Genomic DNA, 128,940 nt, shown 5'->3' on the forward strand with positions numbered 1-128,940 from the left:
ATTTTTAGTTATTTAAAAAAGGAGTGTTACTATATCTCAATTTTTTTAGGCTGGCTAAATTTTGCAGTGATAACCATTTTGGATATATTGGAATAAGTAAAGCAGGTTATTAAAACTATTTTCAGGTGGTTTCTTTTACCCTTTTATATATGGCTACCAAAGCTTAAAATTACATGTTGTTCACATTATATTCTATTGGACATCATTTCTCCCTTATTTTGAAAAAGTCTCCAGGAGGTCTGGCTGTGTTACTTCTATAACATGCTCCTTCTTCCTGGAATGCCCTGTCTTCCCTCATCGATCTTTTTTTTTTAAAAAATCAATTCACTGTTTTTATTTATTTATTTATTGGCTGTGTTGCATCTTCGTTGCTGCGCACAGGCTTTCTCTGGTTGTGGCGAGCAGGGGCTATGTTCATTGCGGTGCGCGGGCTTCTCATTGCAGTGGCTTATCTTGTTGCAGAGCATGGGCTGTACGCACGCGGGCTTCAGTAATTGTGGCGTGCAGGCTCAGTAGTTGTGGCACACGGGCCTAGCGGTGTGTGGGATCTTCCCGGACCAGGGCTCGAACCCGTGTGCCCTGAATTGGCAGGCGGTTTCTTAACCACTGTGCCACCAGGGAAGTCCCCCTCATCAATCTTGAAAATGCATACTTCGACATTCAGCTCTCTGTCTGCGAAGCTGCCTGGGATCCACCCAAACCACCACTGAACCCAGAAAGGACTTAAACATTACTAGGTACTGTAGGCACAGTGCTGCATAAAGCACTTCTTTTAAAATCAGAAGAAAAAAAGATGAATTTTTAGGTGGAAGAAAATGTTGTATATAATAATGTCATCTTTTTATACGTATTTCGCGGAGGAAGGGTCCACAAAGGCAAAAGTGTGTAGGATCCTTCAGAGTCATAATGTGGTCCTTAACCCTTTTATTAGTGCTCATTACTCTTTTCCTATAATTCTGGCAGGTCTGTTTCCCCTACAGGTTGTGATCTTATTTATTACAGGCAGAATCTCCCTCTGCATTATTACTCTTAGTATCGCCAGTGCCTAGGCTAGTTGCTGGCACCTTAAATTTAAGTGGCTGTAAGTTACTACTTACACGAGTAACAACTTGAGAACAGGTTTTTGTTTTTGTTTTTTCCATCATTAGTAGCACTCACAGAAACTCAAGGACAATTTGTGAATGTTGAAAATACTGGAGTAGGCAATGTGGTTATCAGAAATATAGTTCCCATATGGACTGACTGTATAGCACAGGGAACTCTACTCAATACTCACTAATGGCCTATATGGAAAAAGAATCTAAAAAAGAGTGGATATATGTATATGTATAACTGATTCACTTTGCTATACACCTGAAACTAACACAACATTGTAAATCAACTGCACGCCAATAAAAATTTTAGAAAGAAATAGTTCCCTCAGCATAGCAAAAAGAGCTTTAGAATATCTGTGAAATCATATCTGTGGGGGACACAGATAGTCCTAGAGGACTCAGTGCTGTGGCATTCATGGATACCATGGAAACAGCAAACCAACTGCCTAGAATGAAATTAGAAAGGTAGTTCAATAATGAAATTATATCATATAACGGAGATGGGCTGGATCACACTTTGTGGATGAGAGTATCTAGTAAATGTCTAAGTAGAGTGACTGTGGTTTATATTGCAGAGCCCTGTGGATGGAAATGCAAAACCGGGGCCAGTGTGCATCAGAAGTGAATGGGTTCAGCTCCCTGAAATGCAGGGTGTCTGTGTAGAGTGTAGAATTGCTCAAGCTTTCCTGGTAGTAGACATTTAGATTCAGTGTGTTGGCACCATGGACTTCTTGACAGTTGAACCTGCTCTGTAAACTAATATAACAAAAGGCAGCTTTTAAAAATTACTGCCACACTCATGATATTTCTGAACATCAGCCTTTCCTTGACTCTGACGAAGCTAAGAGATGGGTGGAAATTCAGAGATGAGGTGAGACTCACAGAGTGAGGGCCATGTCTGTTGGGACAGAAATCTTAGTTGGCAGGGGAAGCCGTGATCTGAGAGAGGTTGGTAAGTGTGCTGGTGCCACCACTCCCCAGGTAGGTGGGAACTCTCCAAATACCTACTGTGCTGAGGGAGCGTCTGTGCCTCTCCACCTCGGCTTATTTGGGGCCTTTGAGTTAGTTGGTCACTGAGTTGTTTTATTCTGTGTATAAATATATGTATGTATGTATGTGTATGTGTATGTATATATATATATATATATATTCACCATAATTATTACTAATAATTATCATTGTTCCTAGAGGACAAAATCAAGCACAGATACCTAAAATATGGTAAAAATCACAATTTGAATCTAAGTCTATCTGATGCTAAAGCCTGTGTTCAAAACTAAATACTGTGCCAGCTATTTCTTGTAATGGTTCCACCAGGACTTGGTCTTCTCTTTATGAAAAAAAAAAAAAACAGTCTAACAATATCATTGAAAGTCTGTAACCTGTATCTCACAACCAGTAATATTGATATCATTTCAGTGCATTTCCTTCCAGTAATTTTCCTTAAGGATATACATTTTTACAAAATTCCAGTCATGGTATACATACCGTTTCATATCCTTTTTCCCTCTTAACCTTAAATAATAAAAATGTCTTTCACATTGTTAATCATTATTATATTATTATTGTTTGCTTAATACTCCCTTTCTCTCTTGCTTTGATTCTAGGGTTTTTGGGTGATTTTGATTTTTTTGTAATTCTATAATGAACACCCTATGCATAGGGCATAGTCTTTCTCTAGAATTACTTTCTATAGTTAAATTAAATGACATTTCTGGGTCAAAATGTATGAACATATTTTGGGCAGTAGATGTATATAATTAGTGTTAAATTATTTTTTCATTATAAGTAATATAGTCATGTTACAGAATATGTAGGGGAAAATACATTAGTCCATTCTTCTGTATTGACACTGATATGATTATGTTACTTTGCATTTTGATGTATTTCCTTTAAGTGTCTTAAATTTTGCCTTTTTAGAAACAGTTTTAATCGTAGTATATATTCTATTTCATATGCTGCCTTTTTTGCATGCAGTGTTACTGCAATTTAGGCTTTCCTCTCCTTCTTAACAAACTTGAAGTTCTTTTTATAATTAACTATGAACCCTGAAATTAGAAAGAGATCTGGACTTTGAAAGATGAAAGGAAGCAGGGAAAAGTAGTTTTTAGAGTTTAAAAATATCATATGTCACCTCTCCTCCCTCAAATAATTTAAGGCATTTCTTAAGATGACTAAAATATTAAAATAACAGAGAAAACTACTAGAAATTACCCTAAGAAATCATCATTAATTATTCACAAAGATATATCTACAAGGCTGTTCATTGTTTTATATATATATATGGCAATAAACTAGAAGCGATAGAACATTGATATAAATTATCTATGACAACATATAACAAAATGAATGTAAAATGTTACAAAACATCGTGTGAAGTATAATTGTATTAAAAATATATATGCGTAGAGAATTGGAGTTACCATATATAATATCAAAGTGTTAACAGTGGTAATTTCGTAGTGGGAATGTGGTTAATTTTAATATTTAAAAAATATTTTTCTGTCTTTTCCTAATTACCTGCAAGGAAAATTTCATCGCTATTGTAATAATTAAAAATACCATCCAAAATGCAAAACAAAGCACTTAAAAAATCATATGGACTAAGGGAAATAACTACCAAAGGGTTGCAAAAATATGCCACCCCAAAATGTGTCACTTTAGCATAAGGATTATTTTGAGCTAAAAGCACTGAAAAACAGCAAGTATGTAAGAAGAGTGGTCTGACCTCCTTTTGTCTTCCTAGAAGCAGGAGGTAAAACTCCCAACTGAAAGATGTTTTCCCTAACCCAGGGGAAAGAAACATTGCAGAGAAGGGGGACAAAGCCGAGATTTCTGTACAAACAGGTCTTGTTAAAATAATTATCTTCCTTTAGCCTCCCCATATATGTTAGTTACTTTGCCACAGTTGTCACTCTTTGTTCAACTTAATATAAAAACATTTAGATTTCCACTTCTTTGGGCCTTCATTTCCTTATGAGGGCTCCTGTACACTTCTGTTAAATAAATGTGTGTGCTTTTATCCTGGTAGACCGTCTATGCCAGTGTAATTTTCAGGCTGGGCCGGAGACCGTAACAGAGGAGAGGTAAAGTTTTGCCTCCCGCACACCACCAAGTCCTTGACGCCCTAGTTGATGCAGAGTTGTTTTGCCCAGAGAGCCTAGCCAGTAAGGGCAGAAAGGAAAACAGTGTGTCATGTATTTTCGCTGTCCAAAAAGAACAGAAGAGCGCTCGCTTTGTTACCAAATCCAGGCCAGGTGCTGCTTATTTTTGCGCCGAGCATGCAGAGATTTGAATCTTGCTGAAGTCGGATTTGCGTCCCCAACCGCACGGACACCTGTCCAGGAGCGGAATGGCCTGGGTCGGGTGAGGGGCTCGAGGCTGCGTTTGACCCGCGTTCTCCTGTTCAGCTCCCACAGAAATCTTGTGAAGTAGGCAGGCAGTAGTATTCCCACTTTACACTTTTGGGAAATGGAGGTTGAGAGAGACTTGAGGGTATGACCTAGTCCCATAGTGGAGCAGCGAGTCAGGCTCGCAGAACCGACAGTGCGGCCCTCTTCCTCTGAGGGCCGCGCGCCCCCGGCCGCCCGCAACTGCCCTGCCCGCCCCTGCGGCGCAGTACTAGGACGTGTGACAAATCTACGCCATAATTTTTGCGTATGCCTGCCAAGACAAGGAATTGAACAATCTTTTCAGCTATACTTGTCGATGATCGTCTTTGGGTTCGGCACGAGGCATAGCTAGAGCGAACTGACCGCTTCTCCAAAAGCAGTGACGTTGAGTGACAAGAGGCGGGGATATGTAGATGAGGGGCGCGCCGCCTGCTGGTTCGATTCCATTCTTCGCTGGGCAGAATTTCCGCTGAATGTTCAAAGGATGTATCCTGGTCAGTGTCATACGAATAATCCTGCAGTTTCCAACCAAAGGCCTAAAGAACTTGGAATGTAATTGACCATAAGTATATTGTGTGCTGAGTTCGAGGGTGAGGTGCCAGGCAGCGAAAGCAGCTCATACTTACCTGGCAGGGGAGATACCATGATCACGAAGGTGGTTTTCCCAGGGCGAGGCTTATCCATTGCACTCCGGATGTGCTGACCCCTGCGATTTCCCCAAATGTGGGAAACTCGACTGCATAATTTGTGGTAGTGGGGGACTGCGTTCGCGCTCTCCCCTGATACGAAATGTTGAAAGAAAGGATTTGTCTTTCGTTATGTCGTTAGTGAGTCAGCAGTTTTATATTGTTGCTTTTAGGTTTTTTTCTAGATTAAGTTTGCTCTAATAAGAATTTTAATGTTTTTTGTTTTCTGAGCTTAACCGTACATCAGTTGTTTTTATTTCCTTTTTAAGGTATTTTTAAACTTACGTTTCTTTGTTTGATGAGAGAGTTCGTCGCGTTGCGTTTCCAGTGAGTTACTGTCAGCTTTAGGGACTTGAAGCAGTCGAAGTTCTTTTACTTTAGATGTTCGAGATTTAGGAGGTGATTCCCTTGTTTTTTGCCAGCAAATCCGTTTGCGGCTTTTTTCTGCTGTCTTTGAAAGCCCGCTGCTTAGCACCTTCTGTTGATATCCGTGTCTTCTGTGTAAGGGTTTCTGATTACATTGGCGGTCTCTAGGTAATTCGCTATGCTGTTGCCCCACCTAATTTCAAAGCTTTGATCACATCTGTAAAATCTGTTGTGACACAAAAGGAAGTAATATTTACAGGTTGCGGAGACTAGGATGTAGACAGGGCGGACGGAGGGTTTTTCATTATTTAGCCTACCACATCAACAAAACCCGGGACAGCTTTTTCCCGCGCAGAAGAATGACGTCATTAAAAGTGCTTGGAGTATGTAAATGAGCGCAGTGTCTGCTGGTCTTGCTCACATTGTACATACATTTATTATTATTTTGCAAGTGTTCCGGTATACGAAATGTTTTTGTCAGAGTTTTTATAGTTTGGAGAAGTTTTTATTCGTAAGTGAGGGTCTAGAGCTTGCGTGAAGTGAGTGACCGTAAGTGTCAAATGTTTCGTATCTGAGGGTGAGGTGCCAGGCAGCGAAAGCAACTCATACTTACCTGGCAGGGGAGATACCATGATCACGAAGGTGGTTTTCCCAGGGCGAGGCTTATCCATTGCACTCCGGATGTGCTGACCCCTGCGATTTCCCCAAATGTGGGAAACTCGACTGCATAATTTGTGGTAGTGGGGGACTGCGTTCGCGCTTTCCCCTGATAAGCTTAGTTTAAAAATAGAATTTCGATGTTTTTACTTATTTCAGTTCAGCGTGATAACTGCGTTTAATGTTTTTGTTTTGTTGGGGTGCGGTTTTGGGGTGGTTTCCATGGTTTTGTTGTTTTTATGAGGGACTTCTCTAGAAAATATCCCGAGTTTTTCGGGATAACTATGAGAGTTAAAAATTGTGCGTATGTCCTAGAACAAAGGACTTTAAAATTTCATTTTTGATTCGAAGTTGTGCGATGATGTTTGTTATTTCAGCGTTTATCGTTCTTCCAGAATGCTGGCGTCCATCGAGAGGAAAACGACCAAATTTACGACAGTGAAATGTGTTTGAAGGGGGAATTTAGAGTGAAGTTACCTCACTATGTATTCTACAGACGGCATTTTTAAAGAGTGGGATGATTGAAGAAGAAAAGGGAGTAAGACTAAAAACATTCAGGGAGTGGTTGTTAGCACGTAAATGATTAGTCCAGTCGAAGGCCAAATTCTCAGAAATGTGCATGTTCTCCAGCTTTAGGGAAAAAAAGTAGAAAACGTATGAAATTGAAGCGGGTCTGCGGTTTTAAACTTACCTATATTATTTTAAACATTTTATGTCAAAATGTAGTCATCATGTATTGGTATAAATGCAATTAAATAAAAAGTTTTAAAAGGTTGAAAAACAAAAATGACTATTACTAAATAATAAAACAAGTATTGGTGAAAATCTGGAAAAATTGGGACACTTTTTCAGTGCTGGTGATAATGTAAATGGTCCAGCCACTATAGCAAACAGTGTCGACTAAAAAATTATTCACAACCTACCCGGAACTTGAGAGTTTTATGTTTTATTTGGCGAGGATTTTTAGGACTTAAAGCTTGGGAGGCAGCATCTCAAGTAACCCTGAGAGAACTGCTCTGAGGAAGTGAGGGGGCCAGCCGGCATATATAGGAGTTTTGCAACAGAGGGTAGATAGTCTGAACGTCAGAAGATTGTTGTTAATTAAAGAAAACCAGATATCTTAAGGTAAGGAATTTAGCGCTTTTCTGTGTATGGGAAGATGCAAGAGTCTGGGCTAACCGAAATCATTCCTCTGACGTGCCCCTCAGCTATCTGGGGCCAGTATCCTGTGTTTTTATATCCTGAGTTTCCTCAGGGTTCACCCTACGGAGTGACTGCAGTCTGATGGCTGCTAGGTGGCAGGTATTCTTTTCTTTCCTGAGTTCCCTCAGGGCTCACTAGCTCACCGTCGGCGGCGGCTGCAGTCACGACTGTGACATCCTTTGTTTACTGATATGGCAGGCAGTATTCCATTTCTCAACAGTATGGCCATTCCTGAACAAATTAATCCAACAATTCTACTTCTGGGTATATACCCTAAATAATTGAAAACAGGGATTTAAAGAGATATTGGAACACTCATATTCATAGCAACATTATTCACAATAGCCAAAGGTGGAATCAACCCGTGTCCATCAATGGATTAATGGATAAACAAAATGGGGTGTATATACATAGTGGGAAATTATTCAGCCTTAAAAAAGGAAGGATATTCTGAAATATGCTACAACATGGATGAATCTTGAGGACATAGTGAAATACGTGGGTCACAAAAGGACAAATAAATGTTTCCACTTACGTGAAGCACCAAGTGTAGTCAAATTCATAGACACAGAAAGTAAATTGGTGGTTGCCAGGGCCTGAGAGAGGGAGAAAATGCAGAGTTAGTATCTAATGGGGTATGGAGAGATGGATGGTAGTGATTGTAGTACGACAGTGTGAATATATTCATGCCACTGAACACTTTAAATTTGTTTAAAGTGGTAAATACTGTGTGTGTGTGTGTGTATATATATATATATATTTTTTTTTTGCCGTACGCGGGCCTCTCACTGTTGTGGTCTCTCCCGTTGCGGAGCACAGGCTCCAGACGCGCAGGCTCAGCGGCCAGGGCTCACGGGCCCAGCCACTCCGCGGCATGTGGGATCCTCCCGGACCGGGGCACGAACCCGTGTCCCCTGCATCGGCAGGCGGACTCCCAACCACTGCGCCACCAGGGAAGCCCAATGCTGTGTATATTTTTACCACAATAAAATAAAGAAGGAATAAAGGCAGTGTTACATACAGGCGAACATTCCAGTGTGACAGAGCCTGAAAATGCACATTGGATTTGTCCAGGTGTAAGAAGATACTGGGGGACTTCCCTGGTCGTCCAGTGGTTAAGAGTCCTCCTTCCAATGCAGGGGACGTGGGTTTGATCCCTGGTTGGGGAACTAAGATCCCACATGCCGCGGGGCCACTAAGCCCATACGGAACAACGAATAACCCTCACACCACAACTAAGACCCGACGCAGCCAAATAAACAAATATTTTTTAAAAAAGAAGAAGATATTGGGGGCTTTGGCCAGCAGCCCACTGTCAGGGGTATGGGGGGAGAATAACACACTAGCAGACCATTCCAGCTGAATGGATGAATGAAGTGGAGATAGTAACTGTAGACTCCCCTTTCAGGAATATTTTCCACTTTTTTTTTTTTAGTAGATTATTTCAATTGGTGATAAGCACTTTTTATTTTTTTAATATTTATTTAAAATATTAAACTTTTTCCTTTATAATTATTAAAACGACCCATGCCTTTACTAAACTAAAATAAAACTACATGCATATTCATATGCCATATCTAGCTATTATTAGTGTATTAGTTTGCTAGGACTGCCATAACAAAATACTACAGACTGGATGGATTAAACTACAGAAATTTACTTTCTGAAGGTTCTGGAGGCTAGAAGTCCAAGATCAAGGTGCCGATAGGACCGGGTTCTTCTGAAGCTTCTCTCCTTGGTTTGCGGATGGCCACTCTCTTGCTGCCTATTCACGTGGTTGTTCCTCTGTGCAAGTGCCCCTGGTGTCTTCTTCTTCTTATAAGGACACCAATTGTATTGGATTATGGCCTCATTCTAACAGCCTCATTTTAACTTAATCACCTCTTTAAAGACTTTATCTATGTAAATCAAATAGAAATATGCTACTCCTTTTTAATGCGTGGAAATAGTAGGGAGGCAGAAAGGGGGGTGGGGTGGGGTGGGGTGCGGAATGGAGGTGGGGAAGGAAAGTTATAAAAGCTTCAGCTCATACTTAAACCAAACAATATTTTCTGAGTCACTGTGCTTTGCTTAACAATGTTGTGATTACTAGGATGCTATAGGCACTGACATGGCTAGTAACAAATACAGAGAAAATAAAGTTAAAACACTCAAGTTATTAGCGTTTCCACATTTTATCAGTAGTTAAATTAAGAGGGGGTTACTTCTCAGTAACCTAAAAGCCTCTTGGCTGGGGAAGACCCACAGAATGTGTCAACCTTTCTGGTGTTTGTTTCACTTCACCTCATATCCCACCCTCTGTGTCTCTCCATGGAGCACTCAGTTATGCCCCTGATATGCATGCTTGTTGATTCATGCAAATGGGGCTTCCTCCTCTTATCCACTGTCTGGGGAATACCAGCCTGGTGCCACTTGTCTGCCCTGCTAGACCAAGCATTGTGATGACAGTGATCCTATTTCAGGTGACTTACACAGTACCTGTCACCTGTGAGACACATGGTAGGTATACCACAATCACTGGTCAGGTGTGGATGCTACACCTGTGGAAAGTTTAAACTTCTTTGCATGGTTCTTGTGTGCACAGTAGCAGCTAACAGCTACTGAGAGCTCCTTGGTGCCAGGCAGAGTTCTAAGCACTTTACAGAGTTCTAAGATTTTATTTAACGTCTCAGCAGCTCTCTGGTTATTATTACCCCCATTTATAGATGAGGAAATTGAGGCCCATCAGTTATATAATTTCTCCAAGGTCACACAGTTAGGGAGGTGACAGAGCCAGGACGAGAACTTCAGAGTCTGAACGGGGAACCCAACACACATACTATCTACTTTCCTACATAAATGACTGCATTTGTATACTAGCCGTTCAAAGTTAATACCTTCCGGGAATTCCCTGGCGGTCCAATGGTTAGAACTCCGTGCTTTCACTCCCGAGAGTGTGGGTTCAATCCCTGGTCGAGGAACTAAGATCCCGCAAGCCGCAAAAAACAAAACAAAACAAAATCCCACAAAGTTAATACTCTCCTAATTGTCTTAATGACGCAACAAATACATGTATTTCTGATTTTAATTTTTGGTAGTCGTCACTTTTTCACTTCAAGGAATTGATGATAAATATGTTGAGTTCTTCAATTTCAACAGTAACATTGAGAATAAACTTTAATCTTGTAGAATTTATTTTTACATTTTTTGGCCATACCATGCGGCATGTGGGATCTTAGTTCCCTGACCAGGGATCAAACTCGGGCCCCTGGCAGTGGAAGCGCAGAGTCTTAACCACTGGACCACCAGGGAAGTCCCTAATCTTGTAGAATTTCAGTAATTGTCCCCTAATGCTGTTCATTATCAATGAAAATGGACAAGAAGTGAAAGAAATGTGAAAGAATCGAAATTTTTTTCCTTGCATTTCTGATTCAGTTAGAGCATGTTGCTTTCTTTTGAAACAGGATGTCTCGGGCCGTTCATCTTCCAGTCCCCTGTCCTGTTCAACTTGGTTCGTTAAGAAATGACTCCTTGGAAGCACAGCTTCACGAGTATGTCAAACAGGGGAACTATGTGAAAGTGAAGAAGATTCTTAAGAAAGGTAGGCACCGTATTGAAATGGCAGATGTGACTTGATTCACATCACTGAATAACATCAGAAGGAAAACCAGGTACATCATAAAACTGTGAGTTCTTGGGGAAACTGGAAGTTAAGTTTAGAGATGAGATGTTCTTTACCAGTGCAGTCAGATTGTTCAGTAGAGGTCTTAAATTGGTGGAGGCTGTTTTGTTATGTGCTAAGGAACCATAAAGTCTTCCAACCATTAGGCTCCTGAGGGTTTCTCCTCAGGCCCCAGCCACCCACCTTGGATTCTGCCTGATTCCCTTTTCTCCTTCAAATCTACTCTGCCCACTAAGTCTTCGGAGGCCTGTGGTGGAGAGGCGGCCAGTTTTCACAGCTCTCTTCTTCCTTGCTCCTTAGAGGCACTTGGTACTTCTGTTTTCAGGGTGTTTTGGGTTTGTTTCTGTTTTTTGCTGTAGGCTACAGGCACCTCAGCCTGTAGAGCAGACAGAAATAAGAAACATAGCTCAGGCAATCTTCGAAAGAACAAACAAACAAACACAAAAAAACATACACAAACAAAACCTCTGCTGGTATTTGCCCCTGATCTAGAGATCCAGACCTGCTTTTTCTAAAATAACCAGGAGACCTGTGAGATTCCCCCTCTTCCTCCTTAGTATTAAAGGGAAGGCTTATAAGGCTTCTCTCAGCTGGTTTGTGGAACAGTCAGGGTGACCTAATTTTTCTACAGTGTTTCTCTATTTGCCTCAACAGTATTCCTGAGGACTTCCAGAAAGGTAACACCAGTTTTGTTTTGTTTTTAATGTTTATTTATTTATTTATTTTGCCTGCCCCGGGTCTTAGTTGCAGCATGCGGGCTCTTAGTTGTGGCATGCATGCAGGATCTAGTTCCCTGACCAGAGATTGAACCCGGGCCCCCTGCATTGGGAGCGTGGAGTGTTACCCACTGGACCACCAGGGAAGTCCCGTAACACCAGTTTTTGTAGGACCCAACTACCCCAAAAATACTTCTCTCAAAAACTTTTCAGGTGCTTCTGGGGTCTTCCCTGGCAGTCTAATGGTTAAGACTCCGTACTTCCAATGCAGGGGGCACAGGTTCTATCCCTGGTCAGGGAAATAAGATCCCACATGCTGTGCAGTGTGGGCCAAAAAAAAAGATCTCAAGGGTTTCCATGTACCACCCCTAGAATCTATAGATGAAGTGGCTGATGGTGAACTCAATTTATTCGAAAGTTTCTGTTTTCTAGCCCCTCAAAGATTTTGCACTTTACCTCATAACACATTCATGTTTTAATATAAAAATTGATGTTCAAGATAGGTATGCTATGACTTCTAGTGTCTGTGTATCCACATCCTCCAGTATCAGAAGCAGAGTTCTAGGACATTTTTTATCTCTTAGACATCTCCTGAATGTTCTGCATCTTCAAATTCTTTTTTTTAAAACTTTTTTTTTGAGGTACAGTTAATATACAATATTATGTAAGTTTCAGGTGTACAACATAGTGATTCACAATTTTTAAAAGTTATACTCCACTTATAGTTATTATAAGCTATTGGCTATATTCCCTGTGTTGTACGATATACCCTTGTAGCTTACTTATTTTATACATTGTAGTTTGTACCTCTTAATCCCCTCCCCCTGTTCTGCTCCTCCCCACTTCCTTCTCCCCACTGGTAAGGACTAGTTTGTTCTCTGTATCTGTGAGTCTTCTTTGTCAGATTCACTAGTTTGTTTTATTTTTAGCTTCCACATATAAGTGATATCATACAATACTTGTCTTTCTCTGACTTAATGCATCTTCAAATTTTTGACATTAAACTAGAGCAGGGGATGAGGTTGACAGGTATAACTGGATATGAAGCAGGACTTTATCTGTGCCTGGAAATTTCATCTAAATCCTCAGAGTGAAGAACAAGGGGTGATAAATGCCCCCACAGTCTAAAGCAAGGCTTCTTAGGAGATGGCCAAAATGATCTTGGACCTTCAACTCCATCACCCACGTCAGGCCTATCTAAGAGAAGGTGATGGGGTAGCGGTGGGTGTGTCAGTGGAAAGATTGTTTCAAAGGCATTCACAGGAATTGAATGCTGTGGCTTTTCCCTCTTTCCCAGCCTCAAGCCTAGTAAGAGGCCATTCAGGTGAACCTCATGGAGAGAATTGTGATGTGTGATGCCTACAAGCAGGAGAGTTGGGAGCCTATGGCCCAGGCTGCTGAACAACAGAAACATGCCAGCCCACCCCAGCTGCCACCAAGGTAGCATGAATAGAACCTGGCATGTTACCTGGAATTTAGGGGTCAGGAGGACTGCCATCTGCCTCCTACCTGGAGCAGTTCTTGATGGCTGGATGAACATAAGAGATCAGCTTCTGGAGTAGCCATACTTTCATCAGTTGTGGGGTAGGTGGACTCTATGCAGGGTAGCTGAGCCATCTAAACGGACCTCACCTATGAAGAAAGGAAGAATCCCAACAGAGAGGCTGGAGATGTAGCAAGAAGTCAGCAGAAATGAAAACCAGAACTACATTGAGGTATCATCTCACACTGGTCAGAATGGCTGTCATCAAAAAGTCTACAAACAATAAATGCTGGAGAGGCTGTGGAGAAAACGGAACCCTTCTACACTGTTGGTGAGAATGAAAATTGGTACAACCATTATGGAGAACAGTATGGAGGTTTCTTAAAAAACTAAAAATAGGGCTTCCCTGGTGGCACAGTGGTTGAAAGTCCGCCTGCCGATGCAGGGGACACGGGTTCATGCCCCAGTCCGGGAAGATCCCACATGCCGCGGAGCGGCTGGGCCCGTGAGCCATGGCCGCTGAGCCTGCGCATCCGGAGCCTGTGCTCCGCAACGGGAGAGGCCACAACAGTGAGAGGCCCGCGTACCGCAAAAAAAAAAAAAATCTAAAAATAGAACTACCATATACCACTCTTAGGCATATATCTGGAGAAAACTCTAATTCAAAAAGATACATGCACCCCAGTGTTCATAGTAGCACTATTTATAATAGCCAAAACATGGAAGCAACCTAAATGTCCATCAACAGATGAATGGATAAAGAAGATGTAGTACTTATAACTGGTGGAATATTACTCAGACATAACAAAGAATGAATTAATGCCATTTGCATCAACATGGATGGACCTAGAGATTATCATACTAAGTGAAGTAGGTCAGACAGAGAAAGACAAATACCATATGATACCGCTTATATGTGGAATCTTAAAAAATGATAACGAATGAACTTACAAAACAGAAAGAGAGTCACAGACGTAGAAAACAAACTTTTGGTTATCAGCGTGTAAAGGGGACGGGAGGGATAAATTTGGAGATTGGGATTAACATACACACACTACTATATATAAAACAGATAACTAATAAGGACCTACTGTGTAGCATAGGGAACTCTACTCAGTACTCTATAATGACCTATATGGGAAAAGAATCTAAAAAAGAGTGGATATATGTATATGTATAACTGATTCACTTAGCTGTACAGCAGAAACTAACACAACATTGTAAATCAACTATACTCCAATAAAAATTAAAAAAAAAAAAAGTCAGCAGGAGAGGGCAATGGCCTGCATTAGGGCGGTGTGCAGTAGAGTGGAGATACCTGAAGGACCCACTAACCCCTCCCACAAAAGAGCAGGCATTAGGACAAAGCCACAGGCAACCAAGAGCATCAGCTAAATACAAAGGCCTTTGCCGCTTGTCATCTCATTGGTTCTCTCCCTGCTTCAGCTCTGGAGTTGTCAGAAACAGCCTTGAGATCAGAGGAGTGGAAGAGCAAGGAAGAGGTTTTGATTTCAGAAGGACTGGGCAATTTATTACCTGAAATGAGACTGTGCTTTGACTGCCTCAGCGTGACTGAAAGAGCATGCAATCTGCCTGAGGTGCCTCTTAGGAGAGGGGCAGCGAGAACTAACTGACAGAGTGTCCTCGAGGGTAGTAGAGGAGAAGTTGTTTCCTGATCGCATCCTGCTTAGTTCATCCCACTCAGAAGACCAGATACTACAGATGATATGAGTTCTAAAACCCAAAGGATGAGTTCCAGAACCTCAGACCAGACTTCATTCATTTTTTTATTACACGTATATTAATTGAGCCTCGGGGTTAGAGCAGCCAAGGAAAGATGTACAGCCCTGCCTTCCAGAGAGTATAATCCAGCAGCAGAAACAGACATGAGTCGGTAATTGCAGTCCTGAGAAGGGCAGGAGGCGAAGGAACACAGAAGGTACATCTCAGCCTCATCTGGGAGGTAATCAAGGGAAAATTCCTAGAGAAAGTGATATTTAGGCTTGGGCCCTAAAGAAGAAACGTTGACGGGAAAGAAGTAAAAGGTAAAAGTTGGAGGCAAGGGAGGTTTAAAGGGATGCAAAGGCCCTGAGGATAGAAAAGAAAAGTGTGTGGATCACTTGAGTTGGAGGAAAAGGCAAAGTGGTGGGAGAGAGTGGTATGGGGGTGAAGCTGGCAAGGTAATCTGAAGGCACACCAGGCCTCGTGGGCTGTTGGAAGGATTTTGGTAATAGGTGCCTCCGTATTTAGGATGGTTACAGCTTCCTGGTGAATCGACCCTATTATCATTATGAGATGTCCCTTCTTAGCTCTGGTAATACTCGTTGTCTTGAAGTCTACTTCTGCTATACAGCCGCTTCAGACTCCTTATGCTTACTACTTACGGAATATCTTTAGAGTTAACATATGTCTTCTGTAGAGAGCACAGGGGTTTGTGCTTTAAAATCCATTCTGATACTCTCTGCCTTTTAACTGGAGGGTTTAGTCCATTAACATTTTATGTAATTATTGATATGGTTTATTACAAAGAACACAATTCAGGAACAGCCAGATGAAGGAGATTTAGGGCAAGGCATGGTGTGTGTGTGAGCGCGTGGAGCTTCCATGCCCTCTTTGGGTACACCACCCTTCCAGCACTTCAGTCGGTTTACCAACCTGGAAGTTCTCCAGACCTGATCAGTTAGGGGTTTTATGGAGGTTTCATTATTTAGGCATGATTGATTTGGCCATTGGTGACTGATCTCAATCTTCAGCCCCTCTCTCCTGCTGGAGGTGGGACAAGGTTTGAAGTGGAGGGTTGTGGCAGAGCTGAAAGTCCCAACCCTCTAATCATGAATTGGTCTTGGTCTTTCTGGTGACCAGCCCATCCTGAAGCTATCTCAGAACCCCTCAGCCGAGAGTCATCTCATCAGCATCCCAGAGACGCTTATCACTTCTACGCTAAGGAAATTCCAAGGGTTGTAGGAGCTCTTGTGCCAGACACCTGAGAGTAGAGTTCTATTTCTAAATGGTTGCTCTGGCTGCGGAAGGCTCTGAGGTATGTGAGGAGAGGGAGAAAAGAGTCGGGTGACTTGTTTTTGGTTTGAGCAACTGGGTTGAATGTGGTGTCATTGCCAGAAAGAGGAATAGGTTTGGGAAAGAAGCTATTGGAAGTCAGTCTGGACCAGCTGAGTTAGACACCTGTGATTCAGCTAAGTGGAATATCAAATAGAAGCTGGGTATATGAGCCAGCAGCCCAGAAGAGATCTGTCTGCATATCCATGTTTTGAAACCAAGGATGATCAAGCGAAGAGGACTGAAAACCCTGCTGGCAGGAATCTCACTCTTTTACAGACAGGCTGCCCTTGTTGGGGCAGGAGTAGAGAAAAAAGGAGGGGAAAACCAGGTGGTTCCCAACAGTTATGTCAGTAACCAGGTTGAGGGAAAGAACAATACATACATTGATTCATCATGCATTCAGTTAGTCTGCATTTGTTGGGCATCTACTGTGGCTGGCAAGGGACTGCAGATGCAAAGGTAAATATGACCTGGTTCCTGCTTTTAAAGACCTCACAGTTGAGTAGGGGAAAATAAATGCATTTATAACACAGTGAGCTATGTAGAGGCACTTACAAAGATAATTAGGGACACAAAGCACATAGTGGTCACTGTTAGCTGGGAAAGTGAGGGAAGGCATCTGGAGAAGGTGACGAGAGCTGAGAATCTGCTCATAGGAGGCCAAGGGATGGCATGGATGGTGAGGGATCCACAGAAAGGGTGGAGAAACACAGAGTGGAAAAGTCTTAGATAAGGAAGGGCCCAGACCAAAGACAAGGGGCCCTTGGGTGAAAGTGACTGGAAGGCACTTTATAACTCTTTAAGACATAAGGAACCTGCTCTGACCCCAAGGAGATGTGCCCCAGAACTTTTTGCCCCAACACTGTCCGTTTCCCTGAAGGGATTTAATTCAGAGCATTTGGCTGTCTCTAAGGAGATTCTATTAGAAGTGGTTAGATGAGATGAACCTGAGAGTCACATTAGTCATGTGATTATGATGCAATAAAAATGTGGTTGATTCAGGAAACCACGTGTATGTCCATGCAGTACTGTGCTTTCTGGCATGCTGGAGGACGTCAGAAGCATCTTTACAACAGGAAGTTAAATGATGAAAACAGTTACCCACCATCGTATATCAGGTGTGTTCTTTGAGGAGAAGCTGGGACCAACTTTTTTTTTTTAATAAATTTTTTTATTTTATTGTTATTTATTTTTGGCTGTGTTGGGTCTTCGTTGCTTTGCTGTGCGCAGGCTTTCTCTAGTTGTGGCGAGCGGGGGCTACACATTGTTGTGGTGTGCTGGCTTCTCTTTGTGCTAGCTTCTCTTGTTGCAGAGCACAGGCTCTAGGCGTGCAGACTTCAGTAGTTGTGGCATGAGGGTTCAGCAGTTGTGGCTCGTGGGCTCTAGTGTGCAGGCTCAGTAGTTGTGGCACACGGGCTTAGTTGCTCCGCAGCATGTGGGATCTTCCTGGACCAGGGCTTGAACCCGTGTTCCCTGCATTGGCAGGTGGATTCTTAACCACTGCACCACCAGGGAAGTCCCTGGGACCAACTTTTGCCACAAGTAAATGGGTCGGCTTCCTCTGAGATTTGGAAGCCAGGAAGATCAGTCATTCAAGGCTGAACTTTGAGGGATGGTGTATTTAGTGCTTTTTAAAAAAATTTTTTGCCACTGCGTGGGATCTTAGTTCCCCGACCAGGGATCGAACCCCAGCCCACTGCCGTGAAAGCGGGGAGTCCTAACCACTGGACCACCAGGGAATTCCCTTTAGTGCTTTCTTAGAGAAATGAATTCAATTGGAGACTAGAACTCCTGATGGAAACACCTTGGCTTTCCAGAAAGAACCCAGACTTGATCCAGTGCCAGATGTACCTAGTACCTACCTGTGGTTCACTTGAGGACCTGTGTGACGGATGCTCTAGCCAGCATGTATGAGTATGGGGAAATAATCACACCCTTTTCCTTCACTTGTTTAGAGGATGAAGTGAGACAATGGGTTAAAATGCCTATCATGGAGGAGGCACTCATAAACCACCACGGGTACCTTCGTTATTATGCGGGATTACACTAGTTCTGTGTCCCTCTCTTTTGTCCTTCTTCCCCCAACTCTCTTTTTCAAGGCAAAGGAAACCTGGTCTCTCCAAGTCAGCGGATTTCTCCAGCAGGCAAGAGGCAGTCCAGAGGGATCGGTGGCGGGAAGCTCGTTTGCTTAGCCTACAGAGGGGCGACGCGACCCGTCCTGGACCCGGGGGACGGGGTAATAGCAGCCTTGGGTAGGAGTCATGCGCGCAGCGCGTGATTGCCTGCCAGGAAGCCATATGTTGATGAGGCCTGTTGCTGCTTTGAAGTGTTTCTGGAAGGTTTACGGGCGAAAATGGTGTTTTGAACTTTGCCCTTTCACGGAGTAGTTATGGGATATAAGATAAAAAATGTTTCTCCGGGGGCGAGGGACTTGACAAAACTGTCGCCATCAGTAAAAGGTGGGCGGCTGCCACGTACCCAGCAGGGACTTCGATGTCCAGATTAAGATTGTAGATATAAAGCTAATTTTTGTGGTTTGTTGTTAGATAAAATTTGAAGGCCATGTTAGAACACCCGAAGCCGTGGAGATGTAGCGTTTTATTCTGAGCGTGAAGGCGGCCCCTGGTGTTGTTTTTACAGTTACTACTACATGTTGATGATCGGTCTTGTTCTTAAGAGGAGAACGCTCATTGAGCGGTTTTGTTTGTAATTCTGTTCCGCTAAAGAACAATCAGAGTGCTTTTTTTTTTTTTACACTTATAGCGGTTTAGCTATGTAGGTTGTTTCTTACCAAGTTAGGTTTCTTTTTTTCCTTACTCACCATGTGGTTTCAAAGTTCAAGCTTTAGAAATATCGTTAAAGCAAGTAGGGTAGTTGAGCACTCCCTTCCGCCATTGTGAGGCAGCCGCTCCTTTAGAAGAGAAATTCCTGTCTCTTCCCAGTCTTCCCTGTAGCAGCACCATCCATTGAGTTGTTCCAGGCACAAACCAACATGTCAGCCTTTGAAACCTCCTTCCCTGACACCCCACCCCACCTCCTGCAGCAAGTCCACCAGTGAGTCCCATCCTGTCAACTCAACTTCCGGAACAGCCCACGTTTCTCCTTCTTCCTTGCTGAGCCCAAATGCGAGCCACCGTGCTGTGTCCTACAGACACGGTGGCAGTGGCCTCAGAAGTGGTCCCCACAGCTTCAGACCTCCCAGTGGCTTCCCTTCACACTTAAAATCCAGGCTCCCCAGGCCTTGCCTAGAAAATCCGCAGATACCTGCCTGCCTGCCTGCACCTGCCCCCTCCCTCCTACCCTGTGTTCCCCAGCTGTCTTCGGTTGCTGAAACACACAACCTTGTTCCTTTCCTTGGGTCTTTGCCTTCCATTCGTTGTTTTCTCTGCTTAAATGCAACCTCCAAAGAGAGGCCTTCCCTGAGCACCCAGATCTAAAGTAACCACCAAGTCCCTCTCTGTTTCGACACCTAAAATCCTCTGCATGCCTCATCCTCTGGTCCTCTCGGGTGTTTGTTGTCAGCTCTCTCCCTCACTAGAATGTAAGCTTTTTGTGAATAGGGGCCTCTGTTTGCCCAGTGCCTAGAGTGTCTTTATTTTACAACATGGAAAACTGGGATGATGATTAAGGTGACACCTACCAGCTCGGCTGTTTAACAGACCTCAGGCAAGTTACGTAGCCTTTCTGTGCCTCAGTTCCCCTGTCCATAAAACTGGCATATACTTGTATTGATCTCATAGTTAAAGCACTTAGAACGATGACCGGTGCCTGTCAAGCTCACGATAAATGGTAGCTAGTATTGTCGTAGCTGGCACTCAGGTATTAGTGGAGGGAAGAAATGATGTCAGATGCAGCAACCAGGTGTCTTTTAAAAACTCAGAAAGTGTGAACAGGTAGGACGGTCATGTGGTAAAAAGCCAAAAGGTTCTGCCTTCCGGCGCTGGTTCTCAGCCACCCAGTCCCCCTTTCCCTGCCTCAGTCACGGTGACCTCTTACCAGAGTTTGAAAGTCAAACCTGTAGGACAGCTTTGAATGAAACAGCTAAGATAATATATATCTTACATATATCTTATTGCTCAATGGAATCAGCTAGGTTCTCACTAGCAAAGGCAACGGCCCACCCTTTCCTTTATAGCTTTTCAGGGGCGAGGTGGTTTTACCAGATCTGTGGAGGGAACGCCTCCTGGGCTTTAAAGACGCGGGTTGTCATTGGCTGTCATTCAGTATTATGTTAATTAAGTGTGGCTGTTTTAAAACTTGTTAAATTACATTTCCAGTTAAAGTGTTAAAATGAGTTGGTAAGTGATAGCGTTTGAAAGATTGTATTGGAAGAGCTCTTTCTCTTTTTTCCAGTAGACTTAGGAACGGGGAAACGATCTCGCCCTCGGTGTAAAGTGTGCGGCTCCCACAGACCCAGCAGTGACTTGCGCGCTATGGTCAAGACTATACTTTCAGGGATCATTTCTATAGTTCGTTACTAGAGAAGGTTCTCTGAACGTGTAGAGCACCCGAACCCACGAGGAGGAGACACAGTGTCCTTTCCTGAGCGTGAAGCTGGCTCTTGGCGTTGTTTTTGCAGCTGTCACTAGCCATTGATGATCGTTCTTCTCTTCCTTAGGGAGAGAAAGAGGGAGAGAGCGCCGTCTGAGTGGGTTCGTTTGTAGTTGTGTCTCGTTAAAGAACAGTGGGGGTGGCTTTTTTCGTGTTTCTCTTTCTTGTTTGTTTCACGTTTGTGTCTCGCGATAGTCCGTAGGTAGCTAGGGCTTGTGGTGGCTTACCGTGTGATTTCAGTGAGTGTTCACGTTCTGCTGCTCATCTTGCTGTTTCTCGGTTCTCCGGTTGTTGTTTCTTGTTCATCTTTGTTGTATTTCTGACTTGTAGGAGGGAGTTCCTTATTCCTTAATTGTAATCTATGAAGGTGGTTTTGCTCCTTGTCAGTCAAGTCCCTTGTGTTTATCTCATATCCTTTTTCTCCAATCATTTGTTGATTAAGGGTATTTTTTTTCACTGTATTTGTTTTTTAGAAATTTATGATGATGAATATTCTAGACTTCAAGGGGACACATTATAAGTTTCCGTTTCCTCCATCTTTTAGGGTTATTGCCAAGATTAAACGACGTGATCCAAGTTAGGGGGTTAGTACATGGCCTGGAAGTATTAAAGTACTGTAGAAATGATAGCTTTTTCTTTTGCAAAGAAAAGCGTAGCCCGCCGTGAAGTGATGGTTTTTGTTGGTAGGGGTTGGGGGTGCATAACCTTTCGTATTCAGGTGGCAAGTGATTTTTTCACAAATATAGCCTACGGGAATTTCCTGGTGGTTAGGTGTTTTCACCGCCAGGGCTCCGGTTCAGTCCCTGGTCAGGGAACTAAGATCCGGAAAGCTGCCTAGCGGGGCCAAAAAAGACCAAAAATGAAAGTGAACTTTAAACAGACCTGCTGATTAACAATAAAGGTGATAACAGTCAAAAGTTTAAAAAAAATTCAGTAAAAATGTACAGAATTACCACATTTTGGGAATCCCTCCGGCTCCCCCAAAACACCAGAATACCACAAAACTACAGTTTTTGTTACTTTATTCAAAAAAAAAATTTTTTTTTTTAATTGATCTTTGGCTGCATTGGGTCTTCGTTGCTGAGCAAGGGCTTCCCCCTGGTTGTGGCGAGCGGAGGCTACTCTTCGTTGCGGTGCGCGGGCTTCTCACTGCGGTGGCTTCTCTTGTTGCGGAGCACGGGTTCTAGGCACGCAGGCTTCAGTAGTTGTGACTCGCGGGCCCTAGAGCGCATGCTCAGTAGTTGTGGCACACGGGCTTAGTTGCTCTCCAGCATGTGAGATCCTTCCAGGCCAGGGCTCGAAGCCGGGCCCGCCTGATTCTTAACCACTGCGCCACCAGGGAAGCCCTATATATATATATTTTTTAATGAAGAGAAGTGCTTCAAAATACACCTCTTCGTTCCACACTTAAGATTGGCCTGGTACATTATTTTGAGAGAAGTACTTACCCAGGTGAGCCCAATATGCACCCCTCACATCCACACTCACGTGAGTAACCAGCAGAATGTCTCAAAAGGCTCAAATCGAAATTTAGGATCTTAAAAGGTTAAAAGAAGATCTTTTATTATTATTTAAATATTAAAATATTATTTAAATTTTGTTGTTAATATTTATCATTATTAAATATAGTAATATTTAAATAATAAATAATCTTATTAAAATAAAATAATCTCACCCACAGACACCGCCTGTAGTATTTAAGATTTGAAAACTAATTTGAGGCACCTGAGCACACCTTTGTCTTAAATTAGTCCCGGCAGTGTTGTTAGTGTTTTTAGAAACAGAAAGGCAGTAGGTTCTGATTGTCTGTCTGTCTGTCTGTCTGTCTGTAATAGGTCAATTAAGAACTGTAAGTCTTAGTATCCCTTTTCCTTTTTTTTTCGGCCAAGCCATGCAGCATGCGGGATCTTAGTTCCCGAATCAAGGATCAAACCCACGCCCCCTGCAATGGAAGTGTGGAGTCTTAACCACTGGACCTCGATGGAAATCCCTAAGTCTTAGTTCCTTAAAGGAAAAAACAAAACAAACAAAACCTCTTAAGAGTGTTCAGAATTTTTTAAAGTTGTGTATGAAATGACAGTGTAACTGAACAGGACCCTAGGGGGCCTTCTTGCTGGCAACGCCAAGGTCTTGAGTCCAAAATTGTTACCGAGCCAAACTTGGATCCGCTTGCCCGCCTGCAGTAAAGCCAATCTACTGACACCAGCTTGTGGTGAAGGAAAGTGCAGCATTTATTGCAGGGAACCAAGCAAGGAGTCCAGGTAGCCAGTGCTTAAAAGGCCTGAACTCCTTGCTTGGCGCCCTGCAGTAAACTGCTGCACTGTCTATCACCACAGCCAAGTGTCAGTAAATTGGCTTTACTGTGTGTGGGCAAGTAGACCCAAGTTTGGCTCAGTAACAACAGTTTGAAAATCATTTATATGATATTCCTGGGAGTTCCCTGACGGTCCAGTGGTTAGGACTCAGCGCTTTCACTGCCAAGGGCCTGGGTTCAGTGCCTGGTCAGGGAACTAAGATTCTGTAAGCTGCATGGTGTGATCAAAAAAAAAGGAAAGGAAGAGAGGAAGGAGAGAGAGAGAGGAAGAAAGGAAGAAAAGAAAGCAAGCAAGAAAGAAAAGAAAATCATTTAATATATTTCTGAAACGAGGGGAATGTGGAAAAATGTCACCATCCATAAAAAGTATGTGGCTGCCACGGACCCAGCAGAGTTGTGGGGTTAAAGCCATTATTATGGTTTTAGGAGTTATTTCTATAGGTTGTTACTGGACGAGGTTCCAAGGTTCCTGTGTAGAGTCCTCGAAGTCCACGAGGAGGCGGGTTCTCCTCTGAGTGTGAAGCCAGCTCTTGGTATTGCTTCTGTAACTGCCTTTTGCCTTTGATGACTGTTCTTTTCCTCTGGAGGAGTAAGTAGAGGGAGGGAACACCATCTCAGTGGTTTCTTCTTATGTTACTGTCTCAGAACGTAGATGATTGGTTTCCGCTAGGGGGCCGTTTTCTGTATTTGTTTTTCACGTGTTCCAGGTGCACAACGTTTTTTAACCTGTGTAGTAGATGTGGTCTTTATCCTGACCTGACTATTGTGTAAGCCGTGATTTTTTTCAGTGAACTGAGGAAGAATCTGTCAGATGCAGTTTGGTTTTTGTTTTCTGATTGGATTTACAGGTCATGAGCTTTTTCACACATCAGGTGCAGCCCCAGGGTACTGAAACAAAATTACCTCCCCTTTCTCTACTCTCCTTTCTGTCAGTCGAGTCACTCTCTCCCAACACAGCTAGGCAGACATCCCTTCTTGGCCTCTATGGTGATTTCTTTCTCTGTATCTCAGTCCAAGCTAAGGAAATACGACATATGTAGGACTAGGGTTTATAGGACTTTAGCGCAGAGGAGGAATGAAAGAAGGCGGAGTTTGGCCAAAGCACGGTGGGCAGAGAGCTAAGGGTAGTGGGCAGCTATTGAAGGAGAGTGACTACATCAGCTGTGCACTTTAAGGTCACTCTAAAAGCTATGTGGCGATGATACTTATGGGGAGGGGTGAGGTGGCAAGTGTGAGGACCAGTTAGGCACCTACTGCATTCATCTACCTGGGAGAAGATGGTAGCGATGATAGAGAAACACCAGACATGAAAGATATTTAAGTGGTAAAGTAGACAGGACTTGGGGGGGTTGATTTGTTGACGAAAATTCAATTAACTATCAAGAAGGAAAAAAAGGGAGTTTTATTTGAGCCAATCTGAGGATTATAACACGAGAAGCAGATTTTCAGAAAGCTGTTAGAAGTCGAAGACACAGTCATATACGTTTTCCAGACAGAGAATTGTAGTACCTCAAAATGACATACTGATAATTTACATAAAGTTCACCAAGGAACAGGTAGTCCAGGTGAGCTTGTACAGAGTAAGCAGCAAGACGCCGTGACCCCTTATGGAGTTCAGAAAGAGCTCTATTCTTTTAAGAAGTCCCGTTGCTGGTGTCAGAAGAAAGAAAAAATATGGATCTTTACGGTTGAGCGGGCACTCCCATCTTTGAGGTGCTCTGATTAACGTGTAATGCAGATGCACACTGCACTTGGGAAGGAGGGAGGAGGCCCAAACACACACACACACACACAGAGAATTTTATGTTTAATTTTTTCTAGTCCTGCCTTGAAATATAACATTTTATTTCATCAGGTTCACTGACGGTATGGGCGAGAGGAGCTGTCAAGGATAATTGCCGGGTCTTGGGACTTGAACAGATGGGTGGATGGTGGTTCCATGTGTTAACAGGGGAATTGGAGGAGGAACTGAATCAGGTGGTGCAATGGGGTGGACAGTGATGGTAGAGTTCAGTTTAGGGCACGTTTAGGAGAGATTTCTGACTTTTAGCGGATGTATGGCAAAGGAGTTAGAACTCCCACAGCAGACCAAGAAGGAGCAGCCAGAGAGGTGGGCGGCAAACCGCGTGAGGGTGCTTGATGGAAGCCCAGCGGGACACAGTGAAGTGTATGGAGAGCAGATGAGACATTAAGATGCTGATGGAAAAGTATCCACTGGCCCTGTGTGGGAAACGGAAACAGAAACTGGCTAGGTAGGGGTGGATTGATCACTGGAGGGATGTGAAGGCTTGCCAGTTGGTGGAAAGAGCTCCCAGGAGAACTCAGGCTGTGATGGAGAGCATAGGGGTGGGTGTGCATTCAGCTGGGGGAAGCGGTAAGATGGGGGGATGCATTAGGGTTTAATTAGGATGGGAGAGCAAGTGAGAATGCAGTTGGAAAGACTGAGTGGAACAGGAGAAATTGAGTTGTGGGAGGGAGCAGCTCCCCCCAGGCAGGAAGCCTTTGAGTCAGCCAGAGAAGACGGGGAGTTCAGAGGTAGGTGGGTTCCTCCATGGAATGTGACCACACTGGGGGCTTTTCAACTGATGGGCTTCTAGTTCTTTGCCAAGTACGAGGAAAGATCATTGCTGAGGGAGGCTGGTGAGGAGGGGTAGGAGAGTTGAGAATAAAGAAGGAATTAACTAATCACCCTAGGCAGCAGGTGAGGAAAAGGCACCTCCTTAGGGTGTGCCCGCTCCGCTTCCCTGCTATTGAAGCTCCTGGTCTTGGAAGCGCATCCCCAGATTGCAGTCCATTTCTCTTTCTTCCACTGTAGCCATGCACCATGTAGTTCCTCCATGATTTTCTCCTTCTGGATCCGCAGTGGCCAGGCTTTCACTGTGAGCCTAAATTAGTCCTTGGTCCCCTTTAAAGGTCGGGAGCTGTGAGAGAAGCGGTATGTGCTCTGGAATTGACTCCTTGGTCTGTTATTTATTAGCTGTGGGTTCATGGGAAGTTCCTTGACCCCAGCCTGTCCCTCTGTAAAGTAGGTAGGTGTAGTACTAATAGCATCAACACGTGGGGTGGCTGTAAAGGTTAAATCAGTTAAAGCAGGTAGGGTAGTTGAGCACTCCCTTCCGCCATTGTGAGGCAGCCCCTCCTTTAGAAGAGAAATTCCTGTCTCTTCCCAGTCTTCCCTGTAGCAGCACCATCCATTGAGTTGTTCCAGGCACAAACCAACATGTCAGCCTTTGAAACCTCCTTCCCTGACACCCTACCCCACCTCCTGCAGCAAGTCCACCAGTGAGTCCCATCCTGTCAACTCAACTTCCGGAACAGCCCACGTTTCTCCTTCTTCCTTGCTGAGCCCAAATGCGAGCCACCGTGCTGTGTCCTACAGACACGGTGGCAGTGGCCTCAGAAGTGGTCCCCACAGCTTCAGACCTCCCAGTGGCTTCCCTTCACACTTAAAATCCAGGCTCCCCAGGCCTTGCCTAGAAAATCCGCAGATGCCTGCCTGCACCTGCCCCCTCCCTCCTACCCTGTGTTCCCCAGCTGTCTTCAGTTGCTGAAACACACAACCTTGTTCCTTTCCTTGGGTCTTTGCCTTCCATTCGTTGTTTTCTCTGCTTAAATGCAACCTCCAAAGAGAGGCCTTCCCTGAGCACCCAGATCTAAAGTAGCCACCAAGTCCCTCTCTGTTTCGACACCTAAAATCCTCTGCATGCCTCATCCTCTGGTCCTCTCGGGTGTTTGTTGTCAGCTCTCTCTCTCACTAGAATGTAAGCTTTTTGTGAGTAGGGGCCTCTGTTTGCCCAGTGCCTAGAGTGTCTTTATTTTACAACATGGAAAACTGGGATGATGGTTAAGGTGACACCTACCAGCTCGGCTGTTTAACAGACCTCAGGCAAGTTACGTAGCCTTTCTGTGCCTCAGTTCCCCTGTCCATAAAACTGGCATATACTTGTATTGATCTCATAGTTAAAGCACTTAGAACGATGACCGGTGCCTGTCAAGCTCACGATAAATGGTAGCTAGTATTGTCGTAGCTGGCACTCAGGTATTAGTGGAGGGAAGAAATGATGTCAGATGCAGCAACCAGGTGTCTTTTAAAAACTCAGAAAGTGTGAACAGGTAGGACGGTCATGTGGTAAAAAGCCAAAAGGTTCTGCCTTCCGGCGCTGGTTCTCAGCCACCCAGTCCCCCTTTCCCTGCCTCAGTCACGGTGACCTCTTACCAGAGTTTGAAAGTCAAACCTGTAGGACAGCTTTGAATGAAACAGCTAAGATAATATATATCTTACATATATCTTATTGCTCAATGGAATCAGCTAGGTTCTCACTAGCAAAGGCAACGGCCCACCCTTTCCTTTATAGCTTTTCAGGGGCGAGGTGGTTTTACCAGATCTGTGGAGGGAACGCCTCCTGGGCTTTAAAGACGCGGGTTGTCATTGGCTGTCATTCAGTATTATGTTAATTAAGTGTGGCTGTTTTAAAACTTGTTAAATTACATTTCCAGTTAAAGTGTTAAAATGAGTTGGTAAGTGATAGCGTTTGAAAGATTGTATTGGAAGAGCTCTTTCTCTTTTTTCCAGTAGACTTAGGAACGGGGAAACGATCTCGCCCTCGGTGTAAAGTGTGCGGCTCCCACAGACCCAGCAGTGACTTGCGCGCTATGGTCAAGACTATACTTTCAGGGATCATTTCTATAGTTCGTTACTAGAGAAGGTTCTCTGAACGTGTAGAGCACCCGAACCCACGAGGAGGAGACACAGTGTCCTTTCCTGAGCGTGAAGCTGGCTCTTGGCGTTGTTTTTGCAGCTGTCACTAGCCATTGATGATCGTTCTTCTCTTCCTTAGGGAGAGAAAGAGGGAGAGAGCGCCGTCTGAGTGGGTTCGTTTGTAGTTGTGTCTCGTTAAAGAACAGTGGGGGTGGCTTTTTTTAATGTTTCTCTTTCTTGTTTGTTTCACAACCCTTTTCTCTAATCATTTGTTGATAAAGGGTATTTTTTTGATTGTATTTGCTTTTTAAAAGTTTTTGATGATTAGGGTTATTTCCAAGATGAAACGGCGTGTTTCAAGTTAAGGGGTCAGTACATGATCTGGAACATGTTAAAGTCCTGTATAAATGGTTGCTTTTTTTTTTTTTCCAAAGAAAAGGGTAGCCCACCTTGAAGTGATTGTTTTTGTTTGTAGGGGTTGGGGTGCATAACCTTTCGTATTCAAGTGGCAAGTGATTTTTTCACGAATATAGTCTACGGGAATTCCCTGGTGGTTAGGACTCAGTGATTTCACCACCAGGGCTTCGGTTCAGTCCCTGGTTAGGGAACTAATATCCCGAAAGCTGCGCAGCGGGGCCGAAAAAGACAAAAAATGAAAATAAACTCTAAACAGACGTGCTGATGTTTAAAAATAAAGGTGATAAGTCTAAAGTTTAAAAAAAATTCAGTAAAAATGTACAAAATTACCACATTTTGGGAATCCCCTCCGGCTCCCCCAAAGCAGCAGAACACCACAGAACTACAGTTTTTGTTACTTTATTCATAACTTTTTTTTTTTTCTAAATTTATCTTTGGCTGCGTTGGGTCTTCTTTGCTGTTCGCAGGTTTTCTCTAGTTGTGTCAAGTGGGGCCTACTCTTCACTGCGGTGCACGGGCTTCTCCTTGCAGTGGCTTCCCTTGTTGTGGAGCACGGGCTCTACGTGCGTGGGTTTCAGTAGTTGCAGCACGTGGGCTCAGTAGTTTTGGCTCGGGCTCTAGAGCGCAGGCTCAGTAGTTGTGACGCACAGGCTTAGCTGCTCTCTGGCATGTGAGATTGTCCCGGGCCAGGGCTCGAACCTGTGTCCCCTGCATTGGCAGGCGGATTCTTAACCACTGCACCTGCAGGGAAGCCTTCTTCATGTTATTCTTAAAGGTGATTTTGTCAGTCTATGGCAATTGAGTCTTCCCCCCCCCCTTCAATGGGTGTTAAAGTAGTTAGTATCCTCCATCTGCCTTTTTGAATGAAGGGTTTCTGTGCTGTTGCTACTTTTCCTGGGTAAATTAGGCCTGGAATATACTGCAGGGAAATAGATACGTGTCTGGTCCATCATACTCTGTTGATTGACAAACAGATCTTGTAGTGAGCTATATATAGGAGAGGAAAGTTTACAAGGGAAATGGATTTAAAGTAGCTTTAAACATAATTGTGATATATCCTTAATTGTTTTAAGATGGTTTGTTCTTTTCCCCCTCAGTGCTATGATTTTTTCTTTTATGATGCTTGTTTAGCTAAATGCAATTTAAAATTCGCCTTGTTAGTCTAGTATGCTGATTTGTTTTTCGTTTTCTTCATCTAAACATTTTTCTTCTGATTTTTGAGACTCCCTTTTAAATTTTTCCAGGCTAATAAATCAGATATTTTTCCTGACATCTACTTTAGGAATCTATTCTGGTTTTATGTTGGGTCTCTTAATATATCACACTTGTCATTGAACCATGGGCTAGAAAAATCAACAAAATCTCTTAATTCTACTGAATATGATGTGGTATAGTTCCCTTTAAGTAAAAGCAGGCTTAATTTCGTGTTGGAGGTGGTAATGCCTTTGAAAACTGCCCTTATTAAACAGCATATATTCAGGGAATTCCCTGGTTGTCCAGTGGTTAGGACTCCGTGCTTTCACTGCCGAGGGCCTGGTTTTGATTCCTGGTGGGGGAACTAACATCCTGCAAGCCGTGCAGTGCGGCCAAAAAAAGAAGAAGGAAGGATAAACAGGGGCTTCCCTGGTGACAGAGTGGTTAAGAATCCACCTGCCAGTGCAGGGGACACCGGTTTGAGCCCTGGTCCGGGAAGATCCCACATGCTGCGGAGCAACTAAGGCCGTGTGCCACAACTACTGAGCCTGCACTCTAGAGCCCGCGAACCACAACTACTGAGCCCACGTGCCACACCTACTGAAGCCTGCACACCTAGAGCCCGTGCTCCACAACAAGAGAAGCCACTGCATTGAGAAGCCCACACACCTCAACAAAGAGTAGCGCACGCTCGCCGCAACTAGAGAAAGCTTGCATGCAGCAACGAAGGCCCAACACAGCCAAAAATAAAAAGTAAATAAAGAAATAAAAGAGGTTATTTTAACCAGTGGAATCAAAGATATACATATATTCTAAAGTTGCTAACCTGCCTTTATGAAAGTGGTATCATACTAAACACATTCTGCAACTTGCTTTTCTCATTTTTTTTTTTGAAATTCACTTATTTATTTCAAGAAACATGAAAAGACAACAAAATCATGAGAAATCAGCCTGTGCAATATCAGCAGATATTCAGAGGCTCTGTGCTGTTTTTTTGTTGTTGTTGTTTTGTTTTTAATGCTTAAAGAAAATAGATGATAATTTGATACTGTAAGTTTATAATTATTTATTTGGTTGTTTATTCAACGAATATGGAGCAGAGGGAATTTATACAGGAGCAAAAGAACAAAGGAGCCTACAAATGGCAAGTAGTTTAGTGTGTGTGTGTGTATGTGTGTGTGTGTGTTTGTGTTGTGTCTGAAGGATAGGTTATGTACGAGATGTTTTAGGAAGTAAAGACAAAGGCAGCTTGGAACCAGACTATAGGATGCCATAAATCCCAGGTTAAAGAGCTTCTACTGAAACAGAGCAGGACCCTATAGACCTTGCCGCCGATGTCCTCAGCCTGCCTTTTGTCTGTGGAAAAACTTTAGCCAAAGAATAAGTTTAATGAGAGGAGTGATAAAATACAGAAGCAAAGAAAAGCAGTCAAACAGGAAAAAACAATAATAGTTTAGTCAGTAATCAAAGTGAAGGACCTTTAGTTCCTTCTCGAGGGTTATAGGTAATATTCTGAGCCACATCCCGTGAGCTGTCTTATAGATACTGAAACCCCAACCAGGTGGAAGAAGTTAACTACATGATGACCAGGCTGTAGTCGTGACACAAGCTGCCACAATTCTGATAATTTGCCGCAAAGAAATGGAAACAAACCAACCCTGGAACTGAAGATTAACTGTACCCAAAACAGTCACGATGGCACTGGTTAGACCACTGCATGACCAATTTCAAGATGACTGTCAGAGCTGACTGTGCTGGTTCTGCATGTAGTCCTTTCCCTCTGTAAAAGCTCTTGTCCACTGGTTGGGGTGGGGGAGTCGGCCTTTGGACAGGAGTCCACCTCCCCCCGCCACCCCGTTGCCTGCATCAAAATAAAGCAAACTTTCCTGTCCACCAAGCTTGCCTCTTTATTGGCTTTTGAGCGGCGAGCAGCTGGACCCCACTTGTGATTACAGTACTATACATAGCAAGACATGGGGTGCCACTGAATTTGGCATTCCTGAAAGCACCTGTATTACTTGCACAAAATAGATTATTTTTAAGCTTAAATCCTATTAGTGGTTACAAGAATGTTGGGATTTTAATTTTTAATATTTATAGAGTAGTTGTTACTTGCTAAACTCTGTTAGATGCTTTAAATCCATCATTTTAGCTAATACCACTCATTGATTGAACTCCCTAAAGTTGCCTGCCTATTAGATTTTTGCTTTCAATAGTACATCTTGTCTATCTCTAATTGATAGAGATCTAATTCATTTAAATTAACTGCTTAATATTTTATTATCTGTATGTACCATAATTTATTCAGCTGTGCCTCTAATGGTGGATATTAAGATTTATTTTTTTGCAGTTTTGTATAACCAGAAACAATGCTTTGATAAGATACTTTGTAATGAATCTTTACATAATGGGTTTTTAATATTCAAAGCAGGATTTCTGGTTCAGGTTTTTAATAGATACTGCCGCATTGCTTTCCAAAAGCATTGTAACAGTTCACACTGCCAACTGCATTTAGGAGTGTCTGTTTTCCCACCTCTTCTCCAGCACTGAATGTTTTCTCATTTTTCAGTTTTTTTCAAGCTTTATGAGAAGTTTAACTTTCTTCCCACTATTTCAAGCCAGGCACCGTGTTGTATTGGTTTATTGCATATTCCAGAGTTAGGTGAAATATCCACCGTTTCTAACGTTCCTGGCGGAGAGAACAGCTTGTGCAAAGGAACACGATGAGTATGTGGAAAACAGTACGTGGTTCATTATGGCTGAAGTGAGGGGGAGGGAATTTGGTGCAAAATAAGGCTGGAGAGGTGCGTGTGGGCCAGGCTGTGCTGGACCTTGTAAAGTATTTCTTTTCTGGCCTTGCCTTGTGGCATGCGGGATCCTAGTTCCCTGACCAGGGATGAAACCGGCTCCCCCTGCGGTGGAAGCGGAGTCTTAACCACTGGACCCCAGGGAAGTCCCTGTAAACTATTTAGAGAAGTTCTATCTTTAGCCCAAGAGTTGGGAAGCTACTAAAGCTTTAAGCAGGGTAATGATGTATTATCCTGCTTATTTAAAGACAATTTTTATCTACATAAATATTCCTTGGTTTGGAAAAAAATTCCAAATAATATTTATATGTTTGCTATTGTGATCACAGCATAAATGGTGTGCTTTGCAAACGTCATAGGTTTTTGGCTTCGGGTCTTTGCTTTCAGCATCCACTTTGTCTTGTAAGTTTTTCTCGTGAGACATCTTACTTCCAGCGCCAGGCTAAAACGAGGCGAGTCCTCAAACTGCGGCGCACGTTGTAGTCGTAAGCGTTTTACGTAACCCTGATGCTGCGGAACTGCTGCGCGAAACGGGGCGGGGTTGGAAATAACTGGCGTGTGATTGGCTGTTTAAAAACCGTATGTTAATTAAATTGACAACTTGAAATGTTTTCGGAAACGTAGAAGGGTTCAAAATGCTTTGTCGGGCTTCGGTAGTGGAAAGATTCTTCAGACAACGTATTCCAGTGTACATTTTAAAAAGAATAGCGGTGTAAGAAAAAGTAACCATCAGTAAAATATGTGTGCATTTCCTCCACCTCGGAAAAACAGAGACAGTTGCGTTAAGACTATACTTTCAGGGATCATTTCTATAGTTCGTTACTAGAGAAGTTTCTCTGAACGTGTAGAGCACCCGAACCCACGAGGAAGAGAAGAAGTGTTCTCTCCTGAGCGTGAAGTTGGCTTTTGGTGTTGTGTTTGCAGCTGCCTTTAGCCGTTGATGATCGTTCTTCTCTTCATTTTGAAGAGTAAGAGGGAGATGAACGCAGTCTGAGTGGTTTCGGTTTGAATAATGTATTATGAATAGACGTTCGTCATATTTTGGTTGGTATTGCAGGTGTTAGAGGGTATATGCATATATTACGTACCATAAGTTGGTCAGGGAGGTTTTTTTGTTTTATTTTCGCATTTGGGGATTGCCGTTAAATATTGCTTAAGGTGTTACTGCTGTATCGGGTTTGTGGTGGTGGTTTAGTCAGGAGTTCAGTTTTTTGAAGTGGGTATAATTGAGAGTTGGGTTTTGTTCTTTTTTTTTAACTGTGCAGTGCATGTAGTGAGATTGTAGTGTTGTGGTTTGTTCTTTCTGTCTGTTTTTAGCAAATGGTTGGAGTAGTGACGTTGGGCTTTTTTTGTGGGTTGCTTTTCACACAGTGTATGATATAAGTTGTTGGCTGTTGGTGAATTTTAAAATGAAGAGCAATTTTAATCTGCTTTTTCTTTTCCGCGTAGCAGCGTGTGGTGAAATGTTTTAGCAACGTTTTCCTGTATTTAGCACTTTAAGGTAAAGATGGTGGTTTACTTTTGATATGAGACCTTCTGTGTTATTTGGACTACTGAAGGTTTATCATTTTTCTTTTTCTTAAAAAAAGGGAAATTGCATTAGTAATACATTAAAAATACTGTAAAAACAAAGCTTAATTTTTGTTGTGTGTTTGTGTTGATCCTGGTGTTTTCTTTGCAGGCGTGTATGTCGATGCAGTTAACTCCCTGGGCCAGACAGCGCTTTTTATTGCAGCATTATTAGGCCTTACAAAATTAGTTGATGTCCTGGTGGATTATGGATCAGATCCAAATCAGTAAGTACAATGACATCACTACCTAGAAAATAAGTTTTTAAAATGGAGGTACTTGGAAACTAATTTAGTAAGATTTTAAAAGAACCTTCACTAATTTATGCCAATGAAATACATTTGTATTACCTAATGTTGAATCATGCTTTTGTTTATTTCACTTTTTTGGTTGTGCAACTTGCAGTGTCTTAGTTCCCCAACCAGGGGTGGAACCTGGGCCCCCAGCAGTGGAAGCACAGAGGCCTAACCATTGGACCACCAGGAAATTACCAGAAACATGCTTTTAACTGTAAATAAGGAGTTTTCTAAGCAGTTTTACTAGACCCTGTGAAATAAGTGAACCTTTCTACTCATTTAGTCATTAACAAATACTGTTTATGTATTTCCACCGCGCTTTGTAGTTTGTATGATCTGCACTTTAACATACCCCACAACCAAGTTCTTCACCAATTAATATATTTGGCATCACTTTGTCAGGATGACTTTTGTAGTTGTGGTTTAAAAGAATCTGAGTCCAAATTTTAATATGGAACAGCAACACAATGTAATGAATCAACGACAAGTGAACATTGCTTCTCGTTGTGTAGGACTTCTGCTTTTTCCAGGGCCTTCCCAGGCACTAGCTCACTAAAGCTTTACAACCAACTCTTCGACAGGGAACAGCAGGTATTTCTACAGTTCCCATTGGACAGAACCAGAAACAGATTTCGAGCGTTTATATGATTCCAGCCGATTTTCACAGGAATGCCAGAATAAACACAATCATAAGTCATAAAATGGCTTTCCCATCTTACAGAAGGAGGCCGCTTAATTTTTTTTTTTTAAGTATTGATGTTGAAAGCTTGTATGTTGTTATAAGATTGTTTGCTTAGTGGGAAAAACCTTGGAAGCTTGGAGAAGTATAAAGAAAAAAACCAATCAGCATGAGAATTCTGAAACCCAGACATAACACAGTGCACATTTTGCTTTGTTTCCTTCCAGAATTTTTCTGGACTTGCATATTTGCATATTTGTCTCTACTGTATCAGTGTTTAATATCAAAACTCAGAAATAAAGGGCTATCTCACTTGATGTTTGCAGATAACAGCTTTGTAGAGAGGCCATATTAGCCCTGCAGTTCCTCAGCAAAAATGCAGCATTTTCTAGTCATCTGCATTTGCATCTGTTTTGTGGAAGTTTAGAACTAGGTTCTTTAAAGAAGAAATTATTCAAACCTTTAATATTCCAGAAAGTTTAAATGGCTGGTCCATAATGGTGCATTGTGTTAATGATAGGGTTTGAGACCAGGAGCCCAGCACCTGAAGAAGTTCCCTTTTTAGAAATCCCCATGATGCCAGGGGGAGGTGGGAAAGGACAATATCAAGAGGAAGAAGGCAGACCCTGTAGCTTTTTATTTTGTGATAGGAATGCTTTCATGTACTTTAAAAATATGTTCCATTAAGGGAAGGGAAATTTCTGGAGGGAAGTTGTATTCCTAAGTGCTCAATGGAAATGCTGTGATGGCCTGGGCTTATTGAGGTCACAGAGTCAGATGCCTGCAGGACTAAGTGGGGTCAGTGGGTACAGGCTCTGTCTAAGGAGCATCTGTTGCAGCTGGGCAGAAAAGGAAGCCATGGAGGCCAAATCTTCCAAATTTCCAAGAGGCTGGAAATCCCAGTTTTTTATTGTGAAATCCCCAAAGTGTTAAGTATTGTCCATTACTTTAAATTCTTTTTATAAACACTATGTGGACCAAATAAAACATGCCTCTGGGTTGCCAAATCAATCTGTGGGCCTCCAGTTTTCAACCTCTAGGATAAATTAATAAAACAATACACATTTTGATATCACTTGGACCTGGATTCCCTTGTAAGGGTTAGTTGGGTATAAAAAACATTATTTTTTTCTTCCTTAGCATTCACAAGAAATGACAAATAATATCTTCTCTTTCCCTACCCAGCTCTCTTACTATTTATGGGAAGAATGATTAGAAGGCTGGAAAACATTATACAAATTTATTTTTAAAGCAAGGAGGGGGCTTCGCTGGTGGTGCAGTCGTTGAGAGTCCACCTGCCGATGCAGGGGTCACGGGTTCGTGCCCCGGTCTGGGAAGATCCCACATGCCGCGGAGCGGCTGGGCCTGTGAGCCATGGCCGCTGAGCCTGTGCGTCCGGAGCCTGTGCTCCGCAAAGGGAGAGGCCACGACAGTGAGAGGCCCGCGTACCGCAAAATAACTAAATAAACAAAAAAATAATAAAGCAAGGAGATATTACATTTCCCATAGCGCAGTGTGCTGGACTGCTTATCAGACCCAGCAATAAGGGAGAGCTCACAATGAGATATCCCAGCGGTTCCCAGATGCCTGGGTACAGGCCAGCCTCATTGGCATCAGCTGGGGAACTTGTAAAAAGTACACATTCCTGGGCTCTATGCTTGCAGGTTATGATTCAGTCTGTTGTGTAGTCTGAGAATCTGTATTTTTGACAAATATCCCAATGACTTATTAAGTAAATTATGGTAAATCGGTACATTGGAATACTATGCAGCTGTTAAAAAAGAATTGAGGTGACTTGTATGTTCTCATATGGAAAATTCTCCAACATATACTTTAAAATTTTTATTTATTTATTTATTTATGGCCATGTTGGGTCTTCATTGCTGCACGTGGGCTTTCTCTAGTTGCGGCGAGCGGGGCTGTTCTTTGTTGCAGTGCGTGGGCTTCTCATTGCTGTGGCTTTCTTGTTGCAGAGCACGGGCTGTAGGCGCATGGGCTTCAGTAGTTGTGGCACGTGGGTTCAGTAGTTGTGGCTTGCGGGCTCTAGAGCGCAGGCTCAGTAGTTGTGGCGCATGGGCCTAGTTGCTCCACAGCATGTGGGATCTTCCTGGACCAGGGCTTGAACCTGTGTCCCCTGCATTGGCAGGCGGATTCTTAACCACTGCGCCACCAGGGAATTCCCTCCAAGATATACTATTAAATGAAAAAATGTAAAAGCATAACAGTTAATATAGCACATTCTTTTTGTTTTGGTCACACCATGCGGCTTGTGTGATCTTAGTTCCCCGACCAGGGATTGAACTCAGGCCCTCAGCAGTGAAAGTGCTGAGTCCTAACCACTGGACTGCCAGGGAATTCCTAATATAGCATATTCTTATTCCTACTTGTATATGCATAGAAAATTTCTGGAAGGATACAAAAACTTGTAACAGTAGCTGCCTCTCGGCAAGAGAACTGTGTATGGGTCTGGAATTGGAAGACTTTCTTCTTATCTTTATTATCTCCTTTTTCATTTTATTTCTTCTTCTCCTTCCCTTTCTGCTTCCTCCTGCCATTTGTGTTTCGTTTTAAATTAAAGAGAGCAAGCTCTGGGACTTTCCTGGTGGTCCAGTGGTTAAGACTCCACACTCCCAACTGCAGGGGGTTTGATCCCTGGTCAAGGAACTAAGATCCCGCAAGCTGCTGGGTGCGGTCAAAAAAAAAAAAAAAAAAAGAGCAAGCAAGCTCTGCAGGTGATTCTGACGTGCAACCAGGTTAGGAAACCACAGCTACACATCACATCTCTACATCTCACAAAGGCTGTCCCTTCATGTCTCAGATAGTTTACTGGTTTTGGTTAAATTTTTCTGAGCTGTAGATCCTTGACCAGATTGCTGATGCCAAGGTCTATGGGCCTCACCATAGGACTTGGGAGGTAGAGACATTCTCACATGAGGTGGTCTCTGGTGAGGCTGTGCTTCACCAGCCTGACCACAGGGCGCTACAGACGTGAAGAAATTGCTTCAGGGCAGCCAGTATCAGGGGGCTGTGGGGAAAGAACACTGGATTTCGAACCAGACCCATACCTGGGTGTGAATCTTGGCTTTGCCCTTTCGTTTCCTCATCTATAAATTGAGAAATAATACTGCCTTGAAGGGTGGAGGTAAACATGGAAAAGGGGGATGTATATAAAGCTTCTGTGAGGCCCCAGATAGGTGTTGTTAGGCCTCGCAAATGGTGTTGTTACAGTTCTCATCACCAAAGGTTGCCTTTGTAGAAAAGGAGCCCTGTGTTACCCGTGGAAGGGGAAGAGTGTTGCCATGGACACTCATTGTACCCCTCCTCCATCTCCAGCCGTTGCTTTGATGGGAGCACTCCTATCCATGCAGCAGCGTTTTCAGGCAATCAGTGGATCCTCAGCAAACTGCTGGATGCAGGGGGTGATCTTCGACTCCATGATGAGAGGGGTCAGAACCCGCAGACCTGGGCTCTGGCAGCAGGGAAGGAACGCGGCACCGCGGTAAGTGTGGGCCCGCTCTGCAGGCACACCCAAGGCAGAGCACAGGGCTGGGAGTCAGGCGCCCAGGGGCAGAGGCTGGTCCTGGGGGCAGCACAGGACTTGTAGTGGCCTTGCCATTGACATTGGACACACAGGCCTGGGTTGAAGCAAGTTAACCAACTGTAAACCTTGGGCAAGTCTAGTGAACTTTTCTGGTCATCCATTCAGTGGGGAGGGAGAACAACTGTAATTTCATCTGACCCTTAACTAGCACTTGTCGTGCATCAGACGTTCTGAATTAAATTAAATACTCATTTAATCTTTACAACAACCCTCTCAGGTAGGTACTATTATTGTCCCCATTTTACAGATGAGGAAACTGAAGTGCATTGACATTAAGTAACTTGTCTGTAGCCACTCGCTGGCAGGCATAATGTGTTTTAATGAGGGCTAAATAATCTAACAAATGTAAAGGGCACGTGGAGGGAAGGGGGAGATGGGCGGAGTCCCTTTCCTCTGGTTCTCCTGCTCAATAGCTATTGGGCCTTGGACAAAAGTTAAAATACTCCTCCTGCCTCAGTTTCCTCATCCGTTGAATGAAGGATTTGGAGGCAATTATTGCCAAATGAGCTCCCTGAAAATCTCATTCCATGTCTTTAGGATATGGAATCTCATTCCATATCTCATTCCATATCTTTAGGAGGTCACTTGGGCCCTTCCCTTTCCAGAGATTTCCCTGTGGGGGGCTTCTGTCTCCTCAGAGCACTCCCCTCAGACCATTCCAATCCCACTGAAGGCCAGGGTGGCCATTAGCTGTGTGGGCATTGACTGTCTCTGCCGTGTGTTGCAGATGGTGGAGTTCATGCAGCGCTGTGCCGCGCACATGCAGGCCATCATCCAGGGCTTCTCCTATGACCTCCTGAAGATTGACTCCCCTCAGCGGCTCATCTGTGGCCTGCCCCGGTTTGGGGGCCTCATGCAGGGGTGAGTGCTGCCTCAAGCAGACTGGGATGTTCTGCATCACCCCCGCCTTCCTTGTGGGAGCCCTCGGTCCCCTCCACATTGGTCCCTTCCAGCAACTGGCCCACCCAAAGGGGTGAGCTTGGAGGGAGAGGATATTGCCATGAAAACCTTCAGTTGTCCCCCGGCTTCCAGGAACGTCTGGGGGAAATGAATTCTGGGCTCCAGTGGGAACCACCCCATGGTTAGCAGGGAAGGAAGGAACTTTTCAGGCCTGGGCTGCCCAGCAGAAAACACTTTATTAGCAGAGCAGCTGGCTAGCTTTTTTTTTTTTTTGTCATCTCGGAACCATGGAAAACGTGTTCCTTTATTGGAACATGCATCCTTTATATCCTAAGGTTGCAAAAGACACAAATGCTTAATTTAAGGTTCCTTGGGCTGTTTTAAGCTGGTGTAAGACTTGCTGCCACCTGGGTGGGCAGCCTCCCCTTGTCCCCATCACAGCTGCAGGAGGTGAGCTCCATCCAGGCTTCTTTTCATGCTCAGGAGAGTTATTTTAAGTTCGCTGGGCTTTAAGACTTAGGATTTATATGTGGAAAATTCTTTCCATTTTGATTTTCTCTGACAGCATCTTTTTCTGTGATCAGGGTGAGTAGACTTGTCACACTCTTCACGGGCTCCCGCATCCCATTCTGTGCACACTGAGTCCTGGTTTTCCTCTCATGACCTGGATGCTTCTCATGCAAGATGAGTTAACGATTCCCTCGAGGACCAGTTACTCCTAACTGCTCTTCTTGCTGCCACTCTTGTCCATCTTGGTTCTTTACTCAACATCCAGAATGACCTTTTAAAAATGAAAATCGAATTGTGCCACTCACTGCTAAAAACCCTTTCAGGGTCTTCCCCAAGGCTATCAGGTTAAACTCCCAAATCCCCCGTCTGGCCTTGGAGCCCATGCTTGGTTCAGCTCTTCCATCTCTCATACCTCTGCTCCTGCCAGCGTTAGGATCTTGGCAGACCAAGTTCCTTCTAAAAGAGCCAAAGCCTAGTCCCTGCTGCTGTTTTGTGACCTCAGGCCAGCAGGTTTCCCCTTTCTGGCTCCATTTTTCCCATCTGTAAAATGAGAAAGTTGGACAAGGTATGCTTTATGATTCTTTCCAACTTTGACCATCTCTGTTCGTTATCTGTTGTACTAATCCCAAACTTAGTGGCTTCAAACAACAATAAATATTTGTATCTCACATAATTTCTGTAGGTCAGGAATGGCTACACCCAACTCAGCCATTCCAATAGGAATGGCTGAGTTGGGTGGCTCTGGCTCAGGGTTTTTCATGAAGATGTGGTCAAGATGCAGCTTGGGCTGCAGTCATCTGGGACTGGAGGATCCAGTTCCAAGATGGTTCACTTGCATGGCTAGCAAATTGGTGCTGGGTGTTGGGCCTCCCCATTAGGCTGCTGGAGTGTTTTCACAACATGGCAACTGGCCTCCTTTAGAGCAAGTGCTGCGAGAGAGATCAGGGCAGAAGTCCCGGGGGTCTGGCCTTGGAACTCACACCACTCCGTCATTTCTGCAGTATTCCATTAGGTTAACAAGCCAGCCCTCTCTGACCTGTGTGTGGCTACACAAGGGCATGAATACCAGGAAATGGGAATCACTGTGGCCCTCTCAGAGGCTGACTTCCACTGTCAAGTAGTAAAGACATAACCAACTACGCATTCTGACAGCTAGGTTCAGCGTTGTTCCTCTAGATATGGGTAGTTAATCCTTACTTTTCTCCTCCTCTTTTAAATATTTCTAGAAGCCCTAATGGCTCTCCTAACCGACTGCCTAAAGCTGGAGTCATTTCTGCCCAAAATATCTACAGCTTTGGCTTTGGAAAGGTAAGAGGTTGCTACCAACACTCAATGTTTGCAGGACTAACTGGGGAATCGCCCGGCCCTGGCTCTGGCCGCAGGGCCCACAACTGTGTCCAACTCTTCCTTCCTATGGAAAGTTAAAATACTCCCTCTCCAAAGTATTTTTTTGTTCTTTACTGCTCTTGCAGGACAAGTACCACCTCTTAGTGTTCTTGTCCTTACTGAAAAATGATGAAAACCTCGGAGAGTTCTCTTGAATGCCTTTGGGCTAGATTTGGGGAGTTTTAGACAATGATCCTTTAATTCTCAGCGAAGGCCCCAGGCATGTTCTGTGGGTGTCTCCAGAGGCGCCTGAGGCCTGGTGCTTCAGGCCGGCATCTGAGCTCTTTCCGTGAGCCTCTCTGGTTCCCTCGCTAGCAAAAGGGAAAGGATATTACAACCTTGCAGTGCCTCTTGGAAGATTAAAGATAATAAAAAGAATTATGTCCGGTGCATAGGGGTATTCAGCAAATTGATAAACAGCAGCTCTCTCTATTTTTAGCTGGCTGGTAAAGTTCTGGAGGAGTTTTTCCCCACCATTTGAAGCTGTGCTTTGCTTTCAGTTTTATCTCACAGGGGGCACGCAGCTGGCTTACCTAGGATCTCTTCCAGTAATTGGAGAAAAGGAAGTGATTCAAGCTGACGATGAGCCCGCCTTCTCTTTCTTCAGTGGCCCCTACATGGTCATGACCAAGTAAGTGGAAGCTGGCCAGTGGAGGTGAGACTTAGTCCCACAGGAAGGATGGACTTTAGTGACTTCCTTGTGTGTGGAGGGTTTCTGTCCAAACACAAGGACACACTGAAAAGCAGACGTCTAGATCAGGATTTCTCAGCCAGGACACCATTGACATTTTTGTTATCCTTTATTGTTGGGGGCTGTCCTGTGCACTGTAGGATGTTTAGGAGTGTCCCTGATTTCTACTCACTAGATGCCAGTAGCAGCTGTGTTTGCCTCCCCTCAACCCCCTACATTTGTGATTGTGACAACCAAAATGTCTACAGACAAGGCCACATGGCCCCTTGTTGAGAACAACCGCTCTGAAAGATTACTCATGACAGTGTCTCAGCCTTTCTACTCTCTAGAGAATTAGAGGCAGCATACGGGTGACTGTCTGGCCTCAGGTCAAAGGGTACTGAAGCCCTGCATGGCTCTCACCAGCCAAATGCAGCGGAGGCGGCAGCAATAGGATTTGGCTGTGATGAAAGCCCCTGGGACGTTCTCAGTCCCCAGAGGCCTGCCTGCTGCGGGGTCACAGGAGCTGTCCTGGCCCAGGTCTCTTGTCCTCCTTGAACCTGGCTGCCTCTTCCCTGCTTAGAAGTCACACCCTTCTAAAAAGGCCTCCACAGACCCGCAGGGCTCTGTATCCCCTGCAGATATGCTTCTTGTTTTCCTGCCCGAGCCGCAGATCTGTTGTCACATCCCCTCTTCTTCTGTCCACTGCTGTGGCCTTTGCCCACGTCATCACTGTCCCTCCCCCAGGCTAGCCTCCTAACTGGCCTCTCATTCTCCAGACCACCCCTGCCCTCCCATTCCCCATGCTGCTGGTACCCTTGTCTTTCTAAAATACAAACCTGATCAAGTCCCTCCCTCCCTTAAATCCTTCAGTGACTTCCTGCCACCTGCACTAAGTCCCTGAAGTGCTTTAGGCCCCCGGGGGTGGTAGGAGGGAGGACCCAGCAGTGCTGGGGTGGGGGCTTTACAGAGTCTGTGTAAACACTGCTTCTCTGATCTCTGGCTACAGAGCTCCTCACTGAAGCAGTGGCTGCTCACTCCCTTCTGCTCCCACTCTCTCCTGCCCTTGTAGCCTGCTGTGGAACGGGAGCAGGGTCACAGTGAAGGAGCTGCATCTTCCCACCCACCCGCACTGCCGCAGGCGGCGGCTGGCTGACTTGTTAATTGCTGAGCTAGAGCACAGCAGGTGAGAAGAAAACCCAAGAGCATTTCAGACCCAAGTTCGGGGCTGTGCAGGGCTGTGCCTGAGGGTGGAGACCAGCCCCCCTCAGCCTCAGCGTTTCCTCGTTGTAGGTTGATTTGACTTCCCAGGGCTGCCAAGAGAGAAGAAGAACTCGTGAATAGCCTGAGTGTGGGGGTGGTAGGGGCTCAGTTCTGTCAGCTGACCAACTCCCCATGACACATGTCTCTGAGGTGCAGCCTTCAGGCCTGGCGGGCTCTTCTGCAGCCCCTGAGGCCCACCTTATTTTGGGCCCTGTGCCCATCAGGTCAGCGTGTGCAAGACTATCTTCATAGAGCATGGCTCTGCTGGAGACCCACGTGTCTGAGGAACCATGTCTCTCCTTTGAGGACACGCTGATGGGTCTCAGTACCTTAGGTTTCCTGTGGCTCAGGGGTTAATCTTTCAAAGGGGCAGGAAATCCATCCTCGGTTTCATACCAGGGCTGCTGAGGCCTTGGAATAGGCCCTGGCTCATCGAGTTCTCTCCTGAGGAAATCACTCAACTCCTGTAAAGCCAGATCCTTCCTTTTGGAGAAGTCATCCTAAAGGGACTCAAGGAGGCTGGAAGGGCTCATAGACGCAGCATGGATTTTTTTTTTTTTAATATTTATTTATTTATTGCTGTGTCGGGTCTTATTGCAGCACGCGGGATCTTCCTTTGCGGTGCACGGGCTCAGTAGTTGCAGCACGTGGGCTCAGTTGCCCTGTGGCACGTGGGATCTTAGTTCCGTGACCAGGGATCAAACCCACGTCCCCTGCATTAGAAGGTGTATTCTTAAGCACTAGACCACCAGGGAAGTCCCCACAGCGTGGATTTTGATGTGAGGGTCTGTGACCTTGGGCCTGACATCTCCCTGACCTTGGTTTCCTCATCTCTAAAATGAGTGTAACTGTAATGATACCTTTCTTGCAACTGGTTGTTAGGATCAAGTTGATGTGTGTAAAGTGCCTTGCTTAGTAGCTCTTAGTGACATTGTCGTTGATGACCCTAAGCCCTCAGGTTCTGATCAGTGAAAGAAAGGTCAAGGGTTCCACCAACAGAGACCCCTACTCCCACCCCATTCCCCTTTCTTGGAAGAACATTCTGTGCAAATAGTATTTGTATGGAGTGCGTTCAGGGTGCCAAGAAGAAAGGAAAGCGCCCATCTTCCATCATGTCCTCTTCCCTCTGCCTCATCAGAAGCCTCCTTCCCTCTGCAGCAAGTTGCGGCACCCTCACCTGCTACAGCTGATGGCTGTGTGCCTGTCCCAGGGCCTGCAGAAGACCCGCCTCGTGTATGAGCGTGTCGCCGTCGGCACGCTGTTCTCTGTCCTCCATGAACGGGTAAATGGCCGTTTCCCTGGGTTTTTCCCTTGCTCCCCCCCACCCCCCGCCCCAGCTCTCCCTTCCCTTCCTCCCTCTTCCTTCTCCCCCAGCAGAAGAGTTGAGAAACCTCTTAATTCTTTACTCTGTGGGAGCTATATAACACACCATTCAAGGCTGATGAGCACGTTGGAACGAGTGTGATTGTATTACTGTTTGTCTTGCTTTTTTATCAGACATCTGAGAGCTCAGTAGACGCAGAAATCACATAGCCACACTTTTAGCTAACTATAATCAATCAGCCTCTGGTCTTACTTCCCGGTATTTTCACTGGTGCCCTGCAGGACCTTTATATGCAAGTCTTTATCAGTCCCCTCTCCCTTTTCAGACTTCCTGGTGGAGGCGGGGACATATTCCCTGACCCACAGACTCCCTGGGAAACATGCTTTGGGCTGACATGTGGCTTCAGAGAGGTCCTGAAAGATTTGTTTTTCTTTCTCCATGACTTTGTTCTAAAGACTCTGGGCTGGAGTGAGAAGAGATCCTCCAGGAAGGGCTCTTCCCTGAAATGGCTCGCCGTTCCTCCTGCCTGAGCACCTCCTGTTAGTGTCCTAGTTCCCTTTCCTCTCCTTGGGTGAGGGCGTTAACTTAAAATGCCCCTTCTCTGGGGAGAGACCTGTTATGATTGGGTACTTTGGTGTGAGTGAATTTCTGTCCTCCTAGGATGAACTTTCTAGGCCATCTGACTGTGGTAGGGGGTGGAGTGTCCTTTACGTGTCTAGGTTCTCCCGCAGCACAGGCTTGGCTGGGGATGGAGAGCGGGGCAGGTGCATTGCTGGTGGTGGCAGGCCCACTCTGGAGGTGTGTACCAGGCTTTGAGGACTTTTCTCCTCATTTTTCACGGTATCAAGCAGCTTGGCCGAGGGAAAGGAACCCCGGTTTGGAGCCAGGGGCCCTGGGTCAGTGGGACCTTAGGCCGATCACTTAACTTCCCTGAGCTTTAGGTTCCCCAGCTATGAAATGGGCACACTGTGTGGCTGTCGTGAAGATCAGTTGAAAAGACTTTGGGGACTACAAAGCATTCTACAGTGTCGGGGGCCACAGTCCTCTTTGTTCTGGCGGTTGATCTCTTGCTTGCAGCGGGCCCAGTTCCCCATACTGCACATGGAGGTGATCGTGCACCTGCTACTCCAGACCTCCGACGCCCTGAGATACCTGCATTCTCGGGGCTTTATCCACCGTTCCCTCAGCTCCTACGCCATCCACATCGTCTCCACAGGGGAAGCGAGGCTGACCAACCTGGAGTACATGATGGAAAGGTGGGTGCACCTCAATCATGACGTCCAAACAGGATCTCCCTGGGGGTGCTTTGCTATAGAGAGAGAATCTGATCTGGGCTTGACTCCTCATTGGTGGGCTGAGCTGGCTATCCATGGAGGAAGAGGTTTCCCAGTGCCTTGCCCTGTCAGCCAAGGTTAGAGGGACTTTGGGGAAGTTAGTTCTGCTCAGGACATTCTCATTTTAATAAACATTTAACAAGCATGAGCACACATTAGCCAGCATGTATAAGTTTTCAAAATTTTCTGTGGCTTCACACAACCGAAGTATTTCTCACTCACATTGCACTCTGGTGTGTGTGCGTGTGTGTGGGAGGGGGTGGTGGTGGCATTCACTATGTTCCACGTTCCTCCCCGCTGTGGCTCCACCATCCCCCAGGCCTCAGTCCCCCCACTGTATCCTCTGCATGCTGGTCAACGAGCAAGAGCAAGCCTGGAGGGACGCAGCGGGGCTTAGGGACTACCTGCAGCGTGTGCATTGTCGCTTCCCGCTTTACACTGGCCAGAGCCCAGTCACCTCTGCAGGGAGGCTGGGAAATGCACCACAGCTGTGCATCCTGGAAAGAGCGAGAAGGCGATGGGTGCTGGTGAGCGTTGCGGTCCTGGTCCCGATGGGTGGGGATCAGTGCTGTGAGGGAAGCAGTGACAAAAAACAATGCCCTTATTCAAGGGTTGGTGGATGGGCTTCACTTCCCATTTGGCAGGAGTCAGAGTCCTCCTGAGAGTTGAGGGCTGGCTCCTATCTCCTGCCCCTAGGTTCTGGGGAGCAGAGGATCTCCCCTGTGCTTCCTTGCTGTCGTCCACAGCTCTGAGCCCTAGGCCCAGGGTTGTTCCTGTGCTGCTGTGAGGCCTCAGCCACGGGCAGACCCATGGCTTAGATCTGCTTACCTCCACTTACCCTGGTCCTCACCTACCACCATCGCTAAGGCTTTGTTTCTGAGTCTCTCAGCAGGTCTTTGCTGCTCACATGTTCATAATATACTTCTCTCACTACATGAAAACCTCTACCAGGGCAGGGATTTCTGTTTTATCCGCTGCCATGTCTCAGATGCCTAGAATAAGTGGGAGCTCAGCATGTTGTTTAAATGAATGAAGTGGAAAGACTCACTTCCTTGACCGCATGAGCCCTTGGTCTCTCTGCCTGGAGAGGGGAGCAGGGACCAGATTGTGCTTGACCTCATGGACCTTGGCAAAGAGTTTGAATTTAAGAACACGGGGATGCTGTGAATGTTTTTTTTGAGCAGAATGGTGTCATGGCTGAAATTTACAGGTTAAGCAGACCCCCTCACTCCTGCCATGTGGAGAAGGGGCTGTGACGGGACGAGAGAGAAGCAGGGGAACAATTAGGGTGTGACTGGAGCAGTTTTCCATGTGGGAACCGGTGGAGGCCAAACAGCTGTCGCCAGTTGAGTGGCTCAGTCTCAGATCTGGTCCATTCTCAATCCCAGTGGCTCCCATGGCCTAGAAGATTAAGTCCCGGCACTTTGCAGGGTGAGAAGCCTTCCAAGGTCGGGCTCCGCCTACAGTGCCATGCTCATCACCTCCCACTCTGCCTGGCCATCTGAAGATACTTTCAGTCCACGCCATTTCCCAGAGCTCTGCTCCTTGCCTCCGGAGTACCTGACACTCCCTTTTATCCTTTTAAACTCACTTCTGACACAGTCTCCCACCACACCCCGTGAAGCCTATACTGAAGCCCTGTCCCCACCTCACTGAGCATATTTCACTCCCCTGCAGCCGAGTGTCTCTGCCCCCCCAGATGGCGAGCTCCGTCCGAGAGGGCAGGGACCATGAGTTGTTCATCTTTAGCACCCACCTCAAGCCTGCCACACAGTAAGTGCTCAGGAAGCATTTGAAGTGAATGGTTAAGTCTAGCTGAAGGGAAACTTTGAAATGATTCAGAACAGGGTTCACCACTTTGGCTGTGTGTTCAAGGGCAGTAGAAGCTAAGGGATTTGGACATTTTTGCCGTTGATAACAGGCTTTTCAAGAAGGCTGACAGAACCCAAGCTGTTTGCCAGTGATGCGGCGCCATCTGTTGTTGAAATGGAGGTATAACAGTTTCTTTGACTTGAGCTCTCCAGTAGAAATGTGAATCCTAGAGTGAAATGGAGCTTTGGAGATGGCCAGGCCCAATGCTGTCCTTTTATAGAAGAGGAAACTGGGGCCCAGAGAGGTGAAGAGGTGGTCTGAGGTTACCCAGCTGTGGCTAGAATCAGGTGGTAGAGGACGTTTCCTGGCTTATAGGGGCAGGAAGGATTGGAGGTTGAAGGTAGAAAAACCAGCCAGGAGGCCACAGGGCAGGGCCTGGTGGTGACCAAGGAACCAAAATAGAAGGGAAAGATGTGAGACGCACGGAGAAGCTGGGGTCCACAGACTGGTCAAGTGAGGGGCTGTGAAGTAAATGGGTAGGAAAGTGTGAGTTCTTTTGGGCTTGTTGACCTCAGAATGGAACTTTGGGCAGAAATGTCCATCAGCAACATTTGACAGCTCATAATGTGAGTTGATTACCCAAGAATACAAAACAGCTTTCAGTTCTGCATTTATTTTTGGTAGCACTCTATTCAGGCCGGTACAGTTGTTGAATGTCATCGTTAAGGGTAGCACTCCATCTCTTGGTGTAAAAATGATACAGCAGTTTCTCCTATTCTTCAACTCCTTCTTAATGGAATCTTTAGAGCTGGAATTGACCTTGCAAGTGGTATCACATAGCCATAGCCAAATGTAATTTTAATGATGTCAGAGCTGAAGCCCAGAAAAATAACTACCATGGAATGACAGCCAGAAAAGAAACTCCCTTCCTACACCCCACTAGCGTTAACAGAGAAGGAAGAGGGATCCGAAGAGGGATCAGAAGAGTGGAAGTAAAAGAGAAAGGATATAAATCCTGATTGTAAATAACTTGTCCCTTGCCTTAGGCAGCCTGAGAGGCCCAAGAGGGTCAGTAAGTGTCTCCTTTGGACAGTCAGCCTACAAGGTGAAGAGCCAAGTATGCTAGGTCCTCAGAATATCTCTCTGACAATAAAACACGACATTGCTTTTCCTGTGATACTAATATAATATTTGCATGTGTATCCACGCTGTTCACATGACACCTAGGCCACACTTGCCTATTGAGCAATACAACTAAAGAGTCTAAATGTACCATCTTTTTTTTTAAAAAAAGAGAGAAAACAAAACAAAAATACAGTCTTTTATAGCTTCATGGCTTCCTGAACTCATTGCCATCTATCAAAAGTTCTACCGGAAGAAATATCACTTAGGGAAGTTTGTTCAAAGTCTGAGAAGTCCATCCCATCCTCTAAAAGCTTTCCTTTGCCAGCAAAAAGAACTTCTGGTTACTTGCTTTTTAGGAACTTAATTTTTTTTTTTGGCCACGCTGCACGGCTTGCAGGATCTTAGTTCCCCGCGGGAGACTGAACCCGGGCCCCAGCAGTAACAGCGCCAAGTCCTGACCACTGGACCTCCAGGGAATTCCCAAAAACTTAATTCTTAATTATCAACCAGCAGTCACCAAGTCTTTACCAAATGCCTACCATAATGTTCATATTAATTCCTTACTTGCTTAGTGCTTTGTGGTTCACTGAGTGTTCCCACACGTGTGATCTCATTTGATGCTCATGACAGCTGTGGGCAGAAGTCAGTGCTGATCGCCCTGAGGACTCTCTTGGCCCAGAAGACATTTAGGATACTCTGACTTAGTTCTCAAAGAGCCTGGTTGCGAAGTTGAGTTATTCAAGCCAGTCAGTGAACCTTTGAGTGCTAAACTGAGAGGGCTCATTCCCAAGAGGGCAGAGCTCAGAAAAGAAGCAATCATGAAGAGCTGGAAGAGTCTCAGAAGGCTTTGATAAAGCAGGTGGGGCTTGAGGGGGTTCTTGAAAGGGTCTTAGGTTCATTTAATCAAAAGGTAAGCATTGAGGCCCTGGTATAAGTTTAGAGATACGGTGATACAAGAGACAGATAAGTGGCCTACCCTCGTGGAGCTGACTTTGGTGGAGGGGAGACAGATTATAAACAATAAATCAATGAACAAGAAATTCAGATAATAAGTGCTCTGAAGCCAATAAATTGGGACTACTTTACATTAGGTGGTCAGGTGAGTCCTCTCCGAGGAGGTGATTTTTGAGCTAATACTTTTTTTTTTTTTACATCTTTATTGGAGTATAATTGCTTTACATTGTTGTGTTAGTTTCTGCTGTATAACAAAATGAATCAGTTATATGTATACATGTATCCCCATATCCCCTCCCTCTTGCGTCTCCCTCCCACCCTCCCTATCCCACCCCTCTAGGTGGTCACAAACCACCGAGCTGATCTCCCTGTGCTATGCAGCAGCTTCCCACTAGCTATCTATTTTACGTTTGGTAGTGTATATATGTCCATGCTACTCTCTCACTTCGTCCCAGCTTACCCTTTCCCCTCCCCGTGTCCCCAGGTCCATTCTCTACATCTGCGTCTTTATTCCTGCCCTGCCCCTAGGTTCTTCAGAACCTTTTTTTTTTTTTTTGAGATTCCACATATATGTGTTGTGAGCTAATACTTTAATTACAAGAAGCAGCCAGTCGTGCTAGGATCTGTGGGCAGAGCCACAGAAGAAGCCACCGGTGCAAAGACCTGAAGTGGTGGTGTACTTGGCATGCTGGAGGAACTGAAAGAAGGCCCCTGTGACTTGAGAGGAGTGAGTGAGCAGGAGAGAGCGGCCAGATGAGGTGGGAGGCAGGGCAGGCGAGGTGGGAGGCAGGGCAGGGCCTGCTCGGGTAGGAACGGTAAGGAGTTGCAGGCGTTGGAATAGCAGGCAGTGTGGGTTAGCTCAGGGTCTAGCTGGTTTCTGGAAGCTCAAGGAGGTTGTCAGGCTTCAGAGGCAAATGTTTTCACACATGTGCGGCATGGTGATCACAGTGATCCTTTAAGACATGAGCCCTACTTTGTGTTTCCTTCCATAGCCGGGATGGAGGTGTACACAAGGACCTGACTCGAGTATCCCTCCCCACCCAGCTTTACAACTGGGCCGCCCCGGAGGTGATCTTACAGAAGGCAGCCACAGTGAAGTCAGACGTCTACAGCTTTTCTGTGATCATACAGGAGATTTTAACAGGTAGATCAAAGAGCTCATTGACGGTGACCAAAGTCCCTATTCTTAGGTTGAATTTTTTTTCCCCCAAGAGTTACTTAGTTTTATGAAAATGCAGGACACAGGCAAAAAAAACTTCTTTAAAGAAACCTCTTTGGGTTTATGGAAGGTATAAGATGATCTCCCAGAAATCTTTCTCTTTTAACCTGTTCTTTAAGACTCAGCAAAGCTCACCTATCAGCCTGTCAGTGGTAATGCATTTAATCCAGGGAGCGTTTTTAAACTGAATATTGCTGTCAATGCTTAGGGGTGGGTCTCTGTAAGGTGCCCCTTAAGAACTTTTTTTTTAAATTGAAGTATAGTTGATTTACAATGTTGTGCAATCTCTGCTGTACAGCAAAGTGACTCAGTTATACACATATATACATTCTTTTTTTGTATTCTTTTCCATTATGGTTTCTCATATTGAAAAACTATATTGAATATAGTTCAATATGTATATATTTTTAAAGAAGATGTTTGGGGTAGGAGTTTATTAATTAATTTATTTTGCTGTGTTGGGTCTTCGTTTCTGTGCGAGGGCTTTCTCTAGTTATGGCAAGTGGGGGCCACTCTTCGTCGCGGTGCGTGGGCCTCTCACTATCGCGGCCTCTCTTGTTGCGGAGCACAGGCTCCGGACGCGCAGGTTCAGTAGTTGTGGCTCACGGGCCTAGTTGCTCCACGGCAGGCATGTGGGATCTTCCCAGACCAGGGCTCGAACCCATGTCCCCTGCATTAGCAGGCAGACTCTCAACCACTGCACCACCAGGGAAGCCCTATGGTTCAATATTGAATATAGTTCCCTGTGGTATACATTAGGACCTTGTTGTCTATCCATTCTAAATGTAATAGTTTGCATCTACCAACTCCAAACTCCTTTCCCCCATCCCTTTTGGCAACCGCAAGTCTGTTCTCTATGTTAAGAACTTATAAACGAGGGGAAAGGACTGGCCTCTGAGAAGTAAACTGTGAAATCAAACACACCCAGAATCCAGCGTATGTATAAGCAGTGTCACTTAAAAGACATAGAAACCCTTCCAAACATATAGAACTCCAAGGTGAAGGCATACATGCCACATTCACTAAGGGGGTGAGAATCAGCCCCCATTTAGCAGTGTTTACAGTCTCAGAGGCAAAAACCACACCTTCCATGACATGAATGTACTGGGCAAGCCTACTTGACACCAGGAAACATTCCCTTGTGGTCCCTAGGTCTGCCAGCAGAGAGTCCATACCTACATGAGTCTGACACTATTTTTTCCTGTCTCTGTGGCAGGGATTTCCCTGTTATTTGGGTCAAGTGGTTTCTCCTTTGTTATTGGGCTTCCGGTAGTTTTTCTACAGAAAGAAATTAATTTTAAAGAGGTTGAGTGACTTGACAAAGGTTAGACAATTTCATGTGATTTCTTAATGTCTCTCCTTCCTATGGCTTTTTCCTTAACAGACAGCATACCCTGGGATGACTTAGATGGCTCAGTCATTAAAGAAACCATAGTGTCGGGAAATTATTTAGAAGCTGATGTCAGGCTTCCGAAACCTTACTATGACATTGTTAAGTCAGGCATCCAGGTCAAGCAGAAAGACCGAACTATGAACCTTCAAGATATCCAGTATATTCTGAAAAATGACTTAAAGGTAAGCTGTGAAGTTGTTGGGAGTTTATTTCTGCTTACCTATCTCAGAGGATAGGGAGTTAGAGACCAAGAAGAAGCTAGAGACCAAGTTGTAGGATATTTTGGAAATCCTCATTTCATTACACCCTTTCTGTGTTCCCAAGAAAATTCTAACTGCCTAACTTGGTGAGGGCAGCAGGGAATTGTGGAGGGAGGCTGCGGAGTGTCAGTACATAAAAGGGACACCCTGTAGGCACACAGTGCGATTCAATGAATGACAGCTACTGTTACTACTTTTCTTAAAAATTTATTATTTTTTTTTGTATTTTTGGCTGCATTGGGTCTTTGTTGCTGTACGTGGGCTTTCTCTAGTTGTGGCGAGTGGGGGCTACTCTTCGTTGCGGTGAGCAGGCTTCTCATTGTGGTGTCTTCTCTTGTTGGGGAGCACGGGCTCTAGGGGCACGGGCTTCAGTAGTTGTGGCACACGGGCTCAGTAGTTGTGACTCGCAGGCTCTAGAGCGCCGGCTCAGTAGTTGTGGTGCACGAGCTTAGTTGCTCTGCGGCATGTGGGATCTTCCCGGACCAGGGATTGAACCCGTGTCCCCTGCATTGGCAGGCAGATTCTTAATCACTGTGCCACCAGGGAAGTCCCTGTTATTACTTTTTAAATATTGGTAATTAACAGTTAATTCGTTTATCAGGACTACAGTCAGTCTACCCAACTGGGGTAACGGGGGGTTTGTTTGACACCTAGATATGTTTCTAAAACACCAGTGACATTCAGATGATTGCAGATATGTCCTTGCCAGTACTTCCCTTGTTACAGGATTTTATTGGAGCCCAGAGAACTCAGCCAACCGAGAGTCCCAGGGTGCAGAGATATGAACTCCATCCTGATGTCAATGTCTGTTTAGGAGTGACTTCAGAACATCCATTGCAAATAAAAGAGCTGAAGGAAGCAGGTATGGCCTTGACCCACAGGTTTTGACATGAATGTGTTCTTAGAGCTGTAACTAATCAACTCCTCCAAACTATACTCATAACTTATACTGGGAAGGATGGATGCCTTAGAGAAAAATCAAGATCCTTAAAATTATTAAGTTAAACTTTTCGGGCTCCATATGCACCTTGATTGGATCCAGAACTGTGCAGTAACAATCTGTTTCTTTCTAGTATGATTTAGGAATGTATTTAATTGTTTCACAAATAAAAATGGTGATTTTAAAATTTAAAACTATTATCTGCTCATTATAGAAAATTCTAAACAATACAAAGAAGATTACTTAACATTTTAATTCGTCAGAAATAATTTGTTAACATTTTGGTGTTTCCTTCCAACCTTTTTTCTAAAGCCTTACTGCTTTTTAGTACACTTGGAAACCTTAGAGCTCTGAGCTGGAAAGGACCTTGCAATCATCTGGCTTGATGCCCTCATATTCCAGATGCGAAAACTAAGGTTCAGAGAGGTTGTGGCTTGCTCACAATTCCAGGTTTATTACGCAGCTGGAACATAGGCCTTTGGATTCTAGCCAAGTGACTATTCTCTGACTCTTTGGACAGGCCTGGAAGCCTCCAGAATGGCCCTCCAAGCTCTTATTACTTTGGCTCCTTCGACCCATTCTCTGCGAGCTGTACACCATCAACCAGGGGTGGTGGGTAGTCAGTCCTGGAGTTATTTTTTGAGGTATTATCTCTCTCAGTGCAGTGGCTTCTTGGGCAGTGTCTCAGCTTCTTTTATCAGATGCTCACAAAGAGCACAACTTGAACTGACATGAATATTCAAACACCTTTAGTGTAAAGTATGAATTTAGTCCTAAGATTCAGGGGCCTGTAATTTGCTTGTCCTGAAGTTATGCATGTTTTGAACATACTATAACTTAAGCTTAGAACATTTCCTCCCGGGTTTGATCCTTCCCAAATTTTCTTTTTTTTTTTCCTCTTACATATACATATATATATATTTATTTGGTTGCACTGGGTCTTAGATGCAGCAGGTGGGCTCCTTAGTTGTGGCAGGTGGACTCCTTAGTTGCAGCATGCATGTGGAATCTAGTTCCCTGACCAGGGATCGAACCCGGGCCCCCTGCATAGGGAGCACCCAGTCTTAACCACTTCGCCACCAGGGAAGTCCCCCAAATTTTCTATCTCAACCCACATCAAAATAGTTAGAAATACCCTCTCACCCTCTGTGTGTGTATCTGGTAGTCTTCCTAACTGGAAAGGGAGTGGGAAGATAAAAAGCTTTTTTCTGTGTTCTCATGCTGCTGGAGCAACAAGCCAAGGCTGCTGAGCTGCTGTAATCACTTCAATCAGCTGCATGTTGCTTCTCTTTTCAGCAGGTGGCCAGCTTCATTCACCAAGGGGTCACTCCACTCTCACCAAGAAAGCAGCACCAGAGCCTCTGGCCCCAGACCCAAGTCTGGAGGCCCAGGAGACACAGAACCAAGACACTGCTTCTCCTGCTTGCTCTGTGGGGGAAGAGGCCAGGAGCTCCAGCCCAGATCAGGCAAGCCTCTGCAGCTTCGAAATCAACGAAATCTACTCAGGCTGCCTGGACATGGGAGATGACAAAGAGGAAGAGCCCCCAGGAACTGGTTCATCTCTTGAGGGGGCCAGACAAAACCAGGTAGATGAACTGAAGTCCATGGAAGAAGAGTTGGAAAAGATGGAGAGAGAGGCATGCTGTTTTTCTCATGAAGACAGCAGCTCTTCAGAAGCTGACACGGAGCTCTCCTTTGAGGACTGGGGCTGGCAGAGTGGTTCACTGAGTTCACCCAGCCTGCCTGAGCCAGCCAGAGGAGCCAAGGGCAACGTGAGCAACAGGTCCCTGACCGAGCAGTACATCAGTAAGTGTGTGCTGAATCTAAAGATTTCACAGACCTTAATGCACCAGAATGCCAATTTGCTGAGGAGTATTCAACAGAAAGTAGATAAGCTTGAGATGACACAGAAGGAGCAGGAGGGCAGGTCTCTGTGGGCTTCCTCAAGAGAGTTTGCAAACGGCTATGACTGGCCTTCAGCCCTGGGCCCCCAAGCTTCAAGCTATATTCCTCCTGCCATGCAGCTGCCAGGGAACCTGCAGCCGGACACTGAGGGCAACTGCCCGACCCTAGCAAAGTCTCCAAGAACAATGAGAGACTTTCAAGGAGGACATTTTGGCAAAAGGTCCAAGAAAAGAAGCAGCTGTGGCTGGACACCTTTCACCCCTTTCCCCCAAGTCCCTGAAGAAAGCACTAGGGATCAGCCGGAGAAGGGCCAACAGGTAAGGCTGAGAATGGGGGCAGGGCAGCACAAGCAGGATCTGGAGCCGGCTCAGCATTGCCCCTGACCTGCGGGCAAGGACTGACGTCAGCACAGCCAGCTCACAGTGGGGTCCTCTTGGCTTTGGGAAGTAAGGCCTCTAGGTTGGAATTCCAAGATAGATAACACTTTTTTTGTGTGTGTGTGTGTGTTTCGCGGGCCTCTCACTATTGTGGCCTCTCCCGCCGCGGAGCACAGGCTCTGGACGCGCAGGCTCAGCGGCCATGGCTCACGGGCCCAGCCGCTCTGCGGCATGCAGGATCCTCCCAGACCAGGGCACTAACCCGTGTCCCCTGCATCGGCAGGCGGACTCCCAACCACTGCGCCACCAGGGAAGCCCAAGATAGATAACTCTTCACCTCCTGTTCCAAACCCAGCACACAGCCCATGTCCTTCTCTGTAAATTCAGAGAAGTTTGAACCATGTGAAATTGTTGTTCTATAGGTTAAAATAATCAAGTATTGACACTTTTATATAGTTCGGCTCACCAAATATGGTATCTTGGGCAGGTATTAATCCCCATTTTAAATTGCTTATTCATTCATTCATTCACTCATTCAACAAACATTTATAGAGCAAGAGGCTATTTATTAGACCCTGGGATATTATGATGAATGAACCACAAGCTCTACTGTGAGTATTTCAGACACCAGTGGGGGACAGAGGGACTCGATAGTCAAAGAAGATGCCTCAGAGGATGTGAGAAACCATGGGTTGAAGAGTGCTTCCTCCATGAGCTTCTTAAGGACAGGTCTTACTCATGCTGTGTCCCCACACCAAGAAGGGGGCCTAGCACGTAGAAGGTACTTGATAAACAGTCATTGAGGGAAGGACTAAACGAATGAATTTGAACAAGTTCACACATGCAGAGCTGGCTGCCTCTTGAATCAGAATTTTAGAGGTGGATCGAGCCCATCCTTTTACAGAGTGTGAAGCTCAAGCTCCGAGACTTAAACTTTCCAAGGTCCACTGGTGTGGCTGAGAGCGGGGTGGAGTAGGAGAGGTCAGCACCATTGGAAGGAAGATCTTATTACTATAATTATTTAGAGTTTCTGGCTCATGGTAATAAAAAGCAGGCTTTTGGTGAGTTTTATTATTGTTTTAAAATCCTCCACCTGCAGTGCACCCGCTTAGGCCTGCACAGGGCAGACGACTCCCACTTAACCCCCATGCCTTGCTGCGCTACTGCCGAGGCCCACAGCTGGTCAGGGGCAGGTTTCTGACTCCCAGTCTCGTGCTGTTTCACTGTTCCTTGCTGAATTTCAGTGAGGCTTCAGTCCTCACTTAGAACATTTGGAAAAGCCTTGGCATTTGTTTTTATGTAAAGAGGAGGCACAAAGAATTTACTTAGATTCTTAATTTTTCTGTTTCTATTGGAAGTTAGAGTTTGCTAGAAAACCATTAGAAATAACTTTTATTGTATACTGTGTTTTGGTTACCTATTGCTGTCTGACAACAACAACAAAAGCCCAAACTTAGTGACTTAAAATAACAATGTTTTATTATTTCTCATAATTCTGTGGGTCAGGAATAAGACAGGGCTTAACTGAGTGATTCCTCCATTCCATGTGGCACCGGCTGGGATCACCCCCTCGACTGCATTCAGCTGGAGGCTGGGCTGGGCAAGAAGGTCCAAGAAGGCTTCACTTACCCGTCTGGTGCCTTAGGCTCCCCCAGAGGGCCTCTCTCCGCGCTTGGCCTTTCATTCACCCAAGCTTCTCTGCAGCATGGCAGCTGGCTTCCCAAGTGAAAGCTGAAGCGGCCAGGCCTCTTAAAAACTAGGACAGTGTCACTTCTGCTGCTTTTCTGTTGGTCAGAGTCATGAAGCCAGCACAGATTCAAGGGGAGGGAAGTAGATTCCAGCTCCCAAATGGCAGGGAGGGAAGGAATTGATGACAGTCATTGTTGGAAGCCACCTACTAGTACATGAGACTATGGGGAAAACAATTACACCGTATTTCAATTGTTCTTTAAAAAGTGTACCCTGGTTTTCTAGCATAATCAGGAGTAAGGCATTTTCACCTCAATGATTTTTTTCAGACAATTGAAATTCATTCTTTTAATTTCTCCATTCTCAAATTTTTAATCATACTGAATGAAAACATTATAAACTTCCCATTATTCTAAATACCTATTTTGGATATATTCTAAATATATACTGGCCTTTCCTTGGTGACCATGACATTTTTCTGAACATCTGTTATTGTGATGTTCCATGATATAATGCTGCCGCCACAGAAGAGCCTCTGGAGGTCATATTCCAAAGAGATTATGATCATTTTTATGTATCTTCTCACCTTTAGGCACCTTGCTGCCATCCCCAAATCTCACATTTGTTGCCTTAATAGGTTAGGATATATAATTAAGTTTGTTAAAATTGGAGTAAGCAGATCCCAAAGTCTTTCTTTTGGATAAAGGGCATAGACTTTCATTTATTTTGCTTCTACTATTTCCGAAGTATTGTGGCCTTTTTTTGTTGTTGTGTTTTATTTTCATAGCATCCCCCTGGTGGGTTTAGGTAGATATTATTGTCCCTGTTTTATGGATGAGGAAACTGAAACATAAGGCTCTCTTAGGTTAGTCTGAGCAAAGGTCAGACTAGAACCCAGGGCCTGGGGCTCCTGCCACAAAACCTGCTGCCTTAATTAATATAGGGGAAAGTTTGGGGATTTTTTTAAAAAATAAATTTATTTATTTATGTATTTATTTATTTTTATTTTTGGCTGTGTTGGGTCTTCGTTGCTGCGCGCGGGCTTTCTCTAGTTGTGGCGAGCGGGCTTCTGATTGTGGTGTCTTGTTGCGGAGCACGGGCTCTAGGCGTGCGGGCTTCAGTAGTTGTGGTGCTCGGGCTCAGTGGTTGTGGCACTTGGGCTCCAGAGTGCAGGCTCGGCAGTTGTGGCGCATGGGCTTAGCTGCTCCGCAGCATGTGGGATCCTCCCGGACCAGGGCTCAAACCTGTGTCCCCTGCATTGGCAGGCGGATTCTTAACCACTGAGCCACCAGGGAAGTCCAAGTTTGGGGATTTTTGATGTCTATTTTGTCTGCTCCTTCTCCACTTGTGCCCTGTTCAGCCTGGAGTCCTGGGGGCCAACATTTCTATGTATAGGCCTCCAGCTAAGAGATGCGTTACTAGATGTGAAACATGCAAAATGAAATTGTCTTGAGAGGTCTGGTTAGTTCTACACACTTAGCGAGAATGGCTTTAAAAATAGAATGTGAAGGGACTTCCCCGGTGGCGCAGTGGTTAAGAATCCGCCTGCCAATGCAGGGGACACATGTTCGAGCCCTGGTCCGGGAAGATCTCCCATGCCGCGGAGCAACTAAGCCCGTGCGCGCCACAACTACTGAAGCCCGCGCACCTAGAGCCCATGCTCCACAACAAGAGAAGCCACCACAATGAGAAGCCCGTGCACTGCAACGAAGAGTAGCCCCCACTCATGGCAACTAGAGAAAGCCCGCGCACAGCAACGAAGACCCAACGCAGCCAAAAAGAAAAAAATTATATATATATATATATATATATATATATATATAGAATGTGACAGAGAAGGGAAGAGGAATTCCTTCATCAAAGCACTGAAACATGTCTACTGATTTTTAAGCTGCCATCTCTTTCTGGTCCTGGAAAACAGAGCAGAGGTGAACAGTTTCAGCCCACTCACGGAGCCAAGGACAGTTTGGAAAGAAACAGGAACCAAAATACCAGCAGGTGGGTTAACATTGTATTGTTCTTTGTGTCACCATGTCTTTAGACTCCCATGTGACCCTGAGGCCACTTAATGATCTTCATATGTCTAGTGACAAAGAGATTGTGAGAGATGAGGCATAGTAACACAGAAACAGATCTTGGCAAGTTCTCTCCGTTGCGTAAGTGAGAATAGTGGTATAATGGAGACTTGCAGGGGACATCAAGTGGCTGGCAGGTTAGCCACACAGAACTCATCAGTTGTCAAAAGTAAAGCATCCTGCCTTTCTGAAACTGCCCAGATTGTGGGTTTTTTTTTTTTTTTTGGTTGTACCGCACAGCATGTGGGATCTTAGTTCCCCAACCAGGTACTGAACTTGCACCCCCTGCATTGGAAGCACAGATTCTTAACCACTGGACCACCAGGGAAGTCCCCAGATTGTTTTTCTTATAAAAAGAATTGCCAAGTATTCCATGCACCAGTGCTACAGAAACCAAACTATGTGAAAACCAGTGTTGTTCAAAATAAGCATCACTGACTCTGGGGGACAGAAGGAGGGGGTTGAACAGTATCATTGTTACCTTGCGGCCTCTGATTTTTAGCCAGATCAACAAAATGAATTGGTTTCAGCACAGATCACCAGAAGGAGAGTGTATGCGTATGCTGGGTTTTTAAGAACTTAGGTAAAACAAATTTTATTTTGCATAAGAGGAATTATTATTATTTTAAAAATTATTTATTTATTTTGACTGCATCGGGTCTTAGTTGCGGCATGCGGACTCTTAGTTGCATAATGCAGACACTTAGAACTCTTGGTTGTGGCATGTGGACTCTTAGCTGTGGCATGCATGCAGGATCTAGTTCCTGATCAGGGATCAAACCCAGGCCCCCTGCATTGGAAGCACGGAGTCTTACCCACCGGACCACCAGGGAAGTCCCTGCATAGGAGGAATTATTAATGGAGCAATAAATGTTTTTCAAGATAGAGTATTATATCAATTTAGTTTTCCTTTTCTGTGGTTAAATGGCAACATTAATCCACAGCTTGAAGTCAGTCCTCCTGGAAAGAAAATTTTGTACCTATTCCCAGTGGTGACTAAAACTAATGACAAATTTGCTGTTCCATTCATTTTGGTTAAATATGTACATTAAGGGAGAATCAAGGAAAATGCCCAGACATTTTAGATTAGTGTATTTTACCTTTACAAAGGAAATTAATTGAAGAACCACCTAACTGGCATCAGAGAGTTTAGCAGTCACATCATTGACAGAGGCATATAGGGTGATAGTATAGCCACTGGATGACAAAGCAAAAGCTGTAGTTGTGGCTTCGCCTGCCCAGCTCCACCCTCTTCCCCCAGGAGAACAAAAAACTGACTAAAGAAAAGTTTAACACTTTGCTACCAATCCACCTACTCTTTCTGTATGCTTAAAAAAATTGTAATTATATACATGTAGGCAATTTTGTATCCTCAGTTTTTGCTTTATATTAGAACATGGTTATCCCTTGTTATTAAAAACATCCTGTAAACTTACTTTGAAATTGTTGAATTTCCCCCATTGTTGAATTTTAGGTTGTTTTATTCTTTATTTTTTGTTTTCCTGTTATGAATAGGGCTACAGTGACTTGTCAGTAAATTTTTTTTTTTTGCATTTTGGGTTATGTCCTTGATAGATTCTCAGAAGCAGAGTTACTAGCTCAGAGGGTTTGAACATTTTAAAGATTCTTGATAGCTATTGCCAAATTGCTCTTCAAAGAAACTGATTGGATGTGACCTTTCCAATTCAACAGTCTCTGCACTCTGATCCAGTGGGAGAGTGGGGTATTCTGGATAAAAGGGAATTCACATATATGCCATAGATCACACATTTTCAAAGAGTTAGTTTAATAGGTGATAACATATATATTATAATGGAATATTTAGAGGAAAAAGAAACTCCCTTGTTTTGCAGACGAGGAAACCTTGGCCCAGAGAGATTGAAGTTTGCCAAAGTCAGACAGCTAGCCAGTGGCAGGACATGGTCTCGAACTCAGTGAAACTAGGCTGAAGATCTCTGAATGTTCTTCAGAGCCCCTGGTGCCTCAAGACCATCTTTACAAATGTTAGCTATTGTGCTATCACTGATATGCAGGTGTGCATATTACCAGAGGATTCTGATCAAAGGGCAGGAACAGCTACTGAACCTTCACCTATGTTCTGTGGCATTGTGGCAGGGCTCTGCTACAGCCCAAGTAACCAGGATTCTGTCTGGTGCAGCTGCGTTTCAGTTGTGGGTCTTCTACCTCGAGATCTTCTAACCCACTCCTTTTATTTCTTAGCCAGGGAAGGCCTAGAGAGTCCAGTGCCCAAACCAGAACGACACAGCTCAGTGGTGCACTCCTCACTGGGCCAGGCCACCCACAGGGACCACTCACATCATCCACCCCTGGCCAAGGCTCTTCCAGGTAGAGCCTTGTGGCCTGAACGTTGAGAAGTCTAGTGCTCCCTGGTGGTGGGTCGGAATCAGTGCAATCTCAGGAACGGCTCAGAGTAATAGGGGACAGTCCTCCGGGTGGGTTGATGGGCTTGGGGTTGTGCCAGGAACTTGAGCAAACTGATGTGTTTGTGTCCACTCACTCCCTTCCTCCAAATCTATGCAATTCAGGATCAGTATGGAATCTGTGTCTTCTAAAATCTATAACACAAAGTCAAGAAATAATGAAGATGCTGGAGAGATACACTTAAAATGGAAAAGTGAGTATAAAGTCATGGATTCTGTTGAACAAAATGAAATTTAAAGTATCTTTCTAACCTTGTTGTCATCTGTAAGTACACAGCCTGTATTGCATTGTTCTCCCATATTCTTTTCTTTTTAGATTGTTCCATTTTAAAAGCAAGACCTTTCTGATTACACACTGCAGAGAGAAGTGCTTTATTCATTTCTATACTATATAGGAAATTCTTCTGTTTTACATGTGTATACATATATATATATGTATCTATGCTATATAACACATGCAGTAAAAACACACAATATAGATGTTTAATATATAACATTATTAAGGTAGAGAGCTTGCAGTGTCACTTTCACATATTTTGTGGGCATTATCCTTTTGTATCAGTCTAATCTTGTAAGCTTAACAGGATACAGCATCTACGTTTTTTGATACTAAAGCTAAGTGACATTGCAAAAGTAGAGAAAATGGGAGTGAAAACACACATGAACACATACATGCGTACTCCCCAAATATGAGCTCAGCGTGGTCTAGAAAGGCTAGACAGACTCAATGGAATTCCTTCCATTAGTCTCTACAGACTAGGGGCTTCAGATGTCCTTTTCTTATAAAATCTTCACAGCAAGGAGGTCCGTCTACAAGTTTCCTGTTACTTTTTACTCTAATTCAGCAAAAAGCACTGTAACTAACTGAAATTCTGCCTTTCCCTTACTCTATCATCAGTTCTCTCCTCTCCTCTGCTTCAGGCCAAGCTAAGGATGATGCAATTCCAAAAACGCAATCATTGTGACAATATGAGCTATAAAATATGACATAACTCTTTAAGGATCTAAAGCTTTTGTTTCCAGCATTCACAGTGATCTTTTAAACGCTGCTTTCTCTTATATCCAGCGGAGGTGAAAGAAATGGCAGAGAAAGCAGCTACTGGGCAGCTGGCAGTACCTCCTTGGCATCCTCAGAGTAGTGTGACTTTAGAAAATGAGGCTGAAAACAGGCCTGATCCCCTGCTGCAGCCCCCCATTAGGGTCCCTGAGGACGTGGATTGGCAGCAAGCTGTAGAGCATCCCAAGAAAAATGATGAGCCAGGAGGAAATGGCAAGTGTGACAAAACAGACAGCAGTGACCGCAACAGTGACCAACATGGCAGACAGCCAGGGCCTCGAAGTTTCAGCGGTAAGTTCAGTTGGACGAGTCAGGGTAGGTGAGCTCTATCAAGTTGTCAGCTCTCAAAAATAAGTAAACCTCCTAGAATATTTCCTTTGGTCTTCTTTCCTACCTGTCTGGGAATCCTGAATTCCAGGGGAAAGCAGCATACCCTTCTAATCCCACTGTCCTTCAGACAGGTAAAGAAGTCCAGAGATTCATGAGTTTTTCTATTACCGGAGCAGATTCCTTTGTCCAAAGGAAATAAAATAATCTCCATGCACTGACCCTGGATCTGGGTCTAACCTCACAAAGAATCGAACCTTTTACCTGAGGGCATTGGTGGAAGGCCACTCCCTACTGCCCCCTTCTTTGCGTTGCATTTTAAGCCAGAAAAATTCCAGTGGCTCTCAGAGAGTCTATGCCTGAGGAACTTAGAGACAAACGACATTTACTGTCATCACTTTTAGAGATTTGTAGGTGAAAACTGAAGAGTGTGTATTTCTACCTGGTAATTTGCTTGCAATCAGGGCATGGGATATCGTTTCACAGTTGTTTGCAAATCAAAGGAAGGTACATCTAAAATTATTATTTATCTTAGGTAGAAAATCTATTGGTTTGGATTTTTTTGGTATTTAATATCTGTTCCTTGTCAAGCATCGCTCTTGAATGGGTAGGCAAAAGGGTGGCTGATCCAGGGCCACGTGCTGGGGCCAGACTAGCCTAACAGTCTCCACCTCGATTTGACATATGAAACATGGCCACCCTTGGCAGAATATGCCTACATCTCTTCTCTCATGCCACCCTTTGCCCCTTCCATGCCATTTGAATATCACCAAGTGACAATGATTGTGTTATAATTATTAGGTACCAGGCACCTGCCCCCCAGAAAAAATGAGCAGCCAGAGCATGGGGAAGTCTTCCAAGAAAGTTCGGATGCACCTGTGGTTGTTGAGAAGTCTTACAGCGTGAGTCATACTGCCTGGAGAGCCAACTCGAACCCAAAGACCTACTAGAACTGAGTTGTTATGTATTATGACATTGAAATAATATCTATCTTAGTTCTTTTTTGTTGGAGCATGTGCCCTCATGTCTCTGACATGAAAGAAGAAGTCTTTCCTCCCTGCCTGATACTTTTTTTTTTTTTTTTTTTTTGCGGTACGTGGGCCTCTCACTGCCGTGGCCTCTCCCGTTGCGGAGCACAGGCTCCGGATGCACAGGCTCAGCGGCCATGGCTCACGGGCCCAGCCGCTCCGCGGCATGTGGGATCCTCCCAGACCGGGGCACGAACCCGTGTCCCCTGCATCGGCAGGCGGACTCTCAACCACTGCGCCACCAGGGAAGCCCTGCCTGATACTTTTTGAGTTAGTTCAACTCAAAGCATTGTGTATATCGGAGCTTGGGGAAAACACAGACAAGTGTTATATTCAGCTCTGACCCTTGAGCTTTCTGTCAAGTTGGCTAGACAAGACCAACTCTTTTTTTTCTTAATTAATTAATTAATTTTTGGCTGTGCTGGGTCTTCGTTGCTGCGCGCAGGCTTTCTCTAGTTGTGGCGAGAGTGGGGTCTACTCTTCGTTTTGGTGTGCGGGCTTCTCAGTGCGGTGACTTCTCTTGTTGCGGAGCACGGGCCCTAGGCACGAGGGCTTCAGTAGTTGTGGCTCGCGGGCTCTAGAGCACAGGCTCAGTAGTTGTGGCGCACGGGCTTAGTTGCTCCACGGCATGTGGGATCTTCCTGGACCAGGGATCGAACCCATGTCCCCTACATTGGCAGGCAGATTCTTAACCACTGCGCCACTAGGGAAGTCCCAAGACTAACTCTTAAAGCATGGTCAGCTACCAAAGCTCGTGACTCAGGTCAGATTGAAGTAGGAAAAGCAAGGCCAGGGTTGCGATGGGAGTACCTTCACCTGGAATGTCACCTAAGACCCAGATTCAGCTTTCAACTCAGTGGAAGGAATGTGTTCATGCCTGAAACCTCTGCCTCAGCAAGATCTCTGGGATACAGTCATATCCTAGCATTTGCATTGGGGTTACGGCCTTGCTTCCGGGATTTAGTGCATTCTTCAGGCATGCAGTTGGGCCATAGTCCAGCCAGAGCAAGGAACCAGAATTTTTGTAATCACCATTGACGTGGGCCCAGGATCATTTAAAGAATATAAACAGCAGCTGAGAATGAAACAATGTAAAAAGCCAGGTGTGATAACATTAGAGGTCTTTTGAAGAACATACTATTGTAGTAATCATAGCACACAAACCGCTCACAGGACAATTTATTCTTTCTCCCATGTGAGGGCTGGAAGGATGTGCCACATTCAACATACTGGCTTGGCTGGAGAAGCAGCTCTGTCAGGGAAGTGGGGAAGGTATGGGAGGCCAAGCTTGTCTGAGAAATTTCAGTTTGACAGGAGAGGTTGAGGAAAGCAGCTGCTAAGTGCACAGAGGAGGAAGTATGGCAAAAGCAATGTCCAAGGAAATAAACCACAAAACCTCTGCAAAGCGATGACTGAAGGTGAGGAAAGGAGCCAGTTGTCTGGCCATGTGGTGATCAGGGCCTGAATGTAGAGAAAGAGCAAAAAAGGAAGGGGTAGAGTGGAGATGCTGAAGAAATAACTTACTTTATTTTGTTTTTATTGTTGAGATTGCATTGCTATCTTTAAAATCATGCTTCTTTTTTTATTTGTAAATTAATTAATTTATTTATTTTTGGCTGTGTTGGGTCTTTGTTGCTGCACGTGGGCTTTTTCTAGTTGCGGAGAGCGAGGGCTACTCTTCATTGCGGTGCGCAGGCTTCTCATTGCGGTGGCTTCTCTTGTTGTGGAGCATGGGCTCCAGGCATGCAGGCTCAGTAGTTGTGGCTCACAGGCTCTAGAGTGCAGGCTCAGTAGTTGTGGCACACGGGCCTAGTTGCTCCACGGCATGTGGGATCTTCCTGGACCAGGGCTCGAACCTGTGTCCCCTGCATTGGCAGGTGGATTCTTAACCACTGCACCACCAGGGAAGCCCCAAAATCATGCTTCTTCACTTGCCTTTAAACGGGAGTACCTGAGGGAGTCCCAGTTCTGAGCAGCCTCAGCCTGGAGGACAATGCCAACACATGGACTGTATCTAGGCTCTTGAGGATCAGGGTGTTTAAATTCAGTCCCCAGCTTGAGTTGTCTAGGGACTTTTTTCTTCCTGTGAATTTTAGAGCAAAAAGGTCACCCAGCCTCCCCCCACTTCCACTGTGCAGGTAAGGATGTTGAGATTCAGGACTGTCATTTGTCACATTTGCTCCAGGGGGTTCACAGCTCACAGTGGGGAAGGAGGGCCAGAGGTGCAAGTAGGCAGGAAGGTCTCAGAGAGTGTCACCCCGACCACAGAGTAATTTTTGATACCCCATCATTAACACTGCATCCAGCTGTAAAGGGATTTGTTTACAATAAACACCAACTTAAAAGTGATTTCCTACCTTACTAATAGGATCAGTCCGTGCAACCAGCTTGTTCACCAGAGTCTTCTGAAGACAGAACAGATGAAGTTTTAACTCCAGACCATGAATATTTTTACTCCTCAACTGCTCAAGAAAACTTGGCTCTAGAGGTAAAAAAATTTTTTTTAATAAATTTATTTATTTGTTTGTTTTTATTTTTGGCTGCATTGGGTCTTCGTTGCTGTGCGTGGGCTTTCTCTAGTTGAGGTGAGCAGGGGCTACTCTTCATTGTGGTGCGCAGGCTTCTCATTGCGGTGGCTTCTCTTGTTGTGGAGCACGGGCTCTAGGCGTGAGGGCTTCAGTAGTTGTGGCTTGCGGGCTCTTGAGCGCAGGCTCAGTAGTTGTGGTGCACAGGCTTAGCTGCTCCACGGCATGTGGGATCTTCCCAGACCAGGGCTTGAACTTGTGTCCCTTGCATTGGCAGGCGTATTCTCAACCACTGCACCACCAGGGAAGCCCCTAGAGGTAAAAATGTACAGTTCAGGATAAAGTACATCTTCAGCTTTTCTGTTGCCTTATTCCTTTAAAATTATTTTTATTAAGAAAAATAGCTTACACATAAAAGTATATAATGTCAATTTATCAGTGTTTTTGTGTGTTTTGAAAAAACGTGAAAAATAAGATTTTTGATAATGAAGGTCATAAGCAATTTCTCCCAAAATTGTGGCTCCTGCATTTGTACAGCACTTTGTACTTCTTTTTTCAAAACACTTTCCTTCATGTTACCCAATTCACGCATCCTTCCTGAAGGGAAGAGAAGGCAGCCTGCTGTTATTCCTCTGTGTGAAGAACTGGCAAACGCAGATGTAGGGAATTAGCCCTGGCCTGGCCAGATTTAGTGGTGAGAGAGCCAGGAATAGAGTCACAGTGTCAGCAGTGAATGTGAGGCTGTCCAGTACACAGGGCTTTCTCTGGGATCTGCCTAGCTTTTGCAAGAACCTGTTTGTACAGAGTATTTTCATTTATAAAATGAAACTTATTGGATTCTCTTATTTACTTATGTTATTTTTACCTCACCTGTCCCCTAACCTGCCACTTTTTGAGGTTCTTTTACCAATATGGAAGGTACGGAAGAGGAAAGAGAGGATTGTACATGTCAGTCACAACATTTGACTGACAAGAATTCAGTGATGCATCAAAACGCGTAGTTTCCACTTGTTGGCACTTCTGAAAACTCAATTAGAGCAATTTTCCATTATTAATCCTTTAAACATTCTTGGTTTTACGGTGGACTGGGACATTAAGAAAATCTTTAATAGAAATGTATAAAGTATATATACATACATATGTATATACATGTAACATACATATGTATATACATGTAACATGTAGATGTATATAAAAAGTATAACGGAGAAGACTACACACGTCTTTAGTGTACAGCTCATGAAATTTTACATGCTGAACACACTCATGTAGCCAGCACCCAAATCAAGAAATAGACCATTCTTGATCCCCCAAAAGACCTCCTTGTGTTTCCTCCCACTCCCTGCCTCCCCTCAAAGGAACCAGTGTTCTGACTTGTCACCCCATAGAGTAGCTTTGCAGTCTGGGCCGTTTTTCCTACCTTCTTTGGCTTTTCTGATAAAGCTCCCAGGAATCAAAACATCTTTGTTGGAAGGTTGTGGTGAGGAGGGGATGATGAAGGGAAAAGTCACCCGATTCCACCTCAGAATGGGAGGCGGGGGAGGGCTTGTTGTTGAGGAAGAACATATAGTACAAATAAGTGCTTAATGTCTGTGATGAAGGTTTGTTCTTTTTCTATAGAAGATGTAGGAACCTTATGAAGATTTTCAAGGTTTAAGAACATCAAGAAATTCTCTCTCCACCTTCTGATGATATGTCTGCCTCCAGTGACCCTCCTTTCTTTGCTCTTTCATTCTTTTGCAGACCTCAAGTCCCATTGAAGAAGACTTTGAAGGAATACAACATGCTTGTGCCCGACCTCAAGCCTCTGGTAATAAGCCCTCAGGGCAGATTCCTTTGAGAGTCCCTCATCTTTACTTTCTGTCAGATCACACATGTTTAGAGCTGGAAAGGTCCTTAGAAATAACCTTCCAGGCCTTTCATTTTACAGATGAGAAAACTTAGGCTCAGTGATTTCCCCTGCCCCTCACTAGTCTCATGACATCCATACATCATGTTATTTATACCTCCCCTTGCATTCTTATAGCATACGTTATAGCAGTTGCTTCTTCTACTTTCCCCCTGTAGTCTCTTTCCCTAGATTTCAGGCTCTTTTGTGGCACATAGCAGGTGTTCAGTTATCTTTGCTGAGCTGACCTGAGGGGTTGACCTAGGCCACACAGCTAGTTATTGACACAGCGACAACCAGAACTAGGTTTCCATGTCCTTCTCTTCCCCAAAAGGCAGAGTTCCACCATCATTTTCCTTTGGTTGCTTGGCATCTTAGCAAAGGGTTAATGATAGCCAACGGTACAGTGAATGTAACGTCCTTCCCTTGGGAGGCCTTGGGTTCTCTATAACTTAGCAACTGCTTCCCGTTACATGGTAAATTAACCTTGGATCAGCAGCTGGGGTGTGACACAAGACAAGATATAAGTGAACCACAGGTTCTGATACAGGCATTTTAAAAATTGTGCACTTTCGCTCTTTTAAGGTATGCAACCATCCATTTTTAAAACCAGGGTTACCCACCTACCAAGCCATGTAGCTCGGTCTAGGGTCGTGTCTCAACAGTCTGAACCCGGGCTGGGTGGGTTTAGGTTCCGACCATACTCCCTTCCTCCTGCTGCATACTCCAGCTGCCATCTCTAACCTGATGCAGGCCCCCGTCACAGGCACAAGCATTTTAAGAAGCTGTAAGCTTTTAGATGAACAGTTAAATTCTCAGGACAATATGTATTTAAAGTTCCCAAACCTGGGTCTCTGGCCACCCAGCTCTTTCTGTGGAGCCTCTGCCCATGATCACTTTCTGTGTGAGCCTGACCTGTACATGGCCACTTCACTAGTGTTTGGAAGAGAGTTGAGTAGGATAGAGAAGTTATGGGGCAGGCAGGTCAGAAAACCAGGGCTAGTTGGATACAAACATCTAAAGTACATGTAGAAGCCTCTGATTTCTACTCTGTTTCCTCCTTTTAGCCCTTCTCCTCCCCCTTTTTCACTAGGGCTCTGATATATCCATATATCCTCTCCATACCAGGCAATACAACAGGGATAAAAGTTGCATACATGCTGGGTTCCAAGCCCAGTTCTGCCACTGATTTTTTTTGTGCATTACCTTGGGCATGTCACTCCACCTGAGGGCCCCACTTTCCCTCCATGTAAAGTAAAGGAGAAAGTTACACTCTAAAATCTCTAAGTTCCCCTCCAGGTCTAAATTGTGCTTATTAGGAATTCATTTATGCTTTCCAGGTGTTTATGCTTTCTAGGCATTTGAAAAGGGGTGGAAAGAAGAAGAACCCCTAGGCTTCTCCACTGGTGGGGTTTCAGAGTAGCTTGGCTTCTGCTGAAGGTGGCACTTTTATAGTGGGCCTCCCATTGCCTACCAGACTACCTCCTGGACCTAAGGAATGGCAGGCGGATCATGAGCATTTGCCAGCGGGGCAGGCTGGTCTGTCTGTCCTCTTCTCTATAAACCAGAGCTATGTAATGGTGGAAAGGAAAATGGATACTGGCCCCGTGTGTCCAGAGGCCTTACTGAGAGCTGGGGAGGAGTGACTTCAGATGCTTGAGGCCAGCGAGAACAGAAGACAGTTGAATTAGCTCCTTAGTACTCAAGACCCCATCCCCACTCTTTAAGTGGTGTTTGGCGGCCAAGAGACACAGTTAATGTTCTGGGAATGCCCAGAACATTGGTCTTTTCTTTTCATTTTCTTAAAATTTTCATTTATTTATTTAATTTTATTTATTTTTGGCTGCATTGGGTCTTTGTTGCTGCACGCAGGCTTTTCTCTAGTTGTGGCAAACAGGGGCTACTCTTCCTTGTGGTGCGTGGGCTTCTCATTGCAGTGGCTTCTCTTGTTGCGGAGCACAGGCTCTAGGCTTGTGGGCTTCCGTAGTTGTGGCACGGGGGCTCAGTAGTTGTGGTGCATGGGCTTAGTTGCTCTGTGGCATGTGGGGTCTTCCTGGACCAGGGCTGGAACCCGTGTCCCCTGCATTGGCAGGTGGATTCTTAACCACTGCACCACCAGGGAAGCCCTCGTGGTCTTTTCTATTTGGAATCTTTAGTGAACAAACAATTCTTGGTTTCAACGCCCCCTGGTGTCTGTTGACAGGAACCAGGTCAGTTTGCCTTCCTGAAAAGACAAAACAACATTTGTCTCCAGAAATAACTGTGCAGTTATAACTGAAAGGCCAGTAAATGGCTTGATTGTATTCTGAGAGTCAGAATATAGTTCTCCCCTCTGAGCAAGGGAAATAAACTTTCAGAGCAAAAACCTCTTCTACAGTGCTCACTCCAAACCCAACTAGGAAGCACTCTGTTTATGTAGATTATTTCTTATTCTGGATCAGACCAAGGAAAATTCTCGAGAATGAAAGTAATCATCTGGGTTGGCAAAAATTCACTAAAAAATGCATGTACTTTATTCTTTCAGGTGAAGAAAAGTTCCAAATGAGAAAAAACCTTGGAAAGAATGCTGAAATTTTGACCAGGTCTCAATTCCAACCTATACAAAGGTATATGCTATTATTATTTTTTTTATTTTTACTTTTTTTGCGGTACGCGGGCCTCTCACTACTGCGGCCTCTCCCGTTGCGGAGCACAGGCTCCGGACGCGCAGGCTCAGCGGCCATGGCTCACGGGCCCAGCCGCTCCGCGGCATGTGGGATCTTCCCGGACCGGGGCACGAACCCGTGTCCCCTGCATCGGCAGGCGGACTCTCAGACACTGCGCCACCAGGGAAGCCCCCTATGCTATTATTTTATTCACAGTTTCAGACTCAAAGAAGTAATGTTATTTGATGGTAATGCCCATATTTACATGTTGCTCTTCTTCAAATATAATAGCCACCATGTTATAACAGTAAGCTTTGGGCAGCTTAGCTTTGTGAGGACTTGTTCAGCAGAATTGTGAGGCGTCGTGAAAAGGAGTTGTTATCTGTATTCAGATCCTGACTCTGCTTTTCTAACTTGGTCAGATTTCTCAACCCCTCTCTTCTAGCTCCCCATTTGTAAAATAGCAATAAGAATCATCACTGGACATATTGTTAATTGAAAAAAATGCACAACAGTGTATGTAATTTAATACCATCTGTGTAAAAATGAGAGGGAAGGGAGATACCTATAATCCTTGTAGTGTGTCGACATTTCTGGAAGTCTATACAGTGGTTAACTCTAGAGAGAGAGTCCAGAGGTTTTTCTTTTTATCTTATAACCTTCGTTGCTGTTGGAATGTTCCACCATGGGTGCATACTACTTTTGAAAGAAAAAGCTACTTTGTTTTTTTTTACTTTTACAAATGAGAAAGAGAAATTCCATCTGGTTAAGGAAAGTTTCTGTAGACAACATTGAGTTTTATTTTTTCACCTCTCTTAAATAATATATTTTCAATTCTATTGAATAAATGGAAGATTCTAAATTCAAAAAAGAATTCTTACTGGGAATGTTGACATAGAGATTAAAAGTAATAATATGACTTCTGGGCATTTACCCAGAGAAATGAAGAACTATGTTTACATGAAAACACATACATGGGACTTCCCTGGTGGTCCAGTGGTAAAGAATCCGCCTTCCAACGCCGGGAACATGGGCTCCATACCTGGTCAGGGAACTAAGATCCCACATGCGGCGGGGCAACTAAGCCCACGTGCCACAATGACTGAGCTTGTGCACCTCAATGAGAGAGCCCGCGTGCTGCAAACTACAGAGCGCATACGCTCTGGAGCCTGCGCCCCACGACTGGAGAGAGAAAAACTGCATGCCACAACTAGAGAGAAGCCCGCACACTGCAATGAAGAGCCTGCATGCTGCAACTAAGACCCAATGCAGCCAAAAAACAAACAAATAAATAAATAAATATTTAAAAAACCCAACACATACATGAATGTTTATAGAAACTTTATTCATAATAGCCCAAATCTGGAAACCCAGATGTTATCTAACAAGTGAATGGTTTAATGGACTGTGTTACAGCCATACCATGGAATGCTCCTCAGCAATAAAAAAGCATGAACTATTGGTACATGCAGCAACTGGGATAAGCCTCCAGAGAATTATGCTGAGTGGAAAAAGCAACCCCTGCAAAGTTATTTACTATATGATTCTACATTTATACCATTCTTGAAATGATGAAATTGTAGAAATAAAGAATAAATGAGTGGTTTCTAGGGGTTAAGAAAGAGATGGGAGTGGGGGGGAAATGGACATGGCTATAAAAGGGCAACGTGAGGGGTCCTTGTGGTGGAAATGTTCTGTATCTTGACTGTATCAATGTTAATATCTTGGTTATGATATTGCTCAATAGATTTGCAAGATGTCACCATTGAGGGAAGCTGGGTAAAGTGTATTTCTTAAAACTGCACGTGGACTTCCCTGGTGGTGCAGTGGTTCAGAATCCGCCTGCCAATGCAGGGGACACGGGTTCGAGCCCTGGTCTGGGAAGATCCCACATGCCACGGAGCAACTAGGCCCGTGTGCCACAACTACTTGAGCCTGCGCTCTAGAGCCCATGCTCCTCAACAAGAGAAGCCACCGCAATGAGAAGCCCGTGTACCGCAAGGAAGAGTAGCCCCCGCTCACTGCGACTAGAGAAAGCCAGCGTGCAGCAACAAAGACCCAACACAGCCATAAATTAAAAAAAAAAAGAAAAAGAACTGCATGTGAATATACATACAGTTATTTCAAAATAAAAAGATTAATTCAAAAACTAATAACAGAGATGAAGTGCCTGGTACAATAGCATTCAATTTACTTTCTCTTTTCTGGACCTCAGTTTCCTTATCTATAATAATGATAGCTAGTATTTCCTAAGTAGTGACAATATGCCAGGTACTCTGTTTTGTCAAATCTAATTCATATAACAACCCTCTCATTTTGCCAATACAGAAAGCAGAGGGTTTTTTCCTTAGGTTGTACAGTTAGTAAGTAGCTATATCATTAGGATAGGCTAGATTATGTTATGTAACACACAACCCCCAGATTTTAGTGGCTTAAAGCAACAAAAACTTATTTTGTGCTCGTGCTCCACGTCCATCACCAGGAGTGTTCTGTGCTACTCTACCTTCCATCAGAAATCCACACTGAGGGAGACTCCGTCTTTGTGCTTCCTTTCTTACTGAGGCAGGAAAAAAGGGAGCATGGTGAATTGTGCACTAGGCTTTTAAAGTTTCTGCCCCAAAGTGAATCACATCACTTTCACTTGCATTTCACTGGTTAAAACAAGTCATATGGCCATTTATGTAAATTAGGAGGGCCAGAAAGTACTGTCCTACATTGTGCTCAGCAGGAGAAACAAATATTTAGTGAACAGAATTAATAGTCACAACTCAATCCAAAATCCATGCTCTTTCCTTTATACCATTGGTCTCACAGGATTGTGCAAAGATTAAAAATGTGGAAACATTTGGAAGGATTTAGCATGGGATCTGGCTTATAGTTTGTGTTTGAATATTGAAAATGAATCTTAAATATTGGTTAAAGTAGAAGCAGGTCAAGTTTGTCTTCAGAATTCTTTTCTGGCCATTTTTTGGCACAAGCCTCTCTTGGCCTCCCCTGATACTCCATGCCAAGAAGCTGTTTCACAGTTGGTAAGGCCCCATGGCTGTGCCCTTTGCTCCATCATCCATCCACAGCAAAGTTCCCATGCTCTGTTGATTTCCTCAGGAGCTTACTCAGCCAGTAGCATCGTTGGCTGATTTCAGATGGGCTGACCCTTAGAGAGTATTTATTCAGCCTCTGAAGAGGAAACAGATACCCAGACATCCCTGAGAACATGTGGCTAGTCAGTAGCAGAGCCAGGATCAGAACCCTCACTGTCCACTTTGAGCTTAGTGCCCTTCCAGCTGCCTCTCACACTGGGCCCGTAACTGGTGCCTGGTACCACGATATTGCACTCTGCTGACAGGGGATTTACCTAGTTTTCTCACTTTCTCTCTTACAGTATTGAAGACGAACAAGAGGAGACATTAAAGGAGTCACCAAAGGAAATGAAAGAGAAAGACATGTATGGCCACCAAAAGTTGCCTAAGGATTCTGTGCAAAGTCTTGGTTTTAGGGGAAGAGTATTTCCTTGTTTGTAGGAGTCTGTGTTCTTCCCATTTTTATGTATACATTTAATGTGAGCCTGTTTCTTCTTTCACCAAAAAACTGTTGTGATGAGTGATCTAAATTAACAGCATCTTAATCTAGGAAACACAGTGATAAGAAGAATAGAAGTTTATACTTGAGGTAGATTAAATCTGTTTGCCACATAAATAGACTTTCACCTATGGAATTTATTTTTAGCTGCTGAGATATGTTTAAAGTTAGTATCTCTTTTTAAGATATTCTCTAATATTCTCTTTAAGATATCTTACATATCTTATAGATATCTTATGGATATTCTAAGATATTCTTTGATTTTGGCCACTTGCCAAATAAAGATTTTTGTGAAGAGCATCTTTAAAAAGTACCTCTTAGGAATATAATGTTTGATTTTTGTAAACATCTCCCAATTACTCTGTGCTTTTAATTCTTTAGATCACTGACAGACATTCAAGACCTGTCTAGTATCTCCTATGAACAAGGCGGTTCTTTTAAGGAAGTCTCATGCAAAACACCCAAAATAAACCACGCACCTACTAGTGTCAGCACTCCGCTCAGCCCAGGTAATAACTAGCAGGGGGATGTTCTGGGAAAGGGACTAACAGCCCCTGCCTCGCTGGCTATGGGAAGCCAGGCTGCAGGAGCAGACCCACAGTGTTTTCTCACAGTACAGAGGGGTTTCTTTAGGGTCAGAGCTGAAGGGGATAATCCCATGGGAGGCCAGGTAGCTGTGGTGGTGGTGATTAACCAGCTATAAGGAGATTTTTAAACTCTAGCAATAGAGACATGCAAATGCAGAGTCTACTTTGTACTTGAAGCACTGTTGAATTTAGTGCAAATACATTGGATTCTCTAGAGTTAGTAACTTAAAACAGTACCTTGTGCTTAAACATACATAGCTCTGGGTCCTGCAACTGCATACAGCCAGCATCAAATATCCTCTCTCTAGTGTCCTTTTTTCCAGTATATTTGTGGTTCAAATAATCTCCCTGTAGTCTCTCCCAAGTTTAGAGACTATCATCAGTGATCAGTGATTATTTCAGTTATTGACAATTTGGAAAATCCCTGTTCCAGGTATAGAGTTTTGTGGGGGCTTCTTTTTGTTGTTTTTAAGTAATGTAAAGGATTCAGACACTAACTGCCCTCTTTTCTACAACAGGGTCAATTTCTTCAGCTTCTAGTCAGTATAAGGACTGTCTTGAAAGTATCACGTTTCAGGTTAAAACAGGGTCTACCTCGTTCTGGAAGAGTCAAGAATCTATTCAAACTTTGTCTGATAAATTTACAACTGTCCGAGAGAAAGCAAAGAGCCTAGACTCCCTTCTTACTTCCTCTGAAACTCTTCCTTCAAGACTGACTAATCTCGTAAGTATACTGACTCTGCGCTGCACACTCTTGGAGTGGGTCCAAAGGCGTCAGTGATCCAAAAGGCCAAGATTTCTCCGTGTCTGTTTTACAAAGAAAGCAAGAAATAAGCTGGATCCTCTCCAGGCTTCCCTGGGGCTCCTCTCTGAGTCTGTATTGTAGAATGGATCCTGGGTTTTTGTGCCCTTTTTTTCCCCCAGAGGTAATGTTTGTCGATTTCTCGAAAGATCCGTCCGCTGCGATAGCTTATGATGCATTGTTCATCTGCATTGTTCTTTCTACCTAACCATATCTTACGTACTAAGAGGAGGCTTGAGTTCTGCTTCCTTCTTGACGCCTCCTCTGGTTAGTTCTCTGAGAGTTTCGATTGATCTCTACCTTTTCTGAACTCCTGAACCAATAATCTGCAGTAAAAACACTTAATGGTACCTTCTCCTTGCTTCCTTCCCCTCCCCGTGCTGTTTGTTTGTTGGTTTCCTTTCTCTCTCTCCCTCATACTTCATATGTGTAGTCTCTTCAAGAAAACTGAAAGTTCCTTACTTGGTTCTGCTCATTAAAAACCTGTTGACTGACCTTTCTGTAGGCAGATTGACTACTTTTTTGGCCCTCAGTGAAAAATCGACTGTCATCTTCTCTGGGCATTTGACTCACAAAAGGTCTCACTCTGAAGTAGGGAAATAAAGAATTTTATGCTCTTGTTCAACAAACTGTTAATGGGGCAGGTTCTAAGTGCCAGGCACTATGCCAGGCCCTTTTCTAGGCATAGTGACTAGGAAAGTCCACGCCCTGAAGGAGCTCACTGCCTGTTGAGAAAGACTGGCAGGATGTAACACAGAGGTAAAAACAGCGCTGTGGAGGCAAAGGGGGTGGGAAGCCTTCCGAGAGGAGATAACGTTTGAATGTTTGACTCAGTCAACAAAACAAGTAGCTTCTTCCATCAGTGATACACAAGATTAATCTTGGAAATGACTGAGCTTAATGGGCCTTCTTAGCTTAATACACGTGTCGGTTACCATGTTTATGTCTTACTTGTAGAAAAGATTGCCTGCATTTACTGGGGCTGGTTCCTCCAGCATTGCCAAGGCACCTGACACATCATCCCGTGCCACTCAGAGGAGGAGCCTGCCAAAAGGTACCCTGTGTTTAATATTAAAATACAAGTTCATAATAGTAAACCAGTTTAAGGGAGACTTCATCTCTTCTTTGATGGCTATAGCAGATTCAAACAAAAATGCTAATTTCCCCTGACTATAAAAGTAAAACATACTCATTATAGAAAACTTAGAGAATACAGACGAGCTTAAAAGAGAAAACCACGACCATTCTACCATTATTTTTTTTTAAGTTTTTTTTGATGTGGACCATTTTTAAAGTCTTTATTGAATTTGTTACAATATGGCTTCTGTTTTATGTTTTGGTTTTTTGGCCACGAGGCATGTGGGATCTTAGCTCCCCAACCAGGGATTAAACCTGCACCCCCTGCATTAGAAGGCGAAGTCTTAACCACTGGACTGCCAGGGAAGTCCCTCTACCATCATTTTTTAACCTCTTGTAGTATTTTGGTATATATATATATACAGCCCCTAAATATATATAAAAGAATATATATATATATATATATATTTGGGGGCTGTATATATATATATATATATATATATATATATATATATATATTCTTTTTCTTAGCATAGTTGAGATCATATAGTGTATCAGCTCTGGCCTGCTTCTTTTTCTTTAATGATATATTTTAGGATTTCTACTTGTCAGTAAAAATTATTCATAAATATATGTGATGGCTGCATAGTAGTCCATTCTACTTATGTTGCTTAACCATGCCCTTATGTTGAAGATTTATGTTGTTTTCCAACTTTTGCTCTTTGTACAGAAATCTTTATCTGAACCTCTGATCTTTTCCTTAGGATAGAGTCTTAGAAGACAATTTCCAGATCAAAGGGTATGAGAGCGTTAACAGCTCTTGAGGTGTAATTGCCTTTGCTCCATTAATCTTATTGTCTTGTGTCTTTGGTACAACTCAGAATTTCCCTCAGGGGGATAGAGATATTGTGAACTATGCTGAGGGGTTTTGGTTAGTGTTATAATTGAGCCCTTACGTGAAGGCCCTAAGTATGGTCTCCCATATCCCCTGGCCTGATAATCTGTAGAGAAAGGCCTCCCACTTTTTCATTTTGACGGGTCTAGAGCTTCTATATCCCTCCAGCAGTCTTGGTCCAAATTGGAACCCCAGCCTCTTAGTAAGAATTTATACCTCACCTCCCTCAAATATCCTTGGGGAGGGGCACAGATCAAGTGGTACTGAGGTGAGGTGTGATGTAGGAAAGGGTTTAGAGTAAAAGGGAGAGTAAAGCCTTTCACATATGAAGTCTCAATTAGGACCGTTAATATAAGAGGTTTTCTCCCCATCTTAGCTTGTTTCATCATTGAGAAATCCTAAGTCAAATCCATGTCGAAGCCTCGAAAACCTAGTTCAGGTCTAGGAAGGCAGTAAGTCACTTTCTCCTTTATCTTTTTTAAGAACTAGTAGAAGCCATCTTGCAACATCACATTGATGAGCTGCCACCACCACCTCAGGAGCTGCTTGACGAAATCGGTAAGGCATGCTCAATGCAGAATATACTCCATGGCCCTGCTTCTTATGGTCACTGACCACATATGGTTCTTTGTCTCAGGTGAGAGCACTAGTACCGAAGGCCCTATAAAGGTTTGACTGAATGTACAGAATTCTGGAAGAGACAGTTTTCCAATAAAATGGGCCTCAGACTACTACTGAAGCCTGGCCAGGATAATTGGTCTGTGTCTGTTGTCATTTTGTTACTTAAAGGGCCTACGGTAATGATTCTAAGAGGAAATAACAACATTCAAGTGGTTTATTATGATGAACTTGTTTTATTAAAAGAATTCTTAGCTCCTTTTTGAACCAAACTAGCCATACTTCAGCTATACTGAAGTCTGGCAACTCAGGCCCAAACACCCCATGCTTTCTGTTTTGCCATTAGCAGGAGATATTAAAGGTATTGGCATTGTGGATGAATCCGTTTCCTGAGGGCAGGGAAGTCAGTGGCACAGGACCTAATGAGACCAGAATTTTCCATTTCAGGCAGAGACTGAGGGATACCTGCTCAATTTTAGTTGCAGCTGATCAGCTGGCCTGCCCAGCTGAGCTGATGCTGAAAGTAAATGGAGCATGGTGATAGAAACATTTGGGGCAGGTGGCTTGCTTCTCCAGGGAGGACTGACTGCCCTCTTCGTGACAGCCTGGCTGACCAGCCCCTCACTCTCAGAGGGCACATCTCATCAGACCTCTGATGGTACAGTTCTTGGTATGGGAACAGTAGGGAGTTTCCTAAGGGGAATCTCTTGATTTTCAGGGTCCCTGAGGTTTTGTGTCTCATCAGGAAGAGGGAGTTGAATGACTCAATGGACAGATACGGTCTAGGCTACCCAACCCCTAGCCCCTGGCTTGTTGGCCTTACAAACTTGGGTGGAGCCGGTCAGAGCTGCCAAAGCCTCCCTCGGTTTCTTTCTTTTCTGTAGTCATAGGCCCTTCTTGCCTCACCACACCCCTCGCCCAGTGCCACAGGGTTGTGCGGGTCACAGGGTTGTTGGCTCTTAGGGCTCCCACCCCGGCACCAGTCTGCCTCCCCTGGAACCCCCTAAGGGGTCCCTGCAAATTCCTCCCCTCCAGTTGCTCTCCTTCACATACTCATGGAACTACTGCTTGTGAGAGTAGAGGTCAGCCCCTCGTGTCCCGCTCAGGTAGATTCTCAGTGCCGTCTGTTTTTTGGTCACGGCTTAGGACAGTACTTGTAGGCTCCTTTGCAGTTAGACCTTAGCGATACTTTTCCTCTGGATCCTGCTCTCCTCTCTCTGCAGTCACAATGTGGACCCCCACCCCCCATCTCAGCAGCTGTCACCAGGTTTCTGCAGCCGGCCTCTTGGCACTGCTGTACCCCAGTGTGCTCTGCAGAAACTCTTCCTCATTTCGCTTATGGGAATTATCTGGGCCAGGTTTCTAGGCGATGTCTTGTACTTTGAGATGGGTCAGTAATTTTCCAGAAAGATAAAGGGCAGAGGGCACCTGAGTAGTTTCTCCTAATAACGGGTGTGCCTACCTGATTATTGTTTATCATCACTCTCGTTGTTTCCTCTCAGGAGAGCTTTGGGGAGTGACCTGGAGCTGACACCTACTCTTTTGAAGGGCACACATCCACAACTCCAGGCTTCCGTCCAGGGCCTAAAGGGGAGGGTCCTTTAGAATCTTGTAAGATCAACAAGGGACTACCTCTAACAAAGATAAAAATGGATTTAAAAATTTCAGATTATATTAAATGACCTTATGGGGCCCCTTGATGCCCAGGGGCTGCCAGGGAGGGCTTGCTTCCTGACCTGCTAGAAGGGCAAGACCTGTGCCTGCACACAACAGGGCCGTGCCGGTGAGCCCAGGGGTCCCGTCTGTGCTGCCTCCCAGCTGTCTCTCTGATGGGCTCTGGGGAGCACTTTGAGGAAACTGAGCGCCTAACACGTGAAGCAGTGCACTGAGTTTAGCAGACGCTTGTCTTAGTCTAATGATCAATTCGTTAGGAACTGGAAATTTTATTCTTTGCCTTTTGTCTCTCTACAGACCAGATCAAAAATGTGTACTTTAGGCCAACAGAGATAGGGAAAGATTTGGACTACTCTGAATTTACCAACTTTTTGAGAGAGTATATAAAGTAGAGATTAAGAGCATAAGCCTTAGAGCTAGACTGCCTGAATTCAAAGTCCAGTTACACCTCTTAGTATCTGTGTGATTCTAGGCAAGTTCCTTAGCCTTCCTTTTTTTAAAAAAAATATTTATCTTGGCTGCCCTGGGTCTTCATTGTGGCACGCGGGACCTTTGCTGCGGCATGCATGCAGGGTCTAGTCCTACTGATCAGGGATTGAACCCAGGCCCCCTGCATTGGGAGCGTGGAGTCTTACCCACTGGACCACCAGCCAGGAAAGTCCCTCCTTAACCTTTCTTTACCTTAATTTCCTCATCTGTTAAACAAGAATAACAATAATGTGATCAATCTCATAGGGTATTGTGAAGATTAATTGTGAATATTAATCTTGAATTAATGTATGCAAATTAGAAATAGTACCTGCCACTTAGAGCTCTGCAAGTGTTACCTATCATCATCATTTTTTTTTTTTTTTTTGCGGTATACGGGCCTCTCACTGTTGTGGCCTCTCCCATTGCGGAGCACAGGCTCCGAACGCGCAGGCTCTGGACGCGCAGGCTCAGCGGCTCAGCCGCTCCACATGTGGGATCCTCCCGGACCGGGGCACGAACCCGTGTCCCCTGCATCGGCAGGTGGACTCTCAACCACTGCGCCACCAGGGAAGCCCCCATCATCATTATTTTTACTTTTATTTTTAGTGTTACATGGGATTGGATGCCTAAGGCAGTGGTTCTCAAACTTCATCAGGCATCAGAAGCACCTGGAGGGCTTGCTACACCATCCCCACCCCCAGAGTTTCTGATTCAGTAAGCCTGAGATGTGGCCTGAGAATTTGCATACCTAACAAGTTCTCAGATTATACTGAGGCTGCTGGTCTGAGGAGTACTGTTTGAGAACCACTGCCCTAGAGGATGATGTGACATGCAAAAGAAGAAATAAGTTGCTTTCTGCTCTATGTTGTGACAGAGCACCTGAAGCGGCAGCAGGCCCCATCCACAGTGTGCGATGAGAACACAGCAAGTCATCTGGGCATCACTGCAAGTGGTAAGCCAAATCCCCAGTTCTTTCTCATCAGATTTTGCTGTAACTGTCCTTGGAAGCACAGTGGTACATTTGGGTGAGTGTGGACCTTGAGGTCAGGCACACTCCACCTCAATTCTGACTCCACTACTTACTTTGGTATGACAGACTGTTTAATGTCTCTGAGCTTCAGTTATCCTCATATGTAAAATGAGAATGATAACTCCTACCTAATGATGTGCATGCATAGTGCCTGGTACGTTGTAAGATACTTAACAAATGTTAGTCTCCTTCCCTTCATAGGACTGCTGGCAGGATGAAATGAGATAGCATATGTAAAATGCCTGGCATACAGTAAAGGGCACTACCCTTCCCCACCCAAATTCCTTCCCTGGCTCCAATCTGGAAACATCTAACAAATGGGAAGAGGGTGGCCCCCCAGAATAAATCTGTACAATTTGTTTTCAGGGACTCTTGCCTCCTCTTTTATGTGCCATTTCTTTCCTCTGTCTCTCTCGAGCCTTGGCACAGGCAAGGCTTCCTGCCGTTTCGCCTGGCAAAGAGCTCCCCAGACCTCAGAAGCAGCTGCTGTGGATACAGGCGCCCTGCAGATTGCCACCTGGCCCCCTGCTCTTGTGGGAAGAGGGGAACCCGTGCATTGCAGACTTCAGGGTCCACTGATTAGCCTTAATTTTTTGCACTCCATTTTTTTTTTTTTTTGGCTGCGTTGGGTCTCCGTTGCTGCACACGGGCTTTCTCTAGTAGCGGCGAGCGGGGGGCTACTCTTCATTGTGATGTGTGGGCTTCTCACTGCGGTGGCTTCTCTTGTTGCAGAGCACAGGCTCTAGGCGCACGGGCTTTAGTAGTTGCGGCACGTGGGCTCAGTAGTTGTGGCTTGCGGGCTTTAGACCACAGGCTCAGTAGTTGTGGCGCACAGATCTAGTTGCTCTGCAGCATGTGGGATCTTCCCGGACCAGGGATTGAACCCATGTCCCCTGCATTGAACCCATGTCCCCTGCATTGACAGGCAGATTCTTAACCACTGGGCCACCAGGGAAGTCCTGCACTCCATTTTAAGGCAGGTTTTCTCAAAATTTTTTTTGTTCTAAAGTTAAGTCTTTCAACTGTTTTTAGATCAAAGGCATTTAGAAGAACAAGAAACTAACAGTAATAAAGAAGACAGCAGTATGCTTTGGACCAAAGAAACTCAGGATCTAGAAGAGGATACAGAGAGGTAACAGAAAAAGCTGGATTTTTTTTTTAAAGTGTTTGAAAAAACTATAGTGTTAGTTTATATTAGTTTTTCTTCTGATATTGACAAATAAGGAAATAATGGTCTTTTGTCATACTATCCTTATAGCCCCTATTCCTAAAAGGCTTTTTTTGTTTTTTTTTAAAAAGTCCTTAATTGTTATAAAATACATATAACACAAAATTTTTAAGTGTACATTTCAGTAGTGCTACATATATTCACATTGCTGTGCAACTGATCTCCAGAACTTTTTCATCTTGCAAAACTGAAACTCTATACCCATTAAACAACAACTCCCCATTTCCCCCTCCCCTCAGTCCCCAGCAACCACAGTTCTACTCTCTGTTTCTCTGAGTTTCACTATTCTTGTTTTTTTTTTTTAACATCTTTATTGGAATATAATTGCTTTACAATGGTGTGTTAGTTTCTGCTGTATAACAAAGTGTATCAGTTATACGTATACATATATCACCATATCCCCTCCCTCTTGCATCTCCCTCCGGTGTTTGTGTTTTGTCACTGGCTTATTTCACTCAGCATAATGTCTTCAGGGTTCATCCATGTAGCATGCATCAGAATTTCCTTTCTTCTTAAGGCTGAATTCCATTGTGTGTGTGTGTATCACATTTTGTTTATCCATTCATCTGTTAGTGGACACTGGGTTGCTTCCACCTTTTGACTACTGTAATGCTGCTCTGAGTGTGAGTGTGCAAATAGCTCTTCAACACACCCTGCTTTCATTTCTTTTGGATATATACCCAGAAGTGGTATTGCTGGATCATATGGTAAATCTATTTTTATTTTTTTGAGGAAATGCCATCCTGTTTTCCACAACAGCTGCACCATTTTACATTCCCACAAACAGTGTACAAGGCTTCCACTTTCTCCAGATCCTTGCCAATACTTGTTATTTTCTGTTTTGTTTTTTTTTTTTTTGGCTGTGCCAAGCGGCATGCGGGATCTTAGTTCCCCGACCAGGGATTGAACCTGTGCCCCCTGCAGTGGAAGCGCGGAGTTTTAACCACTGGACCACCAGGGTGGTGGTGTTTCTGTTTTTTTGATAGGTGCGAGGTGATATCTCATTGTGGTTTTGATTTGCATTTCCCTAATGATTAGCGATGGTGGGCATCTTTTCATATGCAGAAGGCCATTTATATATCTTCTTTGGAGAAATATCCTAGTCCTTTGCCCATTTTTTAATAGGATTATTTATTTTTTTCTTGTAAAGTTGTTGTTTGTTGTTTTTGTTTTTACTTCATTTTGTGAGGCAAACATCGGTTTCAGTTTCTTTCAAAGCATTTTAAAGAGAAGTTTTAGATCTTTCTAGCCAAATAAGAGAAGATGGAGGCAACCATCCAGACAATTCAGTCTGAAAACACAAGTTTGCCTCAAGAAACCCAATTCCATTCTTGACTTGGAGCTCTCCTTTGACCTGTGTTGTAAGGTAAACCACTTCAGATCACCTCCTTTGCCTCCTAACATTTCTTGCTTTGTCCGAACTGTTATTCAGGGCCAGGACTCGAGGGAGGTGAGTGCAACACACTCCTTGGGCACAAAATTGAAGGAGGCACCAAAAAACTCAGAAGTCAAGAAAAGTACTATTTTGATGCCATATTTTTAAAAATCAATACTAATGCAAAACCAAATCCATGATGAACAAAATGTTTACGTTTTAAAGAAAGAGAGGCTATGGATCTACACTTACACCACTTGCTTCATCCTCACCCTGGGCCAGCAAATCCTTGGGGAAGCCCTGCAGAATACTTTCAGCTGCAAACGTTAGAAAACCCCACCATCGTGTTTAAATGACTCACATGACATGAAGCCCGGAGGTTGGCAGGGCATGGCTGGCATAGCAGCTCAATGATGCTACCAGGGACTTAGGCTCTTCTGAGCTTTCTGCTCTACCAGACATAGCATGTTGGCCTTTGTTTTCAGGCTTGTCAACTCCTGGACAAGGTGGCTGCTATCCATACTCCAGGCAGAAATAAGAGGGTGGGGCAAAGGAATAGTCTAGCCAACTTTATGTCCTTTTATCTGGAAAGCAAAAGCTTTCCTAGAAGCCCTTCTCAGCAGATGCCTACTTATATCTCCTTGGCCAGATGTGACGCATGGCCACCCTTGGTTGCCAGGGAGACTGGAAATTGAGTTTTTAGCTTTCAGCTGCTGTAGAAGAGGAAGGTAAGGGAGGAGAGTGTTATGAATAACTTTTGGGTAGTGAATCCAGTTTCTGTCACACTCTTCAAGGGCTAAACTATTCTCCACAAGGAAGGAAAAGAGAGAGACCTGGACAGGAAGTGAGGAGACTAGAGCCCTGGGACCTGAGAGGAAGTGGGGAGAGGGTTTTTTGGTGTGTGTGGGGGGGTGAGACAGAGAAGACAAAGAGGCAAAGGGGGAGGAAGGTAAACTTTTAAAAGTTTTATGAACCTTTTGTCTATAATGTATGATGTAACTCCATTCATTCCATCTCCCCCAAACACCTTCGGTAAATATCTAGCCATTATTTAAGGCAAAAGAAGAGTAGCTCAAGAAGGCCAAATTACATTTGGTTATACAAATATGAAGTGCTTTGCACATTATCAAAAGTTAGCTACTATTATCATTGTCTCTTCCTTTTTCAAAAGGGCTGGCTATGCTAGACACAGGTAGATGCCCACAGATGCTCAGTCATCTCAGTCCTTGGCACCAAGCCAGAGTGGAAGATATTTTTTCAGATGGTTGGGACTTTTCAGGCCTTCTGAAAACACATTCTCTGCATCCAGTAGCCTCAGAGGCAGTTCTTAATCTGAAAAACTTGTGGGAATGAGTGTACATTTCTAGCCTCAGGTGGAAATTGATGTAATGATCTAGAATTGAGACAGAGTCTAATATCACACTTTGGGCTTTTTTGTCAAGAGGCTAAAGGAGGGTTCTGGTGCACATTTAAATCGGATCTAAGTGACCACTACAACTCCAGGTACAGTCTCACCGAGCTCTCATTTTCTCATGTGTATAGTGAAAGCAGGAGTTTGAAGGTCCTTTCCCGCTCCAGAGTGCTACGCCTCCTTGTCAAGGGAGAAGGGGAATGATTGCTGTCTCAATTCTCTTCACTTGCCCTTGCACAGAGCTCACTCTACGCTTGATGAGGACCTGGAAAGATGGCTGCAGCCACCTGAGGACAGCACGGAGCTACAGGGTCTCCCCAAGTGCTCGGCAAGGTTATTCTTCTCCATCGGGGATCATTTTTTTTCTTTTTTAGGAAGGGGGACTAGATTTTAGTTCAGTTTTTTGAAAAAGATAGATTTTAGTTTTTTAGGAAGTACATGGACTCCTCGGAGAAGGAATGTTTGGTGATGGCGTTACATTGCTCTAGATAAGCCAGCCCCGCCTTCTGTCTCCCTCCTCTTCCTCCAGCCACCCACAGTGCTCAAGATACTGACTAGCAGACTGATATTAGTATAGAGACAGGCCTCTAAGATTGCTGTGTCTAGGCCCTGTCACCTTCAACATTTTCATTGGTCATTCGAATTAAATCAGAAAAGGCATGCTTATCAAATTTTTAGATAACACAAATCTAAGGATAAATGCTAATGTGATGGGCAGATAAACTGTGGCTTCAAAATGGTCTTGACAGGTGGAAATGTTAGATTTCTCTGAAAGATAAAAGTGAGCATTTAGATCCAAAAGTATAGAATGTGAGAGATCTGACCTAATGGAGCATTTTTTGATCGAAAGCTCCTACTCAGCTGTAATTTCACTGAAGATGGGAAGTACGTCTTATTTTTATACGCCCAGCATTTAGCATGCATTTTGAGATGTGGTAAGAATTCAAGACATTCCCCCTGAAGAAGACATGGACAGCGACTCCATGAGACCTCAGCTTGATGCAGTTGCTGAAAAGGTCAGTGCAGCACTGATGCTGAACAGACAGAAATGTACAGCCCAGGTCACGGTGATGTCTTAGGCTAGCTAGAGGACTTCTAGAACTCATGTGGGGCTCCTTTGGGGTGTCACATTTTAACGGTCAACAAATAGAAGAGGGTGGCCACAGAACAGCTAGAAGTCTGGAAACCTTGTCATGTGAGAACAGCTGAAGGAGCTAGGAAGGCTCAGTCTGAGAAGAGCAAATGGAGTAGAGAATTTGATAGCTGCCCCCAAATACCTGAAATATTGTAAAGTGAAGAGAGTCAGCTTACTCTCTTCTGCCCCAAAGGACAGAGCCACTGACTAGAAACTGCAGAGTAGGAGATTTTTATTCAGTAAAGCACAAGCTTTCTAATGGCCACAGCAATCTGATAGAGAAACAGCTGCCTCCACACTAACTTTAACAGCAGCTCCTCCCACCCGAGCGTAGGCTGCATGACTCTCTGGTCCAGGGCATTTGGACGGAGGTAATAGATAACCTCCTCCAACTTTAGAGCCTGTGATTCTATTAGTGATGAGAGGTTAGGAGGAAAAAAAATCCTTTTCACCCTAGTTGGCTTTATTTTCTCTCTCACTTTGCATATTTTATTTTGAATATCCACCAGATGAAAACAGAAGAAAAATCCCTAAACCATGTCAGTTTGATTCATCCATCATCTGTTGAGCACTGTCAGTGAGCTGAGCACTGCGCTAGGGGCTAGAGATGCAGAGGGATAGGATGTCTCTGCCCTTAAGGAGCTTATAGTTGAGTGGGGAGTTGGTTTCTGCTTACTGGTTTGACAAATGTGGTCTTCAATTGTTAGATACTGCAGTTAGATATTGAGAGTTTTAGGAAATGAAGATAAGGTAATAAAAATACATGTGGTTGTAAAAAGGACACCGATTACAACATAAGTGAAATGCTTTTTTCCTTTGGGACAATACAGCCTAGTGGTTGAGAGCAGCATCTGAGTCAGACTTCCTGGGTCCATCCCAGCTCTAGGACTTACTGGGCATTAATTTAACTTCTTTGTGCCTCAGTTTTCTCATCACTTAACTACCTTATATAGTTGTGATGAGAATTAAATGAGTTAATATACATTACAGCACTTGAACTGTTCCATAGGGAACGCACAGTTAGCTCTAGTTATTATCATATTTCCTTGGGAGTGCAGTGCTGTTCCCCTGGCCATTGTGCACATGGTTTAATGACCAAAGTCATTGTCATTGAAGGGAGACAAATACCAAAGATCAAGAAGTTGGTGAAAAGAAGAGAAAAGGGGAAGAAAGCATCACGCCAGAGAGAAGGAAATCAGAAAGCTTTTTAGGGACTTCTGAAGAAGGTGAGTTGGATGTTCATTTACAATGCAGCCTGGAGTCCTTGGGCTTCCATGAGCATCAAAGTTATTTAGAAATGTTTCCCAGATGCTATACATAATCCTCCTACACTTTTCCCCTGTAGTTCAGCCCAGGTTTTCTGTTAAATGCCAATTATGTCTTTATCACAAAACAGTAACAATAGCCAATTCTATTTCTAAAGCAAGCCTTCAGCCAGGCTCATATTGTCTGGAAAGACGTTTTCCTTCAAATGTGTCTTCAAAAGATAAGAAATCATAAATTGTGGAATTTAAGTGGCGTCTACAAGTAATGTGAAAAGTACAAACCTTAATTTCAAAACTGTTTTGATAGAGCTTTAAGGCACCATTCACAAATGATGCCCTCCTATATTTAAGTTCCTCCTACTCAGGAAGTTAGCGTCATTAACTCTTTCAGATCATCTGGTATCCCTTTTTTCCCTTCCCCAGTCCATTCTCATTCTTCTCCTTTTTCTGCCCTGCTTTGTGCCCCAGGATGCTGACCCTTGTGAACTGAATCTGCTGGGCTTCCTGGCCAGCCGGCTTCCTGTTGGCCAATGGGAGAGCCCAGCAGAAGATCAGATAATTGGGATATTACTTGCCTTACTGCCTACCTCAGCACCTCATCTCTGTGTGGAAGTGATGTCCCTCAACAAGCACAGCTTCTATGGTGCAGCCCATCCTTCCCAGTTCTAGCTCTCACTGGGTTCCAGTAACTGTTCTGCCCCGCCTCTCCCCCCCCCAACCCCAGTCTCTTCAGACTTAGGGGTGATAATGGCTTCCCACTGCTGCTAGTTGCTGGATGCTTTGCCATACCTTGTTTGCTCCCTTAATTCTGACAACACCTCTGTAGGTAGTCACTTCATTAAAGGGCCAGGGGGTGCATTCTGTTTCCTCCAGGACCCTGACTGGCACAAGGCCCAGAGTGTGTGAGCGTTCAGCTAGTATTGAATTCACCGAGAACATAATGCAGGGACTTTGTGAAATTAGCATCATTTGTGTCCATTGCTATGACAGGGAGCTGCAGGATGTTAGGAGTGGAAGCCCAGTATCTGTGTTTTTAGAAAGATTCTATCTCTGTAGAAGAAAACAATTGATGGAGAGAAAACAGTCCACCCTAAACTAGAGAGAGTACTAATGTGACTTCTGAATGCTCTCACCCTTTGACCCAGGAAGTAATCAAGTTGTTTTTTCTTCCTCCTATCAAGAGGAACTAAAACCCTGTTTTTGGAAGCGACTGGGTTGGTCCGAACCATCCAGGTAATGAGATGTCAGATGTTTGTAAGTCAAAGTCCATTGTTTATAGACAACATGAATAGACTTTAAACATGTACCAGTATCTAAATAAACATTAATGACAAAGACTTGAATTCAGAGTTACTCAGTTTTAAAAATGCTAATGTTTATAGTTAATTAAAATACAAGGGGAAATTAATGCCAACTTTGATTACATAATTGGTAGACAGCACAAGAAGGGTTGTTTTTTTTTTTTTGGCTGTCTTGGGTCTTCGTTGCTGCACGTGGGCTTTCTCTAGTTGCAGCGAGCGGGGCCTACTCTTCATTGCGGTGAGCAGACTTCTCATTGTGGTGGCTTCTCTTGTTGCGGAGCACGGGCTCTAGGCACGCGGGCTTCAGTAGTTGCAGCACGCGGGCTCAGTAGTTACAGCACACAGGCCCTAGAGTGCGTGGGCTTCAGTAGTTGTGGCGCGTGTGCTCAGTAGTTGTGGCACGCAGGCTCAGTGGTTGTGGCGCATGGACTTAACTGCTCCGCGGCATGTGGGATCTTCCCAGACCAGGGATCGAACCTGTGTTCCCTGCATTGGCAGGCAGATTCTTAACCACTTCGCCACCAGGGAGGTCCCACAAGAACGGTTTTAGATGGAGGGAGTACAGAAGATGCTGCTCTCGAAATGCTTTACATTTCCGTGATACACTAGCTTATCATAATCTCGCTTGATTATAAAGATCAAAGTTTCTTTCCTTTGAATTCAGTTGAATAAAAAGAGGCTGTTGTTTGTGTCTTTAAGAAACATCACACCAACTCGAAACTCCCTTTTTTGTTCAGGATAATCGTGCTGGATCAGAGTGACTTGCCAGACTGACCGGAAGTGGACCATAGATGGACTCCTGGCCTGCGTTTGAGTATCCTGCTCATGAGCTCCCTTCTTCCCTCGTCTGCTTCAGTCACCGTTAGGGCAGTGGTTCCATTGCTCACACTTTGTTTAGCCGCCACAATAGACAGAATGACTTGTTTGTTTGCAGCACATTTAACCATTTGTTTTCAGTCAGATTTCTGAAAAGTAAACGGTAGTTTTGATTGTAAAGCTTTCTCGTTGTGTCCAGAATGGTGTTTGGTTTTTTAATATAAATTTTCAAACACTTCAACTCCTGTTATATAATAAAATGTTTCCTTTTAATATCAGTTAGGTTTCAGCTGTAAGATATACTTCTGTGTTTTAGTTGTTGGGAGAGGACCTGCCACCCAAAGAAGTTTTGAATTCTGTTATAAAGTTTGACAAGTAAATAACTACTGCTACCACCCATTGTACAAACTGGCACCAGTCATCCATGTTTTATTACAGAAATATTGCCCTCCTCTTCACCGGGATTGCCATATTCCCGTTCCAGCTACAATTGACTTACATGATAAAAGTGTAGGTAGGAATAAAAGCCCAAAATATTTTGAACTCTTTAAGGTGAACAAACATCATCTCTGTATATTTCAGTTTACACCTCACATCCTTAGTGTCTTAGAAGAATGAAACTATGGTAAGAAAGATCACAATATTTTCTCTAACTTAGCCTCTTGTGCGGTGCTAGCCAGCTAACATTTTATCTGTAGGTAGTAGGTCTTTTGTTTGTGAAAACCGGATAGTTCCTCTTGTGGACGGTCATATTCATACAGTTCTTAGCTCCCCAAAATTTTACCCTGCACAAATAAAACAGGAAGGTACAAGTTTATTTGACCATTTTAAAGCAAGGAAACAGTGGCTTGCCATTGTAACCAGAGGAAACCCATGACAAATTACTTTACAAATAATACGAAACTTTGAGGGATACAGAGACTTAGTAACATGCAGTACTTCCTCTCAAAAAGCTTTATATGGTGAGACAAAACCAACGTACATAAAAATGTAAGAGCTAATAGACATATCATGATAAATGGTAAGATATGAAATTACAGTATGATCTATTAGTATTCATAAAGGCTACAGACTCGCACTGACGTGGTTTGTAATCCTTTGTCTACAGAGTAGACTCTTCTGTCTGGCCAGTGACTATGTAATATTGGCCAATGTTAACAATAATAATGTTGATAGATATTGTTTATTGGTTATGGAGCACCTGTTATGTGCCAGGTACTTTATATACTTGGTGCTTTTCCTGCACGTGGCACTCTCACTGTACTTCTTTAGTATGCTGCTTTTCCTACTCTTCAGCAGCTGTTATTTCAAACTTTTATTCTTCACTTCCCATCAACATTTAACAGATGACTTACCTCCAACTTTACAGAGAAATTAGCCATCAGATGGGAACAAATCAGCTTCCCACCACCAACACTACTAACAAGTAGTCACATCTGTCTCTGTGACACTTGTAGGTAAACAGTTGTAGGTAAATCAGTCTACCCTAAACTAGGGGTGGACCTTTTCTACATGTATTCTTTCTATTGATACCTTCCTCCACGTTACACTGAAGGAAGTGTCTCTCTTCCCATCCAAGGCCAGTCTCATCTTCTGTCTGCTCAGAGTTATCCTTCTCAGGTTATTATCTCCCTTCTTAGTATCTCCAACCCCTTCTTTATTAGCTTCTTTTCATCACTTGACGCACTTGGATTTTTCCCATTGTTAAAAAGTATTCCCTGGATTTTCCTGGCAGTCCAGCGGTTAAGACTCTGTGCTTCCATTGCTGGGGGCACTGGTTCGACCCCTGGTCAGGGAACTAGGATCCCTCATGCCGTGTGGTGCGGCCAAAAAAAAAAAAAAGTATTCCCTGGATCCCACGTCCCTTTCCAGCCACTGCCCCATCTCTTTCCTCCCACTGCAGTTAGAGTTCTTAAAAGAGTTGTCTACACCTGCTGTCTTTAGTGCCTCACCTCCGCCTCACTCTTCAACCCACTATAATCTGAACTCTGCTCCTTCCATTCTCAGGCAATCCTAACGTTACCAATGACTTCCGTATTCCTAAATCCCAGGGAAACTCTTCTGGCCTCGTTGTCCAGTTTGCTCTCTCAGACTGTTCCCTTGGCTCCCTTATGTTACAATCTGGTTTTCCTTCTATTTCTCTGGTTATTCCATCTCAGCCTCCTTTGGGGTTCTGCCTTTACCTTTTCTTTTTAAAATTTATTTTATTAAAGTATAGCTGAGTTACAGTGTTGTATTAATTTCTGCTGAACAGCAAAATAATTCAGATATACCTACATCCTTTTCTTTATTCTTTTGCATTATGTTTTATCACAGGATATTGAATATAATTCCCTGTGCTATACAGTAGGACCTTATTGTTTATCTATTTTATATATAGTAGTTTGTATCTGCTAATCCCAAACTCCCAATCCATCCCGTCCCCACCCCCCTCCCTCTTGGTAACAACAAGTCTGTTATCAATACCTGTGAATCTGTTTCTGTTTTGTAGATAAGTTCATTTGTGTCATATTCTAGATTCCACATGTAAGTGATATCATATGGTATTTGTCTTTCTCTGTCTGACTTCACTTAGTATGATAATGTCTAGGTCCATCCATGTTGCTGCAAATGGCATTCTTTCTTTCTTTCACTTTTATGGCTGAGTAGTATTCCATTGTATATATGTACCACATCTTCTTAATCCATTCATCTGTTGAGACATTTAGGTTGTTTCCATGTTTTGGCTATTCTGAATAGTGCTGCTTTGAACATAGGGGTGCATGTACCTTTTAAATTATAGTTTTGTCTGGATATATGCCCAAGGGTGGGATTTCTGGATCATATGACAACTCTATTTTTAGTTTTTTAAGGAACTTCCGTACTGTTCTCCATACTGGCTGCACCAATTTACATTCCCACCAATAGTGTACGAGGGTTCCCTTTTCTCCACACCCTCTCCAATATTTGCTATTTGTAGACTTTTTAATGATGGCCATTTTGACCAATGTGAGGTGCTACCTCATTGTAGTTTTGATTTGCATTTCTCTAATAATTAGCAATGTTGAGCGTCTTTTCACATACCTGTTGGCACTCTGTATGTCTTCTTTGGAGAAATGTCTGTTTAGGTCTTCTGCCCATTTTTCAATTAGGTTGTTTGTTTTTTTGTTATTGAGTTGTATGAGCTGTTTGTATATTTTGGAAATTAAGCCCTTGTTGGTCACATCATTTACAGATATTTTCTCCCAGTCTTTAAGTTGGCTTTTCATTTTGTTTATGGTTTCCTTTGCTGTACAAAAGCTTGTAAGTTTGATTAGGTCCCATTTGCTTATTTTTTCTTTTATTTCTGTTGCCTTGGGAGACTGACCTAAGAAAACATTGGTACGATTTTAAACAGAGAATGTTAAAACAGAGAATGTTAAAACAGAGAATGTTTTGCCTGTGTTCTCTTCCACACACCTATGGCCAATTAATCTTCAATCTTCAATCTAAGAAAACATTGGTACGATTTTAAACAGAGAATGTTAAAACAGAGAATGTTAAAACAGAGAATGTTTTGCCTGTGTTCTCTTCCACACACCTATGGCCAATTAATCTTCAACAAAGGAGGCAAGAATAATACAATGGGAGAAAAGACAGTCTCTTCAGCAAGTGGTGGTGGGAAAGTTGGACAGCCACATGTAAATCAATGAAGTTAGGACACTCCTTCACACCATATACAAAAATAAACTCAAAATGGGCCTACAGACTTAAATATAAGACATGACACCATAAAACTCCTAAGTTTGTTTTGGGGCTCTCTATTCTGTTCCATTGATCCATATGTCTGTTTTTGTGCCAATACCAGTCTGCTTTGATTACTGTAGCTTTGTAGTACTGTCTGATGTCTGGGAGGGTTATGCCTCCTGCTTTGTTCTTTTTCCTCAGGATTGCTTTGGCAATTATGGGTCTTTTATGGTTCCATATGAATTTTAGGATTATTTGTTCTAGTTCTGTGAAACATGTCATGGGTAATTTGATAGGGATCACATTAAACCTGGAGATTGCTTTGGGTGGTATGGCCATTTTAACAATTCTTCCAATCCAGGAGCATGGGATACCTTTCCATTTCTTTGAATCATCTTTAGTTTCCTTTATTAATGTTTTATAGTTCTCAGCATATATGTCTTTCACCTCCTTGGTCAGGTTTATTCCTAAGGTTTTTTCTTTTTTTTGATGTGATTTTAAAAGGGATTGTTTTTTTACATTCCTTTCACCTCTACCTTTCCTTACTTCAAGCTTTCCTCCTAAGAGACTTTGCTCACACCCGTTGCTTCACTTAGCTTCTATATGCTGACAACTTCCAGATTTGTATTGCAAGTTTACGACCAGACCTCTTCTCTGAGCCCATATAGCTACCCATGTATTCAGTGTCTCCACTTGGGTTTCTTTCAGGTGTCTTACTGGTAGTACCCAGAACTGAACCCATGGTCTTAATCACAAACCTTCTTCATCTTCAGAATTCCCCTTCCAACTAATGGTATTACTGTTCACTCAGCCACTCAAACCAGAAACCCAGGAGTCATTCTTGACTCCTCCCATTCCTTCACTCCTTACATCAAAATATCAATTATTAACACATTTTTGGCCCGAGGCATATTATGGCCACAAGCATTAGTTTCTGCAAAAATCACCTGGTCAGTAATGTGTTAAGACTTACTTGTTTCAATTCTGGAGAGGATGTGGAGAAAAGGGATCCCTCCTACACTGTTGGTGAGAATGTAAGTTGGTAAAGCCACTATGGAAAACAGTATGGAGGTTCCTCAGAAAACTAAAAATAGAATTACCATATGATCCAGCAGTCTCACTCCTGGGAATATACCTGGACAGAACTCTAATTCAAAAAGATACATGCACCCCAGTGTTCACAGCAGCGCTATTCACAATAGCCAAAACATGGAAACAACCTAAATGTCTTATCAACAGATGAATGGATAAAGAAGATGTGGTACATATACACAATGGAATATTACTCATCCATAAAACAGAAAAAAATGCCATTTGCCACCACATGGATGCAGCTAGAGATTATACTAAGTGAAGTAAGTCAGAAAGAGAAAGACAGGGACTTCCCTGGTGGTGCAGCAGTTAAGAATCTGCCTGCCAATGCTGGGGACATGGGTTCGATCCCTGGTCTCGGAAGATCCCACATGCCACGGAGCAGCTAAGCCCGTGCGCTACAACTACTGAGCCCACGCACCACAACTACTGAAGACCGCGTGCTCTAGGGCCCACGTGCCACAACTACTGAGTCCGCATGCTGCACCTACCGAAGCCTGCGTGCCTAGAGCCTGTGCTCCACAACGAGAAGGCACCACAATGAGAAGCCTGCTCACCGCAACGAAGAGTAGTCCCCACTCGCCACAAAGAGAAAGCCCGTGTGTAGCATTAAAGACCCAGTGCAGCCAAAAAAAAAAAAAAAGACAAATACCGTATGATATCACTTATATGTGGAATCTAAAATATGACACAAATGAACGTATCTACAAAACAGAAACAGACTCATAGAGAGAACAGACTTGTGGTCGCCAAGAGAGGGATGGACTGGGAGTTTCGGGTTGGTAGATGTGAACTATATATATGTGTGTGGGGGGGTGTGTGTATGTATATATATATGCAAACTATACGTATGTATATATATGTGTATATATATATGTCTGTGTGCGTATAACTGAGTCACTTTGCTGTACAGCAGAGATTGCCACAACATTGTAAATCAACTGTACTTCAATAAAAAAAAATTGGAAAAGAAAAAAGACTTCTTTGTTTCAACCTCCAAAACACATGTCCCTTATACCCACTTCTTTGTGTCTCTGCTGCTGCTACCCTCATCTGACCACTAGTAACTCTCGGGCCACTGCAACAGCCTCCTCAACTGGCCTACTGCATCCAGTCTCACATTCAACAAATGTTTTTTGAATGACTTCTCTGTGCCAGGCACCACTCTAGGTGCTGGAGAAATAGTGAACAAAGCAGAAATCCTCCTCTCCTTGAGTCTACAGCCATTAAATGAATAAATAGATAGTTTTATTAGTAATAAGTGCTATGAAGAAGATAAATAAGTTAAAGTGATAACGATTCCACAGGGGGACAATTAACATTAGAAAAGATATTCAAGGGAAGGCTGCTCTGAAGAAGTGACCTTTGAGCTTCTACTGGAATGAAAAGAAGTTGCCAGGTTTTGTGACCCTGGTGGGTGAGCAGTCCAGCAAGGAGAAAAGCAACTTCAAAGACCCCACAGGAAGCGCCACACTGGAGCAGCAAAAGGTCAGTGTGGTTGAGCAAAGTAAGTTGTGGGGAGGGTGATAGAAGGCTGGAGGTTGAGCAGGGGGATTATAGACCCTGCTAAAAAGTGATTTCCAGGGTTATAACATTATTAGATTCAAATGTCCAGTTCAACAAAAAAATCGCAAAGCATAAACAAAAAAAAAAAATTAAAAGACCCATTCAAAGGAAAGAAATAAATCAACAGAAATTGTCACTGAAAAATACCTGATGACAGATATACTAGACAAAGACTTTAAAACAACTTTTGAAGATGCTCAGAGAACTAAAGGAAGATGTAGAGAAAGTCATGAAAATCATGTGTAAAAAAAAAGTGAAATATCAGTAAAGAGATAGAAAAAAAGAAACCAAAAAGAAATTGTGGAGCTGAAAAGTACAATATCTGAAATGAAAAATTCACTAAAGGGAGTCAAAGGCAGATTTGAGCAGGCAGAAGAAGCAATCAGGAAACTTGAAGCTAGGGCAATGAAATTATCAAGTCTGAGGAACAGAAAGAAAAAAGATTGAAGAAAAGTGAACAGAGCCTTAAGGGACCTATAGGACACCATCAAGCAGACCAACATATGCATAGTGGGAGTCCTAGAAAGAGAAGAGAGAAAAAGGGGGAGAGAGAATATTTGAAGAAATAATGGCCGAAAACTCCCCAAATTTGATTAAATACATGAATATAAACATTCAAGAATCTCAATAAACTCCAAATAAGATGAGCTCAAAGAGCCCCACACTGAGACTCATTTAATCAAACTTTAAAGAGACAAATGCAAAGAGAAAATCTTTTTTTTTAATTTATTTTTTTATACAGTGGGTTCTTATTAGTCATCCATTTTATACACATCAGTGTATACATGTCAATCCCAATCTCCCAATTCATCACACACACACCCTCGCTGCTTTCCCCCCTTTGGTGTCTGTACGTTTGTTCTCAAAGAGAAAATCTTGAAAGCAGTAAGAGAGAGACAAATAGTCATATAAAGAAATCCTCAATAAGATTATCGGAAGACAATTTCTCATCAGAAAATTTTAAGGTCAGAAGACAGTGGGTTGGTATATTCAAATTGCTAGAAGAGTAAAACTGTCAACCAGGAATTCTGTATATGACAAAACTGTCCTTCAAAAGTGAGGGAGAAATTAATATATTCCCAGATAAACAAAAGCTGAGAGTTTGTAAGCACCAGACCTACCCTGTAAGAAATGATTAAGGGAGTCCTGCAAGGTGAAATGAAAGGATACTAGACAGTAACTCAAAGACACATGGAGAAATAAAGATCTCAATAAAGGTAAATGCATGGGTAATTATAAAAGCTAGTATTATTGTAACAATGGTTTGTAAATGCACTTTTTGTTTTCTACATAATTTAAGACACTAATACGTTTAAGGGAAAAAAGAGCAGTTATTAGTGTAAATGCTAGTATTACTGTAACTATGGTTTGTTAACTCCATATCTTGCTTTCTACATAATTTGAGGGACTAATGCATTTAAATGCAGTTTATAATTTTGTATCATCAACAACTGAAAGGAGTGGGGATGGAGATGTAAAGGAGCAGAGTTTTAGTATGTTATTGAAGTTAAACTGGTACAAATTCAACTTAGAGTGTTACAACTTTAGGATGCTAAATGTAATCCCCATGGTTACCACAAAGGAAATAGTTAAAGAAAATAGACAAAAGGAAAAGAGAAAGGAATTTAAACATTTCACTACAGAAAATCGACTAAACACAAAAGACAGTAATGCAGGAAATTTGGGACAAAAAGCTATAAGGCGTACAGAAAACAAATAGCATAATGACAGAAATAAGACCCTCCTTATCAGGAATTATTTCAAATGTAATTGAATCAAGCTCTCCAATCAAAAGACAGAGATTGACAGAATGGATAAAAACACATGATCCTAGAGGAAAACATAGGCAGAACACTCTATGACATAAATCACAGCCAGATCCTTTTTGACCCACCTCCTAGAGAAATGGAAATAAAAACAAAAATAAACAAATGGGACCTAATGAAACTTCAAAGCTTTTGTACAGCAAAGGAAACCATAAACAAGACAAAAAGACAACCCTCATAATGGGAGAAAATATTTGTAAATGAAGCAACTGACAGAGGATTAATCTCCAAAATTTACAAGCAGCTCGTGCAGCTCAATATCAAAAAAACAACCCAATCCAAAAATGGGCAAAAGACCTAAATAAATATTTCTCCAAAGAAGAGATACAGATTGCCAACAAACACATGAAAGGATGCTCAACATCACTAATCATTAGAGAAATGCAAATCAAAACTACAATGAGATATCATCTCACACCAGTCAGAACGGCCATCATCAAAAAATCCACAAACAATAAATGCTGGAGAGGCTGTGGAGAAAAGGGAGCCCTCTTGCACTGTTGGTGGGAAAGTAAATTAATACAGCCACTGTGGAGAACAGTATGGAGGTGCCTTAAAAAACTAAAAATAGAACTACCATACGACCCAGCAATCCCACTACTGGGCATGTACCCTGAGAAAACCATAATTCAAAAAGAGTCATGTACCACAATGTTCATTGCAGCACTATATACAATAGCCAGGACATGGAAGCAACCTAAGTGTCCATCAACAGATGAATGGATAAAGAAGATGTGGCACATATATACAATGGAATATTACTCAGCCATAAAAAGAAATGAAATTGAGTTATTTGTAGTGAGGTGTGGATGGACTTAGAGTCTGTCATACAGAGTGAAGTAAGAAGAGGAAAACAAATACCGTATGCTAACACATGTATATGGAATCTAAAAACAAAAAAATGGTCATGAAGAACCTAGGGGCAGGACAGGAATAAAGACACAGACCTACTAGAGAATGGACTTGAAGACACGGGGAGGGGGAAGGGTAAGCTGGGACAAAGTAAGAGAGTGGCATGGACATATATACACTACCAAATGTAAAACCGATAGCTAGTCGGAAGCAGCCGCGTAGCACAGGGAGATCAGCTGGGTGCTTTGTGACCACCTAGAGGGGTGGGATGGGGGGGGTGGGAGGGAGATGCAGAAGGAGGAGATACGGGGATGTATGTATATGTGTGGCTGATTCATTTTGTTATAAAGCAGAAACTAACACACCATTGTAAAGCAATTATACTCCAATAAAGATGTTAAAAAAAAAATACATGATCCAACTCTATGTTGTCTACAGGAGACTCACTTGAGATCCAAAGACACAAACAGGTTGAAAGTGAAAGGATGGTAAACGGTATTCCATGCAAATAGTAACCAAAAGAGAGCAGGGGTGGCTATACTATCAGACAGTTGACTATATCAAAGTTTACAGGGGACAAAGAAGGACATTATATATTAATAAAAGGTTCAATGCAGAAAGAAGACATAATAATGATAAATATTTATGTGCCTAATGATAGACTGTCAAAATATATAAAGAAAAAATAACAGAACTTCAGGGAGAAATAGACAATTCTATAATAATAATTGGAGACTTCAAAAACCCACTCACAGTAACGGATAGAACAACCAGACGGAAGATTAGTAAGGAAACAGAGGACTTAAACAACACAACGAGCCAAGTAGATTTATAGACATATACAAAACACTCTACCCAACAACAATAACAGAATACACGTTCTTCTTAAGTACCCGTGGAACATTTTCCAGGATAGATCATATGTTAGGCCACAGATTAAATCTCAATAACATTTAAAAGATAGATATACGAAGTCTCTTCTTTGACCACATTGGGATGAAGTTAGAAATCAATAACAAAAGGGAAACTGGGGGCTTCCCTGGTGGCGCAGTGGTTGAGAGTCCGCCTGCCGATGCAGGGGACACAGGTTCGTGCCCCGGTCCGGGAGGATCCCGCATGCCGCAGAGCGGCTGGGCCCGTGAGCCATGGCCGCTGAGCCTGCGCGTCCGGAGCCTGTGCTCCGCAACGGGAGAGGCCACAGCGGTGAGAGGCCCACGTACCGCAAAACAAAAAACAAACAAACAAAAAAGGGAAACTGGAAAATTCAAAAAATCGTGGAAATTAACACGCTTTTAAACAACCAATGGATCAAAGAAGAAATCACAAGAAATTAGAAAATGCTATGAGATGAATTAAAACAAAAACACAACATACCAACACTTACAGGGCACAGCAAAAACTGTACTAAGTGGGAAAATTATAGCTATAAATATTTATTAAAAAGTAAGGATCTCAAGTTAACTATGTAACTTTATAACTTAAGGAACTAGGAAAAGAAAAACAAACTAAACCCAAAGCTAGCAGAATAAAGGAAATAAAGATTAGAACAAAGATAAATGAAATAGAGAATAGAAAACAATACAGAACACCAGTGAAACCAAAAGTTGGTTCTTCAAAAAGATCAACAAAATTGACAAACCTTTAGCTAGATGGACTAAGAAAAAAAAGTCTCAAATTGCTAAAATCAGAAATTAAAGTGAGACTATTACTACTGATTCTACAGAAATAAAAAGGATTATAAGAGAATACTATGAACAATTATATGCAACAAAGAAAATTTTGTACAACCTAGATGAATGGACAAATTCTTAGACACAGAAAACCTACCAAGACTAGATCACAAAGAAATAGAAAATCTGAGTAGACCTACAGTTAGTAAGGAGCTTGAATCAGTATTGAAAAATCTTTCAACAAAGAAAAGTCCTGGGGACTTCCCTGGTGGTCCAGTGGTAAAGAATTCACCTTCCAATGCAGAGGATGCCGGTTCAATCCCTGGTAGGGGAACTAAGATCCAACATGCCATGGAGCAACTAAGCCCGTGCGCTACAACTACTGAGCCTGCGCACCTCAATGAGAGAACCTGCGTGCCACAAACTACAGAGCCCATGAGCCCCAGAGCCTGTGTGCAATGACTAGAGAGAGAAAACCTGTACACCACAACTAGAGAGAAGCCCATGCGTCGCAATGAAACATTCCGCATGCCTCAACGAAGATCCCACATGCTGCAACTAAGACCCGACACAGCCAAAAAAATTAAGAAAATAAATTAAAAAAAAAAAGTAAATGTTAAAAAAAAAAAAAGTCCTGGGCCTGATGGCTTCACTGGTGAATTCTACCAAAAATTTTTTTTGTATTTTATTTTATTATTTGTTTTGTGGCCATGTTGTGCAGCATGCGGGATCTTAGTTCCTCAACGAGGGATCGAACCCATGACCCCTGCATTGGGAGTGTGAAATCTTAACCACTGGACTGCCTACCAAAAATTTAAAGAAGAGGGACTTCCCTGGTGGTCCCGTGGCTAAGACTCCACACTCCCATTGCAGAGGGCCTGGGTTCAGCCCCTGATTGCAGAACTAGATCCTGCATGCTGCTACTAAAGGAGCCCACATGCTGCAACAAAGATCCTGCATGCTGCACCTAAGACCCGGCACAGCCAAATAAATAAATATATATTAAAAAAAATTAAAGAAGAACTAATACCAAATCCTCAAACTTTTCTAAAAAACTACAGAGTAGGGAGCATTTCCTAACTCATTCTGAGGCCAGTTTTACCCTGATACCAAAGCCAGACAAAGACTCTACAAGAAAAAAATACAAGCCAATATCCTTTATGAACATTGGTGGAAAAATCCTCAACAAAATACTAGCAGACAGGATTCAGCAGCATATTGAAAAGATTATACACCATGACCAACTGGGATTTATTCCTGGAATGCAAGGATGTTTCAATATATAAAAATCAATCAATGTAATATGCCGTATCAATATAATGAAAGAAAAAAACCACATGACCATCTCAATTGATGCAGAAAAAGCATTTGAGAAAATTCAACAGCCTTCATGATAAAAACATTCAACAAACTAGGAATAGAAGGAAATTACCTCAATATAATAGCTATATTTGAAAGCCCATGGCAAACATCATACTCCATGGTATGGAAAGACTGAAAACTTTTCCTCAAAGATTAGGAAGAAAAGAAGGATTCTTGCTTTCACCACTTCTATTCAACATAATTCTTGAAGTTCTAGCCAGAGCAATTGGGCAAGAAAAAGAAAAGGCATACAAATTAGAAAGGAAGAAGTAAAATTATCTCTGCAGATGGTATGAGCTTGTATGTGGAAAACCCTAAAGAGTCCACACACAAAAACATTAGAACTAATCAATGAATTCAGCTAAGTAGCAGGATACAAAGGCAACATACCAAAATATGTTGCATTTCCATATATGAACAATGAACCATCTGAAAGGGAAATTATAAAAGCAATTCCATTTATAATAGCATCAAAGAGAATAAAATACTTAGGAATTAACCAAGACGATGAAACACTTGCACTGTGAAAACTATGTACTACAAAACTTTGCTGCTCTTTCCTGAGTCTGGGGTGCAGGTGGGAATCAGGGAGCAGAAGTGAGAGAAGGACCTGGGACTTGGGAGCGAGAGAAGGCTAAATAGGCCCTGTGTCAGTAACTCATAGTTTCTCAATCTATTGAGATTCCTGATACATAAAAACGTGGGTTTTCTGGGAATTCCCTGGTGGTCCAGTGATTAGGACTTGGTGCGTTCACTGCCGGTGCCTGGGTTCAATCCCTGGTTGGGGAACTAAGATCCCGCAAGCTGCACATTGCGTCCAAAAAAAAAAAGTGGATTTTTAAAAATTTTAACTTTATGTCTCTAATCAAGTCTGAATATAAAGATCCAGAAACAGTGATTCTGAACATCCCATAACTGCCATGACCCTTCAGAGTCAACTGTGAAATGCTGGATACGGCAGGGTCTGTGTCAGAGACTGGGAGAACCAGTGTGTGAAAGGCAGAGAAAGATGACAGTGTCTCTCTCTTATCCAAAATGCTCATCCAAGTTGGAAAGTCACTCTTCAAATCAAGAAAGAACTGGAGTCCAGCTGATCATGATAGCTGAGAGGAGGGAATCATGAGAAAGGACACTAACATTTATTGTGGGACATGCACCTACCAGGCAATGGTTTCCAGATGAAGAAACCAAGTCTCAAGCAAGTCAAGTAACTTGTCCAAGGTACACAGGTAGCCATTTGTGATTGAAACCGATGACTGACTCCAAATCCCTCCTACAATCCTACACTTACTCCTGGGCCAAGAATGTGTGAGAATTTAGGATTTAAGCAACCCGGCTTTTCACCCCAGGACCAACCAAATCACCCATGAAACCTGTAAAAAGCTGGAGTTCTATTTTGCTGACTTATATATAGTGCAGTTCCAAACCAAACTGGGACAATTTTGTACCTTGCACCTTATTAAAACTGGGGCTAACACAGTGTGATTGATTTGAGTAGCCTTGCCTTAGTAGCATATTCAGGCTGATTCCTTCTCTCTGGATGAGTCTCTGGGAATTCCTAGAACCTGGGGAGAGTAAGGGAGGATCTACAGCCTTCGTTATACACACCAGGAAATCCTTGTTTTGCTGAGAACTTGGTCAAAGCTTTGGTGGTGTCAGCTCCAAAGACAAATCCACAGTTTCCTTGCAGTTACTACGTAAGAGTATCTGAAGAATTGTGGCTGTATCCCAGAATATTTCATAGGAGGCTCCTTCCTTTATGACATCACCAGGCAGGTAGCTAAGGGGACTATTGGAGACACTTGGAGAGCAACAGCCACCTTTGTGGGAGTGCAAGAACAGCAGGTTTTAAAACAGGGTAAATATTCAGGCTTCATCAGGACCCTGAATACAAGCCAGCCGTTAAAATATGGGCTCTACCCACAGAGGCTCAATCTATCCTGTGGTCAAGACAAATAAAGGTGGGTCCAAGGTCGCAGTTTCAGCACAGAAAGGGGCCGAGGTTACTAACACAACCCCTCAGCGAGGACACGAATACGATCTTGCCTCAAGCCAGCGGCGTGGCACGGCCTCCATGATCCCTTCAGCCCATCGAAGATCAGAAGCTGGGCATTCCACCATTCCCCACTTAGCCTCAGAGTACCCTGGATCTATCACCCCCCACTCAGGGCCAGGCCTCTCCGGAGCACCCAGCTGTCGAACCGAGATCCGATCAAAATCTGAAGCATACCGCCATGCCGTCCAGATCCAGCAGAATGTTAGTACATCCAGAGAGCAAACAGCTAGAAGATGGGGTGAGAGCAAACCAGGGCGTGATACCAATAATCGCTGCTCATTAATTCCAGAGGCCAAATCCTCTCGCCGGTTGAGTTTTGTCAACCAGAAGGACAACTTCACAATCTTAGAAGAAGACCCACCCTCCAAGGTCCAGTACCCACAAGGGGTCAGAGTTCCCCATAGGCCTTTGGTTTATCCAAAGGATGAAGCAGTCCAAACTGAACCCACTCGCAAGAGTTTGACTGCTGCTAATATCAGATCTCCAAGGAGACCCTTTAGCCCGGAACGCAGCGGCAGCCGCATCTGTACAGTCTCTCGACCGACCCAGAGACGGACCCCTGGCCAAGAATCTGAAATGGGCTGTCAAAACTCAATTTACACAGACCCTAAGGCCTTGCATACAAGTATGAACTTGGAATCATCCCTCAGACTCTCCTTCCTTAAAGATTTGGATGGTGGACGCAAAGTTTCTATGCTCCCAGAGCCTGAGTCTATCCGCAAGCATTCTGTCTACACTGAAACCAAGTCCTTCCCAAAGGTCTTAATATCATCAGAAGTGGAGCCCAACGTGAAGTCCTCAATCCGAGGAGACAGTGAGGGTGGCCACAAGGTCACCATCTCCCCCGGGGGACAGTCAGCTTCCCGTGTGACATCTCGAGCCATGTCTGAGAGCCCCTGCAAATCTTCCACGTTTGTCACTCCAGAGCCCATCTATAAGCAGCATACCACAAGACCCTCAAAAAGTAATTATGTGTCCTCAGGACCCACACTTAGGCATCCAGAGCCCTCTGGAAAGCCCTCTGTCCATGCAGAACTGGAACTGACCCCTCGGCCCTTACCCCCTCGGTCCTTACCGAGATATGGGCCAGACTCCTCATGGTGGGCCTTACTCAACCCTGAAGTTGAAATGCCCCAAAGCCAGCCAATAACACTTGATTCCGAGCCTAAGTCCCCTTCTCCCGTAGACCCTTCAATGTCCTTTTTTGAAATGGAATCAAGCCCTTTCTGTGAGGATCTCATGTCCCCGAGAGGGAAGCCAAGTCCATCACCACCACCATCACCAAAGGAGTCTCCAAGCCCGGAACCGCTGAGGGAAGTGTCACAGGTCCGCAAGCACACCTCCAAACAACCCATTCAAAGGTTTAGTGCTTTCTTCTTGGGTATGTGAAGAAGCAGACTACCCAGGTGCAGCCCCAATTTAGTGAGGTGGGATGCTGGGGTGGGCAAGAAGTTCTCCCTCTGCATTCTGGGCCTCAGAGCTGCCCTCCTTTCAGAGCCAAAGTTAGACCCCTCCTTGAGCCCATTGCTCCATTCCTTCCCCACCAGCTTCTCTGAGCTCCAAGCTAATGACATCGATGACGATGCTTGGGCCAGAGTCAGGCATTGACTCTTCCAGGCAACGCTGCTTAGCCTTTCAATGGAAGGTAGTAGAGAGTAGGAAACTACTTCCCGAGAGTGAAGATAAAGAACTGAGCTGGTAAAGAGAATAGGGTCCTCAGGTAAATATTCTGGCCACAAAGTGGGCCATAAATGAGCTGGGACTTAGACTTCCAAGGGGGGAGAGGCATTAACAGTGGCACAAAGAGAGGGTGGGGAAAAAGGGAGAGGGAGGGTGGGAATGTGATATTTAGTCTCAGGCTGGAGGAGCTTCTTGGAGACATCAAGGGCTGAGGGCACCTTTGTGTGGAGAAACGTGGAGCTAGAAAGGGAGATGTTAAGCAGTGAGGGGAGGGGGCGTGTATCCCACAGAGAGAAAAAAAGAGCAACAATCTCTGTTACTTTCAGATGTCTCTGAGGAAATGTACAATCGTGTCATCTGGTGGCTAAAAGGTCTGTGCTTTTCCCTCCTGTGGGTCCACTCTGGGGGGCTGGGAGGCAGGAGGACAGTTGGGAGGGTGGCTCTGTATCCGCAGAGCCAGATCTGTTAGGATGGCCCGTGCTGGGATTCTGACTTGAAGGGGCAGAGGAACTTCTCACCTTGCCTAAAATTCTACCATTAGAGTCATTCCTTTGGGACTTGGAAACTTTTTTCATTCTCAAGAGTCTCCTTTTAATGGGAAGGAGTCACTTTTGGAATGGAGAACGATTTAAGCCCATGGCCTTTCAGTTTAGCTGGTCTTTACCTACCATGTGATAAAAAGCAAACATCAAAAGCCCCGTTAACACAAGTGACCTGCTTCATGGTCTCACTCAGGGCTAACTCCAAACTTATTCAGGTTGAGGGGGTATCCCCACGTGTGTCTCTGCTTCCTCAGAACCCTCTTCAAGCCCCCATCCCAGGATCTGGGAGGTACTTATTGGCTGCTGCCCTGGCAGGCTCTCCAGGGATGTCTAGGTGAGGATATCAGTGGGTCCTGCAGCCAGCCAACTTGAGAATCCCCAGGGTCTGACCCCCCTCCCCCCACACTCACTTTGTGCTCTTGACCTCTCTGATAGGAGGGAAGGTGGGAACCAGTCCTAATACAGAGCATCTTAGTGGCAAGGAATTCCTGCTTCAAGCGTTATGGACCAAAACATGCTCCAGCCCTATGAGCACAAGAGAGGCCAGGGCTCTAGATGAGGACGTTCCTAGAGAGGAGAGAGCCCTGGGAATGCAGTCCAGTCCCCACCAGCAGTCCTGCCCCTCAGAGGGAGCAAAGATCCATAAAGGAGAGGTTTTTAGAATTTTATTACTGGGTTTGAGCCCTGTGTCCACTATTTTCTGACTGTGACCTTGGGCAAGTTATTTTACCTCTCCAATCATTAGTTTCCCCATCTGTTATTAGGAACAATGGCTTCCTCTTAAGGTTCCTGCAAGGACTCACCAAGCTATTACACGTAAAGCACTTAGCATGGTGCCTGGCAACAGTGAGCACACAGTAAATGCTAGCCATTGTTATTTGGGCCACTTTGGACTAGGAAGGGATTTGGGCCAGGTTGTGCCCAAGTTCACTGGACATCTTTAGTAAAATTCTCTTTTTCCCCTCCTGTTGGCACTCTCTGAGTTCCATTTGCTGACCCCCTGGGAATGCCTGGCTTCTACTCTCTCCATTATGACAGATGAGGAGGTAAGAACGCCCCTGGGAAGTTACTTCCCGTCTTTCCGTGCTCCCCTTTATCCAGGTGCCTCTCTTACCCTTTAATGGAAGCAGATGTGAAAGGAGACAGACAGAGGTGCTCCCTATGGTTGGGCAGGTTGTTCACTGCACAAGGGCACCTGGCAGAGAAGCAGGGGCTGAAATCTAGCCTGTGTTCCACTTGCCAAGCTGTGCACCTGTGGGGCTGCCTCTCCCCAGAGGGGCATTTACATGAAGGTACCAGAGCTAGTTGCAACGCTGGAGAGAATGAGTAGAGACCTTTTGGCAAACGATGAATCCTGCCAAGTGCTCTGTGGGAAGGCTGTCTGGGAAGCCATAGGCTAGACCCATCCCCGCTTGGCTCTCCCCTCTCCAGCCTAGGGCACTCCAGAAAGGGGACATTTTTCTGGGTTACACACTATTTGAGTCCTCAACTTGGAAAGGCACAAGGTGAACTCTGCTCTCGGCAGCCCTGTGTCCTGAATTTGGCAAAGCGTGTCCTGATTTCACAGTGCGTTGTTCCTATAAGTACTTTCATTCTTCTTGGTCCATGTTTGATAAGATAGTCCAAGCTCTTTTGCCTTTGTTCTTTGTCTTGCCATATCTCTCCCTTACCCAAAGTCCAGCATGGCCTCTAATGGACTAGCCCAGGATGGACAGTTGACTACAGGTGCAAAAGACAAATGAGATGTGCGTGTGGCAGGGGACAACAGCCAGAACAGCTGCGGGGGATGTGCCAGAAATGCGGCTGCCACCCCCTCTGCCATGGCTGGTTGTCTAGCCCAGGGCCCTGGGCTCAGCTGTGGGTGGGAGCAGCTACTTTTAGAGATTATCTCCATGCAAGACAGTAAATCCTTCTCTCCCTCCTGCCTTTCTCTCTTCCTTCCTTTCTCCTTTTCTCCCTTCCTTCCATAAACAGTTTTTATTCAGATGCTTAGCACTCTGCTAGGCACTATTGAGGAAACCATTGAAGCCTCGCACACACATTCTTTGGCCTTCAGAAACTTACCATCTGGATGGGGAGATAAGACATATGGGCAGGAAGCGTTGAAACAACAATATGAAATAGTCCGTGCTCAAATGTTCAAATGAATGCAACAGACTGAATAAGTGCCCTTGGAGAGTCTTAGGAGAGAGGGAGTCAGCAGGGACTTTGCGGGGAGGCGGTCAGGTTACCCACTCCTTCCCAAAGCCGGCGGGGGGGGATATCCTAACAGCCAGCCTCTTGTTCACCCCTTGATGCAAACCTATACCTTTGGGAAGGGATTAGTATTTCCCCTCATTCAGGATGTGATGCTTTTGACAGAGCAAGTTCCTCCCTGTTTTCCTCCAGCTTGCCCTCTTTCTTTATGCATCTTGTTTTAGTTTAGGAAGTCAAAAGCCTTGGCAGCAGAACGGCTCCTTCTCAAAATAGCTCTTATCCTGTCTCGATAATTGCAGCTCTCCAGCCTGTTCAGCAGCAGAGCTGCTCCCCAGAAGCTGGGAAGAGAAGACTCCCAGGCAGCGGGGCCTGCTGGTCTTCTCTGGATCTCTGGAAGTGGGTGGCATGGAGGTGGGCCCGGTACTCTCCTCACAGGGTGTGCAAGAGCTAGGCCTTCCTCAGACTGCTCCCTAGGCTGCATGGCCCACAGGCAGTCCCAGGATGAAGACTCTGTGGTGCTGGTGTCCAAGGCCTCTGGTTCCTCTCATCTAGGAATGGTTGACTGTGGAGTCTGGTCCAGATTCCATTCCCGGCAGGAATTCTCTGGTGGCCCAGCCATGGCGCCTGGCTCGTGGATGGCAGCCTGTTTGTTGCTGAGCTTCACAAGCCCTTCTGGGTCCACAGCTGGGGACGCAGCGTGATTCAGCCTCCTCCCAGGCGGCCCCTCAAGACCTTTTTGTCTAAGGAGCAGGGTAGACAGATGCTTCTCATCCTTGGTTTGGGACATTAGGGACTGGAGTCTTCCCGGAGGAGGTTATGCTGGACTGAGGGAAACATTCCTGGTGGGTTTTTTTTTGGTACCAGAACTAGCAGAAGCTCAATAGGAAGGTCCTGAGGGTGCCCTCTGCGGTCAGCGGGGGCTGTCTTCTCACACAACCCTGGGGAATTCCCTGGAATAAAGCAGCTCTTGTTGGGAGGGGCTGCCCTTGTCCCAAGATCCTGTGTCCTCAAGGCACCTAACCTACTCACCCTTAGATGTGCTGTCAGGGGACAAGGTGGTTTACTCCCTGCTCTATCAATTATGCAAGGAATCAACTCTGGAAAACAGGCCAGGAACAAGAGGAGGCTGTTTCAGTGATACCTAAGGCACACTTCAGTATCTTAAGGGTGACATGTCGTTTGTCCCTGGGGGATGGGACGGCCAGCCTCCTCTTGGCTCCTGAGTCACAGGGAAGTTTTGCTCAGGTAGACTAACTTGGCAAGGAAGGACCCAGAGCCTAGGAGCAGCACAGGGAGGCTCCGCATTCCTGGGGATGTTAACAGGATCCTAGGATATGCGCTGTCTGGCGGGAACCCCAGAATCATTTTCCTACCCCCTCATTTTCTCTTGCTTTGTACAGAGGCTCATAGTTGAAAGGGAAGGGGGTTGTTGAAAGGATGGAGCAGAGCTGCTGAAAATGGGGCAGGGCACCTTGGGAGGCTTTTCACAGCAGCCTGACCCTCGCTACCCCGCTGCTTTTCCTGTCAGATGGTACCTTGTTCCCTGCAGCTATCGTGGGCAGTCAAGCCCAGAGCAGGATGGGAGGCTGGAGACCTCTGGCCCAGACTTGCTATTTCGGGCACAGGCTAGGTTGACCAACTCATCAGGGTTTGCCCCGGGTGCTCCTGACTTTAACATTGAAAGTCTTGCATCCTGGGAACTCCCTGAGTCCTGAGCAAACCGGGACAGTTGGCCACCCTAGGGCAGATGGTGTGGTATGCCTCAGCAAGAGCCCCTGGAAGCACAGGGCAGGGGGGTAATGTCCTACCTCCACCGGGAGACCTGGGCAGATTGCTCCCTCTGTCCGTACAATGAGGGCAGGAAAATGCCATGCCTTCCTCCCGAGCTTGATGGCAGAATCCCTTCACTTTTTTGTTCTGCCCAGCATGAGCACACATAGGGAAGAACCAGCCACATCCATTTTGGACTTTCTAGTGTATTTCCAGAAGCTACTTGGTTCCCTGCCTGGAACCCATCTCCAACATTACACATTTCTATCAGAGTAGTTCGGTGCTGTTTAAAGTGGTGGGTTTTTCAGGTAAGAAGAGAGACAGTGGGCCTGAGTAGACTGGGCAGCTTGGCCTCAGAGGGCAGGTGCATACGCAGATGAGAAAGAAAATCTGTAATGCAGAAGCCATCTGACAGCTGCTCAGCCAGAGGAAGGCTGTCCTGAGTGACAGAAATGATCATGTCCCTTCACCCTCCTCTGCTCAGCTGCCTTTGGCCCAGCTGCCACGAGGGGAGAAGCAAGAGACAGCTGCACCTTGGGGGCTGAATGCAGGCCTGGAGGAGGACAGAATGCAAGGCAGCTCCTGAGGGAAGCTCAGACCCTGACACTGTAGATGGGAGGACTGGGTCAGCCAGTCATTTCCTTGGCACACCTACCACCGGCAAAGTCATCTAGCTCCAGGGCTCCCAACAGTGGCTGTGTTGGGGAATTGGGTTCAGTAAGTCTGAGACCAAGACCTGTTTTCTAGAGATAGAGTGGTGTCTAGCTGGAGAAGCTGACTCCACAGTTGGTGGCAGCATGGTCATTCCAATGTCACTTTAGACTAAGTCTTCTCTCCCATCCCTCTACACCCATTACACATGCACATGCTCATTCTTCGGAGGGAAGGCATTTGAAATAGTCACAGTTGACAGTTGCTAGTTTGGTGTTGATCATTTCGGTGTTAGCTGAGATAATAGCTGCCGTTCATTTTAGTGATTATACCTGCGCTAAGTGTATCGCCTTAGTGAATCTTCACAGCAAACCTATGAGGTGGACTTTTTCTCCCTATTTCACAGATGAAGACACCGAGGCCCAGGGCTTGCTCATCAGTGCCTGGAGCGCTCTAGGGAGCATCTTGCCCCAGGGGTTCATGTGTGGTGTATAAACTCCTTTTCTGTAGTCACATATTCCTGGGAGATAACTTCCTGATATTTCAGTAGCACCGTTAGATATCAAGAATTGTGAGAGGAAAGGTTGTAGTGGGGGTAACATCTGGGTCTCTGCCTTTGAACTGAGAGGCTGGGAGGTCAGCGTGAGCTGGTAAACAGCCAGAATGAAGGGCAGGTTATGGGTCAGCGAAGCCCATAGCCTCAAGGCTTGTCTGTACTCCAAAATCAGAGTGGAAACTAAACAGTGATTCCTCTTGGTCAATCCATATCGATCAGACATCTCTTGGGGGCAGAGGCCTGATCACCCAGGCAGACATCGCGTGACATATTCACTGAGTTGAAGTGAGTAGAGGTTAAAATAGAAAACATACTCCCCATCCTTGAGGGGCTTGTGGTTAATTTGGAGAGAAAAGTATACAGATGGATCACTTGGAAGGAAGTGAATATCAAAGGACAAACAAAGTCCAGGGCAACGAGTCAGCGAAGCTTCCAGCATGGAGGCCCTTGGAGGGTCAACACCAGGGGGAGACAGACTTTGGCTCAGGTGGTGGTAACTCACCACCCAAAGATTGAAGGGCAGCTGTTAGAGCCAATGAGTTTTTGGCCATGGAAGATATTCGAGCAGAGGCTGGAAGGTCTAGGGAGGGGGACTTGAAGGGAGTCAGACACGCAGGGGGTAGTGGTATTAAGAGGTGTGCAAGTCCCTTCCATCCCTGAGCCTCCTGTGCCCTGTCCTGCCACAGAGAGGATGTTGGAAGGGCCCTCTGGCTGGCTTCTATCACCCTGCTGGCTCTGGAACTGTCCCTTGCTGCGGCCGTTCAGCAGGTGCCAGGAAACACTGTGTTCCCTGACCTTGCTGCCCACATCTCGTGCCTGCCCCAGGATCATGGGACACTGGGGAGCAATAAGGGAAGGAGTGAGGCTTAGGGTATTTTGGTTTCTTGCCTCTGCACAGACCTTGCCGGACAGACTGGCTAAGGTTTCCTTGAAAGACACAAGCCAGTGATAGATAGACGTTTGGCTCCACCAGGGCTCTCTGACTGTATCATCACTGACTCAACACCTCTGGGGCAGGGGTACTATTAGCTCTTGCACCCAAACTGCTACCGAGAGGCAAATGTGGCCTTTGCTAGTCAGGCGGATCTGAAGTCCTGATTTCCGGTGGTAATTACTCTTTATTCTTGACTTTGGACCTGGGCCCTGGCTTGGCCCAAGTGCAGCATCCTTGTTTGCCATCACTGTGCCATATACCCTTCACCCATGCGCGGGCAGGAAAGATCCAGTGGAGGGGGGGCCAGGAGGTTTTCCGTAAAGACCATATTAGCCTGATCTAAGTAGAGGGGGCCCAGGACAGCAGACTGGGGCCGTGGTTGCTGATATGAGTTTCCCAGAAGAATCACCCTCTGTGCAAGGTGTGTGTCGACTCTCCAGACGCTTGGCTTGAATACCCGACCCCAGCAGTGCCCCGGAAATTGTACCCTAGTCAAGGACATCAATGCCTGGTGGGATGTTGAATTTCTTTCTTCCTTCCTTCCTTCCTTCCTTCCTTCCTTCCTTCCTTCCTTCCTTCCTTCCTTCCTTTTCTGCCTGCATGGCTTGCAGGATCTCAGTTCCCCAACCAGGGACTGAACCCAGGCCCCAGCAGTGAAAGCCTGGAATCCTAACCACTAGGCCACCAGGGAACTCCTGGGATGTTGAATTTCAAGAGAGCTCCAAGAGCTGAGGGGCACTGAGGTAAGGTTGGCCAGACAACCTGCTGGCTGGTGGTGGCACAGAGCACACAGTGATCAGTGACTCACACAAGGGCTGCTATATCTCAGCCCTGCTTCTGACCAAGTGTCAGACTCTACCTGTCCCAATACAGAACATGAGAGCTGGAGTTGAGGGTAGAACAATCCTCTCTCTCAACGGGGGAAACAGAAGCACAGGGAGGGGAAGGGACTTTCAGGCAGTGAGATAGTTGCCAGAGCTGGCATGGGGACTTACTCCTGGGCCAAGTTCTCACGGAGACCCCTGAATTGCTACAGGGCTAGCATGCGGGGCTGTATAGGTAGAGTGACCCAGAGTCTACCTTAGGCTTTTATTTTGCCCAGCCCATGCTTCATGTTGGGCCTGCGACCATCAAGACCATGAGTTCCATGGTCCCTCCCTCTTTCGGGGCCTCACTTCCTTCAAAGCAAGCTGGCACCAACATGCCTTAGGAAACACAGGGCTCTCTGGGGTCTGGGCAGCAGGTGCCAGATCAGAGCTGGGATTCCAGCTGCAGCTGAGGATGAGCTGCTAGCTGAGATGTGTTTGTGTCTACACTTGAGCAGCAGCCAGAACTGGGGGAAGGAGGGACATTATGATTGTGGAAAATAAGCCTTTGTGATAGGGCCTGTCTTCCTTGACATAGGCTTTCTCCCTTGGGCCCAGCACTCACAGTCCAGGCCTTGCAGACTGAAGCATCCAAGAGGTATTCTTTTTTAATTTATTTATTTGTTATTTATTTTGGCTGCACTGGGTCTTAGTTGTGGCACACAGGACCTTTGTTGCAGAATGCGGATTTCTTAGTTGCAGCATGTGGGCTTCTTAGTCGTGGCATGCGAACTCTTAGTTGCAGCATGCATGCGGGATCTAGTTCCCCAACCAGGGATCGAACCCGGGCTCCCTGCACTTCTTTAAGCAATGACACCCCTTCTATCCTCCAGCCCACCATTGCCAAATATTCAATAGCAGTCCCATGTTTTCTGAACCTGATCTCACCTGTGGTACCCAGGCCCCCTCCCTCTCTCTGCTGAGTTTTGACAGATCCCAACCAAGACCACTGGGTCACGGATCACACTGAAATAGTGTAGGCAGGCCTCTAGCACTTCTACCAATAGAGGGAGGGGGCCATGCCTGTGGCCTCAGTTTTGTCTAAAAGGTATTCAAGCCAGTCAGTCTGCCCTGGAAGAGGACTCTTGGAAGTCAGGGAGGGGCATGCTGCTGGAAACTTCCACAGAAGCCTGACCAGCTCAGACCTGTATTAGCTCAGGAAATCCCCACCAACTCCCCACCCCCTAAGCATCTATGTTCTCCTAGCTGCTGCTGACGCTTCTGAGCCTCTAATGCCTCTAAAGCTGCTGGGGATTCTGTTCCCACAGCATCTCACCTGCTTGCCCAGCATGGCCTCTCCTGAGGCCCCCACCACCTTCCACAGCCACAGGCAAGGCTTCACTTCCCCGGAAAGGCCACTCAGCCTCTCCCTTCCATTCTTCCAACAGATGATCCCGGGATAACTTATGCAGCAAATCCTCTTTAATCTTTAATGTAGGGTCTTGCACGAAGGGAACCTCCTGTCTCTTCCTCACAGCTTGGCTGGAGGTGGAGATTGTCTGACATTCCACCTTAGGAGGTGTACAGACGGTATGGACAATCAGTAACTTGGACATCAGCTGGGTTCAATTCCCACAAACCTTGTGGACTCTCCGGGGTAACTGATCGTTTCTCCCCAACCTGTGAGGCAAACCCCCCTCTCCTTCCAAAGGTTTCTTCTCCTGGGGACACCAGGTGGGCCCTTCCTTTTTCTTTGGGGACTGGCTCAAGCCCCCACGGTGCTGCGCTGCCTGGGCAGGCCACTCTTTAGGGCCTGAGTGAGGAAGAGCCAAGTGACCAGAGAAGCCCTGTCTCGAACGCCTCTCCGCACTCTGTCTCCGGGGGTCGAGCGCTGCAAAGCCCCACGGCGGGCCGGCCACCCCTTGCCCAGCCTGCTCCGGCTCCCCGCGCCGCGGAGGTGCAGGCCCCGCCCCGGGGCCGCCCCGCCCCGCCCCGCCCCCCGCCGCCGGGCCCCGCCGCCGGGCCCCGCCCCCGGCCGGTCCGCTCTCTGGGCGGCGGGCGGCGGGCGGGGGCAGGCGGTGTGGTGAGGTCGGCACGCAGCTCCGGCCGCGGGTCGCTCGGGCGCTGTCCAGGCGGAGCCGGCCCGGCCCGGGCTGCAGCCATGGTAAGGCTGGCGGGCGCGGGGCGGGGCCGGGCGCGCAGGGCCCGCCGCTCCCGGGCGGCTTCGCCGAGACCCGCGGCGCCGCAGTCCGGGCTGTGCGGGGCGGGAGGCGCTGTCGCCTGCCGCGGGCACAGACAGGCTGGCGGACGGCGCTGCGTCGCTGCTCCCAAGTTTCTTCTTCTGATGCGAGCGGACACGGAGTGGGCCCCGGCCACCGGGGTGCTGCCCCGTTCTTAGACGGAGGGGTGGGTCCGTGCTGGGAGGGGAGGGGGCGCCGGCCGAGACGCGCTGGTGGGCTGGGGTGAGTGAGTCAGGCAGGGGCGGAGGTGAGGGTCCCCACCCTTGCCTAGATCAGCTGTTACCTGGGTGACTCTTCCTCGCCCACCTACCCTAGGCTCAGGGACCAGCACCAACTTCCTTGGAAAACACACACAGGAGGCCCGCAAACACTGCCTGCCTCGCCAAGAGGGATGGTGAGACGTTTGGGCCCTCCCTTCCCACAGCACCATCTGCCCAGGGACCTCAGAGAGAGGGAGGCCCAGCCACCATCCTACCCCGTGGAATCAGCTATATCCCTCTGCCTCTGAGACAGGAACCATGGGGAATCTTCCTCCTGCTGCATCCTCCCCCCTCCCCCCAAACCAGGTCCCTCTGCAGTGATGGAGGGTGGAGGGAACTCATTCCTGCCACCTGCCTGTGGTGGGAGGAGAAACAGTAACCCCAGCCAACCACCCTGAAGACCCCCCAGGTAGGAAGTTTTGATGTTTGGCCGTGAGGGTGTAAGCTCTTTTCCTGCCATCATTGCCAGAGCCTGCCACAAGCACATTATGCTGAGTGTCAGGGCCTCCAGGCCCTATGCCAGCTTCTCCTCCCAGTCTGGAAGCCCCCTAGCCTTTGCCCTCTGCATTGGGAAGCACAGGCTGTTTACAGCAGGAGGAGATCCGTGACCAGCCTGTGGGGCAGGATGTTGGCTGTGGGCAGCCTCCAGAGAGGAACTCCCCGGGCCCTGTGGAATCAGAAGCTTCCAGGTCTAGAAAGGCCAGGCTTTTGGGCTCTTCTCTCTCAAGCTGTGTCCAGGCCGAGGCCCAAGTCTTGGCCAGGAAGTCTTGGTGACACTGTGACCTTCCCCAAAGGGGGGTTTCCTGGGAGAGGCCAAGTGGTGCCTGTCTTTATCCCTGCCCCCATCCTTCTCCTCACATGGGGACGGACAGACTGATTGTCCCAGGGATGGAAGCCTGGGGGAGCACTGATTGTTCTTAGTGCCAAGTGTCCCTAGTGCAGGGGCCGAGAGGGGCTTTTTCTGCCACACACTAAGTTCCGTTCAGCTGAGGTCTCGGTGCTTCAGCTTGGCTGAGGCCACCCTGTTCCTCTGTATTTAAAGGCACCCTGTCAGCACCAGCGTCCTCAGCCTCAGGCCCCTGCCTCAAGCCAGCCCAGTCCTTAAGCTGACGGGGTTCATGTCAAGCCAGACTTCTCCATGAGGGTCACTTTGTGAAAGGACATCAGGCATCCAGCTGCTTCAGAGATCAGTGGGGAGAGCTCCCCAGCCCAGGAGCCCCAGGGGTTTTGAATTGGCATGCAAAAAGAAGGACTTGGCTAACATGAATAACCATCCTGTGACTTGAGATGTACCTTCTCTCCCCAGGTTCAAAGCAGCCTGAGGTATCTGTCATCTGGGAGTGCTTTCTTTCCCCAGCCTTCCTGGGAGGCAAAGAAGGGCCATTCACAATTGGACATTAGGGCCCTGAAATTAAGACACTATTCAAAATCACAAAGGGTATTTCTAGCCAAACCAGAAACACTGGCCTCCTGACTCCTAGTCAAGTGCTCCATCTGCTCCCAGTTAGGTCCCTCAGTTTGTCTCCCACCTAATCGGCAACTTGGAAGCCTCTGGGATCCCAGCCTCTCCTTGACCTGAACTCATGCCCCTCAGAGACCAAGTGTTAGCAGCTCCCCTGCTGACTCTCTGAAAGTGATGGGGTGATGAAAGTGATACAGGTCCCCATGAGTCAGAGGTCAGGTATCCTAGGATGGAAGGAATCCCTGCAGCAAAGGCCTCTCTGTGGCTGGGACTCTCTGCAGGGAAATCTAGGGGCGGATTTCTGAAGGCAGTGCGGTTCTCCACTGAGAGAACACAGAGGGACACTGGGAAGAAAAGTGGGGCCATTCCTAAGAGAACATACACCCAGGGGATTATAGGACACCCCACACTACTTCAGCACTGCTTGAAGTTAAGGCGAAAGAGATTGGAATCCTTCGGGACTGGAGTCTCCTGGGTAGCTGCCCCACGTACTGATGGACCAGGTCACCTTGGGGACAGGTCTCAACCCTCTGACAGGCCTCAGTGTCCTTGGGGGTTACAGGAGAGGCCAAGTGGATCAAGAGCCTGTGTGGCAGACAGACTTGGGAGGCTGGTGCTGTGCCCATCGGGGTAGGCAGCGGGCAGGCATCACGGAGCAGCCAATCAGAGGAGGAGGGGACTGCAGAAAAAACGAGTGATCCTGCTGCAGCTGAGCTGTCCTTGGAGGGTGGGAGCCACGGGAAGGGAGGAGGAGGGGTTGGGGAAGGACATTCCACAGGCTTTTTTGGCCCCTGACAGACACAGGGGGGTCAGAGAGAAAGGGAAAGGAGCAAGTCAGGACGCTGGATTCCAACAAGAGCATCAAGACCAGGCTGTTTCTGTGTGTGAGGAACTTTTCTTGGGAGATAAAATTAGACCTAGAGCTTGCTGACAGGGAGTCTGAAGCGTGGGACATGGACCGTTCACTGGGATGGCAAGGCAGTTCTGTCCCTGAGGACAGAACTGAAGCTGGGGTAAGGTGCTGCTCTGGGAGATGGGTGGACCCGCCCTGTCTTCCCCCTGCATTGTCTGGGATTGGGGCTCAAAGTCAGAAAATGATTTGGTCACTGGCGGAGCCGGGGGCAGGGAAGGACAGACAGGAGGTGAGGCCCCTCGTGTCCTAACTCCTTGTCTAGAGCCCCTGTGGGCCCCTCCGTGCTGATGAGCAGCTCCCTGGCATGGAGAGTGGTACTGGGTTCCTGGCGACTCTACTTGAAGATTGCAAGGGCTGGGGGTCTCCATCAGTGCCTTCCTTTCTCCCTTCCTTGCAGCCCCGCCGCTCAGTGCCCCTGGGGAAACCAGGCGGAGTGCAGTCCTCTCTCTCCCACCCTCAGCCTGACCCCCAGACCGACTGCTGCGTCACTGTGGGGTTGTGCAGAGGGGCAGGATTTCCCCGAATTCCCCAGACTCTTCAGCTGCCACCCCCAGCCCCATCCCTTCTCTGTTGCCATATAATTAATCGTCCAAGCTGGGACACTTTGCAGAGTGAAAAGGGGCAGTTATGCCAGAACAACAAACATAAACTGGGATGTGTGGTCACCCCACCGGCCCCCACAAATACTGTGGGTAAGAAAAAGCCTGTTGGGTCAGGCTTGCCTCAGGACTGTCTCTTCTGGCCACTTGGCCCCTACCTGCTGTTTCCAGTTTCCGTCTAAAAGGCCCCCTTTCCTGTCTAGGCAAGCCCTGGAGACCACGGCTATAAGCAGGTATGGGGACTTGAGAGGCGACCGCCTGGAAGTAGCTCCTAGGGGACTTTCCCCTCTAGCTTCCCCCTCTAGTCCATTCCCTCTGCATAAACCTGGCGGCGTGACTGCATCCCTCAGTTCTTCCCTTTGTAAAACGGGGGCCTGCAGGAAGGCCGCGGCCGTGTTATCTCCCCTCACCCTGGCTGGGACTCCACAGTGGTCTGGGGTAGCCCCCGCTGGCTTGGCTGACTCCCAGAGGGTGAGTCAGCCTGTGAAGCCGGCCCTTGTCCGTTGTCTGGGGGAGGCACGTGGGTTTTGTGAGGCCGAGCTGAGCCCAGCACCGCCAGGCACTCCGCAAAGGGGGCTGGCCCCAAAGGAGAGAGAGGAAGCTTTAGGGTCTGGAGCTGAGGGTCAGAGTGCGGGGGGGGCAGTGACCTGCCTTCCCAGCTGGAGATGGAGTGGAGCAGGTCTCCACAGAGGAGCCAGCCCCTCGCTGCCTACCACCCGTGCGGTTCACAGTTGAGACCAGACCCCCTCCCGCACTGCAGGCTAAAGCCTATCTCTGGGCACAGGGGGCAAGGGGCAGCTGCGGGTGCTTCCCCCTATACATCCCTCACAGTTGGGGGCTGTCAGACGTGTCCTGCCATCCTCCCTCACCTGGTCCCTCCCAGCTCCCCTTCACCCACACTCAGCATCCACTGGCAGGTTTCCCCTTCGCTCCTGGGGCCCAGGCTCAGGCTCTGTGTGGCTCAGTGTCTGGAATAAGGGGGGTCAGGTCAGCTGTACTGAGTTCTGGGCAGTGAGTCCTGGGGAGTGAGCACCTGCAGTAGAGTCCGCACCTCAGTCCCAGAGCTCAGCTCCTGCAGTGACAGGAGGCGAAGAGACCCTGCTGGCTCTTGATTTGCCTGGGACTGGGAGCTCCCTTCTCCCCTCCCTCGCTCCCTCCTGCCCCTACCCCATTCTGGCTGTCTGCACTCTCCTTGAGTCCTAGGCCACAGTCTCCTCTCGGCTCTGATGCCTCTGTCCGCTCCCGCTCATTCAGCCTGACTTCCTGGCCTTTGGGGCAGTCCCTGGTCCTGGCTTGGAAGGGCAGCCTCAACAAGCGCCCTGCTGAGAGGGACCATTGGGACTGGAGCTACTCAGTTCCCAAACTGGAGCAGTTTGCAAGGGCTCTGGGGGCTGCCCAGGGCTGCTGCTGGACCCCAGGGCCTTTCCTGACGTCTTGGACCCTTGCACCAGGGAGGCATGTGAGCAGTTGCGGGAGGGATGGTGAGCGCTTCCTCTGGCTTGGCCGCCTGTGCAGTTTCTTTCCCTTGTAACCATAAGTGCTTTCCTTTCTCCCTCTCGCCTTCTCCTGTCTTCCTCCTTCATTCTTCCCTTCCTGCCACCTGCCCGCCTACCTCCCCCCACCCCGAACCCTCAGATCAAGCGCTTTCTGGAGGACGCGGATGATGCAGAACTGAACAAGTTCGTGAAGGATTTCCCAGGAAGCGAGACCTACCACCAACCAGAGGCCAAGACCTGGGTGTCCAGGCCCCAAATCCTGGAGCCGAGGCCCCAGGCCTCGGACCTCTGCCAGGATGACCTGGAGTTCAGACCCCCTTCGTGGCCCCAGCCCTCTGACAGCCAGCAGTACATCTCTGCCTCAGCCCCTCTCAGCCCCTCAGCCCGGCCCCGCAGCCCGTGGGGCAAGCTCGATCCCTATGACTCCTCTGAGGTAGAGCCTCCAGCCCTGCCTTTGCCTCTCAGTGGGCTGGTGCAGGAGGACCCAGGGAGGGAGGAGAGGGAGCCCAAGCGTGTGTGTACGTGCACGTGTGGGTGTGTGCGTGCGCACGCGTGTGCGTGCTGAGCTGGAGCCCCTCTCTGTCCTGTGTTGGCCCCAACTCTGTGGTGTCACCCCCCAGGTATGTTGGAAACTGACAATACCAGCAGGGACGGGAGCCCAGCTGGTAGCCCCAGGTGGGGCCTCAAAGGAGGCTGACTCTGCTCTTTAAGGCTGGCGTTGGGTCCTGGGGTTCTTCTGCCTATACCCTGATGCACTCTGCCTTCTCGTCCACTAGGATGACAAGGAGTATGTGGGCTTTGCGACTCTTCCCAATCAAGTCCACCGAAAGTCCGTGAAGAAAGGCTTTGACTTTACCCTCATGGTGGCAGGTAGAGCAGGGGTGGGGCAGGGCAGGGCTGGGCAAGAGGTGTCTCAAGTGGGGATGGTCTATATGTGGGGAGTGGGCATGGGTAGGGCAGGAGAAAGCCAGGGGCTGTGTCTTTTTGCAAAACAGCTGGGAGACGCGGGTGGCCAAAAGTATGTATATGTTGCAGGAGAGGGGGTGGTGACAAGGTACAAATAATATTTAACCCTCAGCTTTCTAGTAGTTGCCTTTCTCTGTGTGACCTTGGGCAATCTCTTATCCTCTCTGGGCCTCATCCAAATGAGAAGGCTGGACGAGCTCTTCCAGCTCTGCTGTAGTTTAGTCTCTTCCCAATTAGATGAGAGAGCGGCTGCCCCCGCAACCCCGCCACCTTGGTCCGGCGGGGTTGCCTCTTGGTTACAGATCTGATTTGGTGCCTCTGTCCTCTCTCCCCTGTCAGGAGAGTCTGGTCTGGGGAAATCCACTCTCGTCAATAGCCTCTTCCTCACTGATCTGTACCGGGACCGGAAACTCCTCAGTGCTGAAGGTGAGGAAAGGAGAGGAGCATGGAGACAGGCAGGCAGAGCTGACTTGGGAAATCGAACTGACTGCAGGCTCTGAGGGATGGGACCTTCCCCAGCACGCAGGAAGCCATGGCTTCCTAGAGAGACTGCTGGCATCTCTCTGTAGGCCTATTTGGCCTGGAAGCCCACCAGCCGGCTCCCTAAAGATTTGGGTGCCGAAGCAGGGCAGGGACCAGAGTCCTGCTCTTGGAGTGAGTCTCTGACCCCCAAAGGATTCCAGGAATCCGAGAAAAGAGCCGGGAGCAGAGAAGAGGCTGGGGCCAGAGCCAACAGCCACCGGCATTTCCTGTGTTGGGAAATGTGCTCCTTGCTGGTTCCCAGAGAACAGGCCCCCAGGCAGCCCCCGGGGGCGGGAAGGGGGGCAGTGTGGGTGAGGCAGTCTGGGCCGCACTGGCTGGGGTGGGTGGTGTGTCCTGACTGGGCAGGCCCTTGCCCTTGCCCTGGCCTCAGTTTCCCCCTTCTCCAGAGCGGATCATGCAAACAGTGGAGATCACTAAACATGCAGTGGACATAGAAGAGAAGGGTGTGAAGCTGCGGCTCACCATTGTGGACACACCGGGTTTTGGGGATGCGGTCAACAACACAGAGTGGTATGTCTGACCAAGCACAGCCCCTGCCCCGACCCCCACCAACTCCGTACACACACACAGGGGCGCACGTAGGCTCAGACACACCCACAATTGTCAAGAAGAAGGGGTTTGTGCCCTCGAGCGTGCCACTGCCCTTTACCGGACAGCTGTCTCTGTAAAGTGAGAGGGAAGGCCTTGGAACAGATGATCTCTAATGTTCCGTTGATTTGACCCACAATTCTAGAATGGGGTTGAGGACACAGATAGGAAAGAAGAGCCTCAAGAAAGCAAACACATGTGAAAACGTGTAGCACAGTGCCTGACACATAGTAGGTGGTCAGTAGTTGTCACCCTCCCTCCTTCCATTCCTTTCACCAGCAACATTTTAGGTGTTACAAGCAAGTTATGAAAGACGTGAGAGTGCGTCGAGGGAGGGGCGAGGGGAGAAATAAGAGGCAAAGGGAGAACATGGGTGGAACTTTGTTTAAACTCCCGGGACCCTCTAGGCCACCTGCCAAAATAAAAGGTGGCTTACCAGCCCCACCGCAATCATCCCTGACATTTTTTTCAGGAACTAGAAGGATGCTTAGATAATGGTCAGTCAGACAGACCTGAGTAGATGAGGAGAATGGGTGATAAGGACAGGAGAAATGGTGATGCCTTTGATGAGGGAGTTAGGCAGGGTGGTGCGGAGACACCTAGACTGAGAGTTCAGATCTTGATGCAGCATTTAGGAACTGCGTGATCTTGAGCAAATGACCACATTCCCATTTCTTCAACTGAAAAATGCTGGCCTTACCACCTCACCCAGTTGATCTGAAAATCAACCCAGGAAGATGCATGTGAATATGCATTAAAAATATACAGTTTTGGGATTCCCTGGTGGCGCAGTGGTTGAGAGTCCGCCTGCCGATGCAGGGGACACGGGTTTGTGCCCCGGTCCAGGAAGATCCCACATGCCGCGGAGCGGCTGGGCCCGTGAGCCATAGCCGCTGAGCCTGCGCGTCCGGAGCCTGTGCTCCACAACGGGAGAGGCGACAGCAGTGAGAGGCCCGCGTACCGCAAAAACAACAACAACAACAAAAAAGCATACAGTTTTTACAGGGCTGTGTACATTATACTCATGAATATTAAGATGATAATTTCAGGATCAGTGAAACATAAAAGTGTGGGGTCCCCTGTTCAAAATGATTAAGAATTTCAGCATGGCCACAGCAGAGAATAAACCAAACGTGGGCCTCTCTGAGCGCAGGGCCCCGGTATGACTGCACGGGTCACACGCCCAGGAAGCTGACCCTGGATAATTGCCTCACAGACTGATCAGACCCTTACGGACCTTTCTGTGCTCTGAACCACTATCCCCTCCATTTGTGCTTGATCATCACATCATGTGACTTTCGGCTCAGCACATTGGTTCATCTTCAACTTCATGATCTAAGCCTTGAGGGGAGGCCCACTTCTTATATTCTTGCCACACACTGTGCTGGTACATGGTGCATGGTCTCTGTAAATAGTCCTGCTGGATTGAGGTGGTCTCCAGTCATCACCACCCTTCCGGATCGGGGACTACGTCTCAGCAAACTGGGCTCGCCCTGAAACTCGAGCCCCAACCAGCACCTGCCTCGTACTTTAGCAAGTATCATTCCCTCCTTCAATCAGTCTACTTACCTCCTCTTGCCTTCCATAATAATAATAATTTCACCTGCCTGGCACCTCACAGTTTGCAGGGCACCACCACGTGTTCTCATTTAGTGAAGCAGCAGATGAGGTGTCTAGCCTGTGCTGGACATTTTAAGGGATGCAGAACAAGTGTAAATAATCCTCGTCACTGGGAGGCTTACAGTCTAGTGGCAATGGGAGTGGGGGAGTGGGGGGCGCAGCAGGTCTCTAACGTGTGTCAATCAGGTAAAAACTTAGCTTAGTAAGTGGGTCGGGCATTGTGGTGGCGGACACACTGAACTAGGAGTCAGAAGGCGAGGAGCCTGAGTGGGTAGAGAGTTTGCTAGCTGAAGTGATCTGGATTAAGTCTCTTCGCAGCTCTGGATTTAGCTTCTTCACGTATAAAATGAGAATAATGATGCTCATAATGGCCACCCATCAGGGCACCTATCAGTGAGGATGAAACTCAATAACAGAAGAGCAAGAGACTTGAGGTTGTTGAAAAAAAAAAAATATATATATATATATAAAAAACACCTCTGTGTGTGGTGACGGGAAGGGGAGAGCAGTGTGCATTGCTATAGTCACAGGACCCTTCATGGGAGAGATGGTTCTTGGATATGGCTTTGAAGGATGGAGAGGTGGAGGAGAGGATGGAACCACACGAACAAAGGCTCTGAGGCTGAACTGCGAACCTGACTTAGGGCTGCCCTGGCCTCCAGTTGGTTTTCACCTGCCGGCACCTTGCTAGTCTTATTGCTTTGTTTGGTCACCTGGGCTCTTTTCCTTTCATCAAGCTAGTATTTATTGACCTCTGGCTGTGTGCTTAGTCTGATTTTCCGTCAGGATGTTTGAGATGCACCCCTGACCCACCCAGGTACCTCCCTGATGATGTAATAAAGCAAGTCGGGGAATAGCAAAGTCTTGAAAAGACTGCTCGGGGCGTGGGCTCCTTGCAGGCCCAGAGCTCACTAGGCAGCCCTCACTTCCAGTTTCTCTGCTTGTCTGTCCCTGCCCCAGCTGGAAGCCTGTGGCAGAATACATCGACCAGCAGTTTGAGCAGTATTTCCGAGATGAGAGTGGCCTGAACCGCAAGAACATCCAAGACAACAGGGTGCACTGCTGCCTGTACTTCATCTCGCCCTTCGGCCACGGGTATGGTCTGAGCCTGAGGCTCCTGGCACCACCGGGTGTTGCCAAGGGAACAGGCCAAGAGCACCAGGGGCAGGGCTGCCACTAGCAGGTGGTCACAGTTTCCTGTTCCCCAGGCTCCGGCCATTGGATGTTGAATTTATGAAGGCCCTGCATCAGCGGGTCAACATCGTGCCTATCTTGGCAAAGGCAGACACACTGACACCTCCGGAAGTGGAGCGCAAGAAACGCAAAGTGAGGGAAGCTGGTGGGGGAGGGGAGCAGGTGGGCTTCTGGAAAGGATGGGGTCCCCAGAACTATGGGCTCCTCATGTGTTTGCCAGATCCGGGAGGAGATTGAGCACTTTGGAATCAAGGTCTACCAGTTCCCAGACTGTGACTCTGACGAGGATGAGGACTTCAAATTACAGGACCAAGCCCTAAAGGTGGGGCCACCCCAGGGCATCCCTTTCCCATCTTGTTTCTTCTGGGCAGAAAAGAGAAGTAGAATTCTATATAATGGTGGGCTATTGGGGTGGAAGAGGACCCTGGTTTCCTAGCATGAACCAGAGAAGATGAAGATAAAGGTGGAAAGGAACAGGTGAGAATGGCGGTGTTGACAGACACCCCTAACTTCTTCCAGGAAAGCATCCCATTTGCTGTAATTGGCAGCAACACTGTGGTAGAGGCCAGAGGGCGGCGAGTTCGGGGCCGGCTCTACCCCTGGGGCATTGTGGAAGGTAAAGCACTGAGCTTGTGACCAGGGTATCTCCTTGCCCTCAATGGTTCTCCTCTACCCATGCGCCTGGCTGACCCCTAGCCTTGCTGTGCAGTGGAAAACCCAGGGCACTGCGACTTTGTGAAGCTGCGGACAATGCTGGTGCGTACTCACATGCAGGACCTGAAGGACGTGACCCGGGAGACACATTATGAGAACTACCGGGCACAGTGCATCCAGAGCATGACCCGCCTGGTGGTGAAAGAACGGAATCGCAAGTATGGCCAAAGGCCAGGACAGAGCTGGCAGGGGTGGGGTTTGGGACACAGCCTTGGGTGAGACAAAGCCCTTCCTTTGTTCTATAGGCTCTGGGCTCAATCCAAGCGGGTGCTGGGGTCTCCCTAGCCTTACCAACCCCCCTTTCCCCTCCCCCTCAGCAAACTGACTCGAGAGAGTGGTACCGACTTCCCCATTCCTGCTGTCCCACCAGTGACAGATCCAGAAACCGAGAGGCTGATCCGAGAGAAAGATGAGGAGGTGAGAGTTGGGTGGGGCAGTAGGGGTTGCCAGCCTGAGAGGACCCCTGCTTAATCACAACCCTCAGTATCTCTTGGTTTGGGAATAGGAATATCCCTGGCCCTGGTACATATCTGGATCCTGGATTGGTGGCTTAGTGGTTCTACCCAGAGACTCCATCACACCTCGGGGCTACCAAGGCCCTGGCTGAAGGGATTAGAGGTTGGGGGCACCTCTCTAAATCTATAGGACTCTCTGAAAGGCCCCACTTTGATTCATGTGCCTGTTCCAGCTGCGACGGATGCAGGAGATGCTGCACAAAATCCAAAGACAGATGAAGGAGACCCATTAGCTGGCTTTCAGCCTTGAATATTTAAACGCCGCCTCTTCGTCCTGCCTATGCCGGCCCCTCCCAGCACCAGCTCTGCTCAGGCCCCTGCAGCTACTGCCACTTCGCCTTACATCCCTGCTGCCTCCCCAGAGACTCAGAGGAAATAAAGTTTAACAAATCTGTAGGTGGCTTCTGGTGTCACTGTCTGTATCTTTATAAATTTATTTATTTAATTTAGTTTTGGCTGCGTTGGGTCTTTGTTGCTGTGCGCGGGCTTTCTCTAGTTGCGGCAAGTGGGGGCTACCCTTCGTTGCGGTGCACGGGCTTCTCATTGCAGTGGCTTCTCTTGTTGTGGAACACAGGCTCTAGGCACGTGGGCTTCAGTAGTTGTGGCATGGGAGCTCAGTAGTTGTGGCTCGTGGGCTCTAAAGTGCAGGCTCAGTAGTTGTGGCGCACTGGCCTGGTTGCTTCACGGCATGTGGGATCTTCCCGGACCAGGACTCGAACCCGTGTCCCCTGCATTGGCAGGCAGATTCTTAACCACTGTGCCACCAGCGAAGCCCACTGTCTGTATTTTTACCATCTCAGGGAAACCAAGAAGATCCTAGGACCCCGTTTTGAAAGGTTGCTGGAGGAGGGTGCTGGCTTCTGACTTTTAGTAGGGAAGGGAGAGTGGGGAAAACTTTCCCCTCTCATGACAGGGTTCAGTCCGTGCCCAGAATCCAGCCTGGCCTGTCCATCCTCCTGACTGTCTCTCTCCTGCCTCTGTTATATGGAACCCCTCTCATCTTTATCACATACAGTACTGACAACCCCACAGAAGTTTAGGTTTTGATATCTCCCCCGAGAAAACATCGTATTAATTGCATGCAGCCTTCGTATTTCCCCTGATTTGGGAAAAGGGATATGTAGTACGAATTAAGCTCTGTACTCTAGGAAGCCTGTGATAGAGCACTGAACAAATGCTGAAACCCCTGTAATCACCAAACACTATAGTAAGTGCTGGGAATGGATAGAGTACAATCATCGTCCTGCAAGAATTCATTTAACAAATATTTATTAAGCATCTGCTAGTTTGCAGACACTGTTTTATTTCTTTTTTAATTTTTATATTATTTAATTATTTAATTTTATTTTTGGCTGCGTTGGGTCTTCGTTGCTGCATGCGGGCTTTCTCTAGTTGAAGCAAGAGGGGGCTGCTCTTCATTGCGGTGCGTGGGCTTCTCATTGCAGTGGCTTCTCTTGTTGCAGAGCACAGGCTCTAGGCGCGCGGGCTTCAGTAGTTGTGGCACATGGGCTCAGTGGTTGTGGCTTGCAGGCTCTAGAGCGCAGGCCCAGTAGTTGTGGTGCACAGGCTGAGCTGCTCCGCGGCATGTGGGATCTTCCCAGACCAGGGCTCGAACCGTGTCCCCTGCATTGGCAGGCAGATTCTTAACCACTGCACCACCAGGGACGTCCCAACAAACACTGTTTTAAACCTTGGAGTTAAAGCACTGAACACAGGTAAGGTTACAGTTTTCCTGGAATGTACTAAATGTAGTAGAAGTCCCAGTGTCCTATAAGAAAGAGACATGTGAGGACATAATGGCCCTGGGGCCTGC

At 45.7% G+C, this 128,940-nt stretch overlaps 3 protein-coding genes across 6 annotated transcripts; all 3 read left to right on the forward strand.

Moving 5' to 3' along the window:
* Nucleotides 1-10,842: 10,842 nt before the first annotated feature.
* Nucleotides 10,843-90,865, forward strand: TEX14 (testis expressed 14, intercellular bridge forming factor; the record flags this gene model as incomplete). The annotated part of the gene is made up of 32 exons (XM_082861416.1): nucleotides 10,843-10,978; nucleotides 33,979-34,093; nucleotides 38,175-38,340; nucleotides 39,170-39,303; nucleotides 41,079-41,160; nucleotides 41,739-41,869; nucleotides 42,981-43,094; nucleotides 44,330-44,453; nucleotides 45,573-45,751; nucleotides 50,713-50,864; nucleotides 52,324-52,514; nucleotides 53,319-53,454; nucleotides 54,829-55,754; nucleotides 59,395-59,501; nucleotides 61,799-61,924; nucleotides 62,125-62,213; nucleotides 63,086-63,367; nucleotides 64,205-64,305; nucleotides 66,800-66,919; nucleotides 68,700-68,766; nucleotides 71,369-71,450; nucleotides 74,872-74,934; nucleotides 75,450-75,577; nucleotides 76,174-76,379; nucleotides 77,415-77,511; nucleotides 78,913-78,987; nucleotides 82,067-82,144; nucleotides 83,255-83,354; nucleotides 86,477-86,569; nucleotides 88,488-88,597; nucleotides 89,782-89,869; nucleotides 90,675-90,865. 32 exons carry the CDS (start codon nucleotides 10,843-10,845, stop codon nucleotides 90,709-90,711), a joined length of 4,635 nt encoding a protein of 1,544 aa, XP_082717542.1. The 3' UTR covers nucleotides 90,712-90,865.
* Nucleotides 90,866-104,735: 13,870 nt separating this feature from the next.
* SEPTIN4 (septin 4) lies at nucleotides 104,736-107,031 on the forward strand (the record flags this gene model as incomplete). Its single annotated transcript, XM_082861594.1, has 2 exons — nucleotides 104,736-106,263; nucleotides 106,889-107,031. 2 exons carry the CDS (start codon nucleotides 104,736-104,738, stop codon nucleotides 107,029-107,031), a joined length of 1,671 nt encoding a protein of 556 aa, XP_082717720.1.
* Nucleotides 107,032-116,083: 9,052 nt separating this feature from the next.
* LOC309976013 (septin-4) lies at nucleotides 116,084-127,522 on the forward strand. Of its 4 annotated transcripts, none has more exons than XM_082861429.1 (12): nucleotides 116,094-116,181; nucleotides 121,127-121,420; nucleotides 121,764-121,857; nucleotides 122,293-122,379; nucleotides 122,883-123,006; nucleotides 125,665-125,799; nucleotides 125,913-126,030; nucleotides 126,119-126,220; nucleotides 126,418-126,514; nucleotides 126,608-126,770; nucleotides 126,930-127,029; nucleotides 127,301-127,522. In XM_082861429.1, exons 1-12 carry the CDS (start codon nucleotides 116,179-116,181, stop codon nucleotides 127,358-127,360), a joined length of 1,377 nt encoding a protein of 458 aa, XP_082717555.1. In that variant the 5' UTR covers nucleotides 116,094-116,178; the 3' UTR covers nucleotides 127,361-127,522. The 4 variants fall into 4 exon arrangements, with proteins under 4 accessions (XP_082717556.1, XP_082717555.1, XP_082717557.1 ...); XM_082861431.1 differs by having other exon boundaries at nucleotides 116,126-116,181; nucleotides 121,127-121,170; XM_082861432.1 differs by lacking the exon at nucleotides 116,094-116,181 and adding an exon at nucleotides 116,615-116,651 and having other exon boundaries at nucleotides 121,127-121,170.
* Nucleotides 127,523-128,940: the final 1,418 nt, after the last annotated feature.

This window comes from Leucopleurus acutus (genome assembly GCF_964270905.1).
Source record: "Leucopleurus acutus genome assembly, chromosome: 19".
Classification (NCBI taxonomy): Eukaryota; Metazoa; Chordata; class Mammalia; order Artiodactyla; family Delphinidae; genus Leucopleurus; species Leucopleurus acutus.

Bases quoted from the DNA above. Each gene is read 5' to 3' on its own strand.
- LOC309976013 (XM_082861429.1), top strand. The intron at 121,858-122,292 runs GTAGAGCAGGGG...CTCCCCTGTCAG, and splicing joins CTTTACCCTCATGGTGGCAG to GAGAGTCTGGTCTGGGGAAA. The intron at 126,221-126,417 runs GTGGGGCCACCC...AACTTCTTCCAG, and splicing joins TACAGGACCAAGCCCTAAAG to GAAAGCATCCCATTTGCTGT.